The sequence below is a fragment of the Hemicordylus capensis genome, chromosome 1 (genome assembly GCF_027244095.1).
Source record: "Hemicordylus capensis ecotype Gifberg chromosome 1, rHemCap1.1.pri, whole genome shotgun sequence".
NCBI classification, from domain to species: domain Eukaryota; kingdom Metazoa; phylum Chordata; class Lepidosauria; order Squamata; family Cordylidae; genus Hemicordylus; species Hemicordylus capensis.
In genome coordinates, this window is record NC_069657.1 from 28,015,449 (window position 1) to 28,149,275 (window position 133,827).

The window sequence follows — 133,827 nt, forward strand, 5'->3', positions numbered from 1 at the left end:
CTGCTGCCTCTGGCCTCCTGGCTGGGCGGAGAGTGCCGCCCCCGCTGCCAAGAGTGCCGCCCGCCCCCACCGTCTTTCCCTTCCCTGTGGCTGGTCCGGACCCGTTGCCGCCGCCTCTGCTCTCCTTGCGGCCGGTCCGGACCTGCCGCTGCTGCCCCTATTCTTTTTGGTGGGCGGGCCAGACCTGGCACCGCCTCTCCGATCCCCGCGGCTGGGCTGGACCCGCCGCCTCTGCCTCTGCCTCTGCCTCCCTGTGGCCGCCGCCGCCTCTGCCCTCCCCATGGCCGCCTCTGGCCTTTCCGTGGCCAGGCGAACAACCGGCCAACATGGCCGCCTGGTGCCGGCGGTCGTGTCTCCCTCGGCTGTTCTGGGCATGCGCAGCGCGCATGCCCAGAACAGCTGAGGGAGAGACGGAAGCAGACACCAGCCTTGGCGACACGGACGGACACGCCAGGGACTTTATTATGTAGGATGACTGGCAGTGGTTCTCTAGAGATTTTCCAGTCCTACCTGGAGACTCCGGGGATTGAACCTCAGACCTTCAGCATCCAAAGCAGACACTTTCCCACTGAGCCAGGATCCTTCCCCCTAGATTGAGGGGTGGTGGTTGAAGGAGCACATATGCTTTCCTAGAAGTTCTGATGCTGAGACCATGATGACAGGAAGTGGGGTCTCCATGCATCACCATTCCTTTCCCCCCCAAAATCTACTTCTGTCTTCCGCTTTCTTCCTCCTCTCGTTGGGCAAGAAGTTTGATGAGTTCAATTGACACAGCCATGCAATTGCAATGTTTTATTCCAACTGGACCCCTGGGGACATAGGAAGCTGCCATATACTGAGTCAGACCATTGGTCCATCTAGCTCAGTATTGTCTTCACAGACTGGCAGTGGCTTCTCCAAGGTTGCAGGCAGGATTCTCTCTCAGCCCTATCTTGGAGATACTGCCAGGGAAGGAACTTGGAACCTTCTGCTCTTCGCAGAGCGGCTTCATCCCCTGAGGGGAAGTTCTTACAGTGCTTACACTTCTAGTCTCTCTTTCATACGCAACCAGGGCAGAACCTGCTTAGCTAAGAGGACAAGTCATGCTTGCTACCACCAAACCAGATCTCCTTTCCTATGCTACATTATATCTATGCTACATTATATCTCCTGTGCTACATTATAAAAACACCAATTGAATGGTCCAAAACTACTTGGGCATGAAAGAAACTTTGGATCACTTGAAGTAGCATGTCAGTGAGTCTGGGCAGCTGTCAGCCCTTAGAACACAAGAAATAAGCGCTCCAGTGCAAGTCACAACAGAAGCTAAAATGAAGTCCTTTCCTTTCTTCCTTTTCCCCTCTCGCTTTCTCCTCACTCCCCACTTTTAACTTTTTTTTGTTTTTTGAATCACAAATGCATTCACTTGAACTTCTGAGATCTTTTTGGCTGAAAATAGGAACAGGGAAAGGGAAACTCACATCTTTAATTGCTAGTCTATTGTTGGTAGAATTTATAAATTATGATATTGTTACCTGAGGGCTTGCTGACAGACTGCATCGGTACTCTTCAGTCTGGCTCTAATCCCAGCCTCCACTTTTTCCCCCCCTTTTGAATTCTGGAATGCAGACAAGGGGGGAGAAATGGGTTTTCATTCAATAAGCTAACTTGTCAGAACCCAGATTACTGTTATGTATATAACTTTTTTTTTTTAAGTAAAAGGACCCAACATCAATCTCCATCAGCTTTCTAGAAACATTATAAAATATCCATAATAAGAGTTTCTTTTCAAGGGCTAGCCCATGCATTCATTTCTACACAAATTAGATGGAGCTGAAATTAGGATAGAAATTGTTGATGCTGGGATGCTGCTTCCATTTTAAGTGTGGGGGCGGGGGGACCTCATAGAGAGCATTACACTTTGATCAATAAATCTTTGCAGACTGTCAGGAAATGTATCAGTAAAATTATGGGATGAGTACACTCTGTTACACTATCACACACACACACACATCCACCCCAGAATTGGGTCATAATTGTGAATGACTGGATTTGCACTCCTAAAATATGTTCAGGGACTGAGAGATCTGTCCCCTCAAAAGTATGACTTCCAATACTGTGAGGACTCAGTATTGTGGGGGAATGGGGCCATAGCTCAGTGACAGAGAGTTCCGAGGTTCCATCCTCAGCAACTCCAGCTAGGGATCAGAAAAAATTCCTGCCTGACGGTCTAGAGAGCTGCAGCCAGTACATAATACTGAGCTAGATGGGCCAATGGTCTGACTCAACAGGCAGAAGCTTCCTATGTTCCTATTACTCCAGTTCAATTTAGGCATTATGCAATAAGAACTTTCAGGTACAGTCAGCCGCAGAGTGAGGCTGGTGGTGGCCCATGTTTGGCCACCGCTGCAGCCCCTGGCCCCGCCCCCAGATCAGACATCAGACACAGGGGCCTGGCTAGCCACGCCCCCGCATCTGATGTCAGGCACGGTGGAGTGGTCTCCCTACCAAGACCACGGATTGGCCTGTGCTGCATTGGGCAGCGTGGGCTAGAGCGACTCTTCCTGCCTTGAAAGGCAGGGGGGCCATTCCGGCTGATCTCCCTCCCAAACGGGGCCGCACGCCTCCGTTTGGGAGGGAGGGCAGCACCACTGCATTTTTTGAGCCAAACCAGGCCTGGGTCGGATGTACACAAAACCGGCTTGGACCCAGACTGATTGAGTCCAATTTGAACCAAACTGGAACCAAACTGGGTTTTCCAGTTTTGTGCAAATCCCTAGATCTCCCCTTCCCTCTGAAGCCCACTGTACATGCTGAAAACATATCCCTGAATACTTTACATTGTTACCTCCTATCTTTCATGGAGTCACTTCTGCAGTGTCTTGCTCATTAACTAAGGCCATTGGATTTTTGTTTTACAATACAAAATCAGTCACTTAGGTAGTTCTCATTCCCTTTATATGCCTTAAAGCACAGAATCATTTTTTTTTAAAAAAAAATTCAGCACAGGTTAAAGTTAACCATTTCCCCTTCCCACAGTTATCCACAATTTTTGGGATATCAGTCAAATTTTAAGTGTAGACAGGTTTCAGGTTTGTTAGAAATAGCACTGAATGCCAGCATTCAAACCTGGCTCTTATAATGATAAGAGAGCTTCGGGGCATGCACAGACTACATTTTCTCATCACTATGTAAACAGAGGCGAACTCTACACTATAATCAGGAGCATTTCCAAGTCAAAGGATATGGTTTCCCGATAGGATCAACCCCCAGCACATTCCTCTGTTTAAAAATTAATTGGGATCAGGCACTCCAATTCTGGCCTAAAGTACAGGGGGGAATTTATAGATAGCTTAATGTTTCTTTTTTTAAAACAACAACAACAACCCAGACTAAAACGAATGATTACAGCAACATTTAAAGTCAGTAGAAAACACTCGCAGAATAATACAGAGTAAATTAACTCTGTGATGTAAATGAATGCACTCATTTAAACTGAGCAGATCTTGATCAAATAAAACAGATTTGCACAAGTCAGTCCCCAAGAGAAAAAGAGTCCCTAGCTATGTAACAAATAGGGATTTCAGAAGCTTTTTGTACCTAGTGTGAGGTTTCTTTCTTTTCCCTTTCCTTTCCTAATAGTTCATAGTCTGAACTGCTGCTCACACAAACTTGGGTGAATTGAAATTCCCTAGGCTGTCATAGAACTGAAAAGTACCCATATCCCTATAATGCAGTTACTTGGTATAAATGTACCAACCTCCCACTAAGAAAATTAGCTCTTTAATCATTTGAATCCAAATAAAGCACTGATATATCCTAAAGGCACTAAAGTTCTGCACTTTGGAAAGTGCAGAACATTTTCACAAACACAGTTAGAGGCATGGGACTGTCAGGGAAATCTCTTCTATTTAATTTTCTGTAATTAAAGAACAATCCAGGTAGAAGCCTAAACTGTATTTGGAAAGAGATGCTCACTAGAAATCAAAGGAATGTGGTTTCCACTCCTTTCATTGTACGGCATAAAACTACGAGTTCAAAGAGGGAGGGAGGAGGGAGAGGGAGGGAGGGGGAGGGGGGAGAGAGAGTAATGACTTACATACCACAGAGAGAGCTTGAGGGGAGATTTCTTTATCTACCCCAGTTTCAGCGGAAGTGCATAGAAAAAGAGAACACTGCTAATTAATATTGTCTGGAGACAAGGAGTTAAAGTTCTAAATAATCTAGTTTATTTAGGAAATCCATCCGGGAGATAGATAAGGCCTACATGCCTTATTGCTAGCTACATACAGGAAGAGGGGAGAGAGAAGAAGGGAGACTCTCTCTTCGGTATGGGAATGAAATCTGAGACTATCAATCTAACAAAGGGGAAGTAGAGCAGAGAAAGCATGATCAGAGGGGGAATGCCCCTACTGGCTGTCTCTACCCCAATGCCCCTAGTGGTCAATAGGGCATTGCCATTGCTATCAAAGACAGGGAGCTTCCATGGCTCCTAAGGATTGTGTCTATGCTGTAGGATGCTATACACATCATTCCCAAGGGGAGAAGTGCCCAACAGATGCAATTCTTAGGTGCCATGGAGGCTTTTTGCAATAGTCGGAGCTTTGCACACCAGCAGAACCAGTGTGTGTGCATCCTGCTCTTCCAACAGTGAGGTGGGGAGAAGGAGAAGGAGAAGGAGAAGGAGAAGAATTTACATAGCAGATTACAAGTTTTTCAGGCATTGTAAATATTCTAGATTGTGGCTAGCACACGATCAGTTCCCCCTCCTCTACACCATTTTTTGCTTACACATGAGCAGTTCTTGGGAGCATGCAAAGGTCTTAGAGAATGGTTGTCAGTCGTGAGAGCCATCCCAGTGGCCTAACACACCCTAAAGCTATTCGTACGACCGTGTGGAACCAAGCTAAGGGAGGCCAGCCTGGTTCCGCGTGATCGTGTACTGCAACGGGAGCCGTGCAGCTCCCCGCAGCAAACCTTCTAAAATAGCCCTTCCCTTAAATGAGGTCAGCAGAGTGAGCACTCCGCTAACCCCGTTCTTCTGATCGTGAGATTCTGCACCACGGTGACTCACAAGGAGGTCCCCAACCAGGAAGCAGCCTCCCGGCCTCGCACTTGCATGGGGCATCCTGGGATTTCCTGGGGCTGGGTGGCCCCCAATCCCAGCCGCCCCTACCGGCTCCGAGACAGAGCCAGTAATCATGTGGGTGGCCAATCCAGCCACCCAAGGACATCTCCCTGCCCGTCTGTGGGGAGAGCAGCATTAAGCCCGCACTCTCCCCAGAGCCTGGTTATTTTAATTAATTAATTAATTAATTAATTAATTAATTTTAACATTTTTAATATACCGGTCTTCCTCCAAGGAGCCCAGAGCGGTGTACTACATACTTAAGTTTCTCCTCACAATAACCCTGTGAAGTAGGTTAGCCTGGGAGAGAAGTGACTGGCCTAGAGTCACCCAGCAAATCTCATGGCTGAATAGGGATTTGAACTCGGGTCTCCCCAGACCCAGTCCAGCACTCTAACCACTACACCACGCTGGCTCTCCATGCAGCTCGTGTGGAGACCCTCCCTATGTTGTATTCAGGCACAGTGTATTAGGTATACACTGTCTCTTTAGGATCAGCTCAGCTTCCAGACTTCCCACTCCCTCTCTTCCTTTGGCCTAGGGCAGGACTGCACACCTTCAGCCCTCCAGTTATTAGACTTCAGCTCCCATCAACCCCAGCCATAGTAGCCAGTAGTCAAGAATGATGGGAGTTTTAGTACAACAACAACAACAACAAGGAAGCCAAAGTTGTGCATACCAGCCTAGACCATACCAGCCTTGTGCATACCTTAATGCAAGCCTATGGCTAGAGGCATGCCAAGGAGTTGTATATTACTCTCTTATATTACCAACACCTGTGTGGAACTGAATGAATTTTAACTGAATACAAACCACCAAAGAAGGATTTGAACTGAGGACATAGTTTCAAGCTTATGCTCCTGGCTACTATTTTAAACACTAGGAACCAGAGAAGACCCAATCTTCCCAGTGCTGAGCTGATAAAGGAAACAGTCTTAACTTCAGGCAACTAAAGGTATATCAAGTTCTCCCTCTGCAATGATTTATGGGGCACCAGAGTATGAGCGTCAACTTCGCAGACTTGCAGTGTATGCTTGGATTTCCCTCCAATAACCTGAGTCAAATGTCTCCCTCATTCCTAGTTAGAATGTGCTGACCGAGGACATAAATTAGACATGCTAAAGTGAGCTGTAAAAGGGAATCAGTTTGCAAGTCCTTAAGGGACCCCCCAAACACCCCAAAACTCCCCCGGAGACCCCACAATCTAATCATCTCCACATCATGCCTCTCACAATAGCACCCCATTTGCAAGTACCATTCCAAAGGGAGTCTTCATTGTCCTGATATATTGATATGAAACCCATAAAACAGCAATCATCTTCTTTTGATGGGTCCCTCACAAGTTGGCCTGGTGATGGATGTCATCATAGGCTACTACTTTAGCAATTTTCTCTCGAACTTAGATTGGACTTGCCTGGAGTCATGCTCAAGGACTTAAACTTTATGCCTGCATTGCATTTGCAATCTCAACAAATATCTCCTTAATTTGCTGTTGTCTTGTCTTTTCTTTTTTTGGCATTGGCATGAAAGCAAAGAGCCATTCATTTCATATGCTCCAGCCCCTATTTTCTAGTACCTGCCCCTGGTAACTCATCCCCACTGTTTTGCCTTTTGCAAAGTTTTTGAAGACACCCTTTTGCTGTATTCTATCTAGCAGTCTTTTACGTTGTGCTATTGAGAAGTTTGTCCCAGTGGGGATCCTGTAGAGCAGGGATCCTCTACGTTGGGCCCCCAGATGTTCTTGGACTTCAACTCCCATAATCCCCAGCCAAAGGCCACTGGGCCTGGGGATTATGGGAGTTGAAGTCCAAGAACATCTGGGGGCCTAACTTTGAGGATCCCTGCCAGTGTAGAGAGTGTGGGGGGGTGGAGTCAGAAAGGGAAAGTGGGAGAAAGGAGGAGGGGAGAAAATGGAGTTGTTGCTGAATAAACTTTTAGTTAATCTACATAAGATGTCCTTGTGTGTGTAGAATCCAAGGGAAAGCGTTGTGGTGTGCAAGGACAAGGCAGTGGAATCAGGAACATTAATAGTAGAATGAAATAAATATTGAGGCTATTCTCACGATGGGGGAAACTGGGCCAAGGGAGGCCAGCCCAGTTTTCTCCCATTGTGAGAACCACCGGGCTTACAAGAGAGCCCAGTGATTCAATGGTGGCTAGTCTGCCTAAGAACCCCTCCCCTAAAATGAGGTTAGTGGAGTGAGTGCTCCGCTAACCCCCTTTTACTGATTGTGTGCCACCACGGCATGGCTCTGCACCGCAGCGACACATGAGTAGACCCCTGAGGGGGAGGCTACAACAAGCCTCCCGGCCTCGGGGATCTCTCCAGAATGCCCCGTGCACTTCCGCGGGGCATCCTGGGACTTCCATGGGCCAGGTGGCCCCCAGGCTCCACCACCCCTACTGGCTCTGTGACGGAGCCAGTAGTTGTGTGGGTGGCCGATCCAGCTGCCCAGGGATGGCTCTCTGCTTGTGTGCAGGGAGAGCGGGCTAAGCCTGCTCTCCCTCCTCAGCTCCACATGTTGATCGTGTGTCGAGCCTCATAAGAGAGGCAAGTGCTGGCTGCTTTTCAGTGCTCTTGCTGCTGGCTGCTTGTTAGCCTCGCCTCTACTCCAGGACTGGAATACAAGTAACTAAAGCCCCATTCAAAAGCTGGCCTGGATCAAGGAGTAGATTAACCAAGAATGCCACAGTGTGTATGAAGGAAGCAGCTATGAAACCTTGGTAGAGAAAGCAAGTGTACGATAGAGAGGTGCTCATTAGTGGGAAAGCTATTAGGGCAGCTCACATTATCGACATCAGGGTAGGATTAAAAAAAAGGTTGGATCATGAGCTGAGTCTCAGTTGGGTTGGAGAAGTGCACCCTGCCCAGATTCCACCCTCAGCTACAGAACAAGGTAGGAAATGAAATCACCCTGCCATACGGGGGCTGAGCTCATGATCAAGTTCCCAGCCTCTGACCTTGTTTTTCTCTAACACAATCTTAATATGGGAGCGTGCACAGTGCCCAAATTAGGGTAGGAGGCATCTCCGACCATAATGCCAAACATGTGAACTGCCCTACTGTGTGAGATCTCTTTTGAACCAACCTAAGACTAATTAAGAGGATCCTGGACCTGTGTGTGTGTGTATGCTGGAGAACTGGGGTCACCAGAGAGAAGACTCACCACATGCCCCCACCAGTGTTCTCTCTAACTACAACTCCCAGAATCCACAGCCGCAATGGCTTTTGCTTGGGGATTATGGGAGTTGTAGTCAAAAACATCTGAGGATCCCTGTTAGAGGGAACACCGGTCACCACTAACCATGCCTCAGAAGGCAGTGTGGTATGTAGGAAAGCTTCCCTACATAATATTATGTGGTAATTGGTGGTCCTTCAGGGATCCTGGCCTTAAGACATTTTATCTAGATTTATCTTTATCTCTATTGTGCATTATTTGAGAGCCAGTCTAATGTAGTAAATACAGAGGTGGATTTGGACTGGAAAGACCTTCATTCCAATTTCTGTTCAGCGTTGCTCCCCAATTTGTGTACCAATTGTGCATTTGCCAGCAACTGCTACACTGGCACTTGCTCCAATAAAGATAGAGAGATGTGATAAGACCATAATTGACTTCCTAAATTATGTATCCCTGAGTGTTTCGAGATATGGATTTGCATCTCTGAGAATGCCAGAGATCAGAGTTCTTGCCTAGGACTCCCTCCGACATCTAGTTTTATGTGTGCAAGTCTCTTTTATAAACATCCTGTCATGTAAGGCCCTGCTCACCAAAGTGGTACAACCCAGACACAGGTTTACTTCCTAAATGAGAACTAGACTTGTCTCAGACTAACCTACCATGTAGGACTGGATATAAAGGTCAACAAAGTATGCTTTTCAGTGAATGTCCATGCCTTTCTACATTTACAGGAACTGTATATTTTGCTTTTGCCTTTAATTTATTCATGCAATTCACTGTCCTCTTCCTACGATTTTTGTTCCCAGCCTGCTGAAATTGTGGCGTAATTGTTTTTTATTTCCCCACCCCACATAACTTCAAAATCAGAGCCCTTAAAAAAAAAAAGAATAAAATAATAAAATCAAATCTGGGTTTAGTTAAACTTCCTCTGCTGCTTCTGGCACTTGTCGTCAAAAAATAAAAGAACTGAATAGAGGGGTGGAAATGCTAATTAGCCCCTGTCACAATTCCTGCTGCTGATGAAAGAATTCGCAGTATGCAAATCAGGCGAAAGCTACCCTGAGAGTGTCAGGCCTTGCTTCCGCTGATAGAAATTGACAATCCCCGGGTTAAAAGGTAAAAGATGATCTCTCGCCTTTCTTTTCCACAGTGCTGTTGTCTTTTCACTCGGACCAGCCTAAGGTGTACGTGTTAATAAAAGAAATTAGAAAGGCAAGCAGATTCTTCTTTATTAATAACACACACTTTGCTCCTCAGCCTTGTTTCTATATTCGAGCCTGAAATAGGGATTAGTGGCTTTAAAGCATACATGCATCTTGTAGAGGGTGAATGTCATTTACAAATGCATTTTAAAAGAAGAAAGAGGAAGGGTTGTTTACTCAAAATAATCTCAAAGGCTAATGTAAATTTTAATACCAGGAATGGAAAACTAATGGTTCAGATATTGCTTTGAGGCCTACATTGAGCATATGAACATATGTATTTAGCATTTATATAGAGCTCTAAAATAAAATAAAGAAAGAAATAATAATAATAATATAATTTCTTGTTTATGCAGCCAGACAGGTGTTATTGACTGGTTTGTTTTATCCAGACATTGAGACCTTCCCAAGGACCTGGGATGGCTGGATTTTATTATCAGTGTTGTTGTTATAATAGATATTGTCGCAAAATATAGGCTGTTCCCAGTAAAGCTTTTTGTAGTTGACTGATGGTGATTTCTGTGGCCCCTATGGTGTTGAGGTGCTCTTTGAGTTGTTTTGGAATTGCACAAATGGCGCCAATTGCTACTGGGATTATTTTGGTCTTCTTCTGCCACAGCCTTTCAATTTCAATGCGTAGATCTTTGTATTTTGTTATTTTTCTATTTCTTTTTCTTCTATTCTGCTATCACCTGGTATTGCTATGTCGATTATTTTGACTTGTTTTTCTTTCTTCTCGAGTACAGTTATTTCTGGTGTATTGTGTGGCAGATGTTTGTCTCTCTGTAGTCAGAAGTCCCATAATATTTTTGCATCTTCATTTTCTACAACGTTTTCAATTTTATGGTTATTATTCAGCATCATCAATGTCCATAGTGCTTTATAAGGTGTTATAAACAACATAAGAACATAAGAACAGCCCTGCTGGATCAGGCCCAAGGCCCATCTAGTTCAGCATCCTGTTTCACACAGTGGCCCACCAGATGCCACTGGAAGCCACAGGCAGGTGTTGAGGGCATGCCCTCTCTCCTGCTGTTACTCCCCTGCAACTGGTACTCAGAGGCATCCTGCCTTTGAGGCAGGAGGTGGCCCACAGCCCTCCGACTAGTAGCCATTGATAGACCTCTCCTCCATGAAGTTATCCAAACCCCTCTTCAAGCCATTCAGGTTGTTGGCTGTCACCACACCTTGTGGCAGAGAATTCCACAAGTTGATTAAGCATTGTGTGAAAAAGTACTTCCGTTTGTTGGCCCTTGATTTCCTGGCAATCAATTTCATGGGATGACCCCTGTTTCTAGTGTTATGGGAGAGGGAGAAGAATTTCTCTCTATCCACTTTCTCCACACCATGCATGATTTTATAGACGTCTATCATGTCTCCCTGCAGTCGTCTTTTTTCTAAACTAAAAAGCCCCAGGTGTTGTAGCCTAACCTCATAAGAAAGGTGCTCTAGGCCCCGATCATCTCGGTTGCCCTCTTTTGCACCTTTTCCAGTTCTACAATGTCCTTTTTTAGATGTGGTGACCAGAATTGTATGCAGTACTCCAAGTGTGGTTGCACCATAGTTTTGTATAAGGGCATTATAATATTAGCCATTTTATTTTCAATCTCCTTCCTAATGATCCCTAGCATGGAATCGGCCTTTTTCATAACTGCTGCACATTGAGACAACACTTTCAATGAGCTGTCCACCACGACGCCAAGATCCCTCTCCTGGTCCATCACCAACAGCTCAGATCCCATCAACGTATACTTGAATGTCGGGGTTTTTGTCCCAATTTGCATGACTTTACACTTGCCTGCACTGAACTGCATTTTCCATTTTGTCACCCACTTCCCCAGTTTGGAGAGATCCTTTTGGATTTCCTCACAATCTGTTTTAGATTTCACTACCCAAAAGAGTTTGGTATCATCTGCAAATCTGGCAACCTCGCTGCTTACCCCTACTTCTAGAGCATTTATGAATCAATTAAAAAGCACAGGTCCCAGTAAAGATCCCTGGGGAACCCCACTTCTGCCTTCCTTCCATTGTGAAAACTCTCCATTTATCCCTACCTTCGGTTTCCTGTCTTTCAACAACAGAAATAGGTCACTGTCCCCAAGGAGCTTAGAATCTAAATTTTGATAGTGGGGAAGACAACAGAAGAAAAAGGAAAAGTTAAAAGTATTCAGAGAGTTTCATGCAGTATTTCAGTGATCTTTACAGCAACCTTCAAGACACACCTGGGGGAAGAGGTTGAGGCTAATAGCACATTTTCTATAGACATCTAGAAGCTATTCACATGCACAGGCAAAACAGGGCTAAGGAAGCCCAGCCCAGTTTTCCCTGTGTGTGTGTACCACTGGAATCATGCCCAATCCCAGTGATGCCGTGGTGGGAAACCCGCCTCCAGGGCCACCCTCTTAAATGGGGTTAGGAGAGCGAGCTAATGATAATCTGTCATCCGACTGGGGCTGGCAGACTGTGGGGCTCCCAGCTGGCTTCAGGGAGAGGCAATCCCCATAATGCACCACACAGTGCATTATGGGAGTTCTGGGGGCAGGGCAACACAGGCCAACGTGTCCCGGCACCCCAGCCCTTGGAGGTACTGGCAGAAACTGGCAAATCGTCTGGGTGTCCGATCCAGCCAACCAGCAACAAGAACAGGATCGTCTGCACGGGAGGTAAGCTTTTCGAGGCTTCCGCCCCTTGCCCCTTTGTGTCCTTCACATGGATTGTGAGGAAGGGCTCCTAGAGTGCTAAAGGCTAGAGCAAGTTTTGAACTGGGGGCTTCTTAGTGCGCACTCTTAAGCACAGTGTCTGAACACACTGCGCAATGGCACAATGGCCTAGCAAAATGGCGTGCATGCGAGTTGCACAAATAAAAAGAAATGGTACCAATGGCAAGACATAGAGTGAGCCCACTGGAAATAATGAGCATGTTTAATGTCATTTGCACAACTTTTGCATTGGCGTAACATGCGTGCATGCAGCACTACCAAGCTGACCTACCGTTGTGCAGTCTGTAGTCAGCAGCTCGCAAGTACAGCCTCTGTGAATAATGGGAGGAGAGCTGGTCTTGTGGTAGCAAGCATGAAATGTCCCCTTTGCTAAGCAGGGTCTGCCCAGGTTTACATTTGAATGGGAGACTACATGTGTGAGCACTGTGAGATAGTCCCCTTAGGGGATGAGGGTGCTCTGGGAAGAGCATTATTATTATCATTATTATTATTTCGATTTTTATACCGCCCTTCCAAAAATGGCTCAGGGCGGTTTACACAGAGAAATAATAAATAAATAAGATGGCTCCCTGTCCCCAAAGAGCTCACATTCTAAAAACACACACACACACAAGATAGATACCAGCAACAGTCACTGGAGGTCCTGTGCTGGGGGTGGACAGGGCCAGATACTCCCCCCCCCCGCTAAATAAAGAGAATCACCACGTTATAAGGTGCCTCTTTGCCCAGTTAGCAGGGGATTTGAGGTTCCAAGTTCCCTCCCTGGCATCTCCAGATAGTGCTGAGAGAGACTCTTGCCTGCAACCTTGGAGAAGCCACTGCCAGTCGATGTAGACAATACTGAGCTACAGGGGCGTGAGGAAAACGGAGCAGGGGATGTCAAGTGTCCCTTGACCACCAGGGTCTGGGGGAGCCGACAAGGCACCCCCTCGCCCAGGGCACCCCACTGCTGCCGACCCTCCTGCACCCAGCCGGGGAGTTTGCTGGCTGGGAGTGTGAGGTGTGCTGTTCTCCTTCCCAACCAGTGTTTCATTGAAATGCTGGTTGGCCTACGGTCCCGTCCCCCCCGCCTTGCTCTTAGTGAGGCGGGGGGAGGGGATGAGCCTCACACCTCACAATCCCAGCTGGCAAACACCCCATTGGATGCAGTGGGTGTGGTCAGTGCCCGGACGGAGCCATTAAGCCCCATAGCCGAGTTTTCCCACCTCAGTCAGAGGTTTGTTGAATCACTGACTGGGATCACTGAACCTGCTGACTGAGGAGAGGAAAAAACTTTGCAACAGGGCTGAATAGCCTGAAACTTTGAAGCAGGGCACATAAGAACAACCCGGCTGGATCAGGCCCAAGGCCCATCTAGTCCAGCATCCTGTTTCATACAGTGGCGCAGCTGATGTCGCCGGAAGCCTACAGGCAGGAGTTGAGGGTATGCCCTCTCTCCTGCTGTCACTCCCCTGCAACTGGTACTCAGAGGCATCCTGCCTAGCATTTTTCAGACCATCCTCCTGCAGCTGATGTGATGCAGGAGGCATGGCTTGGGCACATGTCCGATAACGCACACTTGCTAACTTGTCCCACTGCCGCCAGTAAGCTCTCTATGCATCTGCTGAATAGACCAATGGTCTGACTCAATTTAAGGCAGCTTCCTGTGTTCCTATGTAATAGTGTCTGAATAGGGCTGGATTGTACATGCATTGAGCATAACATGTGAATAGGGCTACAGAAGCACCTACATGTATACAGACAGCTGTACACACAATGTAATGTCTGAATAGGGATCTATTAGCATGCATAGCGAGGCCAAATCAGGGAGAACTAATCGGTTAACTGGGGATAGAGTCAGGTAAAGGCTGCAGTATTGACTCTCTTGCCTTCCACACTGAAATTCTGAGTCACTAGGCTGACTTGGACATCCTCAGTACAGTTTCCAGCTGTTCCTGACACAACACTTCCGACCTCAGTGGTCAAAGCCATCTGGAAGAGCCCATTTTTGTTGCTGATGCCTTTTGTGGCCTTTCTGTACCCCATTTCTTGTTGCCAACCGCTTGCGTTCTTGCTCCCCCTACTGGAATGTCGTACTTTTAGGTTGTACTAATCTGACGAGTCAGAGATGTGTATGTAAAATATGTTATAATAATTATGGCACACAAGCTATAAAAGGCACAAAGTGTTCATAAAAGATCAAGATAGATGAATTTTCTTAATAAGTGGCTAAAACATCCTCGGAATTTCCGGAGCTATTTTGCTGCTCAAGGGTTTTCAATGCAATGCTCTGATGATAGAAGAACCACTTCTATCAAATATTAAGCTACTGTAAATTTACTATAATTGAATAATTTGCCTCTTAGCTTTGGTTCACTAAAACTGTAGCAAGGTTCTCATCACTAAGTGATCGTTCTGCAGTCTGTTTCAATATATGTCATGTCAGACAAGGCTCATATATAGCACCATTTAAGATTTAGTAATTCCAAAGCCAAGGGACCTTGTAAAAGATCTGGATGATTGACCATAAAGTATGCACGTATTTAGTCATATTAAATTACGATTAGAGCTCTGAGCTTCAGATTTAAATACAAAATTGATAAATCTTTTCTACTTTAGAAAAGTACAATCTTGTGCAACTCAGATTGGAAATGAGAAGTAATTCAAAGCAAAGAGTGGAGGGACGCCATATTATTGATGTAGATTTAATAAATATATTTGGCTCAATTTGCTCTTGCTCTGGGAAGGATCTGAGGCAGGGCTGGAGAATGGGGCATTTTATTTCAGGGACTGATCAGGGCAGACCGTATATAGACGTAACCAACTGGTTATATAGACGTAACCAACTGGTTAATTCAGTATGGGGCTATGCAGCCTTGTCCCAGGGCAGTTATTTGAGGGAAATGGGTGCTATCAGGAGGAACTTATATAATGGAGCTCCTGCCACAACTAATACAGGTAGTGAAACCTGTGCTGTAAACAGACATAATTGGTGGTTGTTTTTTTAAAGAATGAAAACAAATGGACAATGAATAATATGGGTTGCTCACTGAACAAAGAGGCATCTTTTAAAGTTGTGATTCTCTTATATTTAGCAGAGGGAGAGCAAGTATCTCTATCCATCCTCAGCACAGCACCCCTCCAGTGGTTGAAACCGGTGTCTATCTTATGTCTCTTTTTAGGTTGTGAGCCCCTTGGGGACAGGGCATAGGAACATAGGTCATATGTCATATGAGCCATATACTGAGTCAGACCATAGGTCTATCTAGCTCAGTATTGTCTTCACAGACTGGCAGTGGCTTCTCCAAGGTTGAAGGCAGGAATCTCTCTCAGCCCTATCTTGAAGATACTGCCAGGGAGGGAACTTGGAGCCTAGATGCTCTTCCCAGAGTGGCTCCATCCCCTGAGGGGAAAATCTTACAGTGCTCACACTTCTAGTCTCCCATTCATAGGCAATCAGGGAGGACCCTGCTTAGCTAAAGGGACAAGTCATGCTTGCTACCACAAGACCAGCTCTCCTCTCTCTAATAATGAATCTTATTCATTATTGCTGTTGTTGATGATGTTGTTGCTTATGCAAATCGCTTTGGGAACCTTTGTTGAAATGCAGGATATGAATGTTCATAGCAGCGGTAGAGTGTTCCGAAGATGTATCACCATTCGTGCTCATTCCAAATGGAGCCTAAACCAAAGGGCCCCCACTTAGCTTGGGTTCAATTAATTCAAAAATGAATGCACATCCCTAATGCTCACACATTTCAACCACCTTCCGAACGTAATATGTAATGCAGCCATAGATGTGGACAATCCATATAACCATGCCTCCCATTTTTGCGGGAAGGACTCTGCAAATACTCTGTACCTATGGCTACATCACCCATTGCATTGAACATAGTGTGGAAGCACACCAACATTTGTCCTTCCAAAATACTCCTGTGGCAGGGCTCCCATAGGTCAGTGCTTATAGGGGAGCATTTGAATCAACCCCTTATTTTAGCAGAGAAATACAGATGAGAAGAGCGCTCACAGAGGAGATCTGGAGACAATAGCTTAAGGTCTAAAACAAGTAAAGGGTTATCTTAAGAAGTAACAAGATTAGATAGAAAAGCCTGCACCCTTTACTAACTACTAGGAGTGTGCACAAAATAGGGTAGCCCCGTTCAGTTCGAATCTTCCCCAGACTTGAACCTGACCAGGGATGTTTGGTTTTGTCACCCCCACGAAACATGCCCCCACCCCGGTTCTGTTTGGTCCAGGGGGTGGGGTTTGGTGAGTTTTTTTTAAAAAAAGTTTTAGTTTTAAAAAATAAATTTCACTCCGGCTTAGATTTGGCTGTGGGGAGGGGGGGTGTCTCCAGAAATTCCCCTCCCCCACCAGCCTCTATTATTTATTTATTTATTTAGCAAGTTAGTTAGTTATCTATCATATTTTTATACCGCCTGATATGCCTATCTCTAAGCAGTGTACAGAATTTAAAATATTTAGAAGTCACAAATTAAAATGCATGACAGTAAAATAAATATAATATAATAAAATTATTAAAACAAGTTTTTAAAATTATTAAAATAAATTCTAATTAAAAGCCTGAGAGAACAGGAGGGTCTTGAGGTTCTTCCTGAAAACAAACAGAGAAGGAGATGCTCTTATTTCAGCAGGAAGCTTATTCCAAAGCCCTGGGGCAGCCACAGAGAAAGCCCGGTCCTGGGTTGCCACCAAACGAGCCAGTGGCAACCGTAACTGGATCTCTCCAGAAGTTCATAACAGGCAGCAGGGGTTATGACAAAGGAGGCACTCTTTCAAATAGCCTGGAACCAAGCCATTAGAACCGGTGTAATGTGGTCCCTTCGTTTTGTCCCAGAGACCAATCTTTCTGCTGCCTTCTGTGTGCCAAATAGCCTAGGTTGTGTGGTCTTCAGCCCATTCTGGGCCTCACCCCCATGACAGCGGCCATATTGAGAGTCTTGAGAGTCAATGAGGCTATTCTCACAACCTCCTAAAAGCGGGCTAAGGGAGCTCCAGCCCACTTTTTGGAGGTTGTGTGCTGCAATGGGAGCAAGCACACCGCTGACCTCGTTCTTCTGATTGTGAGTTGCCATATTGCGCCTCCATGCCACGGTGACTCACAAAGAGACCCCTGGCCTCGGGGGTCTCCCCAGAATGCCCGGTGCACTTGTGCAGGGCATCCTGGGACTTCCGGGGGCCAGGAGGCCCCCAATCCCCGCCACCCCTACCAGCTCCATGACAGAGCCAGTAATTGTGTGAGCGGCCAAATGGCCCGATAGCAGCATAGTATGTTTTGCTGTCGGAGGTTTCTTTGGCCTCTCCCTCCGCCATTCACTCAATCCGCAGCTGTTTCTCGGATGCTCTGTGTGGAGCCTCTTGCAACAAGCTGAGAATAAAGCCTGTGGATCAGTTAAGATGCAACGTGATGGCAAATTCAGCCACGCATAAAACAAACAAGCCATCTACACACCTTGGTTTCAAAGCTTGGTTTGTTTGGCCTAATGGAACGTCAAGTGAATCTGAGAGGCACCTTTGGGTGGAAAAGCATAGCTCAGATTCAACCAAGGATGGATGTTGTGTCTGAAACAGCCCCATTGTGCAGAAAATTTGTGCCCAACAGTGGATTACAGTCTAAATTATTACTACAGATGGGCAAACTCCACCCCTTCCATACTTAGAAAAATAAGGGCTTCCTTAAAAAAAATCAGAAGTTTAGTTTAATTTATTTATTTTTACATTTCTATTCTGCTCTTCCTCCATAGAGCCCAGAGCAAGGTACATGGTTATGTTTATCCTCACAACAACCTTGTGAGGTAGGTTATGCTGGGAGAGAAGTTATTGGCCAAGAGTAAGCCAGTGAGTTGTATGGCTGAAGGGGAATTTTAACTCAGGGTTCCCCAGCCCTAGTCCAATAATACCTATAATAAGCCACTGCACCACACTGGCTTATTTCACTATAGCTTATTTTCCAAGCCAATCCTATGACCAGAAGTTGCCCAGCTCCTGCCCTGTGGCAAGCCACTCCAAACCCCTCTAGCCCACTCACCCATCTATCTCATTCATTTCCAATCATGCATTTCCTAGGAGACACCAGGGCTTTCCCCCTCCAGTTTTCATAATGAGCACACCAGAGATGGCAGGGGATAAGCTCTGAGTTCTCACTGCTCTCTTTCTTCGGCCAGATCACTGTCACTGCTGCTGCTCCGGACATGTGAGTTTTGTTCAAAGGAACAGGGGATTGTGGAGTAGCTCTGGAGAACTTTGAAAGCTGGACATTCTTTTCCAGCTAAAACTTCAGTCCAAGTGGAGGAAGATTCAGTTATTCACAATAACCCTCACGTCTTCTGTGAGACAAGTGTTATGGATGCCTGAAGCTTATTTCTAGGCCTCAGCACGGTGAATTTCACTAGCATCTGCTGTTCCCTGTAACAGGGATTCCCCATTGTTGTTGACTATAGCTCCCATAATCCTCAACTGCAATGGCCAGGCCAGGATTATGGGAGCTGTAGTCAAGAACATCTGGGAATTCTTGTTACAGGGAACACTGCTAGCATCCTTAGTTAACTACAGAGCTATTTCTACCACTCTACAGTGAGTGATAGAAGCCGCTCTGTAGTTACCAAGGTATGCTGCTGAAATTTGTCAAAGTAAAAAAGGAAGACTAATGTCACAGAACAATCATTTCCTCAAACCTTAAAGACATTAAACAGTTAATGCATAAATGAGTACTAGTAATGCCAGCTTTTATTAAAAAATAATGGAAACACCATCCCATCCCATCTGCCTCTTAAAAGTCTGCATAATACCTACTGATGTGTTTCGCCTTTAATTCAGCAAAACCAAATTGCACATTATATTTTAATGTTGCTTGTAAACCATCTTGAGCACCTTCTTTGGGTTAGAAAGGTAGACTGGAACTGCTGAAAATAAGCAAATCAAATAAAACTGTGATCAGCCTAAAAGAGCATAGTTGATGTGGGCAGTAAATAGGTGTGTCCTAGATTACTTTGTTGTTCTTCTGATGGGCACTTGGTGCTAAGGCATCACTAATGTGTCATTAGTATAATTTGGACTCCCCAAGGTATAGGCCAATCACTTATAAGGGTTAGGGTCATGTCTAGATGGTACAGAACACCAGCAAAACTCACCCATATGGTTCCTGAATATTCAAATAATTCTTGGAGACTTTGACCCCGTTCAGACATAATGTGGAACCGCAGGTCCAATGCATGCATGCACACACACACACACACACACACTCTCCTGTCCACATTTGGTCAGAAGAGCTGCCTCTCTGCAGTCAGCAAGACTGTAGAGAAGCAGGGAGAGCTGGCTGTGTGGGTTTCCTTCCTGAAAGAAAGACAGCTCACACAGCCAATTGAGTCAGAGTGAGGGAGAAACTCCCTCCCTCAACTCCAGTTCCATGGGGCCAAAAATGCACAGCCAGTGTTCAGATGTAACAGTGGTGCCACAGAAATGGAGTTTGCGGCGCCCAAACTCCATGCTGAACTGAAGGTTCAGCTTGGTGTTTGGGGAGGGAAACCCTGGGTTCCTTTTCCCCACAAACTCAATTTCTCCAAATTTGCTGTGTGGTGAGAGAACCCGGGATAAAAGGACCTCTGGTTTCCTGTTACATCTGAATTTGGCCTTCATGGTCAAGAGGGATACCAGTTGCAAGGAACCAACAGCAGGAGAGAGGGCATACCCTCACCTATTGCTTGTGGACTTCGCAGAGGCATCTGGTGGGCCACTGTGTGAGGCAGGATGCTGGACTAAATAGGCCTTGGGCCTGATCCAGCAGGGCTGTTCTTATGTTCTTAGGGATCATATCTTCATATGTGGTGGTCTTGCCCACGACTTAAATTGTTTTGGCATAGAGTAATTCAGTATGTTAAGGAAATGACACATGTGGTTTTGCTGTGGAAACCAGAAATATTTTTTTAATGCCTTTGAGGAACCTCCATTGATCATTTATGTAGGGAACTTATAATGCTTTTATTATTGGCAGCAAAACTATTTATTGCTAAGGAATGGAAAAAGAAGAACCTTCCAAAATTTAAATTAAATAGTGAGGTCATTCACACAAAGGTGAACAGAAAGGTGTATTCTACCCAGGTTTGGGAGTTGTGTGTGTTTCCAATTTTGAGTGGTGTGGGAGCAATGTTAGAGGAAAACCTGGGTAGAAGTGATTGTGTAGCCACCCAAGTTTTCCTCCTACTTTGTTTTTACACAATCACTTCTATTCAGGTTTTCCTCTAAACTTCCTAAACTTTCCTCTAAACTTCCAAAATTTGAAAGTTACTAGTGCAAGATAAGCTCTCTTCCCAGCTCAAAGCCTCTGCTTATCCAAACTATAGGCATTTCTTTTTAGAATGCTGGTTACCCTTTTTTAATTGTATTGATATCAAAAATCAATATATAAGAGATGAAAGGGTAAAAATGATTGTTTTATACTTTTATTTACAGATATTCTAAATGTATTCAGTGAAGTAATGATCCTGAGGTGTTATATTTATTTGTTCCTGAGCTGAGTTTTATCTGTTGTATTTTGTAATTTGTTTTCTTTTGTACATTTCCTCAAAGAAAGTAGGCTAAAAATAAAAAGTTTATAGAAACAGAGTGAATGGTTAGTGCAAGTAAGAGTCTACTGCATCAGTGAGGCCAGAGGCCAGAAAGTCCCCAGTGTGGATCCACCACGGATGGGCTTGGAATTTGGCAGCATTTCTACACTTCATACAAGCCAGACATTTTATATTGACTGTTCCAAATGTTCTCTGGTTATAGGAGAGTATAGAAAACCAACCCTGTCTGCATATTTCTTTGAATATTTCTATCACAGCTGTAGGAAAAGGGTTTTTAAACTCTAGTCCAGGAAACCCTAGAACTCCTCAAAAGTTATCAATTCTTCAATAGAAAGGCTAGTGTCAGCATTCTCCATCTCCAGATCTTCTCCCGTTTGCCCTGATCTTCTCCTGGTGAGTTCGGCCTTGGAACTTTCATAGGGCACCACCTCTACAGAAGCTCTGTTCAAGCACAGAGTCTTCCCAGTCTGCTCCTACACCAACTCACAGGGCACTGCCAGCATGAGCCCTTGTCGGTATCTGGTCGCTAATCATTGGCCAGTCTATATTTATATAATATTTGACAGTCTAGGCAAATCCCGTGAGATCTCGGGCCTTAACGAGATCTTGTCCCGAGATCTCTCAAGAGTCCCCGCAGATCTCCTGAAGACTCCACACCAGCCCCACGCATGGCTGTTTCTCTCTGTTCGGGCCACTTTGGTCCCGACCTGCTCCTGATCAGAATGCCATCCCCTGCAAATCGGGAAGGAGACTGGAGCGCATGGCACAATGAGTGGGCTCTCCCTGCCAATGGTGTAAGTCCCCTTGTCTCCTTTGACCACACACCCGTCATCTCCTGACAGCTAGTAATAGCAGACATGCTTTGTTGAAAGCAGGGCTGAGCTCAAGGTTCTCACGAAATCTCTTTCAGATTGAAATATGGAGGGAGAGAAGCAAAATATCCTCTGAGATCTCCCATCCACAACATTTCAGGGCTGCCACTAGTTTCACAACACCACTTATCCCAGTGGCACACTGGTGGGCAGGTGCTGGCAGTGCCATTTTTAGCCTGCTTCCCTTAAAAAAAAGTGAGGCCACCTTCAGATATTTGCTTCCATTCCCCCCATGCACTCCCAAACGATCCTGATCTGCAGTATAGGAGACTGCAAAGGGGGAGGCCCTGGCTGCATGGGATAAAATGCATGGAGGAAAGCCATGGCAGCCAATCGAATAGGAGGGATGGAGGACCTTCCTACCCTCAAGTCTGATTTGTGCAGCTTGTACAAACCCGAGGACACAGTGGCAGAATTCAGATGACCTGATGTCGCTTTTGGACCTGAGGTTTTGGTGTAGAAACAGAATGTTAACTGAAGGCTCAAATTCAAGTTGGGGACTACCACCAAACCGTGGTCCGATGATGAAACTACAAATCCAACCAAAATATAGAACTTCTGGCATGTTTTTCTCTTGTTTTGCATTATGTCCAAAGGCAGCCTATGCTTATGAGATCACCTGAGTGTGTGTGTGTGTGTGTGTGTGTGTGTGTGTGTGTGTGTGTCCGTGTGTGTGTCCCCCTATCAACTTTGCAATGCCTGGACCAATATGCAACAAATTGGGTACAGTTGTAGGGACACATAGGGACATCTCAACAGTGTGATGATGTCATCTACCCCAGTTCAAGATGATGGACATGTAAACATTTGAGGCACAAGTGGGCTAACTTGTGAACTGCCTAACCAATTTAAACTAAATTTGCTACAGCTGTAGGAACATATAGGGACAGCCCAATGGAATAGTTTGTGATGATGTCAACCAACCTATTCAAGAAAGCAGATTCATGGAGCTGTGAGCATTTGAAGTGCAAGTGGGCTAATTTGTGGGCCACCTAACTGATATGGATCAAATTTAGTGCATTTGTAGTGAGTGACAAAATGGGGCACTTCAGCACCATAGTTTGTGATGATGTCATGCACCCCAATTAAAGATGGTGGACACATGAACGATTGAGGCAAAAGAGGGCTAAACCACCTAACCAATTTGAACCAAATTTGCCACAGTTGTAAGGACACATTGGCACACCACAACACTATAGTTTGTGATGATGTCATCCACCCCAGTTCAAGATGGCAGATGTGTGAACATTTAAGGCTAAAGTGGGCTAATTTGAGAAGATATTAATTATCAATTAAGATTATAGTGAGAGGAAAGTAGGCAGATTAGTTCTTACCAGAACAACTTGGTTTTTTTTTTAACTCAGTAGTCAACATGATGCTACAGTAAATATTTGCCATAGTTGTAATTATACAACCAGTCATGGATTATGGCTTGCAGGACTGAAACTGTTTCCAGGAAAATGTTACATAACAGTCCTGTTCAGGTGTTCTACAGAATGCCACTGAACATGCTTACAGGGCTACAAGTATGTCTAATGTCCCGCTCCCAGCTCCTTTATATACTTGGTGCTCTATGGCATTACAGTAGCCAAATAGGGAATTCAGTAGAACACTGCTGAACACACTTTCAGGACGACAAGCAGGTCAGAAATCTTGCCTCCTACGGCCCATCTCTCACCCTCTCAGGCCCACTCTTCATGCTTAGTGCCACATTCATCTGAAGACAAGTGCTGTAAGCATGTTTGTGCTTATTTGGGGGATCAAGAGACTGGTTATATTATTATATTATATGTGTATTATTATGTATGCCTTAAATTTTGGTCTATGACCGCAAATAAACATGATTGATTGATTGAAGAGACTGGGATTAGGGATGTGCATAACACCAGTTTGCCTGGTTTGGTTCGAATTCAAACTGGGTTCGAACCAGCAAGGGGTGGTTCGGTTTTGGTTTTGTTCGAACCACCTTCTGGTTCAGTATGAATTCGAACCAGTTTCTAACTGGTTTTGAACTGGTTCAAACTGGTTTTAACCTAAAAAAGTGGGTGGGGTGGTAGCTGGCACCCATGGGTACCTGCCACCCAAACCCCAAAGCAATCGGACACTCGTATGGTTTTTAATGAATTTTTGAAATTTATTTATATTTTTATCATAGGGTATAATGGGACTAGAACCAGCCCATTATTCTCTATTGTGGAGCACCCATGGGTGCTAACAACCACCCAAACCCCAAAGCAATTGGACACGTATACAATTTTTAATGAATATTTGAAATCTTTTTAATTATTTTCTCATAGGGTACAATGGGATCTGAACCAGCCCATATCCCCTATTGTGGAGTACTTAGGGGCACAAAAGTGGGGTGGTTGGTAGGCACCCTGAGGTGACTACCACCCACAAAATCTCAAGGCAATTGGACACTCCTCCAATTATTGGTGAATTTTTAAAGTATTTTTGAATTCCTCATAGGGAATAATGAGGATTGCAGCAAATGTATAGGTTCACGTTGGGGGGAAAGGAGTGTCCTAGAGCAGAGTGTGGTGGGTGGTAGTTCCCAAGGTGGGCAAGGAAGTGATCAGAATTATTTGAAAGGATTTGGGTTAGCACCCTTGCTTTGGGCCACCCCAGCACACCCCCCCCCAAGTGCAATTATGGGGCTGCTGAAACCTCCATTCTTCCCTATGGAGAAAAACCTTAAAGCCTCTTGTGGGGTGCTGGGGTGGCCCAGAGTGAGTGGTGGTCTAGTGCAGGGATTCTCAACGTTGGGTCCCCAGATGTTATTGGACTTCAATTCCCATAATCCCCAGCCCCACTGGCCTTCAGTTGGGGATTATGGGAGTTGAAGTACAGTATCATCTGAGGATCCAACATTGAGAATCCCTGGTCTAGTGCACAGAAGCCAACCACCCCCATGGGTTAGCAACCCATGGGGTACTGGGTTTTGTTGTTTCTGAGGTGTTCTGAGTGTAGATTCTTTGGTAGCATATTAGATTTTCAATGACAAACCATGAATCCACTCTCATCTGCTAACCTTAAAGACACTTAAGTGATTTAAGTGTCTTTAAGGTTAGCCAAACCAGCCCTTTGCCCAATTCCTTTCAAATAATTCTGATAGCTTCCTTGCCCCCCTTGGGCACTACCACCAACCACACTCTGCTCTAGGCCACCCCTTTGCCCCCGACATGAAGTTATACATTTGCTGACACCTCCATGTTTCTTTATGGAGAAAAACCTTAAAGACACGTAAACTTCAAAAATCACTTTAAAACCAGCGTTTTGCCCAATTCCTTTCAAATAATTCTGATAGCTTCCTTGCCCACCTTGGGAACTACCACCCACCACACTCTGCTCTAGGACACCCCTTTCCCCCCAACGTGAAGCTATACATTTGCTGCAATCCTCATTATTCCCTATGAGGAATTCAAAAATATTTAAAAATTCACCAATAATTGGAGGAGTGTCTGATTGCCTTGGGTTTTTTTGCCACTAAGGGTAGGCACCCCTGGGTGCCTACCACCCACCCCATGTTTGTGCCCCTAGGTGCTCCAAAATAGGGTTAATGGGCTGGTTTGGGTCCCATTATACCCTATGAGAAAAATAATTAAAATATTTCAAATATTCATAAAAAATTGTTTAAGTGTCCAATTGCTTTGGGGTTTGGGTGGTTATTGGCAACCATGGGTGCTCCACAATAGGGAATAATGGGCTGGTTCTATTTCCATTATACCATATGAGAAAAAATATAAACAAATTTCAAAAACTCATAAAAATCATACGAGTGTCCGATTGCTTTGGGGTTTGGGTGATAGGTACCCATGGGTGCCAGCTACCACCCCACCCATATTTGGAGGTTCTAACCAGTTCAAATCCAACCACCCCCTGTTTGGTTCAAATTCGAACCTGCAGCTCAAACCTGATGGCTGGTTTGGTTCGAATTCGAACCTTCAAACCACCCCGGTTTGAATTCAAACCGTTTGAATTTGAACCGGTTTGCACATCCCTAACTGGGATGTCCCAGCCTCCTGATCACAGAAATGGAAACAATCATGCTGCAGACAAACACTGTAGTAAATGTGAAGAGCGAGACCAGGAGGGTGAGTGACGATCCAGAGGTGTAACTTCTGAACTGCCAGTAGTCCTGTAAGCATGTTCAGCAGCGTTCTACTGAATGCCCAAACAGGGCTACTGCCATATAGCATAGTGCATGGAACCCCAAAGAAGGTTCCCACCAGCCTTCTTATGAAGTGACATTAGAAGCAAAACTTGGTTGGTCTTGTTCAAGCAAAACCTTGGCAGGAGTTCTGAATCAGAACATCAATAGGGTTAGCAAAACGTCTCATCTGAAGGGGCCATCTTTTGCTCTCACTGGCATTAACTCCTCTCTTTTCCAAGACTTCTTCTTTTCTTTTTTCTTTTTTGCTGCTCCATAGCATAAACAGTGTTTTCCAAGAAAATAAAATCATAATGCTACTCTCTTAGAAGCGTGAGTGCAGCCAAGGCTGTTAGAGTACTTTTTGATTACATCAAAATTGCCTAAGACAAGACTGACTGCTTCATTGAGTTAATGCAGCTATGGGATCTGAAAGACACTGATGGAAATAACGTTGGTGCTTTCAGAAATGTTCTTTAAGACTAAAGTAATGCCAACCTTGGCTGTGTTTAAAGATGAAAAATAGGCCCATGAAGGGTGAGAAATGGCAGTAAACGGCAAACATGATTTTAATGGAGAAGCATCAAAAGAGTTTATTTTCCAGAGCAAAGGAAAACTCAATAACCATTTAGCCCTACCAAACTCAACTCAGAAAAGGCTTATAACCACCTAATGAAAAGGCAGCCGGTATCTGAGATTTCAACAGAAACATTAGAATGAGCTGTCCAACGTACACATGTCCAGCACAGCCTCTTATTCTTACTGAAGGCAAGGTCTGATCTAAGTTTCTTGAGACATTCAAGCACTCATAATTGTAGCTGCCAAAATGGTAGTTAGAGATTCTGAGGTGAGACTGTGAGGGAAAAGGAGGAGATCTTGAGAGAAGAAATGAGAGTTTGAAGAAGAGTCTGGGACAAGAACACAGAGTGCAAAACCAGAACTATTGAAAAGGAGAACAGCAGCTTCCTGTTCTCAAGCATCCTTCATTCAGCTACAGAGTGAGCACCAGGAGCATTCCCAGATGGGGCTTTTAGCTCACTCCTCCACTGGAATGGAGGTTGTCCATTCGGACACTGGCTGGATTTGCAGTGAAGTCCATGGGATATATTGGGGAGCGCTTCACACACGATTCGGGTTTTTCACTGCGCGTTAGTGCCTACCCCAATTTATGTCTGGGGTTTAAAAAAAATCCACTTTTTGTGACAGTTTTGGAGAAACTTGCAATAAATCCATGGTAAAGTCTACTGTCTGGGAAAGCTTCAGGAGCCAGGAAAATTGGGGACTAAAGACTTCAAAGAAACTGGAGGATCTACTGCTCCACCCACTTTGTAGACTACAACATTTGTGAGACTCCTGTGTGTTTTGCTTACCTTTACTCTTGCAAATAGCCACTTTTTGCAGGCACTGGGGCTTTTCCTTTGATTACATATATATGTATTATATGTGTATTTTTGTTTAAGCTGATTAATTTATACCTTTTGAATAATTAAATTTGCCTCTAAATTGATTTCACCATTAGTTGCTATTGTGCATACTCTGGAAGGAATAGGAGAATGTTATAGGAGAAGGTGGTAGATTCCACTGGGAGTAGACAGATATTCATGACAGTAGATTATCTCCATGAATGTGTGTCAGGTGACTCTAACTGTGGCCATACACTGAATCTCCAATCATCCTTTCTCTAAGCATGAAAATAATACCTCCACCATATAGACACTTCACTCTTATTCAGGGGTGCACAACTTTGGCCGTCTCACCGTTGGACTACAACTCTCATCATCCCTGATTATTGGCCAGTATGGCTGGGGATGATGGGAGTTGTAGTTCAACAACTGAAGGGCCAAAGTTGTGCATCTATGCCTTTATTGTCTCTTCCTTATAATAGTAATCATAATCCATAAACCTGGCTGCACCAGGTCTCACAGTGCAAGAAATGGTTGCTATACGACACAACCATTCAGATTTGGTTACATGATGATGTCACAAAGGAAAAATAGAACTGGAAGATGAAGAGAGGACCATGCAAATGAGCAGGCAAAGGTTGTGCAAGCATTGATGAAAACATGTTAAAACATGAAGACATTATGAAACTCCTTAAAAATATATATTTTATATAGCGAGAAGTTGTCACTTTGCTCTAGTTCTACGAATGCTTGCAGGAGACACATGGAGAAGGGTAATCAATTTGGAGAAATCTGTTCCGTATGCAGAAATCTCTCTTGCTAGTTTGGGGTGACTAAAAATCCACAGTGAACTGAAGGATAATACTACTGAAATGCTAAAAATAATACTCTGTACTTTCTGTCTTGCAGAATATTTCTATTTACCAGCTTGGAGACTAAAAGACCTTTCCACTCATCTATTTATATATTGATCATAATAATAACTGCAATCAACAATTAGAGCTGGTGTGAAATGTCACTGACATTACACCATTGAAAAGAAATCACAATCATGGAAGTGTTATGCTTGCTACACTCAGCTGTGACATTTAAATATTTTGCTTTGACATCCAGTAACAGTTTTGGCCAACAATGTCAAATAAAAAGATGGGAGTTCCTTTAAATGTATTTGCAAAACTATCAATCTGGAGATACATGCTTTGGATCCTCAAAGGAACAGCTCATAAACTGTTATCTTAAGTACATGAAAATCATAAAAGAGTAAAAGCAATTAAAGTTCACTTTTTATGATGATAGGTTTTGTGTTATCTATGGGCATGGACTGCCCATAGATAATCAGAGACAGAATTATGGTGTGATACTAACCCTATTCCATGAAACTCGCTGCCCCAGGTGAATAGGATTCAAAATGTATTCTCTCTCTCTATATATATATATTTCTCTAAGGCGTACCCATCGCTAATCCCATGTGTGCCAGCTCTTGTGAGATTTCATGAGCAAGGGGAGGGGGAGAGGAAGGCCAGCAAGAGGAAGCAGCGGCCAGGCCAGTCGGTCGCCGGGTGAATGAACTGGGGTGAAGGGAGTGGAAGAGAACAGCTGAAGGGATGGTGGGGGGAGAGAGGGAGAACTAGGGGCACATAAGCTCTGCGCCAGGTCAGCTAGTTATTTATTATTTAAAATATTTATACCCTGCCCCTGGAATACCACTACTGCTTGGGGTGGTTCACAAAACCAAGAAAACAGATACAATGTAAAATAAAACATTTAATAAAGTTAAGCAAGTTAAAAGAATGGGGTACTTATTGTGCGGGGTAGGAACTCAGGAGACACTTCTGATCTGCCGGTTCTGGATAGAATCACAATTCCCCTGAAGGAAGAGGTACACAGTCTGGGAGTGCTTCGGGATCCAAACCTCTCCCTGGTGTCTCAGGTTGAGGCAGTGCCCAGAAGTGCTTTCCATCAGCATCAGCTGATACACCAAATGCATCCGTTTCTTGAGATGAATGACCTCAGTACAGTGGTAAATCTGCTGGTAACCTCCAGACTTGACTACTGCAAAGCATTTTATGTAGTGCTGCCTTTGTATGTAGTCTGGAAACTGCAGTTAGTACAGAATGCAGCAGCCAAACTTCTGGGTCATCTCGAAGAGAGCATATTGCTCCCTATTTTAAAAGAACTACACTGGCTACAAATAAATTTCTGGGCAAAATACAAGGTGCGGGTTATAGCCTATAAAGTCCTAAACAGCTTAGGCCCTGGGTATTTAAGAGAACGTCTTCTTCACTATGAGCCCCATTGAGATCATCTGGAGAGGTTCATCTGCATTTGCCACCAGCTCATTGACAGGCCTTCTCTGTTGCTGCCCTGAGACTCTGGAATGCTCTCCCTGCAGAAATAAGAGCCTCCCCATCTCTGACAACTTTTAAAAAGTCTTTAAAGACACATTTATTCACCCAAGCCTTTTAAAACTATACTTGTGGTTTTAAATTACGTCAATGTTTTGTGTTTCAATTTGTTTATGTTGCTGTAAACCACCCACAGACTGAAGTTTGGGGCAGTGTACAAATAATAAACAAACAAACAAATATAGAAAATCTGCATGCAGTTTTTACATTGCCAGTGGTGGTCCGGAGCTGAATTATAAATGTTTCAATGTACTACTATTACTATATGATGCAATGAAGGTGTTTTTTTGGGAGGGAGGTATATAAATCGAATAAATAAATAATAAATAATAATAAATAAATATTACTACTATTATTACTACAATAAATATGTATATACCACTTTTCAACAAGTTCTCAATGTGGTTGGTTTAGAAAGAAAGAAAGAAAGAAAGAAAGAAAGAAAGAAAGAAAGAAAGAAAGAAAGAAAGAAAGAAAGAAGGAAGGAAGGAAAGAAAGAAAGAAAGAAAGAAAGGTTCTCTGTATTAAAAAGTTTCACAATCTAAAAAGAACCATAAAGTAGACACCAGTAAACAACCACTGGAAGGATGCTTTGTGGGATAGGGCTAGTTGTTTTCTCCCTGCTAAATATAAGAGAATCACCACTTTAAAAAGTGTGTCTTTGCTCAGTTAGCAGGAGTGTAATGTACCACTGATGGCAGACTAAGTTGATTTTTCTTCAGATTCACAAGTTTCTTGGCACATTCAGGACCTTCTGTCAATAACCCTTTTCATTCATTATGAATCCACATAAACTGAATATGTGTGGCTGAACTGAACCACACCCTTTTCATGTGAATGTCTGCAGAGCAGGCTTGTTCAAAGGCAGGGTTCCTGATTATGCGGACAGACCCTCAGTGCATACATCTGTGGGTTAGGTCCTACCTCTCCTACATGCATCCATCCACAGCCACTGAGCTACTGAAAAGGGCTTAAGCCCTGTACACATGTTGAGGTGCAGATTTTGATCTAGCCCATTATCTCTGCTCCTGCCCTCCACACCTGCAGCTGAAGATCTGAACAAATATCATAGGCAGACATATAGGCTCTTCTGTTTGGACCTTCAGCTGAAAAGCATGGAGGTTGGCAGCAGAACAGTGGGCATGATCCTGTTTGCACATCATTTATATGGGTTCCATGATGTACCGTGTGAGCATGCAGTGCATTCTGGGTATGCCCCCAGCGACGGGTCTCCCAGCCACATTGCATTCTGGGTATCCTCCCAGCTCCACAGTCCCCAGCCCTGGCTGCAAGAAGGACTAAAGATGCGCCTACTCCCTTAACCCCATTTAAGAGGCTGTCCACTTTGCCAGGTTTGCAGCTGAAACGCTATTGGGATCAGGTGTGATCCTGTTAGTTCTTACGATCAGCCAAGACCAGGCTGAACATCCTTAGCACAGTTTTGGCTAATCATAAGAACAGACTCTTTGTTGGAGAAAAGTCATTTCCACAACTCAGCAGTAAGCCAATTGAACCTGCTACCTTTACAGGCGATATTATGACTTCTAAAGCATTTTTAAAAGGCAAAACTCCAAACTTCAAGAAAATAGGTTCTTTTAGCCTGCAACTCCTTAGAAGATACCAACACCAATTTCTGAAGTCCCGTTAAAAAGGAAAAAGATGTGGACATTGACAGAGGAAGAATTTTCATCTCTCATTAGCCTACACATTTTCCTACTAAAAAGGGTTAATTGGTTATTAAATAAAGCCTTGTGAGGACGCCATTCTTCTGTGTCAAATACTATTTTCATCCTGCTCAGGCTCATTATAATGACACACAACTGGACAAATGGGGAAAAACACCCATGGCACAATTTCTGCCAATGAATATTTCAGTAGGTGCCTCTTGGCTAAAAGTCTAGATAAAAGCCTTGCTCCAGGCAAATTAAGAATGGGAGAAAATACTTCTATGTGCCGAACGCTTATGAGAAAAGAACTGGCATAGACCCCTCAACATGATCTCTTCAACTGAAAAACCGAGAGATCACAGCAAAAGGCAATTACATTGGCTCATCCCTTGTGTTTCTAGCCTATATTTTGCTGACATATACATCTGAGCTTTCCAGCTAGGAACTGTGCTCAGATGCATAGCTAAATTTGAGTTGCTTGTTATTTGTGGCAAACATCATCATTACTCCCCACCCCTCCTTTATGCCTCTGCCACTTTTTCAGAGTACAGGTTGGAGGCGTTGCAGATTGTATAGAACTAAAAGCAAAATGATGGGTGCTTGGAAAAGTACATTGATTTTCACACGATTGGACTTTCTTTTCATTTCTTCTGCCTGTGGCTTGAATGGAATAAATACATTAGGTAGAATCTATTAGGTATGACTCAAATAGGGATGTGCTCCTAATTCGCATGAATCAATTCAAATTCGAATTGAATTCAAATTGAATTAGAAACCACTGAATAGAGCAGAGATTCATTCAAATCAATTTGACTTTGCCCAAAGCCAAAATGAATTCTGGAGAATTCAACCAAATTTGAGTTGACTTTGGGCGAATTTGAATCAATCCAAACAAATCTCTACTCTATTCAGTGGAATCAATTCATGAAAATTCCGTGCACAACCCTAGACTCAAATGGAAGACCTACATGATTAAGTAGAAGATGACTTTCAAACAACACACTTCCAGTACAAGGGTCCCCAGATGTAGTTTGATCGCAACCACCTTCACCCCTCACCCAAAATGGCTGAAATATGTGTCTGGGGATGATAGGAGTTGCTCAACATCTAGGTACCTAAGTTTGCCTTTATATAAATCTACGGTGTGGAAACATTTGGAATAGTGTGTATAGTTCTGGTCACCATATTTCAAAGAGGATATTTTAGAATTGGAAAAGGTGCAGAAGAGAGCAACCAAGATGATCAGGGGACTAGAGCACCTTCCTTGTGAGATAAGGCTAAAACACTTGGTGGGGGGGTTGTTTAGGAAAAAAGCAACCAAGGGGAGACAGGATAGAGGTTTATAAACTTATTCATGGTGTGGAGAGAGTGGAGAGAGAAGATCTTCTCCTTCTCTCACAACACTAGAACCAGGAGTCATCCCATGAAACTGATTGCTAGGAAATTTAGGACTGACAAACGGAAGTACTTTTAAAAGAATATAATTAATCTATGGAATTCCCTGCCACGAGATGTAGTGATGACCACCACCTTGGATAGCTTAAAGCAGAGCTTAAACATATTCATGGGAAATAAGTCTATCAATGTCTTGGTGGCTTCTAGTCTTGGTGGTTATGGGCTACTCCATGTTCAGAGGTAGGATGCCTCCAAATACCTGTTGCAGGGAAGCAATGGCAAGAAAGGGGGCATATGTTGCTTCCCAAAGCATCTAGTGGGCCACTGTGGGAAACAAGGTGCTAGACTAAATAGGCCTTGGGGGGCTGGTCCAACTATGCTGGATCTTATGTTCTTATGTTCTTCTTAATCCTTGCACTAGTAGAACTGTGGTTCTTGTGGAGTAGTAGTAGTAGTAGTAGTAGTAGTAGTGGTAGTAGTAATAATAATAATAATAATTATTATTATTATTCAATTTCTATACCGCCCTTCCAAAAATGGCTCAGGGCGGTTTACAAAGAGAAATAACAAATAAGATGGCTCCCTGTCCCCAAAGGGCTCACATTCTAAAAAGAAACATAAGACACACACCAGCAACAGTCACTGGAAGTACTGTGCTGGGGGTGGATAGGGCCAGTTACTCTCCCCCTGCTAAATAAAGAGAATCACCACGGTAAAAGGTGCCTCTTTGCCCAGTTAGCAGGGCTGTAGTGTGGTGTAGTATTACAAGTGGTGTAGTATTACAAGTCTAGTGTTGTGTAGTATTACAAGTTAGAATATTGTACTCAAACTTGGGAGATCCAGGTTCAACTATCCACTCAGATAGGAGGCATACTGGATGGCTTGGCTAGTTGTGTTCTCTCTGCCTGATCTACCTCACAGGATTGTTGTAAGGATAAAATGGAACAGAGAGAACTATGTATGCGCTCCTTGTATGTGTATGCGCTCCTCACCCCACTGAGCCCCTGGTGGCGCAGTGGTAAAAACTGTCGCCCTGTAACCAGAAGGTTACAAGTTCGATCCTGACCAGGGGTTCAAGGTTGACTCAGCCTTCCATCCTTCCGAGGTCGGTAAAATGAGTACCCAGAATTTTGGGGGCAATATGCTAAATCATTGTAAACCGCTTAGAGAGCTCCGGCTATAGAGCGGTATATAAATGTAAGTGCTATTGCTATTGCTAAGTGCTATTGCTATTGAAGTAAGGATAGGACTAAAGATGAAAGCAACCACCCAGAGACAAAAGTAACCGCCCAGAGATGAAAATTTGGGGCAGTATACAAATCTATAAATAAATAAAAATTTAGAAAATGTAGAAAATATTTCATGTGACCACTGATCACTCAAGCATCGAGACACAAACTGAAAGGCATTAATAAGGTTATGTGTGGAAATGCCACAAAACTGGGAAGTCCAAGCCTAACCACTGTCTGTTAACTCTCCTGAGGAATGGAGGGGGAAGTTGTATACTGAATCTGTTAATGTGCTGATCACGGTATAAAACTCTATTGTGTCTCCCCTTAGTTGCTTTTTTTCTAAATTAAAAAACCCGAAGTGTTTTATCCTTACCTCATTAGGTAGATGCTGTAGCCACCTAATCACTATGTGTGCGTACACACACACACACACACACACACACACAGAGTCACACAATAAACCAACAAGTTTTCTATCAGAGATAAACTATTTCAGGGTTCTTCAAATGCGGCCCTCCAGCTGTTGACTACAGCTCCCAGCATCACCAGCCACAGTGGCCAATAGTCAGGGATGATGGGAGCTGTAGGCCAACAATTATAGGAGGGCTGAAGCTGAGTAGCCCTGACCGATTCTATTGTCCCTCTTGCTCCCAACAACCTCAGCAAATATTGATGAAAACATTAAACTGACACCCACCCACCAGCCATGAACTCTTGAAATTTTAGGGCAGGATCAAAAGGAGCTGGGACCCAGTGTGCCTCTCAAAAAGCCCCCAGAAAACAGAAAATTAAGTTTCCATATGAAGTAAGGCCCATGTCAAAGCAGCAACTCCTGTCTTTGCTAATAAATTTGGTTTACCGCCCATGCTCTGCCACAATCTCAAGTAACACATGCACACTAGGGATATATTGCAACATTTCACAGCGGGTCCATTCTTGTTAATGAAAATTCCCACATTCCTTCAGAGAAAGCTATGGCAGTCATATTGGTATAAAAAAGCAGCACCCTGTAGTACACCTTTCACTTGCTTACCTTTTGGGTTCAAACCTCCTCCCCCAGACTTCATGCCCCTCTCTCTCTCCCCATCTTAATATGGCTTTGAAATGGACTTAGGGGAAGGAAGAAAATAAAGACTATTCCTTATTCCCACTTGTCTTTTAAATCTCTGTTTCTATTACACACATACAGCCAGAGCTAAAAGCTTTAAATAAACAACGCTTCCTGAAACCTGCAGAGTTTTAGTTTCTAAAGATGAGGCTCAATTAGTCACTTGTGCTTTGATAGCTAAGTTCACCTATGGAGGAAATTTAATTTTTATGAGCGCTAATAAAAGTGATTACAGTCAGATGGACTTTTAATGTAAGATGGCTTTAAGAGCCAAAATGGTTTTAAGTATTTAATTTTTGACAGAAGCCACAATTATTACAGAACCGCTCTTTTAAATATATATATATATATATATATATATACACACACACAAATATACAAGAAAGTATAGAAATAAGAAGCAGAAGACTGCATCACAAGGAGTACAAAATAGAAAAGTATAACAGAAATTGAGTATATTAGATTAAAATATTCACTAGTACAATTCATAATTATGAATTGGCCACCGCCAGCCTGAATGCCAGTTGTAGGGGAACAACAGCAGGAGAGAGGGCATGCACATACCTCTTGCCTGTGGGCTCCTCAGAGGCATCTGGTGGGCCACTGTGTGAAGCAGGATGCTGGACTAGATGGGCCTTGGGCCTGATCCGGCAGGGCTGTTCTTATGTCACCAGAGGTTTTCAATATATAATTTATCGCTGATCTCCAAACCTCTTCCCCCCTCTTTTTGAAATCAGTGGCCTGCAGGCATTGTGGGCACCAGGAGAATTGCAGCATGCCCATAACACAATGCCCATGCAGTTGTGCAAGTGTGCTCTTGTAAAAATGCTGGAAGTTGTGTAAATGCAGCTGCACAATAGATGGCCATTGGAAATAATGGCTGTCCATCACCCAGCTGCATTCATGCAGCATGGATTTTATGTTACTATGGTGACCAGGCAGGAGGGGAAGGGTAAAGCACTCTCCTTTCTGCACTGATACCCCTGCTAACTTGGCAAAGAGACACCTTTTATCGTGGCGATCCTCTTTATTTAGCAGGGGGACAGTAAGTGGCCCTAACCACCCCCAGCACAGTACCTCCAGTGACTGTTGCTGGTGTCTATCTTATGTTTCTTTTTAGATTGTGAGCCCTTTGGGGACAGGGAGCCATCTTAATTATTTATTATTTCCCTGTGTAAACCGCCCTGAGCCCTTTTTTGGAAGGGCAGTATAGAAGTTGAATTAATAATATTAATATTAATATTAATATTAATCCAATTGAGAAGGTCACAGAAAATGAAGAGGCAAAAATCCTTTGGGATTATAGAATACAAACTGATAGGCATTTGGTGCACAATACGCCAGATCTGACAGTCATCGAGAAGAATCGGATACTGATAATTGATATTGCAATCCCAGAGGATAGACAAGTTGGCGAAAAACAACTGGAAAAAATAACTAAATACAAGGACCTTCAAACTGAAATTGAGCAGCTAGAAAATTCTGGAAAAAGAAAACAATAGCGGAGCCAATAGTTGTTGGTGCCCTTGGTGCAGTACCAAAAGAACTTGAACACCATCTTGACACCTTGGGCATCGATAAAATACAACACATCAGCGACAGAAGGCCACACTACTCGGGACAGCACGAATACTAAGACGCTATCTTTAATTTTTCTTTAGTTATCCTAGACCCTTGGAAATGTCCGATAATTAAAGTACCAAATCCAGTCAATAACATCTGGTAGACTGTGTGTAAATAGCACCACCATCATCAGATAAACTAGAGTGGGTTCAGAGGAGGGCAAGCAAGATGGTAATGGGTCTGGAAATCAAGTCCCATGGAGTCATGGGTATGTTTAGCCTGGAGAAGGAGAGATACTCTAGCAGCTTCACATATCTGAAGGGCTGTCACTTTCAAGAAGGTGGACTTGTTCTCTGCTGTTCCTGAGGCAGGTCTAGAACCAGTGAGTTCAGATTGCAAGGAAGCAGATTAAGGCTGGACATTCAGAAGAATTTCTAATTCCCCTGTTTGGCAGTGGAACACTCTGCCTCATGAAATGATAGACTCTCCATGGCTGGAGGTTTTAAAGAAGAGGCTTGGACAGCCACCTGCACTGAAGAGGGGGTTGAGCTTTGCTCAGTCCAGGAAACTCCAAGGCCCCTTTCATCTCTAACATGCTGTGGTTCTATGCTGCCTGCCCGGAACTACAAAAACTGTGGGTCCATGTGGGGTGGCAGGGGGCATTATCAAGCATCTGTCAGGTCACAATATATGACTGGAGAGCTGTGCTCAGCTTGGAGGATCGCAAATAATGCCTGTCTGGCCTAAGTCTTATGGAGTCTTATCTATCTATCTATCTATCTATCTATCTATCTATCTATCTATCTATCTATCAAATTTGTATACTGCCCCAAACTTTCATCTCTGGGTGGTTTACAATAAAATTCACTATAATTACAATACTACAGTACAATAATACAATACAATACAATACAATACAATACAATACAATAATTACAATTACTACAGTAATTTCACATTCACTTAAAGCCTGATGAAAAACAAAGTACTCATTTCTGAACCCAGAAGATACACATGTGCACACATACAAACACCCAGAGGAACACACACACACACACACACACACACACACACACACCCTGTATCTGTCATCCGGAACAATATAAACTTTTGAAGTTCGCCCCCTAATTATCCGATTGTATTTCATGCACTGCTGTGAACATCTAATCTCTTAACGATTAAATGAAGCTTCCCTTACAAGTGCAACAGCTACATTTATTCTTGAGACATTATTGCTGTTGTGTTTACCCTTTGCCAGGATCCCTGGTACAATTAAGTTGCTAGAGATATTGCCTGTCATTTACTGCACAGCACATTAGTTGCCAATGGCTTTCACAACCATGCTAAATGCTGCTAATAACACACTTGACTTTGCTTGCTGTTCTCCCAGATATCCTGGGATCCCCTTACAAACTGGACTGCGTGCTTTTATTGCCCACTTTGATGAGTTCCTTGACAGGCAGCCCATTGTAGGTCTGGCAGTTAAGCGGTTAAAATTGATTCCGGCAATGTACCATTTGTGGGGATGCCTCGGAAGACTCCTTGGATCATTTCACAGGTCCAAAAATAGATAGAATATTAACTGGAAGTAGCTGCACAGAGAATATGTTGGCCATGTAAAAATAGATTAAACAGATGAAAACATCTGCACTGGCTTTCAATGTGTAAACTTCACAGGAACCTTTTTCACACAGGGTTTGCATCTCCTCCAGAATGGAGGGTGTTCCTTTACATATCGGCCAGATTTACCCAAAGTCCCTGTGAGCTATCGGGGAGCATTTCACACATGATTCGGGTTTTTCATTGTGCATTAGATTGTCACCTGATTTATAATTGGGGTTAAAAAAAAACCCACCACTTTTTGTGTCGGTTTCTTTGAGGCAACTTTGAACTCGCAGTAAAGCCTCACAGTAAACTCACAGTAAAGCCTGCTGTCTGAAAATGGTGCAATTCAAAGGGGATGGAGCTGTAGCTCAGATGTAGAGCATCTGCCTTGCACGCAGAAGGTTCCAGGTTCAGTCCCTGGCATCTCCAGGTAGGGTTAGGAAGACTACTAACTGAAACTCAGGAGGGCCACTGCCACACTGAGCTAGATGGACCAATGGTCTGACTCAGTATAAAGCAGCTTCCTATGTTCTTAAAGCTGAAACGGTCCCTGGAGGTCCTCCTGCAGGTGTTCTTTCCTGTGGCACTTAGGTAGGTGGCAACCAGGGAGAGGGCCTTTTCTGTGGTAGCACCCTGACTGTGAACCTCCCTCCAAAAAGGAGACCCATCTGGTGCTAGTGTCGTTGTTATCATTTTGATGCCAGATGAAGTCTGTTTTGGATGAGTATAATGATCTGCCGGCCTGATGCCATTGCTTGCTGTTATGCTGGTATAATGGCATGCTTTCTGGTTGTATCTGCTGCTTTACGTTTTTATTATACTGGTGTTTTTATCAGATTATATTAAGCCATAGAAATCTGAATTAGGGGTGTGCACAAAACCAGTTTGCCCGGTTCGGTTTGAGTCTGGACCGGACTCGAACTGGACTCGAACCGAATCATGCATGATTGGTTTTGTGCCCCCCGCCGTCTTTGAGCCGGTTTGTGAGTTCTAGGTTTTTTCCTTTAAAAATGTATTATTATCTTTTAAATAAGATTCTCTGCTAGGTCCGGGGTGGCGTATGGGGCCATTCCAGCCCTTTTTAGAGCATGAAAAGGCTGGCGGGAGAGGGGGAGATGGCAGAGACACCCCCCTCCCACGGCCACCAACAGTGATGACCCAGACCTGGTGATGAGTCTGTTTTTAAAATTATTGTTTAAACTTAGAGCCCCCAAAGTGGCACCAAGCCATCTTGGGAGGTTGGGCTTGAGGTCAAACCAAACTGGGCCTGGTCTGACGCAAGGGTGAGCCCTCGAGGCAGCCTGGTTTGATGGCGAACTGACTCAACCTCTTTGCACATTCCTAATCTTAATGTTGACAGTACAGAGATATAGATAGATAGATACAGTACATAGATAGAAATGTCAGATTCACAAAAATCTGAAGATAAATACCCTAAGTGGGCAAAAAAAAAATCCCAAAATTGTCCCAATGTAACTCAGTGGAGTGGAATGTTTGTAGACTCAGAGGGCACTTAACAAACAACCAGGTGGGCAGGGCTAATGGAACTCAGTGGTGAGGAGAGCAGAAGGAAGTCTCGAACAAAAAAAGCAGGACATTTCTCAGCTTGAAGAATACTTCCTCAAGCAGGGGTGTAGCTATAATTGAGTGAATGGGTTCAAAGAACTCTGGTCCCCCAGCTCCTGAGGGCTCCCCCAGCTCCACCCTTCCTTATTTTCTTCATTATATCCCTCACTCCAAGGGGCTGCCAGAGAGAGAGGTGAACATGGGTCCCCTCTCCCCTAGCTACACCCCTGTCCTTAAGACAATCGCAAACCCTTCTGTTTCTGACGGGCACAAAGTGCCTAAAATTTTCACCATGTGTAGACACAGGCTTACATAACACATGCACACCAAGGATATCCTATGCTGCAACATTTCCTTGTGATCTATACTTGTATATAAATTAGTAACTAAAATCCCAGCACTATAGCAAGAGAATCATCCCCTATTGAAATGGTCATTTCCTGGCAGCTTTTAAAGGCACAGGCTGTTAGTTTCAGGGTGGTCTCCAAAAACCCCAAATGACTAACAAACACCTACCACACTGGCAACTTTTTTGAGTCAACACCTTTCAAGATGAGGCGATATTAGCAAAATCATGGCACAACATTAGTTATGTTACAGCTGGTCAAATTTACTTTATGAGATAATTTAATTATTCCCCAAACATTATTTAATTATCAGGTATACGGATAAGTTGACAATTTTTATGCCTTCTTTAAATATTGAAAATTAATTGGGAAAAAAAGCTTTTAAGGAAAGATAATTAAACAAATATGCTATGAAACAAGGCCATGTGCAGCTTCATTTTATGTGTAAATTATATGTGGGCCCAAAGGGGATGCAGTCTTATTATACAGTTTACTCCCCCATTAGCATTTCAATGGAAAAAGATTTCCTCCTGGTTCGGTGGCTAGAGAGCCATATAGAAAAATGGAGAAAGATAGGGGTAATGTATTTCTCTGTTCTTTTTGTGGTCTACAAGAAAATCTCATCTGGAAATTGGAATTCGAATTGTGAATATGTGGCAGGATTCACCCCTGTGGTACGAGTTGTTATAGCAAATAATTCCACCTCCCAGCCTCCCTAATGGAGACTCTTCTCAGAGTGGCTCATTTTTAAGTGGTGGCTGTCCCATATTTAGCAGGGAGTGAGCAACTGTCCCTCTCCTGCCCCAGCACAGCATCCCTCCAGTGCCTATAAACTTTTCATTCATTCAAAATTTATTGTATACTGCCTCCTCCAAAGACTCTAGGCGGTGAACGACAGCAATACCAATAACTAGCCGACCCCACACAGAGCATCTGTGTGCTCTTTGGGGCCAGTGGTTACCTCTCCCCACCATATAGCAATAGCAATAGCACTTACATTTATATACCGCTCTATAGCTGGAAGCTCTCTAAGCGGTTTACAATGATTTAGCATATTGCCCCCCAACATTCTGGGTACTACTTATGCCCCAGTCTCTGCTTCCAGGCCCAGGCACCTCTCCTCCCCACTGCCACTTCCTCCCTCCCCACTTTCTTTCCTCCCTCCTGGGCCTTGCCTCCGCGGCCGGTCTGGTCCCACCACCTCTGGCCTCCATGGCCAGGCCGCCACCACGGCAGCCAATCCTCCTGGGTACACCTCAGCCAATCAGGCGCGTCCGCTGCCCAGCCAATCAGCTGGGTTCTGGGACACACATTCCAAGGCACACCCAGGAGAATTAACATAATAGACAATTTAAAAAATAAATAAATAAGGGGCATACGCCTGGCGAAACAGGTATGTCTTAAGAAGGACCTTAAAAGCAACTAAGGAGGGGGCTGAATGAATTGGTGGGTGGTGGGGGGAGAGTGTTCCTAAGAAACTGGTGTTTCTTTTGAGATTATGAGCTCCTTTGGAAAAGAGAACCATCTTCTCATTCCATTTTCTGTGTAAACCACTTGGAGAGGTTTTTTTTGTTGAAAAGTGGTAAACATTTTGAACAAATCATCATCATCATAACAGTTGGCAGGGAAGGAGAAGGCCAAGAATCAGAATGTCCACATTGCAACCCAGAAATTCACTTCATGCCTTCCAAATCTTTGAGGCCGTTCATACAACTGTTAATTGGGGAGCTGTGGATGCCTTGGATTTCCAATCATGTGCTAACAAAAAAACTAGGTAGGAGGAGGGGAAAGTGATGGTCTGTGAGGCAGAAGTTGGGTATCATGGAGCCATCCTATCCAGCACTTGTACCATAATTCCCAACCAAACGCCGCTGGGGATTATGGGAGTTGAAGTCCAATGACATCTGGGGACCCAACGTTGAGAATCTCTAGTCTACACAGACCGGCAGCGGCTTCACCAAGGTTGCAGGCTGGAGTCTCTCTCAGCCCTATCTTGGAGATGCCAGAGAGGGAACTTGGAACCTTCTGCTTGCCAGCAGGCAGATACTCTTCCTAGAGTGGCCCCCATCTTCTAAGGGCAGTATCTTAGGAGACAGGGTCTAAGTGAGCCCATTCTCACTTACTCTCCCATTCAAATGCAAACCAGGGCAGACCCTGCTTAGCAAAGGGGGAAATTCATGCAAGCTACCACAAGACCAGAAAGTCAGTGTAGTCCATTTTTATCCAGAATGGGCAGTGTAGTCCATTACTACTTCCCTTCCTTATATTTAGGATTTTGTTAGCACATGATCAAAAATCAGGAGCGCGCACACAGCACGCGAAACTGGGTAGGATGCTTGTCCAACCCAATTAACAATTATGTTAACTGCTTCAGAGATTAGGGGATGAGGCCATAGCTCAGTGACAGAGCATGGGGACATGCAGACGGTCCCAGGTTCAATGCCTGGCATTTCTAGATAGGGCTGGGAAAGACTCCTGCCTACAGTCTTGGAGAAGCCGCTGCCAGCCAGTGTAGATACAACTAAACTAGAAGGATCAAAGGTCTGGCATGAAACACTGGAAGTTGCAAATATTGTTGGGATTGGTATCCAGGAGGTAATAGGAACATAGGAACATTCCTATGATCTGATGAATTACCTCCTGGATATCAATCCCGACAATATCTGCAACTCCCAGGGTCTCATGCTGCTGTACTAAACTGGATGCATGTAAATATTCCAAGAAGAACATTATATTTTTGAGCCACTCGAAACCTCCAAATCTTTTCAAGGCTCCAAATTATCCTAATATGATATATGGTTTACATGGCGCTTTATGGGGATACCTCAGTGTGCCTAAGTTTGTCATTTGGAGTACTTATGTAATAACATAAACTGCAATAAAATGGGGTAATACATCATAATGTTCTGCAGCAAGCAGAAAGGTGGCAATAACAATGTGGAGGATGATAATAATAATAATGATGTCGAAAGTCTCCCCTGTGCTTATTACAGAGAGTGGCATAGGCAAGCAGATCCAATGTGAGAGGCTCTGGCTTCACAGGCCTACTGCAAACTTGCAAAATCTGTTTCTCTATTGAAAAGAAAGACCACTTATTTTCCCAGCAAGTGTGTGAGAAGTCTTGTTTTACACTGTTGCCTAGATTCATGGAAACTCCATTGGAAAGATACCTGGGTTAACCTTCAATACTCTAAGGCATGGGCTCTCAGATTTGGGTCCCCAGATGATGTTGGACTACAACTCCCATCATCCCTGGCCACAATATCTTTGGCCATTGTGGCTAGGGTTTATGGGTGATGTAGTCCAACAACACCCAAGGTATAAGTTTGCAAATCCCTGCCCTAGGGCTTTTCAGCTGCAGGAGGAACATATAGACCAGGAGTTGGCTAGTGTTTTGAACCGGCATGGGCGTCCTGCGCCTTGTCTTCTTGACCAGTGTTCTCACATCTCCTTAACTCTTCACTCTCACTTCCACATCCTCAGCAACAAATTGTTATATTTATTTATTTGCTACGCCCGAAGTGGTTGTTTTCCCCAATGTACTTTCTTCAGCTTTCTAGGCTTGCTGTCTTGCAGAAAACAAGGCAAGAATGGCTCAGTTAGAGGTCAGTGTAGCTCTTCCTTCATAATGACATGATAGTACCTGGTTCCTTAGTAAGGTTGAGCTTGAAGTTTTCAGCTGAGAATTTTCAGTTTCAGTTTTGGAGGGCTTAGGGGCAAAAGAGGGGATAAACCACACTACACCTTTCCTTTCCTTTCCTTTCCGCCACCACTTCCAGTATCACATTGATGGCACTCATCTGGGTGCTGCTGGCCACCCTTTGTAATTCTCATAAGTCCCCTGGAAACGTGACTAAGTGATCACTGAAGCATCATTCCCAGGGGACTGATGGGAATAAAGTTGATGGCTGCCAATTGGCAGCTGCCCTGAGCACTGTCACTATCCCGCCCACCCATTTCCACTTCCTGCAAATGGAATGGGGAAATTGGAGGAGAGGCATTTCAGCTCAGTCTTAGGTGGCATTACATCATGGCACATTCATTTCAAGGCAAGTTCCTCTCATGCCTCCCCTGGAACAGACCCCAGGCATCCACACTCCAGCGCTACTCTTGTTTCTGCCAAGCCTGACAGGTGCTAGCAGCCTGGAGAGAAGATGTTAGGAGCACAGGAAGCGGCCTTATACGGAGTCAGACCATTGGTCCATCTAGTTCAGTATTGTCTACACTGACTGGCAACAGCTCTCCAAGGTTTCAGGCAGGAGTCTCTCCCAGCTCTACCTGGAGATGCCAGGGAGCACACCTGGGACCTTCTGCATGCCAGCATGCAGATGCTCATCCACTGAGCTATGGCCCATTCCTCAAAGAGAATATCTTACAGCACTCACACATAGTTCTCCATTCACATGCAAACCTGGGTGGCCCCTGCTTAAGGGGACAATTCACACCGCCACAAGACCAGCTCTGCTCTCCACCTAACAAGCATTGCATGGTGTCCAAAATCTACAGATACCAAACAGCATTCCTCTTGCACACAAGAGCTGTCACTTTTTCTGCAGTGTCTAAAAATGTTGTTAACCACTCCAAAAGCACATCAGCTGTCTTCCAGTGCCTGGCTAATATGATCTTTGCAGCTGTTAATTAGTTCTAGGACTCACAGGAAGATGCTCATCAAATTAGTTTAATAGAACTGGGTAACAGGTCCGAGGGCTAATCTATAACCTGCTATTCTATAGATAACTTCCAAGATTGGAATACTTCCACTACCTCACAGTTAGCATTGGTAAAAACATGTCCATGTTTTCAAGCTGATACTAAATCCATCTCCAAGATGTTATTCAGTTTAGCAGGACTGGGTGGGGGGGGGGGTAACTTCCTTCCCACTCAGCTGCCCCAACCCCTTGCCTTTCCCCTTTCTGCTAGCATCATACAAGATCCATGCAGTCATTCTAAGCAGGAGGATTCTGCTTGCACGGAGTCTCCCCCAGCCTTCCCACACTGATCCTCTTTTGTGCACAGAGCTTCTGCACGTCCCACCTGCATGGATCTAGACTCTCTCTCAAGCCCTATTCAGAAAAATCTCCTCTCTCCCATACAGCAAATGCATGAGGGGGAAATGGGAGCACATTGGCTAATAGGGATGTGCCCGAACCACAGTTCAAAGCCCTTTTTCGGAAAGGGTCCCAGGAACTTTACGAAAAAAAGAGAACAGGTTCTTACCTGCTCTCTGCCGCCCCATTCAGTTTCCTGCTGGGGTGGTGCACATCCCAATAACCCCCCACGTGACACCAGCAGACACATGGCATGGGGGTTATTGGGACATGCACCACCCCAGCAGGAAGCTGAATAGGGCAACGGAGACCGTTTCTCCTTTTTCTTAAAGTTCCCAGGGCCTTTCCAAAAAAGGAAACTGTGCTTTGAACCCTGCTTTGGGCACATCCTTATTGTCTAGCCATGGCCCTGCTGCTGATATGCCCCATGGTCATGTCCCTGGGGAGTCACTGAGGCTATTCCCATGATCAGGTGAAATCAGGCTAGGGGAGCCTAGCCCGATTTCACCTGACTGTGAGAACCATGGGGCTCACAGGTGAGCCCGGTAGCCTCCAAGTGGTTAACCCGCTTAAGTAACCCTCCCCTAAGCCCAGGTTAGCAGAGCGAGCTCTCCACTAACCCGGGCTCTATGATTGTGAGTTGCCACAGTGCGGCTCCGTGCTGTGGCAAATCACGAGTAGACCCCCGACTGGGAGGCTGAAAAGCAGCCCCCCAGCTCGGGGGTCTCTCCAGCATGCCCTACACGCTTGTGCAGGGCATGCTGGAGTTTCCGGGGGCTGCGCAGCCCGGGATCCCCCCAACTCCCGCTGGCTCCGTAACAGAGCCAGCAGTCGTGTGGGCAGCTGGTTCAGCCGCCCGGAGCAGACTGACTGCTCATCTGCGGGGAGAGCAGCCTTAGCCCACTCTCCCCATCCAGGCTCTTCTCACTAATCGTGAGAAGATCCTCACTGGGGGGGGGGAGTATTTTCTTCACACAGCGAATCATCTGTGGAGGTCTCTGCCACAGGATGTGCTAATGGTCACCTTCTTAGATGACCTGAAAAGTGGATGAGACAAGTTCATGGAGGACAGGTTTACCGGTGTCTACTTGTCTTGATGGCTATTGGTTGCCTCCAAGATGGTTCTCTGAAGACCAGTAGCAGGAAAGCAACAGCAGGATTGCTTCCTCATCTCCTGTGTGTGGGCTTTCCAGAGGCATCTTATGGGCACTAGGGGAAACAGGATGCTGGACTAGCTTGGCCTTGGACCTGGCCCACCAAAGCAATTCTTGTGTTCTTATATCTTCAAAGGTTCCTTCTTGAAGCTGGGCACCCTAGAGGGTTCCAAATCTCATGAATGAATCTCTGAGGCTCTGATCCGTGTGTAGAGCCTGGGAGGGTTCTGCGGGGAGAGTGGTCTTAGCCGGATCAGCTGCCCACACAACTACTGGCTCTGTCACGGAGCTGGAAGGGGCTGCAGGGATTGGCCCCCAGAAGTCCCAGGATGTCCCACAGGGCATCCTGGAGAGACCCCCCAACACCAGGAGGCTCATTTTAGCCTCCTGGCAGGGATCTCCTGACAAGTCACTGTGGTGCGGAACTGCACCATGGTGACTCATGATCGGGAAAATGGGGTTAATGGTCCACTAACTCTGTTTAAGGGGAGGGCTTCTTTGGTGGGCTAGCCACCAGAGAACCACCGGGCTCACCCGCGAGCCCGGTGGTTCTCACGATGGGAGAAAACTGGGCTGCGCTCCTTTAGCCCCATTTTCTCCCATTGTGAGAATAGCCTTTCTGTGTCAGTGCTGCCTTTTTCAGATATCAAACATGTGGTTGCCTTTGGATGTGGCCAGTGCCTATGTTGGTAGGAGCCATGGCTAGCACATGTGCTTTTCTTTAATTCTGTGAAATATTTGCTTATGCCTGTAGTGGGGAGAACTTTTGAACAGTGTTTCAGTGTGACTAATTTTATTCATATTATATTGTTTTATTATGTTGATTGTTTTACAGTTGATTGTGAGCTGTGAGCAGTATTGCAGTGGAGGGGTGGGATATAAATATTTTAAATCAATAAAATAATACATTTGCATCCTACGTCTTTCAGAATGCAGATCTACAGACAGCATCTGCATGTGTACAACATAGACTATGTACACTCTGTGCTTAAGGAAAGGATATGGGACTGTAGCTCATCTGCTTTGTTTGCAGAAAGTCCCAGCTTCAATCCTGGCATCCCCAGTTAGGGCTTGAAAAGACCCCCTTCTGCAACCCTGGAGAACATAAGAAGAGCTTTGCTGGATCAGGCCCAAGATCTATAGGGCCTGACCCAGCATCCTGTTTCCTACAGTGGCCCATCAGATGCCTCTGGGAAGCCCGCAAGCAGGAAATGAAGGCATGCCCCTTCTCCTGCTGTTGCTCCCCTGCAACTGGTATTCAGAGGTAACCTGCCTCTAAGCCTGGAGGTTCAGACAGCCTATAACCATCAAGACTAGTAGTCATTGGGGCTATTCTCATGATCAGCAAAAATCAGGCTAGCCTCTGCTAGCCTGATTTTTGCTGATCGTGAGAACCACCGGGCTCGGCTGCGAGCCCGGTGGTTCTAGAGTGGGTAATACGCTCAATTCCCACCCCCCAGCCCGGGTTTGTGGAGCGAGCACTCCACAAACCTGGGCTATCTGATCGTGAGTAGCTGCTCTGGGGGTCTCCCCAGTATGCCCTGCATGCTCGTGCAGGGCATACTTGGGCTTCCAGGGGCCATGCAACCCCTGAGCTCCCCAGCCCCCACCAGCTCCATCACAGAGTGGGCAGCCGATCCGGCCACCCAGGGCTCTCCCCATGCACCCTCCTGAACTGGGTCTCGCTGATTGTGAAACCTGGTCCATTGATAGACCTGTCCTCCATGAATTTATCTAAGCCCCTTTTACAGCCATCCCAGCTGGTGGACACCACCATATCCAGTGTTCCATAGATTATGTTCTTCCTTTTGTCAGTCCTAAATTTCCTGCCAAGCAGTTTCATGGGATGACGCCCGGCTTTAATGTTGTGAGAGAAGGATAAAAAATTTTCTCTCTCCACACTATGCATTATTTTATTAAACTTCATTTAGTCACCTTTTTCCTAAACTAAAATGCCCCAAATGTAGCCTGATCACATAAGGAAAATGCTCTAGACTTCTGATCAGTTTGACTGCCCTCTTCTCTACCTTTTTCAGTTCTATAACTACCCAGAGTGCTGCAGACGATCAGGGTAGACAATACTAAACTAGATGGACCAATGATCTGACTCGGGATTATTATTATTATTATTATTATTATTATTATTATTATTATTATTATTTACGTGTACATCCTGCTCTAACTCCAAGAAGCCCGACAACAACTCTTTGTGGTAGGTTTAGTTAGGCCAAGGGGGAAGTAACTGACTCAGAGTCATGCAATGGGTTTCATGGCTGAACAGGGATTTGAATGTGGGTCTGTCCACTCCTAGCCCAACACTCCAACCAATACACCACTCTGAGGCTGTTCTAATGTGCGGGCAAAACTGAGCTAAGGAAGCCCAGCCCAGTTTCGTCCTCACATGAAGAATGGCTCCCGGCGACGGCACAGCAACACACCCACCTCTGGAGCCCTCCTACATAATGAGGTTAAGGGAACAAGCAGTCCTGTAACTTCATTTTGGTGTTCGTCTGCCAGTTCCAGCTGCTTGCAGCTAGGCTGGGGGTCTGAGGGGCTCCTGACTAGCATTGGAGGGATCCCCATAATGACCCATGCACGAGGTATTCCGGGAGTTTCAGGGGGTGGGAAGATGCTCCCAGCCCCCTGACCCTCCACGCTGCTTGAGGAGCAGCTGCATGTCTGGGCGCGTGATCGCCACCAAGTCTCTTCAAGAGGATCATCCGCAGAGGAGGTAAGCTTTTGAAGGCTTCCTCCCTTCGCCCACATTGAGCCCTTTCAGCCCTTTCTTGGATTGAGAGAAAGGGCTCACTGGCCACTGGTATAAATCAGCTTCTTATGTAATGATCAGTTTGCAGAAGCTGGGAGCCATGCCCTTTTCCTCCCTGCACATGTTGACTGTATCCAGGATTAAAATGCCTGCACTTGGCCACTCTTATCCCTTGTAAGGATTAGATCTTCTCTGAATGATTGGTTCAATTCCTTGGAACCCACAACTATATGTAAACATTTTTTATGATCCACCCCTTTAATTAAAGTTATGAGGGATGTTTTCCCCTTTCAGATACCTTGAATTCCACTGGTAAATTCAAAAACAGTATGCAAAACCAAATTACATTAGCAAACGACCAAAATTCCAGAAAGACCTAATTCTCAGACATTTCAGAAATAGTTCAGGATGAAGAGAAGGTACCCTGATTCTCAGCCTGACCTACCAAATGTGAATTTGATCCCTCGGTCCAACTTAATTGGATTTCATTCTCTGTGTAGTTCTTTAATGGAATACATTTTGGTTTCTCCTTAAAGATTTTTCTTTTTGTCAGGAAGCAAAGTTTTGTATTTGATGCCCTTTGAAAGGAGCATTAATTGTGGCAGGTTAGCCATTTGAGCAGTGGGAAAGGCTAAGGGTTGAATTAAGGAAATATAATTAGAGAACCTTTTTGAAAGGAAGCTGGAAATGGCCAGCAGGTGGAAAGCATTATCTGAATATTAGGTACGCTACCAAAAGCCTGAGATCAGGGTAGGCAAGTTCTGAGCAGGATTTCTTGAAAGTGGAATCATCTAATTTTACAATTAAACTTAACAGAGCTGATGCCAGGGAACCTAGGAAATATAGTTCTCTAGGGCACTTGATGTTCATTCTAAGGACAAGAGTGCAATGAGATCAAAATTTTAAAACAGCGCTTTTAAAAAGCTGTTTTCCGATTTTTAGGGGAAAATAGCTGGGTTTGCTACTCAAATTCCCACTGAATCACATCAAGAGGAATTTGTCCGTCATGACCTAAAGTTCATTGCTTAACAGTGTACATTTTAAAAGATTGTTCGTTGCAGGATCCTAGATGTAAATCAGACAATGGGGGTGGAAATGTAGCACAGTGGTAGAGCTTGTGCTTAGCATACAGAAGATCCTTTTTAAAATCCCTGACATCTCTGGACAGGTTTGAGAACAATTCCTGCCTGAAACCCTGGAAAGCCACTGATAGTCAGAGCAGACCTAGGGGTCTTTCTCACTATCAGCTCTACCTGGGTGAGCTCCTCCACTGGGTAGCCCGGGTTTTCTACCTGGTCAACAGGTGAGGGAGAAGGACATGCACATGCACTGCCCTCCCTCACTGCCTGGTTGTGCGGAAGTTCAGGCTGCCAGCAGCCCGAGCTTCCATAGAGCTGGGCAGAAAGAGTGGCCGACATTGAGGAAATCCCCCTATGCACAGCTCTCCGCACACGGTGCATTGTGGGATGCAGAAGGAACCTGTCTGCTTTCCCCTCTCACCCTCACTGCTCCCAGAATACTCACGTACTAGTCATGTGGGCATTCGGCACTGTGGAGGAAGTCAGGCAGGATCCCGTCTTCCTGCCTTCCAGGCTTCAGTCCTCCCTACTGCCCGTGATTTTGGTTGTGTGACTGACCTTACAGTAAGCTTGGTGATCCAATGGTCTGTTACTACGACTACTACGAATATTTATATACCACTTTTCAACAAAAATTTCCCAAAGCAGTTTATATAGATATAAGCAAACAAACCAACAAAATAAGCAAATAAATAAATAAATAAATAAAATGGCTCCCTGTCGCCAAAGGGCTCACAGGTAAAAAAGAAACATAAGAAGGACACCAGCCACTGGAGGGATGCTGTGCTGGGGTCGGATATGGCCAGTTGCTCTCCTCCTGCTCAGTAAAGAGAACCACCACTTTAAAAAGGTGTCTCTTTGCTCAGTCAGTAGGGTCTGATTCAGTAGAAGACAGCTTCCCGTATAATTAGATCACCTTGCGGAAGGCTTATTTTCTAGGATTGTATTGAAAGTCCTGTAATTAAGGTGTGTGTTTTTAAATCCAGCCTCTTTCTAGAACCACACTGAAGCCTACACATTGAGGCTATTCCCACAATCTCTGGAAAGTGGGCTAAGGGAGCTTAGCCCACTTTCCAGTGTTCGTGGGAACCACTGGGCCCGCAGGCGAGCCTGGTGCTCCCAAGGCGACTAGCCCACCTAAATCCCCTTCCCCTTAAAAGAGGTTAATGGATCGAGTGCTCCGTTAACCTCATTGTTTTGCTCTTGTGTCTCTGCGGTGCACGGCAACACACGAGTAAGCCCCCAACCGGGAGGCTGCAGCCAGCCTCCTGGGCTCAGAGGTCTCTCCAGGATGCCCCGCGTGCTTGCGTGGGGCATCCTAGAACTTCCGAGGGCTACGCAGCCCCTGATCTCCACAGCCCCCACCGGCTCCGTGACAGAGCCAGCAGCCGTGTGGGTGGCCGATCCAGGCACCCAGGGCTGCACTTTGATCATCTGCACTTTGATCATCTCACAGATCGTGAGAATAGCTTCAATATATTTCAGGTTTTTTGTTTGCTATTTTCACTCAGGGCCTCAAACCTTGATGCATAACCAATATTTGAAGTTGACTTGCCAAACCAAGTGCTGCTCCCATTGAGGTACATGTTACATCTAAACCCACTCTCTTCACAAACCTCTGGTTCACTCCATGCGAGCCCTTTTGCCATGGGGACCAGTTGCTGTGAATTGTTGCAACTTGCAAGACTGGCCAAGTTAGCATCCAGGGCCTCCCTAGAGGTCGCAGCCAGAGGGCATACCTTTACATAAGCACATATGAACATAGGAAAAGCTCTGCTGGATCAAGCCCAAGGCCCATCCAGTCCAGCATCCTCTTTCCCACAGTGGCCCACCAGATGCCTCTGGGAAGTCCACAGGCAAGAGGTAAGGGCTTGCCCTCTCTCCTACTGCTACTCCCCTGCAGCTGGTATTGAGAGGCATCTTGCCTCTGGGGCTGAAGGTGGCCTTTAGGTATCAGACTAGTAGCCACTGATGACCCATCCAAGCCCCTTTTAAAGCCATCCAACCAGTGGCCATCACCATATCCCATGGCAGAGAATTCCATAGATTAATGATGTGCTGTGTGGAAAAGTATCTCCTTTTGTTGGTCCTAACTCTCCCAGTCTTCAGTTTCATGGGATGACCCTTGGTCCTAGTGTTGGGCTGACAAAAGGAAGTACTTTTTCACACAGTACATCATTAATCAATGGAATTCGCTGCCATGGGATGTGGTGATGGCCACTAGTTTGGATGGCTTTAAAAGGGGCTTGGTCTTTGACTCAAATCAGCTACTTCGACAAACAGATATGTGATCATCTGCAAAGCCTGCTTCAAGTTCCCTCCATATCTTGGGCTGGGGGAACCTCAAGTTCTCTGTTAAGTGTGAACCTGGCCATAGGGGTCCCATGTGGTCTCCTACCCAGGCACTGACCAGATCCAGACATGCCAATAACTTCATTCCATGTTCTAGCTAACCCTTCATGTTCATATCCAGCCAGAGGAACCAGCATGGGTGGATCATAGGACCTACATGGCAAGAAAGAATATCTTCTGTTTCAATTTAGTAACACCTGAAGTGTGAAGGGGAAAAAATGTAATGCATGTTCTGTTTTGCAAGAAAGAGCCTCTCTCTTCTAGCAAATTCTGTCCTTCCCTCCCCCCCACCCTCATTGCTTTTCCACTCCCTCTCGCTTTTTCCAGGCAGGGATGAAAAGCACAACTTTGTACCTCTGCGATTATTAGCAACACAGAGTTCATACTTATTAGTCCTAGAGGCAAAGGGTTAATGAGTTAAGTGCGCCAATTCAATTAAGCCACCTCTTTCCTTTAGTGAACATAAATTTTAACCTGATCACTTCAACATCTCTTTTAAATACATTACCTTTGGCACTATTTAGTAATAGAATAAATTGGATGTGGAGGAGGGGGGAAAGAATGCCTTCTCACGGTTTAAGCACTTGTGTACTTCATTTGCCCCCCAGTAAAATAAACAATGGAAGAGCTGAGGAGAAGAAATATAATTGTGGAGTCACTTGGCCATAGATCACATTACTCTTTGCGACTGGCTACTTGAAATCCTTTCAGCCCCAGTGAACTTGATGTCTCTCACTCAGGGACATGTTAAGGGCCCATTTTGATTGTTATTTAGGAATGTGTAAATGCCTCCCCCTTAAAACATCTCTGTTTTGTTCAAGTACAGTGACAGCACAAGAAAATATACTTCTGGGGTAGGGAAAAGGAATGGCTAACTAGATTTTGAGGGACAATCTCACATTAAACATTCCCAAATGGAAACAAATCTATCTTTATTTATTATTTATTGAATTGATATACCACTCTTCCTAAAGTGGCTCAGGGTGGTTTATATTAAAATCAAACACAAGTAATAAAACAATTAAAATAAAATAAAAATATTTAAACCAGATTAAAATTAAAATTAAAATGAGATATCATTATAATCTCATTTATTTATTATTTCTCTGTGTAAACTGCCCTGAGCCATTTTTGGAAGGGTGGTATAGAAATTGAATAAACAAACAAACAAACAAAAGCCAGGCTAAAAAGATGGGTCTTTAAGGCTCTCCTGAAGACCTCCAAGGAAGATAATAGCATGTTTCACAACCCGGGGGCAGAAGGCCTGATCCCAGGCCCCCACCAGATGAACTGGTGGCACCTGAAGACGGACCTTTCCTGATGATCTTAATGAGTGGTGGGGATCTTGTAGAGAATGGCACTCTCTCAGGTAACCTGGACCTAAGCCATTCAAGGCTTTAAAGATAATAACCAGCACTTTGTACTTTGCCCAGAAACATATCAGCAGCCAGTGCAACTGTTTAAGAACAAGCATAATGTGGTCTCCCCAGGGTACCCCAGAGACCAATCTGGCTGCTGCATCTTGAACAAACTGAAGTTTTCATACTACGTACATAGGCAGCCCTACTTAGAGCAGCCCTACATAGAGCGTATTGCAGTAGTCCAACCTGGAGGTTACCAGCTGGTGTACCAGTAAGCCATTATTTGACATTAATGGCCTGATCCTAAACACATTTCTTTATTTAGATATAAGAAACAGTTATTTCAATAGATTTAGATTCACATATATATGTTTAGACTAGTGGCCTTATTTAAATTCTAATTCAATTTTCTGTTGTTTTTTTTAAAATTAAGTTGTCCCTCAATGGAGTAACCTCACTCAGCTGTCAGCATTAGTATGAAAACCCTAACTTCCTCATAAAATGTGGGAACGCAACTCCCCCATGCAAAAACAGTGTCAATCAAAAAGCAGTCCCCATGTGCGTTAATAACTTTAAAATCCTTCCAAAGAAAGGCAGTTCATTGGCTGAGCTGCTGTGATGTCACAGAACGTTCACAAATATCCTAGCTGCTGATCAGGAAGGCTTAGCCATAAAATATCTAAGACCAGTGCTGCTAGAAAAGTGAATATCCATTTGGCAATGCAAAAAACGTTCACACAGGCATTTTGAAAACTTATCATGCATGGAGCAGTTCATACTATGTGGTATAAATACCTATTACATGTTCACAACTAGATGTACCAATCAGATTTCTAAGCATTTCTAAGTCCTTTGGCTAAATGAATGAATGCACATTCTGCATGCCGAGACCAGATCGATGTAGTTACATTTTAATATTTTAAAGTAAAATGTGGCATTATTTATTTAGTGCTTTAATATTCAAGTGTGCTGAGTAAATCCTCCAACAAAACTATTTATACTTTGAGTCTGGCATGTTAGAAAGACAGTCATCTGTGGCCAGTGTCAGTAAGTGTGTTAATAGGGTGTTTGACAGCTCCTCTGGAAGATTTTCAGGACAGCTGCATGATTGGTTCATGAAGCATTTCATCGGATATTATGAGTGACAAGGAACCTGGAAGTGGTGCAAGAAAGTACTCCAATCTATGAAGACAGCTCACGTTTCTCTTCTCCAGCACAAGACCCCTTTGCAGTCAAGCAGTGCTGCATACACAGGCTTAGTTGTGTGTCACATTTGTTACCCTGTATTGCAGGCTAATTTCAGATGCCACTGTTGTGTTCTGTCTAGCAGTCCTTGATGATTAGAAGTTTGTCCCAGTGGGGATCCTGTAGAGAGTGTGCAGGGAGGAGTCAGAAAGAAAAGGGAGGGAGGAAAGGAGAAGGAGAAGGAGAAAACAGAGTTGTTTCTTGAATAAAGTCTTAGTTAAATGTAAGATTGCTTTGTAATTATGAGGGAAGCAGCTATAAAACACACTTTTGGACTGTACCACTGCAGACTCCAAGTGGAGGTTGCATTGACTGAATGCTTCCCCATTTTTATAAGGAAAAAACAGGGATCTAGAAAACAAAGAGGTCATTCACACAGTCAAAAATGGTGTTCTACCCGGGTTTGAGAGTCGTATATGCTCCCAATTTTTGGTTGTGTGGAAGCAAGATAAGAGAAAAAGCTATCCAGGTTTTCCCCCTAAGTTAACTTGCTTCCACACAACTGAAACTTAGGAGCACTCACAGCTCCCAAACCCAGGTAAAACAGAGTTTTTGATTGTGTGAATGACCTCTAATGGTCAAATAAAGAGAAAGCCTAGCTTTCTCCCTGTCGTCTAGATTTCCACATGAAAAAAAATGACTTTATACAAGCGTCAGAATTTAAAATTCTGGAAATCTCACTTTTCCTAAAAACAAACAAACACCACCCCCAAAAAGAGTCTAGTAACTGAGGAAACAAAGATGGGGTACCACCCAAGGCCAGTGGGGGTGGGGGCAGGAGAACTATTTGGCTTGGGCCTCAAGCTCAAAGGAGGTCTCAAACTTAGACATGTTAATTGTTACGCTTTTGAAAAGTGTTGCAGCTTATTTTTATGTGTTTGTTTGTTTTTGTATGGCTAGGGACCTCAAAAGATGGAACTGGCCTGGGCCTCTCTGGACCTTTGGGTGGGTCTGGTGCCACCACTGAAAAGTCTTTCTCCTTGAGAGGAGAGCTGGTCTTGTGGTAGCAAGCATGACGTGTCACTTTAGTTAAGCAGGGTCTGCCCTGGTTGCCTATGAATGGGAGACTTGATGTGTGAGCATTGGAAGATATTCCCTTCAGGGGATGGAGCCGCTCTGGGAAGAGCAGAAGGTTTGTTTATTTATTAGAAACATTTGATATACCGCCCAATCCGAAGACACTGGGCGGTGTACAAAAACATGCAAAACAAGACAGCTTTAAAATTACATTCTAAATAAAACTAAAGTAACTGAGAAGGTTCTCAGTCCCCTCCCTGGCAGCATCTCCAAGATAGGACTGAGAGATTCCTGCCTGCATCCTTGGAGAAACCGCTGCCAGTCTGTGTAGACAATACTGAGCTAGATGGACCTGTGGTCTGACTCAGTATACAGTGTATGGCAGCTTCCTATGTTTCTATGACTTTATTGATATACAATTTATCTATATATATGATTCAGCAAAGTGTAGCAAAAACCTAACAAATGGATCTGCTAATTATGGCTCAAAGATAGTTCAGCGTGACCTTTTTAAAAAGATCCTTTTATCTTTATTTGTCCACCCCTCCCCCCAAATGTACTTTCTGTACAGAGAGAAAAGAGAAGACAAATATCAACAGACAAATCCAGCCCTGGGGTTCATTATGTCTTTGTCCTCACAAAAGAAATTATCGAGGACACATAATACATGATAAAGAAACACAAAGAGCTCAGCCGGGCCTCTCACTGCCCCCTGAGGGTCAGTAATAGCTTCAAAGGACATTTGAGTTGCTCTTTATGTGGGAAAGGGGTATGTCTACCTGGACCAAAATGGATTGCTGTGGGATTAGCTTACCCTCAAATAAGATGCGGTTCTGAAACCACCAGAGGAGACCTGGTAATATGTAAAGTCCAGAAGGCACTGCAGTGTAGAGCTTACTAAAAGAGCTGCTCTTTTCATGCTTTAGCCAGTTAATTAGCAGAAGAGAGACCCAGCCACTTAAGTGAGCAACTTGGATTTTATCTCCCTCGTGCCTTCCCAGTTCCTGGTTTGGAATGGCTTCTAGGAGTAATATGAAGATTCATCTCATTTGGATTGCAGCATAAAAATATGTGATTTTGGCCCTCCCAAAAATGAAATACTTTCAACAAAATGCTTAACCTCACTGTAGGTGCCTCGGGGCAGAGAAAACACTATGAAATACCATGTAAATGATTTTAAAAGAACAGCACTGACTGCCAATATGTTTCCGAAACAAAGTTCTGGTTTTAACCTATAAAGTCCTGAACAGCTTGGGTCCAGGGTACATAAGAGGGTGCCTGCTCTGTTATGAACCCTGTTGCCTCTTAAGATCATCTGGAGACAGGTCTGGTTATGGTTGCCAGCCACCAGCTCATTCAGTGGTGACCTGGGACTAGGCCTTCTCTGTGGCTGCCCCGAGGCTCTGGAATATGCTCCCTGTTGCAATAAGAGCATCTGCTTCTCTGTTTGCTTTTAGGAGGGCCCTGAAGATGTATCTGTTTTCCCAGTCTTTTAGCTGAAATTAATTTTAAACTGTTTAATTTGCTTTTACCTCACGAGATAGTTTATAACTTTATTCTGTGAAATTGTTGTTTTTATTCTGTTCTATATTTGTTGTGTTTTGAATTGTGTACACTGCCTAGAGATGCACATATCAGGAGGTATATAAATGAAATGAATGAATGAATGAATGAATGTTGATGGCACTATGTAGATAACACAAAACAAGAACAATTGAAAAAATCTCCCGAAATCCAAGTGTCTAAAAAATATTGCTCCTTCATAGGTAATTGTATTTTTATGGTATATCACACCCTGTCAGTCAGCTGTCTTATGATTCAAACAATTACATAATATGACCTTACCCTTTAAAAGCCACATGTGAAACAATCATATAATTGCTTGAAATGCTTTCTGTTTTTATATACAACTAAACTAATGGGCACTTCAACCCTAGATGAGCTGCAGCCAATGTACGGATGGATTTTTTTGAGAAATTTGGTAAGCCGCCCAGTAATCACCACTGTACCAGTTTCTTGATATCCGCCCCCTCCCCTCCATGCTTCTGAGGAATGCGTAAGGAACTACTGGCCGTGCCTCCCAACTGTTGAAAATGTGCTGGCCTATATCTGATGATGTCCATCCATAGCCCTAGGCACACATAATAGTTTGCTCATGTACAATCTGTGTACAGTTTATGCATGTACAGATCTGTATGCATGTACACATTCAGCTCAACACAGGTACAGTAGTATACATAAGAACATAAGAACAACCCTGCTGGATCAGACCCAAGGCCCATCTAGTCCAGCATCCTGTTTCACACAGTGGCCCACCAGATGCCACTGGAAGCCTACAGGCAATTGCTGAGGGCATGCCCTCTCTCCTGCTGTTACTCCCCTGCAACTGGTATTCAGAGGCATCCTGCCTCTGAGGCTGGAGGTGGCCTATAGCCCTCTTCTCCTTTTCTTTTTAAAGACTACTTTCTAATTCGAATCGGAGGTGATTCAGGGGGACAGCAGACACAAAACAAATCAGGGGTGATTCAATTCAGGCACAAATTGAATCAAAAAAATTGATTCACGCACATCCCTAAAAATAAGCTTATGAGATCACTGAGCTATGTGTGCGCATGTGTCCCACTATGAACGTCGCACTGGTACTGTTGTAGTACTATATTATACCATATAGAGAAAACTCAATGATGTGGTTTGTGATGATGTCACCCACCCCAATATTTTATTGATTGATTGATATCTTTATACCACCTGATATGTGCTTTTTGTACAAAATTTTAAACACAATGAGGATGTTCTCACACACAGCCAAGACCAGACTAGACCAGCCATGCCCGGGCTTGGCTGCATGTGAGAATCAATGGAACAATGCCCAATCCTGGTACTGCTTCTGCGGCAAACCTGCCTGTGTAGCAAGCCTTAAGGGAGCGAGCACTCCCTTAGCCCTGTTTTTTAAACCAGGTGCAGCACTGACTGCTTTTAGCTGAAGCTGCAGCAGTGACAGCAACTGCCCGTCACTACACGGATCTCCACAATGCACCGCACACTTGCACAATGCATTGTGGGATTTCCAAGGGTCAGGATTATGCACTGCCTGGGCCAGTGAAGGATCATCTGGGTGCATGGGCGGTGTGCCCAGCAATGGAGGAGTGGTCATCAGTAGGTTTAAGCAGCCTTACCCACCACCCGCCCTCAAGCCCTTCTCACTTATACCGAGTTAAAATTTCACAAAACAAAATCAAAACAATCTCATAAGATTTTTTAAAAACAGCTTAAAATTAATTGCTCTTGTGGTGTGTGGAACAGCACTATGCCATTTTCTCCTTCCACTCACAGTTGTGCATCCAAGTCAATGGGTTGCATCCCAAACCATGCTTACATGCTGCACAGTGTCCCATGAGCCGTGTGCTGTTGCTCAAGAGTGTTCTTGCAAATGCAAATTGTACAAATGCGGTTGCATGATGGACAGCCACAAAATGAAGGCCGCCCATCGTGTCCGTCAGGATTCAGTCCTGTAGAACTATCTTTGTTTAATGCTGGTTAACTCGAGAGGTAGGACCAGGATTGCCCTGGGTTCACACAATCAGCTTCAAAGGGCTCAATGTTAATCCTGATTAACATTTTTTACCAGGATCCTTGTGATTGTGTGTACCCAGCCAGAATCAAACAACTGTAATGCAGTGGCTAAGAGTATGGACATCAGCCAAAACAACAACAATTGGTCATACACAAGCCACAGTTGTTTAAGCCTCTGTCCCCCCTTGCCCATTTGTGATGCAGAAATAGTAATACTAGTTTATAGCCTACCTTCCATGATTGTTGTGATAAATACTGAGATAATATAAGTAAAGCACATTTAACATTCAGAATGGAGGTATAGCCCAGTAGTAGCACACATGCTATGTATACAGAAGGAGCTTTCAGGTTCAGTTCCTGAGATCCCTGATCTGAAAATCTGGAAAGGAAACCCCTTGCAGATCCAGACATACTGAGCTAAATAAGTCAATGGCCAGTCTCTCTACAAGGCAGCTTTATAGTCAGGTGAGTACTTTTTCACACAACACATAATTAATCTACGGACCTCTCTGCCACAAGATTTGGTGATAGTCAACAGCCTGGATGGCTTTAAGAGGGGTTTAGATAAATTCATGGAGGATGGGTCTATCAATGGCTTCTAGTCTGAGGGGTATAGGCCACCTCCAGCCTCAGAGGCAAGATGCCTCTAAATACCAGTTTCAGGGGAACAACAGTAGGAGAGAGGCCATGCCCTCACCTCTTGCCTGTGGGCTTCTAAGAGGTATCTGGTGGGCCACTGCGTGAAACAGGATACTGGACTAGATAGGCTTTGGGCCTGATCCAGCATGTTCTTATGTTCTAAAAGCAACACACACACACACACACACACTTGTCATAAATCTGCTCCAGGACAAAAGAAAGCAAAAATGGGTTACGCTTAGTTTTGTGGCCAACTTACACTACATATTTCAAGGTTGTGTTGAAATATTTTTGTGTGCTGAAAAAAAGCATAGCAATACAAAAATGCGAGGTGGTATGAAAAGCTGACAACTTTTCAGGGGAGAAAATGCATGTTTTAACCTGGCGCTCTCCCCCACTTTCCAAGGAAAACAGTCACCTTCGCCACCTTCGCTATCACTGTGGCATTTCAGACCATTTCCGAGAAGAGAAATGGAGTAAATACTGAAAGTACTCAAGGTTTTTTTCATTGCACATTAACTACATTACTTTCAATACAAATAAGCACAGCAAGGAAATAAGGTCTGAAATATAACCTTCCTTTGTATGGTAAAGGTCAGCTCTCAGGGCACACATTATCTATTTTATTTAAACGGATGTAATCTACAGCTTCTGATGGTATTTATTTGCCTTCTCCCTCTCTTTCTCTCTCTCTCTTTTTCTCCTTTTGTCACCTTTATTGTAGGTCTCGGGTAACCTTCTTTTCCTAACTCTCCCAACCCCAAAGAAAAATAGTGAACTGGAAAGCTGTAAATGTCTATTCAGGCATCTTGTGGCTCATAGAACCTTTCAGCACTTTACAGCTAGAATAAAAGTCCAGACAATCTTTAAGATCCTATAATGGCCCCCAAAATGCAATAGAAATCTCAAGAGAGAGAGCCAGCACCACCCCACCCCGCCAACTGTGTCCTCTCAGTTCTAAATCATGCTTTTGCACTATGGAAAGCACTTGGCTTCTCCCAGACCATATTTATTTATGCATTTACGGCATTTCTAATCTGCTTTTTCACAGCTCTACACATCTATATGTTACACGTGTGTATTTGCTTTGGGATGAATGGACAATTGAACTGCATCGGGGCTCAGTCAGTCTAGTTTTCATTTATACGCAAACATAAATGGAACCTAGAACTACAGAATGACTTGAGAGGGACATTGGAGGTCATACGAACAGCCCTGCTGGATCAAGCCCAAGCCCATCTTGTCCAACATCCTGTCTCCCACAGTGGCCCACCAGATGCCTCTGGGAAGCTCAAAGGCAAGAGATGTGCCTTCTCTCCCACTGTTGACCCCTGCCACCCGCAATGGTATTTAGAGGCATCTTTCCTCTGAGGCTGGAGGTGGCTTATAGCCCTCAGATTAGCCCTCAGATTTAATAGATGGATGAATTTGTCTAAGCCCCTCTTAAAGCTTTTTATTTCATGTTTTAATGTTGTGTTGTGTTGTGTTGTGTTGTGTTGTGTTGTGTTGTGTTGTGTTGTGTTGTAAGCCACACAGAGAACAATTTGTTATGGGGCAGCTAACAAAATTGCTACTGCAGCTGTTGGTGTTGGTGCTGGTGCTGGTGCTCCTCCTCCTCTTCTTCCTCCTCCTCCTCCTTCTCCTCCTCCCCCTCCTCATCTATATAAAGCACTAAGGCAATGCATGGTACATGCATTCGTGGCACTTTGGAGGTGCCTGGAGCGCAAAGTCATGCGGGTGTCGAGCCCAGTCAGAGATGGTGGTGGCAGCAGTGGTGGTGGTGGTGGTGGTGGTGCTGCTCCAGGTGGAGTCAGCACTGGAGCTCCAGTTGGGAGCCGCTCTGGACCTTCAAGGAGGAGGAGGGAGGAGGAGGAGCAGGAGCAGAGGAATCTGGGGCTCAGGTGAGGGGGGAGATCTCTGGGCTGAGGGGGCTGTGGCGGGGGCAAGGAGAGCAATACAGTACTAGTTTGCAGATGCTCTGCGCCGGTCAAGCTAGCTGTTGTTGGTAATAGTAGTAGTACTAGTAATAGTAGTAGTATTAAAGCCATCCAGGCTGGTGACCGTCAGGTCTCCCTGCTCACTGCAGGAAACTGCTGTAACATCCCTGACAGATGATTGTCCAGCCTCTGTTTTAAAACCTCATGGGAAGGAGAGCCTACCACTGCATGGGGCAGACTGTTCCACTGTTGAACAGCTCTTGGAAGAGCCCCGCAGCAGCATTGGTGGTTTTGCACTACCCACATTACACTGCAGGACATGTAGGCTGATAATATAAATCTTTACATTTAAAAACATAAAATAAAGAGCTGGGTGTCATTGGCTGCATGACCCTCAGGGACATATTTTCTGAGTCACTGCCATTTTTCGAGGGAATGGGAGATTGATGAAAAATCATCCCTCTCCTGAAGTGGACATGCAGTATTAACCTGATGTTGGCTACTTTTCTGAGCTGTGAAAAAATGTTGCTGATCTTTTTTTGAAGCTGCTCTGCGATGTTTAACCATTAGGCCTATGCACCACCATAAATATCGGATCAATTCCGGTCTGGTCCAATTTTTTAAAAAATGTTGGGTGGTTGAAATGGTTTCCCCAACATAATCAGAATCAGGTCAGAACTGACCTGATACTTTCCGATAGCCTTATTAGTCCTTGTATTGTTGTTAGCCTACTTTCCAGTAGGCTTATGAGATCACCCGGCATACTGTGTGTGTGTCCATGTGTCTGTCCGTGTGTCCCCCACTATCAACTTCGCAACTCCTGAACCAATATAAACCAAACTGGGTACAGTTGTAGGGACACATATGGACACCTCAACAGCATAGTTTGTGATGATGTCATCCACCCTAGTCCAAGATGGTAGATGTGTAAACTTTTGAGGTGCATGTGGGCTAACTTGTGAACTTCCTAACTGATTTGAACTAAATTTGCTACAGCTGTAGGGAAACATAAGGATGCAGAAATTGCATGGTGTGTGATGCTGCCATCCACTCAAATTCAAAATGGCGGCCGCATAAACATCTGAGCCACAAGAGGGCTAATTTGTGGACTGTCTAACCAATTTAAACCAAATTAGGTACAGTTGCAGTGAGTGACACACAGGAACACCTCAATGGTATAGGTTGTGATGATGTCATCCACACCAATTCAAGATGGATGTGTAAATTTTTGAGGCATAAGTGGGGTAACTTGTGAACCACTTAACTAAATTAAACCAAATTTGCTACAGCTATAGGGACACATAGGGATGCCCTAATGGTGTGGTGTGTGGTGATGATGTCATCCACACCAATTCAAAATGGTGACCGTGTGAACATCTGAGGTGCAAGCCAGCTAATTTGTGGACAGCCTAACCCATTTAAACCAAATTGTGTACAGTTGCAGTGAGTGACACACAAGGACACCTCAATGGCATAGTTTGACAATATGGAAGACGCACATTTGAGGTGCAAGAGTTCTAACTCATGGACTTTGATTTGAATCAAATTTAGTCCAGTTGTAGAGACAGTGAAACGAAAGTAGGCTGATTAGTTCTTGATAGAAGATCTTGTATTTTTATTGTTCTAATACCTGGCTGTAAGCGGCCTTATCAGCTTTATTACACTGAAGGGCGGCTTATTCAATAATTTACACAAACAGATAGATCAGTACTATGCTACAGGAGACAGGTCTGCTGCTAATATGTCTTTTGGAGGCCCTGCAAAGTTTAGGGCTACTCAGGTGGAGAGGTGTGGGAATCCAGCAACAGAATAAAATGCAGGTACCAGACAGAAAACCGGGGTGGCCAGAAATAAAGTGGAGAACCCAGATATTTCACTGAATGTGGCAGATGGAGGCATACTTTGCTGAAACTAGGAACCCTAGCCAAGGAGGTTAGGTAGGGAACTCAGGCAACAGAGAAGGGCCAAAGTTAAGAGAAATGATTATAAGAATTGGAGGCAGGGGGACTCACCCATAAATCCTCACAACAGCTCTGGCCAGCTGGTTCCCTTCCAAAACAAAGATGCCAAGAAAGAAGTAGTTGTTTCAGCCAGAAAATTTCTGCAGCGAAAATTGCACAGGTATTTCCTTAGCCATAAAATCTGCCTCTAATTAGGAGATGGCTGTTTCTCATTATTAACTATGCAGAAATAAGGGGCTAATTTCTTTGAGAGTAAAACAATGTATTAATGTGCTTAATCTCTTGCTTGAAGGAAACAGGCTCAGGTATAAATAAGCAAGTAACATTTCATGTCGTGACAATCATTTGACATACAGAAAAACGGTAAGCGTCTAATTAGTGCTATGAAAAAATTGTTCGCATATGTGTAAGCATTGCCCTGAAAGAGAACTGTACCATTTATGGGACTTTGGGAATAAAACATATGGGAATGAAAGAGATTCAGCTTATAAAATTGTTTATCTTCTTGGGGAAAATATATCCTTTTGCACTGCTACAAAATGCATTTTGCAGTTGTACCTTGGTGGTGGGGTCATGGCAACAGCAATGGAGGAACTCTTCTCAGTGGCTGCTTTGGAGGCCATCATCTAGGCAAACTGGGGTCTCTGCCAAATCAGGGATTTTGGAGGGACATAGATTTCAGCTTGCTCTGAAGTGAAAGGTGTCAGGACCTCCAAGCAGGAATCTACAAGAGCTGGATCTAACAACAGAAGAGAGATGTTGCTCCAGCAGCTGCTTAGAGCAGACTGCCTTTTTGTATGGCTGCTGGCTAGACATAATGAATTGGCCCTGCCCCTTCCCTGGGGAAAGCTCTGTTGTGGGGCTTTAACTGATTTTCTAAACACTGGATCTGGTAGTACTGGGCGACCTATACTAGGGCTGGCATGACCTTAGGAAACTCCTCCAAATCAGAGCATGAAGGCAGGACTGTGTCCTAAGGTTATGGTAAAAGTGTTAGCTTGGGTTCCTCTGGTTCTTCTGATGTGGGGGGCTGGCAGAATAGAGGTTGCCTGGTGTCTGGGTTGTTGGGCCCACACACACAGCAAGTGTGTCGGGGGGAAATGATGGTGACTGTCAATAAAAGCTCCATTGCCCTGTCCACCCCACCAAGTCAATCCCCCCTGAACTTTAGGGGGGGTCCACCTGTTTAGTGGGGGGTCCACTGCAAGGCACTTTGCTAAGGCTCCACCAGACCTGAAACTGGCCATAGATGTTTAAGAGATGGAAATCCCTCAGCCACCTGTTCAATGACGTGGTAGACCTTAGGATGGATGGATCGCTCAGTTCCATTTAATTTCCTTTCTGCTCCCTTCTGCTTAATTAGTCTGGATGTCAGCCAGGAAGATAGTGAATAGAATGTGCCAGTTCAGATGTCATGTGGAATTACAGTTAAATCTTGGTCCATACAATGTCCTCAAACCTTGGGAGCAGGAAATCAATCAACCATCTTTATTATGGTCCAAGACCAGCATAAGATAGAACAGTAGAGCATGATTCAAAATAATAAAAACAAATTATGGAACCATAAAACTATATTACTTTAAAGTTACTACTCTAGTAGTAACTCTACTATACTACTCTACTACTATAATATACTATACTACTCTAGTAGTATAAAGCTATATTATAATACTATAAAGCTGCTATACTTAGAAAAGAGGGTAGCTATGAGATTATTAAACAGCTGTATTAAAAATTATGAACATATAAAATGTGAAATATATAAAATGCAAAAAAGTGGTGGCTAAAACAGGGTATATAAAATAAGGCATCTAAATAGGAACACTAAAGACAATAGTCAGTGGTTTAAAACTATGCAGAGCTAATGCAAGGGAATGGCCTAGCGGTCACGACCCGACGGATCCTAGACATTGTCACAAAGAACTTGGCAGTGTTAAATGTGAAGACCAGGTCCTCATCCAAGAGCAGCAACTGGGTGTAGACATGGTTTGGGTGGCCAGGGTACTTGTGAAGTAGCGGAAATATAAGCTTGGTCTCTGTAAAAGGGGCAAAAGAGGAGTACATGTTCTGTGGTTTCTTTGTCCCATGTCACAGGGACAAAGTCTCTTTGCAATTGGGATCGTTCTGTATTTGCCTTCCAATACAGCAGAGGGAAGGGCATGAGAACAAGTGAGGGTAAAAGCCCTTCTGTGGCTTGGGACTTCTAGCTGTGACAGGTACATGGTAGCAGGAGGCAGAGTATCTGTGCCTTTCCAAGGACAGGAACGTTGGGACCCTCCCTATATCAGCCTGGTGCTCAATGTCCATTATCCTCTCTTTGATGACTGTTTTCACCTGGTCACAGTCCATAGCAAAGGGGGGGGGGAGCCCATGAGTGACAATTTACTCCACACTGCCCTTTCCCAGGAAGACTAAAAAATGCTCTGTAGGGGCAGAGGGGCCAGGCCTTGAAGGTTGAGGGATAATTTAAGCCAGAGGTTAAGCATGGACAACCACACTCTGGCCTCAAACTGTATCATGCCCATTTTCAAGCGTAGGGTGGCATTTGAGACATAGCAAGGCACTTGGAGGGTTGTTCTAAGAGCCCTTCTAACTCTAAGGTCATTCTAATTTGGACTGCACGCTCACCAAGGGGGCAAGCTTGGTGGGGGCTCCTGATTGGTTACCATAGAGGAGTTGCGCCAGCGTCTTGGCCTCAAATAATTTGAGCGCTGTGAACATATTGCCCTCCTCTAGACTATAGGAATTTCAGAATGGGGGTGGAGCTCCTCTGAGTGGTGAGGGTGACATGGTCACAGTGGGCCTTTCTTGAGCTAGAGGCATGTAGGACCACTCCCAGATATTTGAAACTAGCGAATATCCTTGTGGCCATTTATACTCCAGGGACAGATCTTGTGTCTTGTGGCAAAAGACATAACTTTAGGATTTTTTAATAGTTGATTACTAGTTGATCATTCTTGCAGTACTGGGCTAGAGCCCTCCATGCTTTTCTGAGACCTATAGGGGTCCTAGAGAAGATTGCAGCATTGCCAGCATAGACCAGGGAGAAAATGCTTCTTTCCACCAGCTTGGTAGGGTGAAAGTCTGGGCTATTATTATTATTATTATTATTATTATTATTATTATTATTATTAATTTGATTTATATATCGCCCTTCCAAAATGGCTGAGGGCTACTAAGGTGTCTCGCTATGTCTAACATAAAAGTTGTGGGGTCAGGATGCAACCTTGTTTGAGGGAGCAGGAAATGTTTCCTTCATTAACCACATAAGCCTGATAAGAATTGTTCTTCTCATTGTGATTAAAACAAACCAAGATCAGTCATGACAACCAAGCTAATCTATCTTGATTTATTCAACTTGCTTTAAATATAATGATATCTGAACCAAAGGTTTGAAGTAGCTTTTAGATCTTGGTTTATTTCAGGGAAATTGGTTAAAAGAAGCCAAGAGTGGTTGGCTAGGAGACATCACAACCAATTTTACTTTGTTTTTAACCATGACCAGAAGAATTATCCTGAGGCTTGTGCGGGCAGGAGAGGGGACACAGCATGACCCAAGCTCGAGGACATTAGCTGACATACTGCGCCAGTCTAGTATGTCAGTTTAGTAATTTCCAATGGGCTTACTCCCGAGTAACAAAATTTGTGCAAATTTTGCATTTGTGCATCTTGCACAACTTATGCAATTTACACAAACACAGCATTACTAGGCCAATGTGCTCTTGCATAGTATGTCAGTTGTCAACCACTGGGTGGAACCAAGATTTAACCATGGAGCCACATGATGTCTAAACCTAAATTGCTCCCAAGAAGCATTTTTGAGCATTTATAACAAAAAGGCCAAGTATATATATATATATATTTAAAAAAAATTAGTACAGAAGACCACCATTCCTGCCTACGAATGTGTTGTCATGTTGGCTCCAGAAAGCATGAGTTGAGAACCAAATGGTTAAGGAAATTCCTTTTATTGAACATATTTTTCTTGGTGAAAGGTTACGAGCTTTCAAGCTGCGCAGAGTTCTTCAGGAAGAACAATCCATGAAGTTCGAAGGCTAGTGCATCCGGAGGAAACCTGGAATTAGTTCAGTAAAAGGCTAAGCCGTTACCTTACGTTGTTTCATTAACGTTCAAAGTTTCTGTGCCTCCAGATGCATGTTTAGGATTATTTCATCCCCAGTTTCATTGGATTAGGTCATCTCATTATTTACATGTTTTCCGGATTATGTAAACAGGTGCTATAAAATGTGGCCATATTTAATTAATGCATGTGGGGGAGGGGATACATGTGGATTTTTAAAAAGTAATTGAATTCTCAAACAGAACCAAATGGGCAGTGTTTTACTTGCTCTTTCAGAGTTAACTGGCAGTATGTGGCTAACTCTGTTCAGAATAAATGGGCAATGTAAAATATACATGATCAGTTAGTTTCTCTCGGCAGCAATTTCTTTGATGTTTGCCAGAGTGTCTATTTATAAAATTTGTGCTCACAGGCGGGATTGCATGTGATCCTTTATTTTCCCCCAGCATTTCAAGTATTTCATTTCCTTGCTAAATTTTCTTTAAAATTAGGAGAAATACAAGAAGAAAAACTCAACCCCTTGGGGGCCCCAGTAACAAACATGCTTTGTGCTTGTCTCTTTTTGCTGCAGGTTGATGATACAGCTACAATTCCTGTTCGGAATAAAATGCTAAGACTTCATAAGAAGGGAGATGTGAGGTTACTCTGTATGTCAGTTTTCCAAGACAAAAACAACAGGAGTGAGGGAAAAGGCTTTTTGTAACCCTACATGTTGGGCTGTCCTGTAGTGCAGTATTGGTTGCTGATACAAGGAGGTCATTCACACAATCAAAAGCTGTGTTCTACCTAGGTTTGAGAGCTGTCTGTGCTCCCAATTTTCAGTTGTGTGGAAGTGAGGTAAGAGGAAAACCTGGGTAGAAGTGATTGTGTGGAAGCAAGGTAGGAGAAAAACCTGGGTAGCTTTTCCTCCTACTTTGCTTCCACACAACTGAAAATCGGGAGCACACACAGCTCCCAAACCCAGGTAGAACACAGTTTTTGATTGTGTGAATGATCTCAAGGTTCAAATGAGGAGACTCTCTCCCAGGATTTTCAGAGTTGGACAGGAAGAGCAACACACAAAGCAGAATGGTTACAATGAAAATATGTTGGCTTCTTTCACAATTCACTTAAAAAACTTGTGGCACCGCATGACCCGATCCCCCTGTTCTCTTTGTTGGCCTCACTGTTTCTTTGTGAGACTTCTTCTTTAGATAGCCTTTTAATCTTGTGGTAACATCCTGGCAATCTGTTTTCAAGAAACTTCCTGTGTATGGAACCCAGTACAGGAAGTGCTGCAAAACCAAATCTTTGCAGACACGCTTGGCATCCACAATAATCATATTTTATGAAGGCGAAATTATTTTAGATTTATAGTCACTATTATCACAGAAACATAGAGTTGGATGGTCCAACTTCCTGCTCAGTGCAGTAAATTCAGAGCTGCAGAAGCCTCAACAGATGGCTGTCCAGCCTTTGCCTGAAGACTTCCAACCAGAGAGAGCCCCCCCCCCCCAGAAAATTGGTTCCATTGTCAAACTGCTCTTATCATTAAGAGGTTTATCCTAACATCTGTCCCCACAGTCTTCTCTTTTCCAGGCTAAACATATCCAGTTCCTTCAATATTTCCTCAGAGGGCTTAAGTTCCAGGTCCATGACCATGTTCATGGTCCTTCTCTGCGCTCATTCCAGATTGTCTACATCCTTTTTAAAGTTCAGTATCCCAGAACTGGAAATATAGCTGTTGTAATAGTGTAATATTGTTGCTCACCCTCTACCTAATGACAATGACAACAAAGCGGGATGCACGCCTAATAGAAAATAGGATAGAAAAATACCGCGCAAAGGTAAATGCTAAGGGACCAAAAAATGCTATTGGTAGCGGAGGCACTGCAATAGCTGCAGAGAAGCCAAAAATCAAAGTGGAGGAAAGAAAGCACTACGCATAAGTCCATGAAACAAATTCTGGATGCTATATTGTGAATGTTAGTAATAAAGTCGTATCAATCATAAATCTAGAAAACTAGAACAATAAACAATGATCAAACAGATAATTCTACACATACATGTACCCAAACTTATTGACTCAAATAATGAGTGAATAATCATAACAAGGAATGGGTGTACATCTGAGCAAGCACATAAATATATCTCAATTGAATGGAAGAAGTTCTGACATATTTAATCCATTGCCTGAACTGAATTCTGGAAACAGCCAGCCCAGAATATAGATCTGGGATTGTTTTGCTTGGCCCCATTGTCATCTCCACGTGAAAGCAAAAAGCCTATTCCATAGAGCCCCAAATGGCTCTTGGCCTTGCTACCCTCCTGATTATGGGTCCAAGAGGCCTTGCTGATTGGGAATGCATCTGTTAGTAAAATATATTAGCTTTGGAAGCCTTGCAAACATCAGCTGCCTTTGAACATCAAGGGGAACCTGAGGCACACTCACCTCATGATATCTGAATGATTGGAACCGTGGTTCCTGGACCCAACCACGGTTCTGATTTTGCCCCCAAACCTCAGAATGAGCCCTCAGTTTGTAGTGAGTTACACTCAACCAACCGAGGGTCTGTTGCCTCTAGCATGTTGTCTGGTTTGTGGAGCTTGTACAAACTGGACTTAAGAGGAGTAAGCTCCTTCCCGTCTCAAATGCAAATGGCTGCTGCAGCTGTCCTTGTGTTGAAGGAAGCTCGAGCAGTCAGTTACTTGAGACTGCAGCGAGGAGGGAGAACTGGCTGACGGGGCTTCCTTCTTGACTGAAGGACAGTCCTGGCAGCCAATAGCAGCTGGAGCAAGGGAGGAGTTTCCTCCCTCAAACTCTGGTTGTAGAACAGGCAGAATGTGGTGCTGTGTTTGGATGTAATGCTGGCACTGCTAAACCAGAGGTCCAGGAGGTGAACTTCACTGCAAACCAAAGGTACAAATTGAAGTTTGGGGAGGGAAACCATGGGTCGATTTTTTTGTCTTAACTGCAGTTGCCCGCATTTGGACATACTCAACTAGACATACTCAACTAGAGACCCTTTACCTCTGATTTTGTGTTATATGCAAATTCAGACATAGGAACATAGGAAGCTGCCATATACTGAGTCAGACCTTAGGTCCATCTAGCTCAGTACTGTCTACCCAGACTGACAGCAGCTTCTCCAAGGTCTCCAATGTCTTTGGAACGTGGAGCCAGTCATAAAATAGCAGCTTATACAAAATTTTACATCAACAGAATAAGGAATTCAAACATCAGATCCCCCTGAATTCCAGGAGAACGTTGCTGCAGGACAAGAGAGGCTGTTTTGTAAAGGAAGAAACTGGAGAAAATGAATGGGAGAAAAAGTAAAAACAAAAAACAAAAAACCCTAAGCACATACCCACACCCCAAAATGAGAGATTAAAAATTGTATTGCCAGTGAATCAGATTTGCATGTTTGGTTGGAAGGGAAGTGGGGAACGCCTAAACACCTTTGAGAGCTACTTTGGATAAGTCAAGTAGCTATCTAATGCTCACCTGAGGTACAGAACAACAAAGGTCTACTACTACTACTACTACTACTACTACTATGTATATACTGCTTTTCAACAAAAGTTCTCAAAGAGAACAACAATAACAATAACTTAATAACAATAACTTATACAACATGATCGAAATTTAAACCACTCAGCAGAATGAAAGCACAGTACAATTGCACATGAACGATAACGACAACCACCACAATATCATAGCAACAAAAACTGGACACACTTTTTGTCTGGAAAGTAGGATAAAGATATCATATGTAATAAAACCAGCAGCTTTATTAGCTATTTCACTAGTTGGAAAAGTCACATGCTCACCTGTCATTGAAAAGCCAGCAGCAGTGAATGGCCCCAAATGAGTTGAAGCTCACTTCAACCAGGCGGGTACAGTCACGGAAAAGCACTCGATGCCTGTAGTAATAATCTGGTAATGCTTGTTCAGTAGTAAACTAGTACACAAGGGCATCAGATTTAGTCTTTATGGACCAATTGACTGAAAAAATGTACACATCTGACAGGGAATCAGCCTCATGTATTGATAGATGGTTAATGATTGTTTCTTATAATTTGTGTGCCAAATCAAAACATATCTTTTGGGAAAACTTATTTTCTACATGATGCTTTTAGAATGGTTAATTCTATAAAGATCTGCCTTAATTTATGACAATGTTCAGTTCTGACTTTGATATGTGCATTGTGTTTTCTGGTCTCCTTTGGATTTATGGGTTTAGTTCTTTATTTGAACACTTTACAACAGATTGTTTCGAAAAAGGATGGAACGCAGAGCAATGCCTCCCTGCTTATCTTGGAGTATTAGGGTGGCACAGAGAAAGAGGCATTCTCTAAGGCCATTGTGGCTGGGGATGATGGGAGATGTAGTCCTACACCTGGGGACCCAGGTTTGAGAACCCAACACACCAGCCTCAAATCATGTAGTTCTCATTACCAGAACTTTGGACTGGTTTGGGCAACAAAGCAGGGCTAGCCCTAGGGTTTCTGGCCCTACATGAAATTTGACTTTGGTACCCCACCACAGCCAAGAAGTGCAAGGAGGAAAGTGCAAAGCCCCGGCTTTAACTAGAACTGGGTCGGATGACCAGTCAGCACAGATGACTAGTGAGTGACTATCCCAGGCTGGTTTGGGGATACAGTTGGAGAAGGAAATGAGTTTAGGAGTTCACAGTCTGCTTGACACCTGCCCTTCCTCTCTTGCTGCTGCCTTCTTCCCCTCAGTGGTGCAGGCCCTACGATCCTCAGGGCCAACCAAACTCTATATCTCCACAAGAGGCAGCATTTAATGGTGGCATGAGGAGCTACCCTCCACAACCAGCCAGACCTGACTGTAGCCAAGCCAACGGTCATGTGCACCACTTGTTTCCTATCTGGGGTCCGGAGAAGCCAGATAACAGAGTGGAGTAAGGCAGGGAAAGGGTGGAGTCAGAGTGCACTGAGTGGGGAGGAGCAGGAAAGCAAGTCAGAGACCAGCTAAGAGACAGGACCATCCCACTTGACTTCCTCCAAGGAAGATGCAGTTCCCCCCCAAGAGCTAGTGCCCTAGGCGACTGCCTAGGTCTGCCTAGTGGATGGGCCAGCCCTGCAGCTAAGAAAGAGCCCGCGCAGCCAAGCCGATATACCTGTAACATGATACCTATGGGCTTTCCTTTTGTCCATACTCGCATCTAGAAAGGCAGCAGCCCAGTTAAGGAGCTATTCAGCCAGCAAATGGAGGGGTTATATGGTAACCAGGAGCTAGTTCCTGAATTTCAGGCTGTCCACAATACAAAGCAGGAACTGGAGCTAACATCCCCTTCTAAGTGAGCCCATTGGGAAGGAGGCCTTTAGCAGCCAGGTAAGCACTCCACCTCTGAAGCTGGAGCTTGACCCTGGCATGGTCTCACTTCTGCTCCTGGGGTCCCAGGGCAATAGATGCACTATCTTCTGGCACTGACCTATCAACTTCATCCCATCCATCATGGATAGTCCAGAAGGATTTGATGGCCAATAGTAATCAATGCTATTGAGAGGTCCAGAAGAATCAGCAATCATTTCCCCTGTACCCAAATTAACACAAACATTCATCTGTGCAACCATTTTTGTTGTAGTCTCAGATCCTTCCCTGAACCCTGATAGGCTGGACCCAGAAAAATCCATTTTTTCCAACAATTCCTGGAGTTGCTTCTCCACAAAATACTAGCTTACCTTGCCTATCCCTCATTCCAGATTTGATATGGAAGAAGCATCAACAGAGAACCAACAGCCATGAAACAGGAAGAAGTAACAAAAGTGCCAGCTGTGTAGATAACCATGAGCCAGGTCTCACAATCAGTGAGACCCGGTTTAGCAGGGTGAGCGGGGAGAGCGGGCTAAACCCACTCTCCCCACACACGAACAGGGAGGGAGCCCTGGGTGGCTGGATGGGCTGTCCACACAATTGCTGGCTCCATGACAGAGCCGGCGAGGGCTAGGGAGCTTGGGGGCCGCGTGGCCCCCAGAAGCTCCAGTATGCCCTGCGCAAGCATGCAGGGCATACTGAGGAGACCCCCGGAGCTGGGAGGTGGCTTTTTGCCTCCCTTCCGGGGGTCTCCTTGTGAGTACCCATGCCGCAGAGCTGCACCACAGTTACTCACGATCGGAAAGCCCAGGTTTGCGGAGCCCTCGCTCCGCAAACCCAGGCTAAGGGGAGGGCTAAAAAAGCGGGCTAGCCGCTTGTAAGCCACCGGGATCACCTGCAAGCCCAGTGGTTTACACGATCAGTCAAAATTGGGCTAGGCTCTCCTAGCCCTATTTTTGCTGATCGTGAGAATAGCCCCAATGCATCTCTAGTTCCCAGCTTGTTTCAAACACCTGTCTTTCTACAGGGGAAAATTGTTTCACAACTATGTAAGACAGTTGGAACTGCTCACCCATTCAGTAAAGTATAGTCTTGCATTATTTCTCAAACATTTATCAGGTCAAAGCAGTGAAAATGCTGAAAGAAATCAGAAAACTAGTCACTGTCTTATGGGGCCTGTGATCGTTCAAATCAGGTGGGTCTAAGGAAGTGGGTATGTGTGTGAGAGAGTGTAAAGGCTGGTCTAATTATAGTTTCCTTTAAATTATCAGAAAGCAACCCTTCTATCAAAGACATTGGATTCCAGAAACGACAATGGGCAAGGAATCCAGAGGCAAGAGTTGTGTTATGCAAGGACAAGATAGTGCAGTTGAATCAGGAATATCTCTCATTGAACCAGGAATATCTCTCATTAGAGATATATATTATTTCATAGAGGCAAGTAAAGTCTACTTTCAGTGCTCTTGCTGTTGGCTGTTTGTTAGCCCCGCCTCTACTCCAGGACTGTGTAGACAATACTGAGCTAGATAGACCAATGGTCTGATTCAGTATATGGCAGCTTCCTATGAGTGCAGATAGGAAGTGTACTATTATACATATGTTGAACCCAGGGCAGGTTCAGACAATACTTATCTGACCAGTCCAAGCATATGAGCAGATTATTATCCCTTTAACCATACATGGGAAATTTTGCTAATCCTGTTCAAACTCCTTTAGCATTCCTCATACTATTTAGTCTTTTGGCTAAGGAAGAACCCCATATTTACTTCAAATTTCTGTTTAGACCAAAACTGGTGACAGGCTAGAGTGACACTCCTGGAAGGCCACCAAACAGAAGTGCTTTTTGATCAGGTGTGCGAAAATCCTCCTGATGGAAAAAAATCATTTAGAAGTTTCCCTTTAAATCACCTTGAGTTTTACTTGAAAGGGAACCCCCAAATTTGCTTTCACTTTTACTTGAGGAGAAACTTCAATGGCAACGTGTGTGTGTGTAATGCACATGAATGAAAAACCAAGTAAACAACGAGAGAAATAAAGATATAGTTACAATTCCCAGGACGCTCACATTGGATCGTCTTGTACTGTCAGTTTAATGCAGGTTTATTGTTATGTGTTATGTTCTAAGAAGTTTGTTGCTCGTTTTAATGCTCAACTCTCACACAGGATACTAGCAAATCCTACTGATTTTAAACATTAACTTTTTAAAGTAGTCAAAAGCAGACAAACTCTGCAGAAAGGAGAAAGAGAGAGAGAGAGAGAGAGAGAGAGAGAGAGAGAATATTGTAAGGTGTGTGGGCGAGAGGATTCTAAATGAAAACAAAAATTATAATTCCTCAATTCCTTTCAATGCATCAGGGAAAGTTAGGGTAGCAGAAAAGGGAAAGGAAATAAGACGGATTAGCAGCAATATCACTGTAGCAAGGCACACACTTAAGAATACTTAAAGCTTGGATCTATCATTCTGCTGGGAAATTACATATTAGAGTTGATGCTGATAATGCCCTCTCCTGGCGATGCTCTTGCAACCAAGTCTCAGTTGTCAGTTTTTCCATAGACGACCTGCATATACAGCGTGCAGGAGAAATGTGCGGCAGTCGCAGAGACTGATCAGCGAGAAATGTCACATGGCCCCCACCTCGCTGTAGGTGAATTATTTTAATAAGGAAAGAGAGATCACGGTGCAGTTTTCAATGGTGAGTGTGTGTATGTATATGTGTGAGCGCGTGCTTTACCCCCTAAATAATACTTTCTGTGTCATCTGTATATTTATGATAGCTCAAAGACATGGGTGTGTGGATCTAATTAAAAATGTGAAAGGGTTTAGCAGCCTGCTGCTTCCCTGTGAGTCTCCTGTTGCCAACTCTTGGCAGCTCCGCTGTCAGTGAGCCAAATGTTTAGTCTTCAGCTGTACTACTGCCAGGTTGTTGCACTGCATTCTGGGACAGCAGAGCCTGGAGGTACTGTGTTAAAACTCTCTCACAGAAGGAAGATGCACAGCAAGCTGGACTTGGTATTCAATCACCCACGAGTACAGCAAAGAGAAAACCCCGTTTGGCTTTCCCAATGACAAAAGAACCCTGAACCTTCTCCCTTAGTGCCCATCATGGGGCGACGGACCTCCCCTTTCCCACATAAGAGGTGGAGTAGAGAGGCATTTCTACTATTGGGGAATTTATCGACTCCTGTTTATAAACCTGTTTGTGGACATTCCACTGTGGAGACAGGGAATATACCTCTCTCAATGAACTAAAATGAAAGGTCCAGAAAGTGGGTTTGTTTTTGCTTTCGTTTGCTTGAAATGTTTGTATCCCATCCCCCCAGCACACTGCTTCTTGGGGCAGCTTACCACGAGGAACAATAAAATACAATAAAAGCTATACATATAGTAGTTAAACAAAACAAATAATAGCAGACAGAGGAGATGAAGCAGCAGTCAGCATAGAACGCGAACAACAAGCCATTTTTTAAAAGCTTCTTTAAAAACGACGGGTTTCAGTATCAAAGAGGGAGGCCTCTGTGAAGAGGAAGCACATCTGTGAGGGTATTCTAAAGTCAGTGGGGTCACTACAGAGAAGACCCTGTCAATGGTATGACAAAGTATTCCTGCTTGGGACAGAGTGCAGCCCTGTTGGCATTGCCTAGTTGTTTGTTCGCTTGTTTTAAAGGGCTGTGTGAAAGATGCTATACTTGAGTGGTATATTATTATTGTTATTATTATTATTATTACATTTATATCCCACTCTTCCTCCAAGGACCCCAGAGCGGTGTACTACATACTTAAGTTTCTCTTTCACAACAACCCTGTGAAGTAGGTTAGGCTGAGAGAGAAGTGACTGGCCCAGAGTCACCCAGCAAGTATCATGGCTGAAAGGGGATTTGAACTCAGGTCTCCCCGGTCCTAGTCCAGCACACTAACCACTACACCACAGGGAGTGGTCAGCCTCAAAAGAAGTAATTATCAGCAGCATCTTGTTTTAAAAGGGTCACAAGGGGCATACAGGTGGGAGGGGTGGGAGATCATTAAAAATGCACAGTTCCCTTCCAATACAGGAATGTCTGAAAGTTTCCCTATTATTTCTGTGGCTATTTCCACACCATTGGAAACTGATATATATTCAAAACATCTATCTAAAAAAGCAGATAGGTGATTTTCTCAAGGTAAGATTTTCCATCCCATTAGTTTGCATTCCATTCCATTTGTCTGCATCCTAGGACAATCATGCACCATGCACCATTCAAAGTCCTGACTGGCTTACTATTGTATATGGCACAGAGCAGAGATGTTTCTCAGAAGACTGGATTGTTGTGCAACCTTCCCCATTCTGTGCAGTTGACTTCCTTTTCTCGCCACAGAGATGATTAGGGGCCTGGAGCACCTTCCTTTATGAGGCAAGGCTACAGCATCTGGGGCTCTTTAGTTTGGAAATGAGGCGACTATAGGGGGACATGATAGAAGTGCATGGAGTAGAAAGAGTGGACAGAGAGAAATTTTTAACCCTCTCTCACAACAACAGAACCAGGGGTCATCCCATGAAACTGAAGGTCGAGAAATTCAGGACCGGCAAAAGGAAGCACTTCTTCACACAGTGCATAATTAACCTATGGAATTCTCTGCCACAGGATGTGGTGATGGCCACCAGCTTGGACAGCTTTAAAAGGGGCTTAGACAAAGTCATGGAGGACAAGTCTATCAATGGCTACTAGTCCGGTGGCTATAGACCAGCTCCAGCTTCAGAGGCAAGATGCTGCTAAATACCAATTGCTGGAGAGCAAAAGCAGGAGATAGGCAAACCCTCACCCCCTGCCTGTGGGCTTCTTGGAAGCATTTGGTAGACCACTGTGTGAAACCAGCATAGCGTAATGGCTAGAGTGTTGGACTAGGACTGGGAAGGCCCGAGTTGTAATCCCCATTCAACCATGAAACTCACTGGGTGACTCTGGCCAGTCAAGTATTTCTCAGCCTAACCTACCTCACAGGGTTGTTGTGAGGATAAAAATAAGCATGTATACTGCTCTGAGCTCCTTGGAGGAATAAACAAACAAACTGGATGTTGGTCTAGATAGGCCTTGGGCCTGATCCAGCAGAGCTGCTCTTATGGTAATAATTTTTGGGAAACCTTTTCTTTTATTTGGGTAGACTTCGATCATACAATCATAGAATGTTAGAGTTGGAGGGTACCTTGGAGGTCTTATAGTCCAACCCTCTGCACAGTGCAGGGAACTGCTACAGCAGCTCTGGCAGATCACTATCCAGCCTCTGTTTGAAAAGCCCTAGTGAAAGGGAGCCCACGACTACACAAGGCAGACCATTCCACTCTCAAACAGCATCTACAGTTTGGAAATCCTTCCTGATATTTCTCATAAATTTGCTTCCTGATAATTTCAACCTCAGAACAACAAAGAACAAGGCTTCTCCTTCTTCTATGGGGCAGCATTTCAGATATCTGAAGATATATTGTCCCCTGTTAGTCTTCTTCTCTCCAGGCTAAACATACCAAACTCCTTAAACCATTTCTCATAGGGCTTGGTTTCCAGACCCCTCACCTGTAGTTCATCTGCAGTTGTGAATATTCAATTTTCACATAAGGACTCAGACACCATGGAAAGTTATTGCATTCCTAATCCAACAGGGGCCATAATATTCATACAACACTTTCCACAAAGCGTTTTGAGTGCTATGGAAGGTGTGCAATGTTTGCATTAACAAAACGATAAGAACAATATTGCTGTTTGAGCACTGAGAGAAAACAGAACATATCTAGAGCAGAAACACTTCCTTTGATCCCATGTAACAAATATGCATTTATAGAAATGAGGGGAACTCATGGTCCTTAACTGGAAAGACCAACGGACTAGCAAATACTGTATAGCAAATAGACAGAATTCCCAGCATTAGGAATATCACTAGTTTTCAGAGAGATGGATGACAAAGACCTCAGTGGGGGCATATTCTTCTGTGGAATGGTTCATGCACTGTCAGTGGCAGAGGAGAGGCTCTGCCCTCACCACAATCATGGACCCACAAATGCACTGGTTTTGAGGAGAAAACAAAGGGGTGCACCACTGAGGAGTGGGAACTACATCTTACATGCCCCTGGTGACACCATCCATTACGAATAAAGGGCTCTGTTTCTTGGCCATGCTTCAGGGGATGTGGAGAAACTGTTTGAGAAAAATCTCAAAATTTATTTTTGGGAGGAGTCTGAAATCCATAGGGAATTTTAATTTCTCCTTGGGGAACTTCAGAAAATCCTGGCTTTCTGAAAGAAGTTGCACTTTGGTGAATTCCCCCCACATTTTATTTTTTATTATTTATTTATTACTTACATTTATAAACAGTCCCATCCGAAGGCTCTGGGCAGTATACAACAATTTTTAAAAGACATAAAAATGCACACCAGTTAAGACACCATGCTCAAAGCCATATAAAAACAATTTTAAAACAATTCAAAACCATTTAAAACCAATTAAAATACTTTAAAAAACAATTAAAAACCCTTGGAAGGCCAGGCCAAATAAGTAAGTCTTTAGAGTTCTCTTAAAGGCTGACAGCGAGCCTAAACTGCGGATATCTGCCGGGAGTGCATTCCATAGGCCAGGAGTATGGGTGTGCATGGAACGAGCTGGCCCAGTTTGGTTCGAGTCCGAAATGGACTTGAACCTGACCAGCCCAGTTCGGGTTTGCACCCTCTAGAACCCATCTGGTTCGGTTCGGGGTGGGGGTTTCATGATTTTTAAAAATTATATATATATATATATATATATATATATATATATATATATATATACCTTTCTCACCTCTAGGGGAGTTCATTGGGGTGGCGGCAGGGGTCCACAGAGGCTCTCCCACCCCCTGCCAGCCTTCAAAATGCCTCCCTCTGGCCCATTCAGGCCGGTTTTTGGACCCGTTCAGGCCTCCATATATTTGTGCGGTGGCCATTTTGGAAGCCGCCGTGCATTTGCAAATGGCCTCTGTGAGGCCTGGCATGGGCCAGTGCCTCACAGAGGCCATTTGCGCATGTGCGGTGGCCATTTTTGTTTTTTGGTGTGTTTTTTTTTAATTAAAGGGCCGCCACGCATGCACAAATGGCCTCTGCGAGGCCCTGGCCCATGCCAGGCCTCACAGAGGCCATTTGCGCATGTGTGTCGGCTTCCAAAATGGCCACCGTGCAAATATATGGAGACCCGAACGAGCTGTAGGGAGGCATTTCGAAGGCCAGCGGGGGGAGGGGGAACCTACGCGGCACACACACACACCCGCCACCCCAATGCACCCCCCCCCGGAGGGGAGATAGGATAGTGGTAGATAGCTGGATACTGATCAATACAGGAGACCCTCATTATACATGGTTTTGCCGATTGTGGCTTCTTGTATTCACAAATGAGTTTTAGAGACCCAGTTTCTTTTCCACAGGAGGAAATATACAAATACAAATACAATGAATATTTATATACCATTTTTCAACAAAAGTTCCCAAAGTGGTTTACATAGATATAAATAAATAAATAAAATGGCTCCCTGTCCCCAAAGGGCTCACAATCTAAAAAAGAAACATAAGATAGAAACCAGCAACAGCCACTGGAGGGATGCTGTGCTGGGGACGGATAGGCCAGTTACTCTCCCCCTGCTAAATAAAGAGAATCACCACTTTAAAAAGGTGCCTCTTTGCTCAGGTAGCAGGGGAGCATATAGGTGGATTTCGCCTATCCGAGATTCTTGAGTGGCCAGAAATGATTTTGAGTGTCATTTTTGGCCACCATTTTAATGCACAGAGCCATTTTGTGGCTCTTAAAATTTGTTTTGGTCCATATGTGCCAAAAACCTGAAGGAATTCGGGAGTTTGGAGGGTCTTGTTGGAGACCTGGAGAACAAGATACTGTGCTTTATTTCTTTCATTTCTGCTCCCCTCCACATTTTTGGCCCTTAAAAAAAAACTTAAAGAACCTAACTCCTGGTTGCCATAGGACTGAATTTTCTTTATTCAGTTTCCATATTTGCTCTTATTGATGAGAACAGAACCCCCGCAAATAATGAGGGCCTCCTGTACTTAGCAAAGGTAATTTGAAATGAAAAAGCTTTTGAATGCTTGTGGGAAGATAACCAGGCAAAGGAGAACCACTCTACCATATGCTACCAAACAGGGGTGTAACTACTATTAGGCAAGGGGAGGTGGCTGCCTGGGGCCCCCCACGCCTCGAGGGGCCCCCCAGAGGCAAGTAACATGACTATATATTGTGAAGTGTGTTTGTGCATATCAGCAAGGGGCCCATTTTAAAATTTTGTCTCTGGGCCCACTCCAGCCTTGTTACGCCCCTGCTATCAAAGTGAGGCTGGCAAACCTACTTGGCGACTTAATTTAGGACTAGAAAGAGGTTAGGTGTCATGAGTCCATGATGGTTTTCCTATAGCCCATTGTTAGCATACATTTGCAAAACTGGCAGATCAATTAACAATGCAAGAGAGATTAAAACAATCTTTAAAATGATGCAAAAGAGAATTAGTATGCTAATTATTAAAGATATTTATATTCCTCTTTTCACCAAAAGAAAGTGCTCTAAGTATCTTGCTGTTGCTGTTGTGCCATCAAGTCGCTGTCAACTCCTGGCAACCACAGAGCCATTTGGTTTTCGTTGGTAGAATACAGGAGGGGGTTGACACTGCCATCTTCCACGCAGTATGAGATGATGCTTTTCAGCTCCTTCCCATATCGCTGCTGCCTGATATAGGAGTTTCCAATATTCTGGGAAACACACCAGGGGATTCGAACAAGCAACTTCTCACTCCCTTGGCAAGTTACTTTAATGCTGTGCCATATGGTGGCTTCTAAGTGGCTTACATGAAAAAAAAACTATGTTAAAAATGGTTCTCTGTCCCCAAAGGGTTCACAATCCACGCACACACCCCACCACCACCAGCTACTGGAGAGATGCTATACTGGGCTGAAAAGGGAAGTTGCTGTTCCGCTGCTAAATATAAAAGAGCCACCACTTGAAAATATTCCTCTTTACCTAGTTAGCAGGGGTATCCGTCACATCGGTACAATTACAGATTGAACATGCTCATCAACTGGACTTTGGCCAGTCTCATATTTCTGAAAATGGCAATGAAATGCAGCACATCAGAAGACACTGAGCCAGGTCTCAAGATCAGTGAGACCTGGTTTGGGGCGGTGAGTGGAGAGAGCGGGCTAAGCCCATTCTCCCCGCACACAAGCAGTTAGGAAGCTCTGGGCGGCTGGATCGGCCTCCCGCATGATTACCGGCTCTGTGACGGAGCCGGCGGGGGCTGGGGGGGTGAGTGCACAGGGCATGCTGGCAAGACCCCCGGAGCCAGGAGGTGGCTTTTCGCCTCCCCTCCGGGGGTCTCCTCATGAGTAAGCACGGCGTGAAGCCGCGCCGCAGCTACTCACGATCTTCAAAACCAGGTTTGCGGAGCCCTTGCTCCGCAAACCTGATTTTAGGGCAAGGGTTCTTGAGCGGGTTACCCACTCTAGAAGCACCAGGCTCGCAGCCGAGCCTGGTGGTTCTCACGATCGCAGAAAATTGGGCTAGTGGAGGCTAGCCCGATTGTCTGCGATTGTGAGAAAAAAGCCCCACTGTTGTATTCTATCCAGTAAGGCTGTTCTCATGCACAGCAAAACCAGGCTAAGGAAGCCAAGCCTGGTTTTGCCTGCAGGTGAGAACTGCCAGGAGCCGCACAATTCCTGCCGGCAGCGCAGCAGCAAACCTGCCAAAGAGCCCCACCTGTTAGCAAGCACGCCCTTAGCCCGAGTGAAATGATCATGTGTCAGTGCCGCGCCACTTTGTGTGGTGATGACACAGAAGCAGCTCCCAGTCAGTGCTGGGGAAATTCCCACAATGCACCACACACCTGTTCTGGATGCTGGGACAATGTGACCCTACCCCCGACCCTCCACGCTGCCAAGGACTGCTGGCGATCATCTGGGCTGGGCAGGAGAAAAGGGGATTGCTTGTGGGGAGGTAAAAGTGTTAGCAGCCTTCCTCCCCGCTCTCTCTTGAGCCCTTTCTAACTGACCGCGAGAAAGGGCTCTGTATCTTTTATGTTTGATTATTTAGAAGTTTGACCCAGCGGGAATCCAATAGAGAGTGTGGGGGTGGAGTCAGAAAGGAAAAGCAAGGGAAAGAAGGAGAAAATGGAATTGTTTCTGAATAGATTCTTAGTTAAATCTATTACTTTGTGTTTATGAGGGAAGACGCTATAAAACAGACATCTGAATTGTAGATGTGCAAAGCAGCTGCATATGTCCACTAAAAGATCTATTTCTGTTGGGAACCCCAGAGCTTAAAAGGAAGTGGGAGAAGAGAAGAGCTGGTCTTGTGGTAGCAAGCATGAATTGTCCCCTTTGCTAAGCAGGGTCTGCCCTGGTCTGCAATTGAATGGGAGACTACATTTGAACAGTGTAAGATATTCCCCTCAGGGGATGGGCCCACTCTGGGAAGAGCATCTGCATCCTTGCATGAAGAAAGTTCCAGGTTCCCTGGCATCTTCAGACAGGGCTGGGAGAGACTCCTGCCTGCAACCTTGGCGAAGCCGCTGCCAGTCTCTGTAGACAATACTGAGCAAGATGGACCAATTTCTCGGTATAAGGTAGCTTCCTCTGTTCTTAAGGAGCCCCATCCATTCCTGTGTTAAAGAAAGTGGAAGCAAGGGACGCTGGGAGAAAAAGAAGAATCAGTATTAAAAAGCAATGAGCACTTCTTGTTTCTAAAAGGATACTGAAAGGAAAAGAACTCTGGCACAAGTGTACAGCACACCTGAACTTTGCCTCTTTGATCTTTCCTCTGGGGTCCCTTTTGCTTCCCTCGGCCTGCTGTGGTGGAGAGGTAGGCCTCAGAAGCCTCCTGGCATCTAGCCCAGGCTTTGTGGGCCACTGGAGAGATGCATAGCTAGGTGCAGAAGTGCCCTGCGGCAGGTGTTAAAATGTTGTTCCCGGTTCCTTGGTGGTAATCATTGCAAAACAATCCTGTCTGCTCTCGTCGTATCAACAAGCAGCTTTTCCCCGGCTGGTTGCTAAGAGACGGGACTGTTGCTTACAAGTTGCTCGGTGCCTCTGACTTCCATAATTTATAATTTATTATCTCTGCATCAAAATTTGTGTTCCTTTTTTTTTTTTAATAAATAATTTTATTTTGCCACAGATCCAATAATTGTTAAAGGTCGTGCGCCTACCAGCCTTTTGGCTGCTCTTATAATACACTTTGCTTTTGTAAGGTTCAGAGAGTTGGGGAGGGAGGAGAGAAAAATGCTATTATAAACTGCAGATGAATATCATTTTTGCCCATTAACTTTTTGCATTATATGACTGGCTAGGTCAATGGATTCCCTCAAGATTTCTTCCCTATTGAAAAACATGCTTCTGTCCAACCAAGAAGGAAATGAATTGAAATGATTTCAATTTAAACAAGAAACAAGTCGTCTCTCACAGCTCTACACTTCAGCACCTAATGGCTGAACTCATCAATCCTACTTTTGCAAAGTTCAGCACTACAGGAATTTAACCAATGCCAGAAATTACCCATGTGCATTAATCTGGTTTTTGAGACTACACAAAGCTTACCTCAGTGAAGTGTTTTATACTTAACACTAGTTAAATCAGCCCTGTGAGGGGGTAACGTCAGAGTGGAAATGAGAATAATTTGCAGAGTTGTTAAGTTGCAAAATAATTCTGTCACAGTTCACTAGTTTACAGAGGCGGGAAGGGAAATGACGATCTTATTACTATAGTCCCTGGTGGAAATTAAGAATACCAACCTGGAGTTAGGATGTAGTTGGCTGCTTAACAGCATATTCATATATGAAAGTGACAAGGCTGTATTAACAAGCATTACATTCTCTATAGTATTGAGCTGTTGAATGCTAAAAGTATTCAAAAGAAACATTGGTTCTAGTTCTTTACCACTGAATCTGCACTGTGAGGTTTGCATTTGGGTTTTTGCCCCCTTTGCTAAGCAGGATCCACCCTGGTTTGCATTTGGATGGGTGACCACATGGGAGCACTGTCTACTGTAAGATATTCTCCTTAGGGGATGGGGCTGTAAGTTCAATGGTGGAGGATCTGCTTTCATGGCATCTCCAGGTAGAACTGGGAGAGACCAGTGAGAGGGGAAAGATCAATGTCTAGATTCACTCAAAAGCCATTATCCTGATTTCCTATGGAGATGGCTCTACTCATTAAATGCATTTAAATCGTATTCTCAGATACATATGCATAAAAATTTGTATTAGTAACAATAAAAGTGTATTAAAATTATCATAAAAGCAGTCACTAAATCATTCAAAAACAGTCATAACTACAAAGAGCTATGTTCACCAGAATAGAATAATATATCAAGAGTGTAATAATTCAAAAATCATAATATAAAACACAGAGAATGATATTCCCAAACAAAACCTGTTGACATCCAGGGAAACCTCGTTATTCGTGGACCCAACATCCATGGTTTCATGTATCCGCAGGTGTCTAATTGACACCCGTTTTCATTATCTGCAGATATGAGAGGGTTAAAACCCACATATCCATGATTCCTAGAGGGCCAGAAGTGGCCACGGAGGTCACTTCTGGCCATCATTTTGTCAGCAGGAGCCATTTTGTGGTTCATTTCTTTTTTAAAAAACCAATTTTTCTGCTATTTTATGTGGTTTGGGGGAGCATTTCTGAGTTTGGGGGACATTCCTTGGCACGTGCAAGGCATTCCTGGGCACATGCAGACCCAGTGGAGCATGGTACAATTTTAAAAAATGTGATTTTTCACTGGGTTTTTTGCTCCTTTAAAGCATTCCCCCCCCCATTCTGGAACTTAACCCCCCGTTTCCCATAGGAATAATTCCTTGTAACTCACACTTTAATTACTCGCTAATGTAGGTGAGGAATGGAACTCCTGCAAGTAATGAGGTTTGCCTGAATTATGCAGGGACTAACCAACATAAATAAGGATAGATAAAAAGTCCTTCTAATAAGTACTATATTCGCTTCCAAAGGCCTTGGCCATCACGGTACTAGAATATCAGCCGTGTGTGGTAGCCAAGGTGACTGTAAGTGTCCTTCAGGTAGATGTTGTATTCATTATCAAAAAGTTAAATCCTCATGGTACTATATTTTCTGCATCATCATGGAACTTAGTTGTCAACAATGTTTAATAGCCAAACACTGGCCTTCTCCAGTGGCTTCCGTGCATTTGTTTACAATATACACCTAAGTAAAGTGTCCAACAATAGTACTTCAGTCCCAGGAAGGGCTCTCAATTTTCTGAATTCTGAAGAGTAGGTCTCAACTTACTACAACTCCCCCGCCCCCCGCCCCCACGTAATTCATCTTAAAAACATGAATCTGGGTTCTTTTGGATTCTTTATAGAACTGGGAGAAAGTTCTGCCTGAAACATTGGAGAACTGCTGCCAGTCACTATATACAATATTGAGCTAGATAGACCAATGGACTAACTAGGGGCCAGTCCATATGTAGCCAAACTGGAGTTAAACGTGGCAGAGGTTGGAATTCCAGATTGTCCGAATGTGTGAAACCGTGATTTTGCCACAAAAGTGACCTCCGGTTTGTCTCAGCAAACTCCAATTTGAAACTCCGGTTTGCACAAAGGTTCGGTGCTGAGACCGGAGGTTAGGCCACTGAGGTGTTGCGTTCTACTCCAGACACGGCCATAACCACGGTTTTGTGCTGATTTCCAAACCGCAACCAGGGACTTGGCTGTAGGGATGTCTATGGAGCTAGCTGGCCCAGTTTGGTTTGAGTCCGGACCGGACTTGAACCTGACCAGACCAATTCGGTCTGGTACCCTTAGAACACCACCACCAGTTCGGTCCGGGGGGGGGGGTTCATGAAGTTTCTTTTTCTTTTAATTTTTTTAACCTTTTTCTTTTTGAAAAAGAAATGGCCTTGTTTATCACCGCCAGGGCCCATATAACCCTCTTTTTTGTCCCGTTTGAGCCTCTGTAAGTTGGTGCGGCAGCCATTTTCCCTGTCACCGTGCATGCGCAAATGGCCTGTGAGGCCTGGCATGGTCCAGGGCCTTGTAGAGGCCATTTGCGCATGTGCGGTGGCCATTTTGTTTACAAAAAATTAAAACAAATGGCTGCCGGGCATGTGCAAATGGCCTCTGTGAGGCCCTGGACCATGTCACACGCATGGCAATATGAGCAGAGCACCCCATCACAGTGCCGTGAGGGGCACAAATTGTTGCAGGGGGTATGCAGGGTCGGGTTTAAAAGGCAGATCCAAGCAGGGATCTGGAGCAGCCAAGTTCTCTCTCTCTTTTTTTTAATGGAAAGTTTGGAAATGGGGCCCCAGTCCCTTCCCCTTGGGTATCAGTCCCTATGCTTACGCATGAGAAGAACCATGACTAAGGAATAGGTGGGGGCACTCTGAAGTGTTCTTGTTGCAATCCGCAACACTGCTTGTATGTGAGCACTAATTTCAAATTTACTAGATGGTTCTTGAATGCTTGCTACCCATTACACCATGGACCGTTCCCTCACAAGAGTGCTATGCCAACAGGTTCTCGAGATCGAGTAAGGATGCTCCATGGAGGAAAGATGTGGGGACAGGTACCCTGAAGACTGCTTTCCTTGACTTGGCAACTGCCGCCAAGTAACTGTCTGAGCATGCCCCCTGCTAGACCTTCCACCCATGTGGATATGGGTGGACCTATGGCCTTTCACTCTCATTATTGAGCCGTGCGCCCCAGGTTGGGTGATTCTGTCTTCACAGCAGTAGTGCACTTCCCTGAGGCTGTAGCACTACCAACCCATGCTGCAAAGATAGAATCACCCAACCTGGGGCGCACTGCTCAGTAATGAGAGTGAAAGGCCAGGGGGGAGAGAATTGCTGAGCAAATTCAGTCATGATGCCTGAGGACAAAACATCCCCTTCTGCACTGATCACTCCCTCATGGGAGTGACTGACCAACCTATATCAAGCAAGATTGCTGTGTGGAGGAAAGCCATGGGGAAGGGTACCCTGGAGACTGCTTTCCTTGTCTTGGTGATTGCCACCAAGTAGCTGTCAGAGCACGCCCCAGCCAGCCTCACCACCCATGTGGATATGTGCACCCTTGCCAGCACCCCAAAATAGAGACCACTATGCCCTAGGGTTGCTTGGAAATGGGGCTCCCCTCTCTGGCGATTCCTCACATCAGTAGATCTGCATACGGCATGAAGCTGGACTGGGCCCTTGAGTACTGAGTGGGTTTAATGGTCTGTCCCTGTGTTTCCCCCAATCTGTGCATTTGGCCTGGCTATGGCACATGGAGCATCCAGATCTTCTTTGGGTGCTTGAAAGTCTTCACAGGGAATGAGGATGGTGAGGTTCCATTGGATCTGTTCTATCTTTAACCATGAAGAGTTGGAGACCAGACAAGCAGAACCCCCTTGAGTGCATGGGAGGGAGGGTGGTTGGGCCAGCTCAGCTCGTAAACTCACAGTCCATGGGTTGACCAGCGCCCCTATAGCTGCATAGCCTTCCCCTGCATGGACCTCTCATGAAAGGGTGAGCCTGCTCTGCAGCAATCTGCCAAACAGCGAGCTTTCAGTCGGGTCTACATCGACTGCTTTGCTGGGGTTATCCTTCACAACATCATCCCAGGTTATGTTGGGACAGACTCCCCAGCATCCTTTCCCCTCCCTCATCTACATTTCCCCTCCTAGGAAGTCTCAGTATTCCCCTCCTTTCCCAGAGTAACAGTGAAATATCCTTTCCCCACCCCCACCCAGGTTTCATGCTTGTGCAGGACTATTGGTGTACAGAGCTCAAGCAACAGGAAGGGGGACATTGTGCAGAAGGGCACTCTCTCAGGTATCCCAGACCTAAGCAATTCATGATGTTAAAGGTAATAACCAGCACTTTGTACTTTGTCCAGAAACATATTGGTAACCATTACAACTGTTTAATAGGCATTATGTGGTTTCTCCAGGATACCGCAGAGCCCAATCCGGCAGTCGCATTTTCGACTAACCAAAGTTTCTGAACAATGTACCAAGGCAGCCCTACATGGAGTGGATTGCAATAGTCCAACCTGGAGGTCAATCAATCACAGCTGGTAAAAAGAGCTCCTGACCACAGCCTCGGCCTGAGACACCAGGGTGAGACCTGGGTCCAAGAGCATTCCCAAGCTTTCTACGGGAGTGTAACCTCATCCAGAACAGGAAGTTCTATCCCGTCTTTCAGATTATGACTCTCAACAATCAGCTCCAGGTTATTATCTCTCATCCAGCCCATTACTGCCTGTAGGCAGGCATTTAAGGGGCTAATACCCCTTCTGGTCCTCCCAAAATCAAAGTTCTCTGGTGTTAAGATTGGTTTAAGAGAGCCTGCTCAGATCCCTACCCCCATCTGAAATGATGGGGAGTAAGCCTTTCCTTTAGTGGCTCCCTGTTTGTTAACTAAGGAGGCATGTTTTAAAGTGCTGATCTCTTACGTTTAGCAGAGGGAGAGAAATTGGCTGTATTTAACACCAGTGCAGCATCCAGTGGCTGTTGCTGGCATCCATCTTGCTCTTTATAAAATACTGTCCATTCTTTGGGGGTTTTATTAACCCTTTTATTATTTATTAAAATAATAAATAAACCTTATTTATTATTTATTTTTCTATGTAAGCCACTTTGAGAACTTTTTTTAAAAAAGCAGTGTATAGATATTCATAGTCGTGGCCCTAATCAGAATGCCCTCCTTTGAGAGATGCACCCGGCATTGATCCTGTATTTATCTCAGTGCCAAATCATATTTTCTCAAACTTCCTTAGTTATCTTTCATTGTACTAGCCGACATCCTAACTAATGCAGCATTGATATTCCAAGAGACGTGCTGGTGCTGCAGACAAGTTCCAAACTAACGCAGCACTGGCAATTTGAGTCATTGGCTCTCGGAGGGTGAGGAATTTTGATGAACTCTCCTTCCCCAGATGTCCTCTGTGTCGCCCCCAAAAATATGACCCTGAGGATTGCATGATTCTCATGGACATATCTCCCCTGGAAGAAAGGAAGATCATTGAAATTCACACACATCCCATGAGTGCCAGTTCTGGGTTAGTCAATTGCAGAGCACAAGCTTTTTGTTAGAATGTCAGTCACTAAGTTCATTCACATGACCAAAATCCCTGGTGGCTAGGGAGGGCTGTGGGGGAAGGCAGGAGTATTTCTACCTTCCACCACACGAGGGACTGCTTGTCCATGCTTTGCTGCACCATGCTCCCACACAATCAGTGAAGCAGCTCCCAGCTTCCTGGCCACTCTATAGGGGGCACCCCCCCCGAATTACCCCGATTCTATTTGTACCTGAATTTTCCAAATCCAAATCGATTTTCTTACACTCAAATCGATTTTGGGCAAAAGGGGGTCCCGGGGGCAAAAGGGTGGGGTGGGTGGTAGTGTCCAATGGGTGGCATCTACCACCCAAATTTCAAAGAAATTGAGCAAAGAGTAATTTTTAAACAGATGTTGATGTTGGTGTGTCTTTAAGCTTTCCCCCATAGGGAATAATGGGGATTTCACCAGCCTTAGTTATAACTCCCCAGGGGGTGGCACCAGGGTGGCCCAGAGTGGGTTGTGGTGGGTGGTAGTGCCAAATGAGTGTAAGAAAGCTACCACCCAGATTTCAAAGGAATTGGGCAAAGGGGTAATTTTTAAAGAATTTTTGAAGATGGCATGTCTTTGTGGCAGATTCGGGGCAGAAAAGGGGTTTTGGGGGCAGAAGAGTGGGTCAGGTGGTGGTGCCTGTTACCATCCAGATTTCAAAGAAATTGGTGAAAGGGGTGATTTTTAAAGAATTTTTGAAGATGGCATGTCTTTGTGGCAGATTCGGGGCAGAAAAGGGGTTTTGGGGGCAGAAGAGTGGGTCAGGTGGTGGTGCCTGTTACCATCCAGATTTCAAAGAAATTGGTGAAAGGGGTGATTTTTAAAGAATTGTCTATAAATCACCTGAATCGGCCAGATTTGGGTACAAACCATTTTGTACCCGAATCGTTTCACACATCCCTACCCCAACAGAAAATTGTAAACTGTTTAATGTGTTTTTATCTTCTGAGCTTGTTTTATTTATTTTGTGAATTTTAACTGTTTTTACAGGTATATTGTTTTACATTTGATTGGGGCTCTTGAGGTAAGATGGGGCTTTGCCCCTCTTACCTTAATTATAGGTTGGGTAGAGGAACAGGGCAGCCCTGCTCTGGAGCAGCAGGATAGGAGTGGGTCCTCTGGCTCCGGACAAGCCTCACAACCCGGTTTTTCTGATTCCTACCCTGTTACATAGGAACATAGGAAGCTGCCATGTTCTGAGTCAGACCATAGGTCCATCTTGCTCAGTATTGTCTACACTGACTGGAAGCTGCTTCTCCAAGGTTGCAGGCAGGAATCTCTCTCTGCCCTATCTTGGAGATGCCAGGGAGGGAATTTGGAACCTAGAAGCTTTTCCTAGATGCTCTTCCCTTCCATCCTAGATGCTAGGATGGAAGGCTTGGATGGATGCTAGGATGGAAGACCTAGATGCTCTTCCCTTCCATCCTCTAAGTGGAATATCTTACAGTGCTCACACATCTACTCTCCCATTCATTTGCAACCAGGGCAGACCCTGCTTAGCTAACAGGACAAGTCATGCTTGCTACTACAAGAGCAGCTCTCCTCCCTTTTCTCACAGCCCGTGACCTTTTCTCACGACTAGCAGCAACCTGTTGCTGCTAGTCGTGAGAATGACTTTACTGTGTTTTATTCATTCCTCTTTGATGCTGATTCTACTTTTTTCTTTTTCAAACACCTCTTTAATGCATAAATAAAACATAAAGACATAAAAATAGATGTTCAAAGATAGCAAAAGTTTCAATGTGAAATGTTTTTTAATTTTAATATGGTGCCTCTTACCTAGGGCCCTCTTCCATGTGCTGTTAATTTGGTTTGTATCCCACTATTAGCACATCAGTTACAATAAGGTGTAACTGTGAGAGACCAGTTCTGGTGCTCCCCTGCCGAGTAGCCCAGTTTCTCTACCCAGACAAAAAGTGAGGTAGGAGGGTGTGTGCATGCCCTCCTATCCCTCCACCCGGTCATGTGGCAGCATGGACTGCAGCCACCCCATTTGGGTGGCTGGCAGCTAGGGATGTGCATGGAACTGCAGCGGGGCAGTTAGAAGGCGGTGGGGGTGGTGCACTTACCCCTCCTGACACTTTCCCCTGCCGGCATCCTTTGTTTAGAAAGCTATTCAGAGTGGCAGTGTACCTCCCTGCTGCCCTGTTGCCCCCCGTTGGCCAGATATGTCCGGAAGTCCCCAACGTGCTGGCATGGCTAACGGGGCGACAATGAGGTATGCTGCCACCCCGATTCGCTTTCTAAACAAAGGACTCTTGTGGCAATTAAGATAAAATTAAATACTTAAGATAATAGGCCTCTAGAAAAATATTAAGGCTGGTCTCACATGCAGCCTAACCCAGGCTCGGGATGCCCAGCCTGGATGAGGCTGCACATGAGAACCGCCGGATCGGGCCTGATCCCAGTGGGGCAGGTGGGGGGGATCCTAGTGGGGCAAGCGGGGGGCAAGTGGTGGGAGGGGTAAGTGCACCCTCCCTCGCTCTTAAAGCAGCACCCCCGTCACCTTCGAACCGCCCCGCCACGGTTCCATGCACATCCCTACTGGTACCCCGTGCTACCATAGAGGCCAGGGAAAAGAGCACCCCAGCCTCTCAAATGGCAACCATGAACCACACAAGCAACACGGTTCATTGTAGGCTTCCTGGAGGTTGGGCATCCTTCCCTCAACCTCTCTCTTTTTGAGCCTCTCTCCACACCAATGCTTGTGTGGGAGTGTGATATGATGAGTGGCACAGTGAGCAGTGGTAGTCTGAGGAAAGGTAGGATCAATCCTGCCTTCCTCTTTCCCTCTCCAGACCAAGCCCTGTGGGTCATGTGAACGATCCTCTATGGACAGCTGTAGGCTTTGGCATAACTGCTTCTATTTCCCCCAAACACAAATATTTGTGTAGCACAACTAATCAAACACAGGGCCCTCCCAGCTGTCTTATTCAATGCTAGTAACTCAGGTTGGCCATTCCCAACATGAAGTGTGGGGAGGATGAAGTTGGATGAAACCAGATGCAAAGGGGAAGCAATTTCATCACTACATGGAAAAAAAGAAAAAGAAAAAAAGGGAAGCAATTGCCACAAGAATAGAACTGGACATATTTACTTTGGGATAAAGAGAAGCTAAATATACAATCAGGCATTTTCTCCCTGGCCTTTTGGTAGTGTAGACAGGAAAGCTGAATTTAAGAAAGGAGTAAACATAATGTACTAGGCCTCTGGTACATCAGTCTGAGGATGTTTATGGCAGGTCTGTTGAGTGGAATAATTTGCTAAGCAGTGGGAAAGCAAACATTTACGTCCGAGTTGAAATGCTCTCCCCATTTCATTGCTCCATGAATGGATGGAGAAATTGGGGAGGGGAATGTGTGCATTTTGGACATTTGGGGGTGGGAGTTGATTTTCACGGAGGACCAATTTACCACTACTAGAATGATGTTCGTTCCAGTGGTTAGCGGCTGGTGACAGCCATTTGTTCCCAGAATGCCCTCTGAGAGGAAAAATATGACAGCTTCCCGCTGGTGACTGAGGACCACCATTTTGTCACTCAGAATACCCTCAGAATGGCACTAAGCAATTATGTTTACTGACTTACGTCACTCAGAGGGGCACACAGAGGACAAATGGCAGCTGCCATGCTGACTTCACCGTGAAAGAGCTTATTTATTTATTTATTTAAAATATTTCTACTCCGCCCCTCCGGTACACTACTGCTCAGGGTGGCTCACAACAATAAAATAGATACAATGTGGGGGGGAAACTAATAAAATTAACCAAATTAAGTAAACATGTTAGAAGTCCAGGCTAAAACCACAATCAGAATTAAGTTTAAAATTAAAAGATATTTTAAAAGCTAAACATTGAGAATCATTAAAAACATGGACTAGGCTGAAGTTCTCCAAAAGGACCTTGTAGCCAAAATGTTTTGAGGGGACGCCTGGGGCCAAAAGGGCCAAGAAATCAACCTACTCTTTTTTCCTGCCTCATTGCCTTTCACAGCTCTTAAAAAAACAACTTAAAACATATCTTTTTAAAGAGGCTTTTTAATGCTCCATCTTTGGTTATAGCTGGTAGGTTTTTTAGTCTTTAGTTTTTAGGATTCTCAATTTTTAGTTCCTAAAATAACTTTTAATTTTAAACTTAATTCTGATTGTGGTAAGCTAGAGTATGCTGTTGACAGTTGGGGCTGTTTTAGTCCATGTCATCACAATGTTGTTTCTTATACTTTGTTGTGGCATGAGAAAAGCACGCCAGGCTCTTTGAAAGCAAGGCCTGATATTGTCCTCATATGCTGGAATAAGGCAATACTTTATTAAACAGCTTATCTGTAGCCTACATTCCAACAGTGTTCACCTTAAATCTCCCAATCTGAGTTAACTGATGCAAGCTGAGAGTCTGAAGCCAAAGGCCTACTGCTGTCTCTCTTATATGGGCAATCTCACCTTGGCTCCAAACCTCAGCATGGTACCTGTACTCTACTTCACCTTTAATTGCCTGCATGTCTTTCAATACAAAGATGAGAATCCTCAGATATTACCAGCCTTCCAGTCAGGAGCCTTGGGGTCAGTGAGGATTCTAGGCCTCAGAAGACTCTCACGCCACATCAAGACTGTTGGAAGCCCTGAAGGGATGTGGAGAAACCATCTGAAAAAATCCACCTTAAGTTTCTCTCCTGGAGAGGAATCATGATATGCCCTTTGAATTCCACTTTGGAGAAATTTCCGTTCCATTTCTATGCAGTCCAGTACCTCAAAGTACCCAGAAAGGACAACCCAAGACATTTTGCTGCCTGAGGCAAAGAATAGGATGCACCAGAATGCAGGACTGGGGAGGAGAGCTGTTCTTGTAATGAGCATGAATTGTCCCCTTTGCTAAGCAGGGTCTGCCTTGGCTTGCATTTGGATGGGTGACTGCATGCGAGCATGGTAAGGTATTCCCCTTAGGGGATGGAGCTATAGTTCAGTGGAAGAACATCTGCTTGCATGCAGAAGGTCTCAGGTTTACTTCCTGGCATCCTCAGGGCTGGGAAGAAAATCCTTCCTGAAACCTTGGAAAGCTGCTGCCAGATAGTGTGGACAATACTGAGCTAGATGGACCAATGGTCTGCCTCAGTATAAAGCAGCTTCCAATGATCCTATTTGCAGATGGGTATTCTGCATTCCCAGGCTACGCTTCCAAGGCAGCAACAGTGATGCACAGGCATTCTCAGACTATGTCACCAAACCAGACAGGGAAGACAGGGATGCTCCTACCTCAAATTGAAGGGGAAGAAGAAGTGCATGCCAGGGGGCAGGGAGGGGTTAGTGAATGGCAGGCCTCAGTGGGACAAGGAATGGTAATGGCGGTGGATGACAGGATGGCACCTGTGATGGGGGTGAGGCTGGCATTTGCCACCACTCCCTGAAACTATGCCTGAGGGAACTGCCTCTCCCAGCCTCATAAAGGGGGGGGGGGGGGGGCTGGCGCGCCCAGTATACCCATCAAACACAAACTGTGGCACCTAGTTATAATACCTAACCAGCCTAATTAAATGCCAATACACTCGCTCTCGCTCTCTCTCTCTACACACACACACACACACATCATTCATATATACAGTATATATAAACACTTAGGTGGTGTGTGGCAAGCTTCACCCCCGCCGCAACCGCAATCAATGAAAATGTGGGCCAGCAGCAGCTGGAGGTACCTGGAGAAGGCGGGGAAAGGAAGCCACCATGGTGGTGGCAGCAGCAAGTTAGGGGCCGGTCAACAGCTGTTGCTGCTGCTCCTGCAGAGAGGAGGAGGCAGGGCTGGAGTAAGCTTTTTGCCACACGTAGGCAAAAAAAATATGCCACCCGGCTTGAGGGCTTGGGGTGGGGGAAGTTAAATCTCATTTTTTTAACCATTAGAAACTGCTGCTGCATGGCGGGATGGTGGCGGTGGGGATTTGGACAGCAGGGCACAGTGCTCCAGCAATGCTGGTGGTGGAGAGGGGAGATTGAGGCGGGAATGGCAGAAGAGATGGCGGCTAAAGCTCCTTTCATGGGTCCGCCTGCCACTAAAGTTTCAAGTCAGGCCGCTTTGGGCCCATTTTGGGAGTTTCTGTGTGCGTGCCGAAATAAGCCAAAAACAGCCTCACCTGACATTTGGGCAACAGGCGGGCCCACAGGAGGAGCTTTCGCCTCATTCAACTCGGGCCTTTGTGAGGAGGAGGAGGAGACAAAAGGAGCAGGAGCGGGGCTCAGGTGAGGGTGGGGAGGTCTCTGTAGTGAGGGGGCAAGAAGAGCAATTTATTAGCAAATAGATGCTCTGCGTCAGTCAGGCTAGTAGTATATTATCTAGAGAAGGAGAACTGAAAAAGGACCAGCTTTCCAGATGCAACAAGTTTCTGCTCAGCTTTAAGAGTGACCAGCTAATCCTGCATTGCTATGGTGTTAAAAGAGGGTGAGGTGCAGCAGCTACCAGCAAATGTGCAAAAGGGAGACAGAGGAACCTTAAATGAGCATACGGATGGTTCCCTGCCATTGACTTCATTGCATTAAAAAAAAAGGCCCTGGCCCCAGTAGGATTGTGCTTTGTTTCTTTAATGCAGGTACAGGCAAATTGATCCCTACTCACAAGCTGCACACTGCCTTGTGAGAAAAATCTAAATTTGAAGTGTCCAATGGTTAATTTTTATTGTTTGTTTTTTAATTAAGAGATGGCTAAAATGTCTATTTTGACACACTCAGAATTGGGGAGCACCACAATATCTATAGGAGCGAAATTATTTCTAAAAATTGAACCAGAAATGATCTTCACAGGCTGCGGATTTGTACAGCATTTTATTTGGTGTTTTAAAAAATCTGTCAGTGCAAAGAACATTCTGTGCTTCCTAAAGGGACATGAATTGAGAAGTGTAGTGACAGAGAGTTGCAGTGTGAGGCCCTTAAAAACTATGTGAGTGAAAGAAAAACAAATATGAGAGTTTGAATTCATAGTTACATGTTTATGAGTACCGTTAGTTAAACAGTTGAAACTTCCAACATATGATTGAACACTATGACTACAAGTTTTATTTAAAGTCTTCTGATTGGCAACTAGATTTGTTGCATGGGGATAGAGATTTAATAAGGTGGGTAAATGAAAAAGACCTCAAACCAGGGGTTGACCTGAGTGGGCACTTGCCCAGGGGGCAAAGGAGGAGAACTGTTCTTGTGGAACAACAATGCCCTCGGGGAGTTTCCAGTGTCCAGAGCTGGTGACCCTGTCGAGGCCTTGGTTGATCTCTGGAATGGGGAGATGGTCCGGGCTGTTGACATGGTTGCTCCTAAACGCCCTCTCTGGCTTGGTGGAGCCCGTTCTGCTCCTTGGTTTTCCTCGGAGCTTAGGGCGATGAAGCAACTCGGGCGACAGCTGGAGCGACGCTGGAGGAAGAGTTGTCACGAATCCGACCGAACACGGGCTAGAGCCCATTTTAGGGACTATGCCGTGGCGGTGGGGGCAGCGAAGAAATGCTTTTTCTCCACCTCCATTGCGTCTGCTCAGTGCAGACAAACAGAGCTGTTTCGTGTGGTGAAAACATTGCTCCACACATCCCCCCAGACAATGGGGGAGGAGTCATCTACAGCTCTTTGTGATCAGTTTGCCTGTCACTTTGCAGATAAAGTCGCTCGCATCCGTGCTGACCTGGACTCCAGAGTTTTGGCAGTTCCGGCAGACATGCCTCTGGTACCATCTGGTCCCGTTGTGTTGGATTCTTTTCAGTTGGTGCGGCCTGAGGATGTAGACAAGATCCTGGGCAGTGTGCGGGCAACTTCGTGCGCTCTTGACCCTTGCCCTTCATGGCTAATAAAAGCTGCCAGGGAGGGGACAGGCAGATGGTTGGAGGTGATCGTTAATGCTTCATTAAGGGAGGGCAGGATGCCATCGTGCCTCAAAGAGGCGGTGGTAAGACCACTATTAAAGAAGCCCTCCCTTGATCCCTCCAACCTGGATAACTATAGACCTGTGTCTAACCTCCCCTTTTTGGGCAAGGTGATAGAGCGTGTGGTGGCGTCCCAGCTGCAGAGGGTCTTGGATTATATGGATTATCTGGACCCTTTTCAATCTGGCTTCTGCCCCGGGTATGGGACTGAGACTGCCTTGGTCGCTTTAGTGGATGACCTATGCCGGGAACTAGACAGTGGGAGTGTGTCCCTGTTGGTTCTGCTGGACCTCTCGGTGGCGTTCGATACCATCGACCATGGTATCCTCCTGGGCCGCCTCTCGAGTATGGGAATCGGAGGCACTGCGTTGCGGTGGTTCCGGTCCTTTCTTGGGGGGAGGGTCCAGAAGGTGGTGCTGGGGGACTACTGTTCGGCCCCGTGGCCGTTGGCCTGTGGGGTCCCGTAGGGATTGGTTTTGTCCCCCATGCTGTTTAACATCTACATGAAGCTGCTGGGAGAGGTCATCCAGGGACTTGGACTGAGTTGTCAGCAATATGCGGATGACACTCAGCTCTATCTCTCCTTGTCATCTGATCCTAGGGAGGCAGTGGATGTCCTGAATCGGGGGCTGGAGGCCGTGATGGGCTGGATGTGGGCTAATAAACTGAAATTGAATCCGGATAAGATGGAGGTACTGTTGGTCAGTAGGAGAGCCAATCGGGATGAGGAGATTTTACCAGTTCTGGATGGGGTTGCACTCCCCTTGAAGGAGCAAGTACGCAGCTTGGGGGTACTAATGGACCCGGCTCTGCTTTTGGAAGCTCAGGTAGAGGCGGTGGCCAGGGGTGCCTTTGCGCGGCTTCGGCTGGTGCGCCAGCTGCGTCCCTTTCTCGAGAAGGCAGATCTGGCCACGGTTACCCACGCCTTAGTCACGTCGCGGCTGGATTACTGTAACACGCTCTACGTGGGGCTGCCCTTGAAGAATATCCAGAAACTGCAGCTAGTGCAAAACACGGCAGCGAGGGTTTTATCCGGAGCTGCCCGTTGGGAACATATCACCCCCATTTTGAAAGAGCTGCACTGGCTGCCGGTTCATTTCCGGGTCCAATTCAAGGTGCTGGTTTTGACCTTTAAAGCCCTAAACGGTTTGGGCACGGGGTATTTGAGGGACTGCCTGCTCCCAAGGGTTGCTGCCCGCTTGACAAGGACATCTGAGGGGGCCCTGCTCCGGGTGCCAACAATGAGGGAGGCCCGGCTGTCGTGCACTCGGGACAGGGCCTTCTCTGTTGCTGCTCCTAGACTCTGGAATGCTCTCCCAGTGGCCATTCGTTCCTCAGACTCCATCACGGCTTTTAGAAAGCTTTTAAAGACTTGGCTTTTTACCCAGGCTTTTACATAATCGTTTTTACTGCTGCTTCTGTTTGTTTTTATCTGTTGTCTTGTTTTTTATGCTTGTTTGATATGTTTTTAGCTTGGTGTTTTTATTGCTTGGTGTTTTTATTGCTTTTATTGTATGTTTTAATTTTTGTAAACCGCCTTGGGGTTTTCTTTTAACGAAAGGCGGTATAGAAATGTAAAAATAAATAAATAAAACAAATAAACAACGATGAATATTTATACACTGCTTTTCAACAAAAGTTCCCAGAGCGGTTTACATAGATAGATAGATAGATAGATAGATAGACAGATAGGAATGAAATGGCTCCCTGTCCCCAAAGGGCACACAATCTAAAAAAGAAACACAAGAAATGCATCAGCAACAGCCTCTGGAGGGATGATGTGCTGGGGATGGATAGGGCCAGTTGCTCTCCCCCTGCTAAATAAAGAGAATCATCACTTTAAACAGGTGCCTCTTTGCTCAGTTAGCAGGGGATGTGGTAGCAAGCCTGAATTGTCCCATTTGTTAAGCAGGGTCTACCCTGGTTTGTGTTTGACTGGAAGACAACATGTGTGAGCACTGAAAGATATTCCCCTTAGGACAAACTGGGAGTCAGGATCCCTGAGAGGGTTCCAAACAACTTAAAAGGGGTCCCTAACAACTCAAGATAGAGCTTTCAGGAGGGTGGGGCCTTACCCGACATGTCCAAGGTGTCAAGATGGTCAGGGACAATGGGACACAGACAGAGACAGAAGCCAACAACTACTTGGCATGGAAAAGCAATCACAAGACTAGAGGTGCTGGGTTTGACTCTTAAAACCCCAAACAGTCGGGGACCTGGGTACTGCCTCCTCAAGTATTTCCTCACTCACAAACTTAAATTATATAAGGATGCTCTGTTCCATGTTCTTCCACTATCAGAGAACGAAAGTGTGGTGATATGAAGTTAGGCCTTTTTGAGGTGGCACCAAGGCTCTGAATACGAGAATTGCTCCCCAGAAGGCTCATCTTGCCCTTTATTTATTTATTTATTTATTTATTTATTTATTTATTTATTTAAGTAATATACCACCCAAACTTTCGTCTCTGGGCGGTTAGCAGTGACATAAAGAAACCTGAAACAAATACAAAAGGTTAAAACAGTTTAACAATTTAAAAACAGCATAAAATTAAAACCTACAAATTAAAAAAGCTGAAAAGGCTTGGATGAAGAGATGGCTCTTCAAATGTTTTTTACAAAATAGTTAGAGATGGGGAGGATCGTATCTCAGCAGGGAGCGCATTCCACAATCTCGGGACAGCAATCGAGAAGGCCCGTCTCCATGTAGCCACAAGACGAGCTGGCGGTAACTGGAGATGGTCCTGCTCAAGTGACTTCAGCGGGCGGTGGGGCCAGGGGTGTAACTATAATAAGGCAAGGGGAGTCAGTTGTCTGGGGGCCCCCTGCCTTGGGGGACCCCAGAGGCAAGTCACATGACTGACTCCTCCAGCCGTGCACCTGCCCGAGCTTCCTTCAGGTGTATTCATCCTCCGAAATTAATGTGCGTGTTAAGACCTGGAGCTACCAGAACAGCATGTCCTTCTCTAGTAGGGGGGATATATATATATATATGGTTTTTGTTACCACTGTTCAGCTTCATTTAAGATTTCTACTTCATGAGCTGAGCTTCAGTGAGGGGGGACCATTTTAAAATCTTGTCTCTGGGCCCACTCCAACCTTGCTATGCCCCTGGGTGGGGCACATAACGAAGAAGACGTTCTGTTAAATACCCAGGGCCTAAGCCGTTTAGGGCTTTATAACTAGGGCTTTATAACTAGCACTTTGTATTCTGCCCGGAAACCTATTGGCAGCCATTGTAGCAAGGGAATAATGTGGTCTCTCCGAGATAACCCAGAGACCAACCTGGCTGCCGCATTCTGAACCAACTGAAGTTTCTGGACTGCATACAAAGGCAGCCCCATGTAGAGTGCATTACAGAAGTCAAGTGTGGAGGTTACCAACAAATGTACCACTGTTTTGAAGTCACTGATCTCGAGAAACGGACGTGGCTGATGTATCAGCCGAAGCTGATAGAAAGCACCCCTGGCCACCGCCTCAACCTGAGAAACCAGGGAGAAGTGTGGATCCAGAAGTACTCCCAGACTGTGAACCTGTTCCTTTTTGGGAAGTGTGCCCCTGTCCTAAACCGGTAGCTCAAAATAGTCTCTGGAGTTCTGACCCCACACAATAAGTACCTCAGTCTTATCTGGATTCAGTTTCAGTTTATTCTCCCTCATCCAGCCCATTACTGCTTCCAGCCAGGCATTCAGGGAAGATATGCCATCTCCTGAAGAAGCTGACATGGAGAAATAGATCTGAGTGTCATCAGCGTACTGATAATATCCCGCTCCAAATCTCCTGACGATCTCTCCCAGTGGTTTCATGTAGATGTTGAAAAGCATTGGAGAGAGTATGGAGCCTTGAGGGACACCATACTTAAACTCAGATTTTGAAGAGCAACAGTCTCCAATCAACACCATCTGGAATCTGTCCGAGAGGTAGGAGCAGAACCACTGTAAAACAGTTCCTCCCACCCCCCAGCACTCTCAGACTTTCCAGAAGGATACTATGGTCGATAGTATCAAAAGCCGCCAAGAGGTCCAAAAGGACCAACAGATCACACTTCCTCTGTCAATTCCCAACTGGAGATCATCCATCAGGCCGACCAAGGTAGTCTCCACCCCATAGCCCTCCCGGAAGCCAGTTTGAAGTGGGTCTAGATAATCAGTTTTCCCCAAGACTCTATTTCTATTTCCTGCTTCTCTATTTTGTTTATAAACATCAGGTATAGAACATTTTGTTTCAAAGAGTGTGCTTGGGATCCACAAGTGATTCATTTGTGTACAATTGTGCATGCTGTATTTTTGTGTTTGTTTGTTTAGTATTCATGTGTATATATTTATTTAACATATTTCTATCCCACCTTTAAAAATAAAAATTACCCAAGGTGGCTCACAGTTCAAAATAACAAAAAGCATCATATTGTAGCAGCAATAATTAAAATCAACAAGGTAAACAAATAGACCATAACGGAAGAGAAAATCTATCAAGAAGTTAGGAATGTGTGAACCGGCTGTTTGGCCAGTTCCGTGCTAATCCAGATTGGATTTGTACCGAACCAGCCCAGTTTGGCTTCAGGCTTCAGCCGGCCCAGTTTGACTGGATTTGAACTGAACTGGCCCAGTTCGCAGGCCGGTTCAGAGATTGAGGATCCTTGAGGATTCCCCTTTACAAGTAAAGGGGATATCCTTAATCCCTATGCTAAAGCTGCTGGGGGGGGGGGAGGGTGGCAAGAGAAAGGGGCCTCCATACCTTTAGCAGAGGCAGCAGCAGAGACATCAGAGGAGCCCCCGCCAACCTCCTGAATGACAGCCCAGGCTGACTGCAGACCAGATGGGGCCTCTGTGCACATGTGGAGGCCATTTTTGTGACCTCCACACACACACAGAGGCCATTTGTGCTACCACGCAAATTGTGTAGTGATGCAAATGGTCTCCATGCATGCCTTGAGGTCACCATAATGGAGTGGAAGCCCAAACCAGGCCACAGCAGGCTCGGGCTGTCATCCAGGAGGCCAACAGGGGGCTTGGAGAAGCCCCTGCCACCTACCACCTTCGATGTCTCCACAGCTGCCTTGCTGCCAAAAGTTACGGAGGCCCTTTTCTCTCGCCAGTCCCCAGCACCTTTAGGATAGGAATTAAGGATGCCCCCTTTATTTCTAAAGGGGAATTCTCAAGGATTCCCTTTTACAGGTACCCTGGAACCAGCCCACAAACTGGTTCTTAGAAACAGGGCCGGGCCAGTTTGAACTTGGACTGGCTGAACCAGGCCAACTCAATTCGAACCATGGTTCAAATCAAGCCGGTTCACACAACTCTACAAGGAACCAGGACAGAAGGTAACATTAACCATGGAAATCGTTTATGTAATAAAACATCTTTCAAGTCTATTGCAAAAGTCAGAAAAAGATGTGACCTGGTGGATTTCTCAGAGAAAGAAAATTCCACTGGTGGTGCTACCACCAAAAGACCCTGTCCCTAGCACCTGCTAATCAAATCTGAGTTATTAGTGTGCCAAAGAATAGAGCCCATGACACCAATCTTAGGCCCTGGGCAGGCTCATATGGGCAAAGGTGGTCCTGAAGGAAAACTGTTCCATCATTATTTTTATAAGCTACTTTGTAGATTTCTGTGTATCAAAAAAACAAAATATAAATGTCTTAAATAAATGCCCAGACTTGGCCAGCAACCCACTGTTCATATTGACCTCCTCTGATCACAGAGAATGTTTTATTTTTTTAAAAAGGGAGATTCTATTTATCTCTCTTGCCTTTCTTCCATCATAAAATTCAAGGCACTGGCCAGATCAAGGCCTTCTTAGCTTTGGAAACAGGGCTATATCATGTGCTCACAGACCACAACCTACAATTGCTAATTGGTATAGTACCACCAATCCACATGGCAATTTAAAAAGCAAACACACACTCACTCGCACTCACTCACACACACTCCAGGTCCGTGCCCCAAGCAGTTAAATTCTACATTTCAACAGTGTGGAAAACTGCAGAGGGAAGGGGAGAAGGGGGGGATAACAGAAGGTGGGGAACATAAGAACAGCAACACTAAACATATAATGGGAATTGAGCAAGGACAACTGCATGAGATGAACATTTGTGTCTGGTTGGGAATGTGGACTAAGGGATTAACCCCAACGCTTCCTGAAACCAACTATATTGCCCTACAACCGGCCTGCACAACGTAAGACCCGGGGGCCCGATTTGGCCTGCAGGGACTATCCCCCCCCCCAATGTATCCTTCAGCAACACAGGAGCTGGAAACTGCCTTATAGCGCCATGCTGTGCATGATTTCTCAGAAATATGCTCCATGGTGCGCCCAGTGAGGCTTACTCCCATGTAAGCATGCCTAGCATTGCAGCCTGAAAGCAACAACAATTTAGGGAGAGGAGAGGACTTGGCATTTTTGGGGGGCTGGCAAGTACTCTAGGGGCCCCACTGATTGAGCAGGGTCAGGACCTATTCTCTGGCCACTATCCTTGGTTAAAACCATGAGTCCATTGGCAGGCTGAATAGAACCACAAGTAACTAATAATATTTAATTTTAATGTAACAATGTGCTAAATATTTGACCTCAGCCCCTGCACACTGCACACGATTTGACCTCGGCCCCTGTGGATGGTCCCAGCCCACTAGGGCATTTGAGTTGTGCAGCCCTGCCCTACAACAGCCTTTTCTTACATTCAAGCACTTCTGTTACCCGCTCTGCCTCCACTCACTAGCTCTATTTTCTCTAACTATCTGTGCCCTATTATTTCAGCCTCTCTTCATCAGCCTTCTAGAATTCCAAAATCCTTTGGAATATTGTGTCTGTGTGCGCGCGCACTCACACACTTTGGTTGAGCCAGAAGGGAGAAGGAATCAGAGGTGAGCTCCCATTACTAATTTAGCTGAAACACACCTGTGAAAACATGAGTAAGGTATCCAGGGGGCTGTCTTCGGTTGTGCACTCAGGTGCGTCCACAGTCTAATCAGCCACTTCGTCTCTGGGCCTCTGCCAAAAATCTGATGAGTTATTCTACCATGCAAAATCAATGTCTGCTCAGCAGGCCAAATCTTGAACTGCAAAAAGAAGAAGAAGAAGAAAGGAAGGAAGGAAGGAAAAAAGGGAACAAACACTATCTAAATAGTATATAGATAAATGGTTATCTATATACCATTCTTGAATGCGTGGGGGGGGAGGGGAATTTTATTAGTAAACCACGTTTTCTGAATCATATTACATATAACCAGAAGAAATGAACATCTGTAGCATTTCCAAGGGCCAGGCAGGATTTGACAATATTCCGGAGGATTCTTGTTGTGTTCTTTCTAGCAAACTTTTATGTTTTGTTAATTAGAAGTTTGTCCCAGTGAGGATCCCATAGAGAGCATGTGTGGGGGGGGGAGGGGTGTGGAATCAGAAAGAAAAGGGAGGGGGAGGGGAAGGAGAAAATGACAATGTTTTTTGAATAAACTCTTAGTTAAATCTACATAAGGTTGCTTTGTGTTTATGAGGAAAGCAGCTATAAAACAATTCTTTCTCCTGCCTGCTTTGAGAACCTCCACTCAAACAAGGGAGGGCAAGATCATTTCAAATGAAACCGACTGTGTCACAGAGAAAACCCTGCCCTCCAACTTGTAAATGTAGGACAAACAATTGTTCCATGGGCTCTAACATGCTCTCTTGCCTCAAACTGTAAACATTACTTGCTAGTCTATAATCACAATCAATCTTTCTCTTCTTTTTCTTTCTTTCTCCCCCCCCCCTCACCCACCCCGATATGCTGAGACTAAGTTCTTGGAACAGAATGCTGCAGACTAGCCCATCTCATTCTCACTCTAAAGCATCGATAGGAAAACTTGGCCCTCCAGCTGTTTTTGGACTACAACTCCCAGCATTCCCAGACACCATTTATTTAGTTGTGGGTGCTGGGAATTGTCATTCAAAAACAGCTGGAGGGCTATGTTTGCCCACCCCTGCTCTAAAGTAACGAATAATAATGCTGGGGATTATGATAAACCAGGTGGAGACACAACCCCTTCCCACATCTTCCTGGATTTACTGTCCACTTGCAGCAGCCCAGCAATACAGAGAGGCCCATTTCAGATGTAATGCGGAACCACGGGTCCAATGGACCCGTGGTTCCATGTCCCCACTCTTCCCGCTCTCTCGTCTGCATTTGGATGATGAGCAAAGCTGCTTCTCTGCAGACTGCAGAGAGGCAAGGGAGCTGACTGGAGTTAGGGAAGGGCTGGAGTTAGGGAAGGGCTTCACCCCACAGCTCCGGTTCCATGGAGCCCAAACTGTGGTGCCAGCATTCGGATGTAACGCTGGCACCACAAAACCAGAGTAAAGGACAGCAAAACTCCACTCAGACCGAAGGTTCAGAGAAGAGTTTGGCAAGGGAAACCTCAGGTCCCGTTTCACCCTTAACTCTTTAATTGGAACGTGCAGCTTCGGAAACCGGAGGCAAAGGGACCTCCAGTTTCCTATTTCATCTGAATTCATCCAAAGACTGCTGGCTAGACCAGGAGCACGATACGATTTCCATTAAGGAAACTCTGTGCATCCATGCAAAAGGTGCCAGAGGTCTCAAATCAGGGACCACTGAGTGGCTTACTCTTTGCACCACTGTAGCTTACCAGAAGAGATGTCGGAGGCCCTGCTCTCCACTGAGCAACAGCACCACCACTTCAGATGGCCAGAGGGTGGTATTGCAGTTATCATCTCAGCCGGGATCAAGGGACATAAAGAGCCAATAGGGGTCCCCATTGTCCTATGAAGCTGCTGACTCGATCTGGCTCTTCATCAGTTCATCAGTCAGGCACAGGGGTGCTGTAGGAGATTCCTGCACTGAGCAGGAAATTGGACTAGAAGACCTCTGAGGTCGCTTCCATCTCTCACATTCCGAATCCGGACCGAACCCCCCCCATTTTTGGGGGGGCGGTCACGAGCTTAGTTTTGTTTTTAAAAATTACATTTTTGTACCTTTTACTCCCCTCGGGGGAGTTTCTGGAGGCAATGGAGGTTCCCCTCCCCCCGCCAACCTTTGAAATCATCCCCTTGGCTGGTTCATCTGCTCTTCAGCCAGTTTTCACCCAGAGGCCTGGCAGCCAGTATGGAGGCCATGTGCACAGGTGCATGGCCTCTATAATGGCCACCAGGCCACCAGGTGAAGGCTGAAAACCAGCCGAAGAGTGGCTGAACTGGGCGAGGGGGTGATTTCAAAGGCCAGCGGGGGAGATGGAATCTCCGTGGACACCACCCCCCGCCACCGCCTCCAGGAACATCCCCTCCCCCGAGGGGAGTAAAAGGTACAAAAATATAAAAAACAAAAAGCAAAACTAAGCTCGCGAACCCCTCTGGACCGGATGAAACCGGGCGGGGGGCGGTTCGAGGAGGTGCCGGATCGAACCAGGCCAGCCGGTTCCATGCACATCCCTAGTTAACAATATAAGTTTGCACTGCAGCCTCCTCCACTCTTAGGAAGCCTTTTCATGCACCCAAAGGATCTTTTGACACTCCAGTGAGAGCTGCTGCCAGGGTACCTGTCCCCATGGCTTTGTTATATAGAGCCCTGCTGGGTGGCATCTGCCATCCAGCCCCCATGGTCTGGCACTCCCGTGATAGAGATGTCCATGAGAGAAGGGGTATTGCCATCAGACATGATTAGTGATTCTGTCTGACACCCCTGGTCCCACAGCTGATGCTTCTCATGAGTTGTGAAGGGGTATCCCCATGGCCTTACACTCTTATGAGTGAGTGGTCCACAACCATCCTCATCACATATGAGGAATCACTCTTTTCACAGGAGCAATGCTGATCCTGCTGCCCAGCCCTTCTCATGAGTTAGGGACCACCCAAAGGGGGACCAAGGCCTAAGGACCAAGCCTTCCCAAGGGGCAGGGTCTGGGCCCCCCTTCCCCAACATCATTGTAAAAAAAAAAAAAAAAGACTGTGGCCATTCAAGAATCCCTAGTTTGGGGCTGCCTTTTAAGCATGACCCTGGGTATCCCCAGCCTGCCATATGTTTCGGTCCTAGCACTCTAATGGGGTGCCCTGCCTGTGTTACCAGCTCAAAGGAGTGTGCTTGTGAAAATACATCATTGCCACTTCATTTTTTGGAAAGCAAATCACTTAGTGCCCATCTTGACACCCCCTCCTCTTTGTCTCTGCATTGCCAGAAGGGGGGGAAGTAAGGAACAGAGTTGGAAGAGGGCATGCCCTTCTTGCCATTTGACTGGCTTTGAAGCTTGGGATGGAACTTGGCAGCATCCCTGTTGCTGGGCACAACCGCTTTATTGGACTGGAGACAGGAGAAGCAGAGCTAGTGCTCGGAGAGGCGGCCAGCAAGAAGCACGGAAGACGTGAAGCGGGCACGATCTCAGGCAGGCCTGTGCTGCTGCTGTCTCTATGATCGAGGCTCTAGAAAGCAAATGAAACCATGGTTATTGATTCTTCCAAATTAGGATGTAATGCCACCACCACCACCACCAAACCTCAGATTGGGGTGGTGAAACTTCTACGAACCAAAGGTTCAAATTGGAGTTCGGAGAGGCAAACCACAGGTTGCTTTTGCCGCAAAGGCGCAATTGCGTGCATTCAGACATAACGGAGTTCCAACCCCATTTAGCTGTGGTTCCGCATTATGTGTGAATGTTGCCAATGCTTGTGTGGAGTAGGCAGAAGAGACGAAACTCTTTGTGGAGAGCTTCATGGGCTCCACAGTGTCCATTGCTGAAGGGGGGATTTTTGCCAGACTTACCCAAGAAATGCCCTGTGCCACCTGAAAATATGTCCCTGAGGGATGCACAACACTCAGGGGCATATTTTCATGTGCTTCAGGGCATCTTTGGAGGGAAGGAGAGATGGACGAAAATCACCCCCACACACCTTGTAGCCTGGCCATTGCAGAGCTCATAAAGCTCTCCACAGCGGGGTCACTTCTACCTATTTCACACATGCACAGTTAGTGTGACTGTCAGCCACTGTGTTGTGAATGGTGTATGTAAGTACTGCCAATGTATTTAAACCGTGGACTGCAGAACAAACTTAAAGAAGACTGGGCACAGAAAAAAAATGCATACATAGACACCAAAAAGCTGATTTCCACGAATCTGCACAGATTTCTACATGTCTAATATATTCCTCCGTTTGGCATTTGTTCCAAACCACATTCTATTTACACAGCGACAAAGAGAGACTGAGATGCAGTAAAGCATGATTGTGAATTTGGACTAATGGGTAGCCACAGATACTTCACTATTTCCCTAATAGTTTCTTAAACTCTTCTGCCACCGAGGCAGAGCATAATTGCTAATCCATATGCATAACTGCTGCGTTTATGTCTAAACAGAAGGCAAAATGCATCTACCTTCAATGGTGCTCCCTTTTGAATGTCTTCAGCCTGCAAGAAATGCACATGAATAGTAATGTCTCCCCTCAGGAAGGTTTTGAACTAGAGCTCTTGAGAGAAAACGTACAGCGGAGGAATCCTGAAGTGCAAGCCAGTCTCTTTTAATTAGTACACACAAGTCCATTCCCCCCACCCCCTCTCTCTCACACACAACATTCTCTGTCCCCCTTCGAAGAGATGCTTGAGAATTTCTGCCATTTCATTTTAATATCAGCCTGCTCGGTGCTGATGCTCATCAGGCTAAACGGGGGGAAAAGCCACTTCTTTTTCATGTTGTTCCCACATGCGGAGCAGTCCTCTTTGTTTGGCTGCTGAAGAACTAAGTGTTTTTTGGCAGTTGGAGCTTCTGGACAGAAGCCATGCGAGCAACCCTTCCAGAGTCGGTGGAAGGCCCCAAGGATTAGAGATCAATGGATTTAGTTATCTGGTGAAGTCTCCCTGCCTCTCTGGTGCCATTAATAGGCTTCTGCGATTGTCAAAGGCACCTGAACCTTTCCCCCACTCCCGCCTTGCCTTCAAAGATGAGCTAACTGGGAGTGAAAACTTAGGCTGTCTGTTGTCAGCAATTTTTGTTCTTTAGATTGCTGCATCTGTGAAAACTTTTTCCATGATTAAGGAACTGAAATGTCATCGTCAGGGGCACAGCAAGGCTGAAGTGGGCCCTGGAACAAGAAGTGAAGATGGCCCTTGGTTCTTGCTGCTTCCTTCTCTCCCTCCCACCCCACCACAACTTTGTTGCAAAATAATTGTATGGACATGGTGAAAAACATATCCTCCTCAACATGCCTTTTCTCTCAGTCCTATGCAAATAATATCACACACTCCCCATACCCTGATCAGGAGCCAGCACTTGCCAATCGGCCAGGTAGGCAGGAAGGGAGAGTGAAGAACAGGCTGTTTCCCAGTGAGTGCCCCCTCCCTCAGTGGACCATGGATATTTGCCCCCCCACCCTGCCCATGTTCAATCAATTAACCCCCGGTTATTGTCATAGGACTGGAAATCATTGCATTGGGAGAAACTGAGGATCATTTCTTCTGACCTGAGATACAATTTGCCTATGCCTGTGTTAAGGAGCAGAAGGGTAAACTCTTTCACCAATATGAAAAATTGTGGTGACGGCGGGGAGCGGGGGGGAGAATTGGCTTTGTATTTAATATGTGCATCTTCAAGCAGATCCTTGAAAAGTTGGAATGACATAGTTGAAGCCATTGGCACCATTTCCCTTAATCGCCTTTCTTTCTTTCTTTCTTTCTTTCTTTCTTTCTTTCTTTCTTTCTTTCTTTCTTTCTTTCTTTCTTTCTTTCTTTCTTTTTATCAATCATATTTTTATACCACCTGATATGTACATCTCTGGGAAGTGTACAAATTTATTTATTGCCAGAGTTTCACCAAGTGAAAGGCCCTTATCAACAAAGCTGATCAAACAACTTATCAAAATATCAAAACCCTAGAAACATAGGAGGCTGCCTTATACCAAGTCAGATCATGGGTCCAGCTAGTTCAGTACAGTTTACACTGACTGGCAGTGGCTATCCAAGGCTTCAGGCAGGAGTCTCTCATCTCAGCCCTATTTGGAGATGCTAAGGAGTGAACCTGAGACCTTTGGCATGCAGATGCTCTTCCACTGAGCTACGGCCCCATCCCCTGAGGAGAATATCATACAGAGCTCGCATGTAGTCACCCATACAAATGCAAAGAAGGCAAACCCTGCTTAGCAAAGGGGACAATTCACTCTCTCTACCACAAGAGCAGCTCTCCTCCCCTGAGCCTATGGCACAAGGGATTTTTAGGAACTTAGGAAGCTGCCATATACTCAGTCAGAACTTTGTTCCATCTAACTCGGTATCATCCGTATCAACGATTCTCAAATTTGGGTCCACAGATGTTATTGGACTTCAACTCCCATAATCCCCAACCAAAGGCCATGGGGGCTGGGGATTATAACATCTGGGGACCCAATGCTGAGGATCCCTGATCTATATGACTGGCAATGGTTTGCCCTGGATATAGTGATTCAAAGGTGGCATTTGTTGGTCACTTTAGCAAGATATCTACGAATCTCCAAGGCATAAACGAGATATTCAACAGTAGGTTAGAAGGAGGGAGAGGCCAAAGAGGTAGGCCGCATTCACACATAACATGAAACCAGAGGTGAAAGGGCCTCCAGTTTCAATTTTGGCACATCCAAATGGTCCAGATGTCCAGAAAAGGGCCTCTGAACCAGTTTGTGAACCAGTTTGTGCACATCCCTACTCTCCTCTTCCAGACACTTTCCCCCCAGTGATGACAAACACACTTCTGGGTGCTCCATCTGGGAAAAAACAGCTGGAGCAGGGGAGTGCAAGTGGAAAGTTAAGCACCCTTCTCCTGTATACCATCTCTCCCCTCCAGAACATGCCTTGTGGCTTTTCAGCAGTTTTGTTAGTTTGGCCCTAAGTTAAATCAGCACCCTCTTATATTCCTTTCAAGAAATCCCCTGCTGGTTAAGAAAAAAACTAAATGAGCTTACAGCTAACAAAATATGGGTTGTTATTCTGATTAACAGATTATTGAATAAAATCAGCTTCTGCAAAACTTGGAAGAAGAACATGGGGAATCCAGTCTTCCAAATCACTTTAAAAAAACTCAACAAGATGCCTCTGCCAACATGAAATATAACTTGAATTTTATTTTGCTGCTACTTAGACTATGTTGGTCAGATTTCCACCTCTCTTATTCCGAGAAAGAAAGAAAGAAAGAAAGAAAGAAAGAAAGAAAGAAAGAAAGAAAGAAAGACCCCCATGTACTTGTTCTTATCTATTATGTGCTAATTGAAAACATCTGCAGGTACTCTTTCTTTGTTTGTTTTATTCTCAACCTATGTAAGCATAAACCCTCTATTCCATATGGCAAGCATGATTAAATGGCTGGATTTCGCATTCACAAAAAAGGCACTTATTCTCCATATTTTCACTGCATATTTAATCCAGTTGCTGCTAAGCAAAACGGTTCTCTGGAACTAGATTGCATGGTGAACCACTATAGGGCTAAGCACAAGAATGAGGGGTCATGCTACTTCCCTCATAGGGACATAGGAAGCTGACTTATACCAAGTCAGAATTGGTCCATCTAGTTCAGTATTGTCTGCACAGATTGGCAGCAGCTTTTCCAAGGTTTCGTGCAGAAGTCTCTCTCAGCCTGATCTTGGCGATGCCAGGGAGGGAACTTGGAACCTTCTGCATGCAGGCATGCAGGTGCTCTTCCCAAAGCAGCACCATCCCCTAAGGCAGGCCTGCTCAACTTAGGCCCCCCAGCTGTTTTTGGACTGCAACTCCCATAATCCCCAGTCAAAGTGGACAATAGCCAGGAATTATGGGAGTTGTAGGCCAACATCTGCAGGAAGGCTGAAGCTGAGCAGCCCTGCCCTAAGGGGAATATCCCACAGTGCTCATATGTAGTCTCCCATTGAAATGTAAACCAGGGCAGACCCTGCTTAGCAAAGGGGACAATGCATGCTTGCTACCACAAGGGAGACTCTAATAAATATGTGGCTGGCGCAACCTCTGCGTTTTTGTTTTTATTTTTTTCCAGTTCTGCGGCCACTTCCTCCTCCTCCTTCTCCTCCTCTTCCTCCTCATGTCAGCTCTGAATAGGTCAGCTGACACTAAAAAGTGTCTGCTTGCCAACAGAAGGACAAAGGTGAATGGTGGGACCACCAGCAATCATCATTGTGTCAGATTTGGCCCAGGAGCTGCCAGTTGCCAGTCCCTGAAGTAAAGAGATCTTCACATGGGTGTGAATTCCACATGGCATGGCTAAGATGACATGACCCGGCTAGGAGAGGAGAGCTGGTCTTGTGGTAGCAAGCATGACTTGTCCCTTTAGCTAAGCAGGGTCCATCCTGATTGCATATGAGTGGGAGACTAGAAATGTGAGCACTAAGATATTCCCCTCAGGCAGGCGCAGGCCGTGAACACGCTTCTGGGGGCGGCTTCTTTAAGTGTAAACGGAGCCGGTGCTCCGTGCCGCCCAGCAGCCCCGGCGGCGGGGAATCGCCTCCGCCACTCACCTGGCTCCCATGGAGGCGAGCCCCCGCCAGTGGCCAGGTGAGTGGCGGAGGCAATTCCTCGCCCCAGGGGCTGCTGGGCAGCACGGAGCACCGGCTCCGTTTACACTTAAAGAAGCTGCCCGCCTCCCCCCAGAGGTGCGTTCAAGGCCCGCACCTGCCCTCAGGGGATGGGGCCGCTCTGGGAAGAGCAGAAGTTTTCAAGTTCCCTCCCTGGCTTCTCCAAGATGGGGCTGAGAGAGATTCCTGCCTGCAACCTTGGAGAAGCCGCTGCCAGTCTGTGAAGACAATACTGAGCTAGGTAGACCAATGGTCTGAATCAGTATATGGCAGTTTCCTATGTTCCTAAGCTATGGCCCCACCCCCAGATTTGGTCATCTGGGTTTACAATTTAATTTGTTGCAAATGTCACAGGTTAGTGGTATCCCTTCTGATTGAGAAAACTCTCCCAGTGGCTAGAGTTGGGGGCTCAGCACAGCAAGAGGAGAGCTGGTCTTGTGGTAGCAAGCATGACTTGTTCCCTTAGCTAAGCAGGGTCGGCCCTGGTTGCATCTGAATGGGAGACTTGGTGTGTGAGCACTGTAAGATATTCCCCTCAGGGGATGAAGCTGCTCTGGGAAGAGCAGAAGGTTCCAAGTTCCCTCCCTGGCTTCTCCAAGATAGGGCTGAGAGAGATTCCTGCCTGTACCCTTGGAGAAGCCGCTGTCAGTCTGTGAAGACACTACTGAACTTGATAGACCAATGGTCTGATTCAGTATATGGCAGCTTCCTATGTTCCTAAGATTGTGTGTCATACTGTGCCCCAGATCACACAATCATTTGAATCTGGGTTTAATGTGGGTTACTGACATTAGCATGATTGTGTGAACCCATGCCAAAGTGGTTTATAGTTCAAGATGAATCTGAGATTCCTGCTTTGGTGTGGGTTTACACAATCATGCAAATGTCAGTAACCCACATTAAATGTGGGTTACTGATTCAAATCACTGCATGGACCAGGCCTGTATATATTTTAGAGTTTGGATGCACTTTTGAGACCTATCTAATTCCCTCCATCTACAGGTGAAACTCGGAAAATTAGAATATCGTGCAAAAGTCCATTAATTTCAGTAATGCAAATTAAAAGGTGAAACTGATATATGAGACAGATGCATTACATGCAAAACGAGATAAGTCAAGCCTTAATTTGTTATAATTGTGATGATCATGGTGTACAGCTCATGAAAACCCCAAATCCACAATCTCAGAAAATTAGAATATTGCATGGAACCAAGAAGACAAGGATTGAAGAATAGAACAATATCGGACCTCTGAAAAGTATACAGTGTACTGTGCTTGATTGGCCAGCAAACTCACCTGACCTGACCCCATAGAGAATCTATGGGGCAGTGCCAAGAGAAGGATGAGAGACATGAGACCAAACAATGCAGAATTGCTGAAGGCCGCTAATGAAGCATCCTGGTCTTCCATAATACCTCATCAGTGCCACAGGCTGATAGCATCCATGCCATGCTGCATTGAGGCAGTAATTGCTGCAAAAGGGGCCCAAACCAAGTACTGAATACATATGCATGCTTATACTTTTCAGAGGTCCGATATTGTTCTATTCTACAATCCTTGTCTTCTTGGTTCCATGTAATATTCTAATTTTCTGAGATTGTGGATTTGGGGTTTTCATGAGCTGTACGCCATGATCATCACAATTATAACAAATTAAAGCTTGACTTATCTCGCTTTGCATGTAATGCATCTGTCTCATATATCAGTTTCACCTTTTAATTTGCATTACTGAAATTAATGGACTTTTGCACGATATTCTAATTTTCCGAGTTTCACCTGTATACTGTTTAGTCCATATAGAGCAGACTATGTTGCTCCATGCACATAGCTGATGGAGAGGAATCATCTGTGCAGTCTGCATGGTAGACTACATTTGCCATCATGCATAGCTGCACTAGACTTGCAGAATTATTCAGGGCCCAAGACTCTGTGGGACTCTTCAGGTGGTGGAGCCCCTTTCACTGTACCACTGCTTCTGATCATGTACCCCTGTTTACCTGAATACAAGATTAGTCTGAATTTAAGATGAGCCACTTAAAAATTTGAAGTTAAATATGGGTTATACCTATATTTACCCCAAAGGGAAAGAATTCTGAATTTAAGATGACCCCCTGAGTTCTAACATCAAAGAACTTGGAAAAAAATCTAGTCTTGTTTTCAGTTAAATACAGTATGACAGGGGTTTCCAACCCTTTTAAATAAATGTACCTCTTTTGCCACAAACCTGCAGCTCAGGTACCCCATAGAGACTTTTAGTGTGTTTGTTGGGGTGATGAATGCGTAAGCACATGCAAATTTACGTGTTACAGTTAGGGAGACAGGATACTATACTCACCGGCTCACATCCATACTAAGGTACTCATAAGCGGTCTGACTGAAATTAATGGTCATATTCATTTCAATGGAGTAGAGGTAAAGTGTGCTGTTGAGTCGGTGTTGACTCCTGGCGACCACAGAGACCTATGGTTGCCTTTGGTAGAATACAGGAGGGGTTTACCATTGCCTACTCCCGCGCAGTATGAGATGATGCCTTTCAGCATCTTCCTATATCGCTGCTGCCCAATATTTTCCATAGTCTGGGAAACATACCAGCGGAGATTCATAAGAACAGCCCTGCTGCATCAGATCCATGGCCCATCTAGTCCAGCGTTCTGTTTCACACAGTGGCCCACCAGATGCCACTGGGAGCTTACAGGCAGGAGTAGAAGGCATGCCCTCTCTCCTGCTGTTACTCCCCTACAACTGGTATTCAGAGGCATCCTGCCTCTGAGGCTGGAGGTGGCCTATAGCGTTCCGACTAGTAGGGCTAGACCTCTCCTCCAAGAAGTTATTCGAACCAGCAACCTCGGGCTTGCTAGTCAAGTCATTTCCCCACTGCACAGTGCTAATTTTCTGAAGTCTGTCAGGCTGAGGGGAAGACTACACTGAGCTTCAGCATGTAGCCAGCCAAGCAGAAAAGAAGGGTCTTTATTCTCCTCCCTCCCCTTCTGCAGCGGACATATCGCTGGTGATTCACGGACTTCAAGCCAGCAATTCTCAGATGGGAAATAAATATTGCGGCTGCAGTGTAGAGAGACAAGACAGCTCTGAGTACTCCTGTGATGAAATGGGGGTGGGTGTTACTCTAGGCTTTCCTGATCTACCCTCAGTAGAGAGTTTGCTCTGATCCCAAAGTAGGAGCATGCTGTTCCTTCGAGGTAGGCGGCCACCAGTTGAAGACTGATCTAAAACCACTGACCAGGCTTAGACATGGCTTCAACAACCTAGAACTGTCTGGTTTGGGACTTACAGGCACTGTACAGCCAGAGTACCCACAACCCAGTTCTAGACAACAGTATATTACAACAGTATATTACCCCTGCTGACTTGGCAAAGAGCGTGGTGATTCTCGTTATTTAGCAGGGGGAGAGTAACTGGCCCTATCCCTCCCCAGCGCAGGACCTCCAGTGACTGTTGCTGGTGTCTATCTTATGTTTCTTTTTAGATTGTGAGCCCTTTGGGGTTTAAGCTTTACCTTAGACTAGCAGTAGACCAATCCTTGGCTAAGGGAGCATTAATCCCTACAGCTTCTCCCCTTCTGGACACAAGTAGCAGCTGGTGACAAGGTGCCTAGTTGCTGGCAACACAAGACTGTACTGATGATAAAACGGAGGGGTTCTCGTCCCCTATTTTATAGTGATACGAAAAGAGGGAAGGCTTTCCCACTCCTACAGAGATTGACAGCTCTGGGATCCAAAGGAAAGAGTCAGTGTATCCCTGATGTAACACTGGCCAATCCAGGATAGAAGTTTCCCTTCTAAACTGGAGCTCCCTCCTCCTTAATTGGGCTGAACTAGCATGTCTAAGCTGAATCCAGTTTGAACTGGTTATCTACTGGCCAATCCAGGAGAGCTGGTCTTGTGGTAGCAAGCATGACTTGTCCCCTTAGCTAAGCAGGGTCCACCTTGGTTGCATTTGAATGGGAGACCACATGTGAGCACTGTAAGATCTTCCCCTCAGGGGATGGAGCCGCTCTGGGAAGAGCAGAAGGTTCCAAGATCCCTCCCCCTGGCTTCTCCAAGATAGGGCTGAGATTCCTGCCTGCAACCTTGGAGAAGCCACTGCCAGTCTATGTAGACAATACTGAGCTAGATGACCAATGGTCTGACTCAGTATATGGCAGTTTCCTATGTTCCTTTGTACTGTGAAAAAGGCTTAGGCCTGTAGCTTGATGGCCCTGTCCCCAAGAAACAGTTGGACTAAGATGGGGATCTGCTTTTCGTCACAACCCCCCAGGAGCCCTTCAAATACCCCTACAGGTTCTAATACCCCCTGCTGGGAACCCCTGAGGTATATGCTGGTGGCATGCTTTGTGGGGAACCATTTGCAACTCTGAGATCTAGGTCCATTTCAGAGCAGTCCCCAGATGATATGGGGTACTATCATCTGAAAAGGAACTGTGTGTGGGGTCCAAAAATCCTGTATACTCTCCCTCATGGCTTAGACCTATGGGGGGGGTAACGTAATCCCTAATGAGATCCATTTCTAAGAATAGATCAAATGTGACACAGCTGCAACTGATTAAATGTGAAGGGCTTCTTCAGTGCGCTAATAAATTACAGCAACTTTCTCGGCATGTTTTTCTTTCTCTTCTCTCTCTTATATTCACAGCGTTTAATTCAGAAGATCTGTCAACAGCTCCCACAAACAACAAATATGGACACTTTCCACCAGTACCTGTTTCCAGCCTGTGCATGCCTCATTGCGTGCATTATTTCCAGGCCCCTGTTTGCACGTTAATGTAGTCATACCTGGGTCCTTCCCCTCATTTCAAAGCATGTCTTCCTTCACTATTCCTTCTTGTAGCACTCCCCAAAGGACTGCCCGTATCAGTCCACAGTGACTGATTTACACACTATATAGACTCGGAAAGCATAAAGATGCATCATGCATAGCACTGCCTTGGCACAGAACAGGGGCATGCACAAATTAATTCCCATGATATTTATGAGGGACTTACATATGGAGGGACTGAGAAATGATGATGATAATAATAATAAAAAGGATGTTCCCTTAGCAGACTCACTCGATTGGCACAACAGCCGGCTCAGATGCAAAATCCACTCCAAAAAGTGCGTGAGGAGTTTAAAACTTGGGCTGCCATGCCTGCGCCAAGGCCTCGAACTGATCCCCGGCTCTGAAGGTGCCAGCCTGATCTGTGGCCATCCGTGACTCAGCCGGACCTCACACAGCTGAGCTGTCCTGGCAGGTTCTGCCTATGGATTCTTGGTTTAGTCTTCGCTTTCTCTGCCTGGTTCCTATTAACTCTGTGGCTTTCCAGGCTTTCAAGGCAATCCTCTGACTGAAAATTACTGCTGTCCAAGACGGCCTGACTGCCAGTGGTGTTCATTGGAAACATAAAAAGATCCTTTTCCAGGGTGGGGGCATGAAAGATGGCTTGGCTTCGCTCTTCATGAAATGTGCATTTGCGGAGCTGAAACTAGATATATACACTGAGACTGTTCAGACACGCAGCCTAGCCTAGGGTAGTCCGATCCTAGCGCTGCCCCCGTGCCTAGCCCCACTTTTTGACCCAGTGTTTCGCTTAACCTCAGCAGGGCCTTCCCCAGAGAACAGGCTTCACCGCAGGATTAAGAGGCGTGAGATATTGTGCGTTACGAGGCATATCGGATATTTTGAATTTGCCCTCAAACCCAACACAAAAAGTGGATTTTTTTTACTCTGGGCATCAATTGAGCTAAGCTCCAATGTGCAACGAAAAACCCGAATCGTGTATGGAGTGCTCCCTCATAGCTTGCAGGGAATTTGATATAAATCTAGACAATATGTGAATGCACACCTGCCCTTCCAAAGTAAAACCACCATCTGAGAGAGAGAGGAGGAGGAGAGGAGAGCTGGTCTTGTAGTACCAAGCATGACTTGTCCCCTTAGCTAAGCAGGGTCTGCCCTGGTTGCAGATGAATGGGAGACTTGATGTTTAAGCACTGTAAAATATTCCCCTTAAGGGATGGAGCCACTCTGGGAAGAGCAGAAGGTTCCACGTTCCCTCTGGTAGCATCTCCAAGATGGGACAAGATCTTTAAGAGAGCCAGTGTGCTGTAGTGGTTAGAGTGCTGGACTAGGACCGGGGAGACCCAAGTTCAAATCCCCATTCAGCCATGAAACTAGCTGGGTGAATCTGGGCCAGTCACTTCTCTCTCAGCCTAACCTACTTCACAGGGTTGTTGTGAAAGAGAAACTCAAGTATGTGGTACACCGCTCTGGGCTCCTTGGAGGAAGAGCGGGATATAAATGTAAAAAAATAAATAAATCTGGCAGGGCTCCAGGCGATTGCCTGGGCAATCACCGCTAGGTTAAGAGGCTCCCCTCGGGCCCACTGGTATTTCCGGCAGTGAACCGGGGGTGGGGGGTGGGGAGGAATGGCTGTGGGACACCCTGGGATGTGGGAGGAGGGAAGTCCTCCCGCTCTCAGCTCCTGCCATCACTGCACTGCCGCTCGTGTTGGCACATGGCATGGCAGTGTGGAGGGTGGCCGCTGCTTGTCTGCTGGGGAAGGCAGGCAAGGTCCTGCCTTCTCCACAGCTTGGAGAGACAAAAAAGAGGGGGTAGGGAAATGCTTGACTAACAAGCAGAAGGTTGCCGGTTCGAATCCCCGCTGGTACTATATCGGGCAGCAGTGATATAGGAAGGTGCTGAAGGGCATCGTCTCATACTGGAGGAGGCAATGGGAAAGCCCTCCTGTATTCTACCAAAGAAAACCACAGGGTTCTGTGGGCGCCAGGAGTCAACACCGACTTGACGACACACTTTACTTTTATTCTCAATGAATAAAAGAAGGAAGTTCTTCCTTTCCAGAGAAGAAAGAAGGAAACAGGCTACTAATGTATGAAGAAAATCAAAAATATATCCATAACAATGTCAGAATCTATAACCACATACTGAATAATACAATATTAAATGGAGACCAAAACAAAGACCATATTGTGGATAGTCATACAATGAGTGATAAAATGTTAAGTGGAGGCAATACTATAAGAGCACAGATTAAAAAAAAAATCATAATACAATGTTAAATGAACACCAAAATAAGGACCATATTTGGATAGTCATGCAATATGTTACAGAGATAAGTTACAGAGCCAGCATGGTGTAGTGGTTAGAGTACTGGACTAGGACCAGGGAGACCCGAGTTAAAATCCCCATTCAGCCATGATACTTGCTGGGTGACTCTGGGCCAGTCACTTCTCTCTCAGCCTAATCTACTTCACAAGGTTATTTGTGAGGAGAAACTTAAGTATGTAGTACACCGCTCTGGGCTCCTTGGAGAAAGAGTGGGATATAAATGTAATAAATAAATAAATAAAATAAGTTATACAATGTGGAATAGGGACCATAAACACATAGCACTAAGCATCGTTGGTGAATTCTTCATCAGAGAAAGTGGCAATATACATCAAGTGGAAAAATTCAGAGCAAACAAATCTCAAGGTAAAGCTTAAGAAAAACAGTCACCTTCATCCACAACTATAGATAATTCATGGAGAGCGGAACAGGTCTTATGGAAGAATAGCTCTAGCAATTTCTGCCAAATTTTGAATGGATGAAGCACATCTCTCAAACTTCAGTGTTGCAAACTTGCTCATGGCCATGAGGTTGTGCGAAAGACCTTGTTTTGTTCTCCCATTCTCTCTCTCTCTTTCTCTGTCAGTGTAAGAGGAAAGGTTCAGTGGAGAGTGTCAAGCACCCATTTCCTACACCAGGGCTTCTCAACACCCATGACTCCCTGCCACAATAGTCCAAGACAATTCCAGTAGGGGATGATGGGTATTGTTGCCTAACAACGTCTGGGGACCCACATTTGAGAACCACTGCCCAATGCACCAGCATTGCAATCCAGAGAGTTTCTCCAAAGAAAATTAGAGGCCACTTTGCTTGTTTTGCCATTCCATTTTCTCAGCTTTGTGGATTTTTAATAATAATATGTAATACTAACTATTCCTAGTGTGTTTGTGTCCCTCCATCCCCTGCATCTCCAACTTTATTTCTCTTCCATCTTGTCATAATGCTCCGGAGAGACAAAGGAAGAGTTGGGGTAGGGACAGGACCAGAGGCCAGAAGTCCTGAAGATGTTACTGAACTACAGCTCCCATCATCACCAGCCACAATGGCCAAAGGGATTATGGGGATTGTAGTTCAGCAACATCTGGGGACCCAGGTTTCAGGGGACCCTAAGCTATGCCAAACTTAAAAGGCCCTATAGCGTTACAGAAAAATGTTATTATTCTGACAAAAAGGACAGTGGAATTAGAAATAACAGGTCTTTATTTTTACATATATAATTGACACAGATCAAACAAGATCTCGGGATCACAGAATCAAACTAATTCTGGATCAAATTTCTAACCCAGGATCCAAATTTAGAAAAAACTGGGCTTTGGTCTAATGAAATTCTGGTTTTATTTATTTATTTATTTATTTATTTATTTATTACATTTATATCCCGCTCTTCCTCCAAGGAGCCCAGAGTGGTGTACTACATACTTGAGTTTCTCTTTCACAACAACCCTGTGAAGTAGGTTAGGCTGAGAGAGAAGTGACTGGCCCAGAGTCACCCAACAAGTATCAAGGCTGAATGGGGATCTGAACTCAGGTCTCCCCAGGTCTCCCCAGTCCTAGTCCAGCACTCTAACCACTATACCACGCTGGCTTATAACTAAATAACGTACAGTTATTTCAGCACAGGTTTATAAACTTAATATGATAAATAACTGTGTAGCCATATAAGTATATTTTGGTCTAATCAGAACAATAATATCTGTTTTACAGTCATCCCTCCCCTCCCCCTTCCCCCTTTATTTTTCAGCGAATTTTTTTTTTTATTCAGCGGCCCCTCATAATCTGAGGCCCTAAACTGTACCTTACTTAGCTTATGCCTAAATCTGGCACTGGGCGAGCAGAAGACAGAAAAGTGTCTTCCTAATCAGATTGTGGGGGAAATTGGATGGCTCATCATTTGTGTCCACTGCCAGTTTCCCGTGTGTGGGCGGCACATTTTAGTACCCACTGATCATCATCACCAACTTCAATCAGGTTGATTCAGCAAATTAACCCTGAGGAAGTTTACCTTGGTATTAAGATGTCCTATTCTGCCTCCAAAAACCACACCCGTTGTTTGCTCCCTGACTGATTTCACAACATTTTGGGCAGCTACTTCAATAAAAGGAAAATGTATTTATTTCTCTAGGACAAAGCCACAACTTGCCAAATGCCAATGTACATGGGAGTCAGCTTCGGGAAGGGCTTCCCCTTTAGGACATGCAAAGGCTGCTGTTTTCCTGCCAACAAGAAGAGATGTCAGTTCCCTGGCCTGTGTACTCGCTGTGTCAGTTCCCTGTGTATCATGTGCTCGCTTTGTAAGGGCACAAGTCTGTTGTCCATGGACTCAATCTCATGGCACGCACCCCAGAGCGCAACATGCCAGCCTCTTTCAGTGTGAAGTTGCTGTGCTTGCCTGGGATGGAGAACTGGTCTTGCGGTAGCGAGCATGAATTGTCCCCTTTGCTAAGCAGGTTCTGCCTTGGTTTGCATTAGGATGGGTGACTACCTGTAAGCGCTATAAGATCTTCCCTGTAGGGGGATGGGGCCATAGGTCAGTGGCAGAGCATCTGGATCTCCAGGTCGGGCTGGGAGAGCCACTGCCAGTCAGTGTAGACAATATTGAGCTAGATGGACCAATGGTCTGACTCGGTATAAGGCAGCTTCCTGTGTTCCTATATGTAACTCTTGGGAAGGAGAGCGGCTCTTGTGGTAGCAAGCATGGATTTCCTCTTTTGCTGAGCAGGATATGCCATTGTTTTCATTTGGATGGGTGAATACATGTGAGCACTGTAAGATATTCCCCTTAGGGGATGGGGCCATAGCTCAGTGGTAGAGCATCTGCTTGCACGCAGAAGATCACAGGTTTAATCCCTGGAGTCTTCAAGAGACTCCTATCTGGAACCTTGGAGTGCCACTATTGGTCTGTAGACAATGCTGAGCTAGTTGGATCAATGGTCTTACTTGGTATAAGGCAGCTTCCTATGTGCCTATGCTTGCCAGCCAACCCTTCCACCCATCAGGTCATTGTAAAGTGTTGTTTACTTAGGATGGGTTCACATGTACAGCTGAGCCCCTGAGGGTCACAGAGCACCCACAGCCCAGAAAGCACACACTTTCCCCCATCCCCGTGCAAGCCTCTACTTCATTTTCCGATAAACCAAGATTGGCTGTATCATCCAATCCTACCATATCCTGCCCTACCTCTGTCAGGGAACCCCACATCTGTAACGGAGATTTGAAGTAAATTACAGAGGTTGGATTCCCTGATGAAAGTAGGGCATGATATGCCAAGATCTGTAGATTCAGACACCGTGACCAATCTCAGCATATCACAGGAAAATAAGAAGCTGCCATATACCGAGTCAGACAGCTCAGTCTTGTCTACACAGACTGGCAGCGGCTTCTCCAAGCTTGCAGGCAGGAATCTCTCTCAGCCCTATCTTGGAGATGCCAGGGAGGGAACTTGGAACCTAGATGACCTTCCCAGGGGAATATCTTCTAGTGCTCACACATCAAGTCTCCCATTCATATGCAACCAGGGCAGATCCTGCTTAACTAAGGGGACAAGTCATGCTTGCTACCACAAGACCAGCTCTCCTCATAACCTGGACAAGAAGTAGAAATGCCACCAAAGGTATAAGCACCTTTGATCAGGAGATTGATCTGCCTGCCAAGACCATATACTTTATCTCAACTTTTCCTCTTCATACAAAATGAATGCCTGTGGTATTAAGCTAGGTTAATCTAAGGATCGTTTGGACTAGTAAAAAAGGATGGGATTTGTTCTTTTTATTGTCAAATGACATAAAAGAAACTAAACATGGGTTCACATGGGTATGGGGCTGGGGAGTGCGTTCCCGGAGCTGCTGCTGTTCACGTGGTCCTATAGCTGAAAAACACACCAGAATTCTGAACAACATGGTTGAAGTCTTCACTTCACAAATAATTTGTCCTTGTCTCCTTCCACCTTTTAAAAGGTAGAAAGGAGGCACGCTTCTTGAAAAACCTTTTAAAAGTGGTGATTCTATTCTCTTCATTTAGCAGGGGGAGAGGAACTGGCCCTATCCATCCCCAGCACAGCATCCCTCCAGTGGCTGTTATGGGTGTCTATCTTATGTTTCTTTTTTAGATTCTGAGCCCTTTGGGGAGAAGGAAGCCATGTTATTTATTTAATTGTATTTATCTAAGTAAACAGCTTTGGGAACTTTTGTTGAAAACTGGTATATGAATACTTGCAGCAGCAGCAGTATTAGTAGTAGTTCCAGAGGGTGGTCTGACCTTGTCCTTGTCCTTCATCTTTCTTCTTGTTCTCCAGGTCTCTGTCCAGTAAGCTTGATTCCCCATCTAACTTCATTGCTTATTCTTCCTCTGCATGCCTGGTTTTGTTGTGCATTGAATTGATGGCTAATCATGTACCTTTCCTGTCAAGTGCCCTAATTCAGATCAGACTCTGACAACTGGACTAGTATATTCTAAATGTTAAAACACTGAACATTTTAATACTTTGGAATATAAGAGCCTATTGATTCTGAAGCTAGTATTTGTAAAATAATGTGACTCAACCTGCTATTAGAGTCTATGTGGGCTTGACTGACATGATTGATTTGATTTATGGCCTTAGAGATTGGATTGGGAGTCCGTAACCCTCTAGCTATCAATGTCCATTAAGGAAATACCTTTAGTTATAATGGTCCCCAGCTCGGTGGTAGAGTCTCTATTTGCATGCAGAAGGTCCCAGGTTCAATCGCTGGCATTTCCAGGTAAGGCTGGTAGAGACTCCAGCCTGAAACCTTGGAGAGCTGCTGCCAGTCAGTGTAGACAAGACTGAGCTAGATGGACCAATGGGCTGACTTGGTATAGGGCAGTTTCCTATGTTCCTTTCTGTGGCTATGACCCCGGGGGGCAGGTAAAGAGGAAGGAAGCAAAGAAGAGGAAAGAGCTGGAGGAAAGGGCCTGCAGCAGGTAGGCAGGGTACGTGTGTGTACACTTAGGACTCACCACCACAGTCTGTTGCCTCAGTTGACCTCAAGACAGAGGCACCTCTGTGTGAGCAATTCTAAACGTTAGTACTACCAAAAAATGATGGCAACACTCTGACAGTGCTATTTGGTTAGCATTACTGAGTAAAACAAAATGAAGTCAACCTGGTGACGTGTTTAACCTCAAAGCCATGTCCAAAGGTCAAATGAGTGCCTTCCATTCGCACATGTCATGGTGGGAAATAATAAAAGTCACATGGCAGAAGACGTGGCAAGAAAAAGCTTGTGTGTGTGCTAAACACCTCCAGGGTGAAGCCAAATAATTAGGACATGGTGCCGTAGAGACTGGTCTCAGTAAGGGAGATGAAGATATCCAAATGAAAAGTCTGCGATGACTAATTGTGCAGTATCAAACACACTTGTGGAAACTTTGTCCTGCTTGCCAACATTTCGCAACCTGAAAAAGTACATGGATGAGTGGAATAAATAGATAATTTGTGTATCCTTTTTACAAACAAATAAATCTTTTCTTTTCTTTTCCCCCCTTTTCTTTTCCTGTATAAAATAAACTCCAGAATACTGAACTAATAACAGCAATAATAGCAACAAATAGCAATAATTTTCAAGGGCTGGATACTAGTTGTTGAATGGGAAAGCCCCTGGTTTGAATTTTATCTCTCCCAGGAACTCATTGTTTTTCCTTGGGCAATTCGCTCTTTCAGTCTTTCTCTCTGCAATAGGAGGATGATAATATGATTCTTAACCATAATAGGACAAGGCTATTGTTGAAAGAAATGCAACAAATTAATGGGCTGCTTTGGACAATCCACCTACCAGTCCTCGCAGTCCTGGGTGGGAAGGGGTGTAGGTGTACTTGTCTCCCTGTGACCTGATGTTCTGTCCCCTCATGTGATTGGGCAGCATTGGGAGCAGGGTGACATGTATGCCCATTCGTTCCCCCCACGTGATGAGGATGGGCTGGCAGACCTGTCTTCTGAACTGGACCAAAATGTGTGAACATTCTAAAGTGCTAAGGAAAATAAAAGGGGGTGGGGGGAAGGCTAGGTATTATTATAAGCCAATTCTCTACATGAGATGTCACAATTCAGTGTGATCCAGACATGGAACTCTGGGTAGAGCTTTGCAAAGAGAGGTTGGCTTTGTTCTCAGTGGCTCCCTTTGGGCTATATGGGGAAAATTAAAAAAGAACTAAGGGATGAGACTGAGTTGGAAGAATAGGCCTTGCCCTGCCCATTTTCTCTGCCAAACACAATGACATTAATTATGAATATAGGCATGGAATGGGAAGCCGCCATATACTGAGTCAGACCATTGTTCCTTCTACAGGGTCGGCCCATCAAATAGGCAGACAGAGGCAGTCGCTTAGGGCACTCATTCTTGGGGAGCACTACATGCCTCCCTTTCCCTCTCCAAGCAACCACTGACATGTCTGACTTGCTAGGAGTTTCCGTTCACTCTCTTCCCTGATGGGGAGGGGGGGGTTGCGGGGGGGGGGGAGAAAGAAGTTGTGAGCAAAACCCAACTTGCATTACTTTACTTTGCTCTCTCTCTCTCATCCCGGCAAATAAGCAGCTTGTGTGGTCCAAGTTAAAGCTGGGGCTCCACACTTCTCACCTTGGGGTGGAGTGCGAAAGTCAGCTTCTCCTGGAGTGCCAAAACCCTTAGGGCCAGCCCTGTCCAGCTAGCTGAGTATTTCTACTGCTGGCAGCAGCTCTCCAAAAATTCAGGCAGGAGTCTTTCCTTGCCCTGCCTGGAGATGCTAAGGACTGAACTTGGGACCTTAGAAGGACATTAACTGCCCAGCTGCATCATGCCCAAGGCCCATCTAGTCCAGCAGCCTGTTTTACACAGTGACCTACCAGATGCCCCTGAGAAGCCCATTCCTTCTCTGCTGCTGTTGCTCCCCTGCAACTGCTATTCAGAGGCAACGTGCCTCTGAGGCTGGAGGTGGCCCATAGACTAGTAGCCATTGATAGACCTGTCCTCCATGAATTGCCTAAGCCCCTTTTAAAGCCATCCAGGCTGGTGGCTGTCACCACATCTGGTGGCAGAGAATTCTATGGATTAACTATGCACTCTGTGAAAAAGCACTTCCTTTTGTCAGTCCTAAATTTCCCAATCTTCAGTTTCATGGGACGACCTTCTGCATACAAAGCACGTGCTACAGTGTTTCCCCGTGGGCTATGGGGTGCAGTCTATTGGAGCTAGTGGAAGAACTGGAACTTTCTGTCTTTCTGTGAAACTTGGTGTGTTTTTAGAATATCATCATCATCATCATCATCATCATCATCATCATCCTGAAAATGCTGTTGGTAGGAGTACAAAGATTTTGGACAGTGCGGTGAACTCATATGAATGTGAGATGAGTAGGCAACTGCTTAACTTGCTTCTTTATTAACTTCTACAAATTATATTATGAAATCAGACAGCTGTGGCTTCTTAAGAACATCAAATCAATGCATTGCTTCAAAACAGATAATTGCAGGGAACCGCTCAGTTTCTCGGCTTCTATCGTTTTGATTGTTCCATTTTCAGACTGAAAATGATCAGACGCTTCAGTTGTTTTAGCAGGTCATTTACATAATACAGGTAGTTTGGGAAACATCACCTGCAACCCCAAATGAAGTGTTAAGATGCCTGCACTCTATGAAAAGGGGGAGGGGGGGAAACAGCAAGTGTTTTGAATCTATGCAAGCAGAGGACACAGACAAGTGTATTGCTTTCATTCCTTGCCCTTTGATCACAAGGACCTACATTTTAATCCATCCCAGACAGAATCGTGGAAAATGTATTTGATCTGATAGCTGTATCAGTGCTGCTTTAATACGTTTCTTGCTGAGAACCAGGATTGAAGCATCTAGATTTAAAATGTCCTTCTTGTGCCAAGAGAGATTGAATTTGCCAGATTAGGATTTATGAGTACTGGTAACATGTAGAAGGGGTCATCTGATATGGTCACTCCTATATTGTTCCTATGAGAGAGCATCGTAGTGGCTTAGAATCAGGGAGATGGTAGATAGAGCGGATGCCTCCGTATCACTCACACAATTAGGGTTTTATTATGAGATGCTTCTATTAGCATTGCGTTAGGGCCAATGTCCTCATCCAAAGTCAGCCAGTCTATTACGAGCTCTTCCATCATGCAGGAGCGAGCACGCACACCCGCTTATGAACTCCATATAACAATGTATGGCCAGCTACATTTTACCTTGAGAGTCTGTCCTCTCGTTAATAGTCACGCATGCTGTATTTTTCATTGATATTGGCAGCAGTGACATGCAAACAAAGTGATAACGGGCTGCATGTTAAGCATTGGAATGAGTAACCAGAGGAAACCAATCCATAACACCTCTATGGGCAGATCTATGCATGTTTGGTTTTCTCTTTAGCATAAAACAGGGGTTCTCAACCTTAGCTCCCCAAATGCTGTTGGACTACAACTCCCAAGCATCCCCATGCCCTCACCTCTTGTCTGTGGGCTTCTCATAGGCATCTGGTGGGCCATGTGGGAACAGGATGCTTGTAGTCCAACAGCATCTGGGTACCAAAAGTTGGGAACCCCTGCATAAAATTTGTCTGGACCTTTCAATACATGGTGTTATACACAATGAAATCAGACTAAATTAGACCATCTTCAGGAAAGTCATTTCAGATCTTGTCATCCCCCCCCCTCAAAAGTATGTATGTATGTATGTATGTATGTATGTATGTGTGTGATACCTTTCTATACCATCCATTACAAAATTCTCAAGATGGTTAATAGTACCTATATCTCTCATTCTGAGGTACAGAAAGTAACCGCCATAACAAATGATCTTAGAATGCTCATCTCTTTTACAATTTAAGCTTCATTAAGAGTAGGCCTTTTAATCTTGCCTGAAATCTTCTCCCACACACACACACACACTCATACCCAAGCCTGAAATGGTGCCCCCTACATCTATGTGTGTGTGGGAACATAGTGTGTGGGAACATCTTTGTGGGAGATCACATACTTTGCATGTCTGAGGTCCAGGGACCAATCCCCAGCATCTGCATTTGAGGAGGAGAGACTGCAGCTCAGTGGCTGAGTAAGAACTTGCTTTTCATGCAGTAGGTCCCAGGTTCAACCCCCATGTGCTATTTCTCGGTAGGGAAGAGAATGGCCGTATTCACACATTACACAGCTCCAAAGGACCTGTGGCTCCAATGGACCTTTGATTCCACTCCCCACTCCATCCCGCTCTCCTGTCCGCATTCAGACAAAATGGACAGGAAGCTCTCTGCAGTCAGGGAGACTGCAGAGGAGAGGGAACTGTCTGTATGAGCTTCCTTCTTGCAGGAGGGACAGCCCGGAAAGCCAATCACAGCCAAAGACAGGGAGGAGCTTCCTCCCTCAACTCCCGTTTCAGCCAGCCCAGCATGTAGTTCTGCATTCAGACATATTACATGTGGCTGGAAACCTCGGGTGTGAGCGGGAGAACTCACTACAACTCAAGTTTTCAAATTGGAGTTTGGCAAGCAAAACATCGGTCGCTTTCCTTACAGACACAGACACATAAATGTCTGAGCCATTTATTTGCTTGTTATTTCTCTTTGTAAACTGCCCTGAGCCATTTTTGGAAGGGCGGTATAGAAATTGAATTATTATTATTATTATTATTATTATTATTATTATTATTATTATTATTACAGGACCAGAGTTGCACGCGTTCAGACATTCGGGTTTGGCAACCTCTGGCCCCTACAACTCTGGTTTCCCATTACATGCAAATGGGAACAATGCCTCCTGTCTGAGACCTTGGAAAGTTGTTGCCAGTCAAAATTGACAATGCTGAGCTAGATGGGCCAATGGTCTGATTCAGTATGTGGCAGCTTCCTCTGTTTGTAGATAACTCAATATATAGCAGTCACTATTGATAGGTTAAATGAACCTTTGTAGGAAGTGTGTGTAAGAAAGGCAAACAACCTTTTGCTTTAAAGAGGGGGACCTGTGTGAATTATATTGAGATGTTAAAAAGCAACCAGGACAGATGCTCTTAAAATACACTATGTTCCATTGCAATTTACAGTATTTTTTTTTTTGTCTCAACATATTGTTTATGATGGGCCTTTAAACCCACTTGAGAGTCTTTCATGGAAACAGAAACACAGAAACACAGGAAACTGCCTTATCCCGAATCCATAGGTCCATCTAGCTCAGTATTGTCTACACCTGGTGTTCCCAACCTATGGTACTCCTGATGTTGCTGAACTACAACTCCCATAATCCCTAGCTATAATTTATTATGGATGAGGTTGATAGGAATTGTAGTTCAGCACCATCTGGAGTACCACAAGTTGGGAAACATCTGGAGTACCACAGTTTTGGAAGCTGGCAGTGAGCTGCACTGCTTGTCATAGGACCATGGGAACATAGGACACTGCCATGTACTGAGTCAGACCATTGGTCCATCTAGCTCAGTATTGTCTACACAGACTGGCAGTGGCTTCTGAAAACAATGGCATATCCTGCTCTACCTCTGTCAGAGAACCCATCATCTGTAACTGAGATTTGAAGTAAGTTACAGAGTTTGGATTCCCTGATGGAAGTAGAGCAGGATATGCCAAGATCTGTGGATTCAGACACCATGACCAATCTCAGCATATCATAGGGAGATAGGAAGCTGCCATATACCGAGTCAGACCATTGGTCCATATAGCTCAGTATTGTCTACACATACTGGCAGTGGTTTCTCCAAGGTTGCAGGTAGGAATCTCTCTCAGCCCTATCTTGGAGATGCTAGGGAGGGAACTTGGAACCTTCTTCTCTTCCCAGAGTGGCTCCACCCCTGAGGGGAATATTTTACAGTGCTGCTCACACATCAAGTCTCCCATTCATAAGCAACCAGAGCAGACCCTGCTTAGCTAAGGGGATATGTCATGCATAGCTGGGGAAGACCTTCTCCAAGGCTACAGTCTTTCTCAATTCTACTTGGAGATGCTAGGGATTGGGCCTACTGTATGCAAAGCAAATGCTCTACCACTGAACTATGGCCCCATCCCCAAAGATGGAGTACATGGGGCTCCTATTTAGGCACTGACCACACCAACCCACCCCCCACAAGATCTGAAATGATCACTCTGCCTATCTTGCTCTTTCACAAATATGCATGGATCCGCTGTTTGTTATGATTTCACACTTTTCTGCAGTTTTTCTTTCAAAAATGTGTTAGTGGAGGACTGATGAACCTGATTAAGGGGGCTTTAAGCTAAATTCTATGGAGGTCAGAAACAAAAACCTGAAAGTAAGTACAGATCTAAGTAATAAAGATAGTAGCTTGGGTTCTACAGGTGAAATTGGGGGAGTTGTGTGGTTATCTGGAAAATCTCATAATAAAATAGGAGAAGAGACACTGGAGCATAATACCAGTGATTTGCTTTTGATGCCCATACACTAATGCACAGAGTCTGAGATATAAGCAAGATGAGCTTGAACTTCTAGTATAGGAAGGTAACTATGATTTGATGGGTGTAACAGAGACTTGGTAGGATGATTCTCAGGATTAGAATGTACCTGCTGAAGGGTATAACTTGTTCAGAAAGAACAGATGCGATGGAAAAGAAGAGGGGTCCAGCAAGACACCTGCAAAGAAATCCAACAGAGTGAACAGGGTAATCAAGTGAAGCAGATCTAAGTTAGGGGGGTACAGAATAGGTTTTGATTTGAACCTGCCTGGTTCAACTGGTTCGAGCTCAAACCTGACCGGAAACCCGCCCGCCCCCAAAAGGGGGCTGGTCCAAGTTCGAACCAGGCCCAGTTTGGATCGAACCAATTCGGCCTGGTTATACCAGTTCAGGTGGCTAGTATGCTCATAAAGGGGAATCCTTACTGGGTTCTCCTTTACAAGCAAAAGGGATCCTAATTCTAAAGGGGTTTGAGGAGTGGCCAAGGGTCAGGCGAGAGGGCACCTTACCATTGGCATGGTGGCAGTACCTCAGCAGTGGCTGTCCACCGGTCAGGTGCCCTCTTACTCACTCATCCACCCACCCACCCCCACCCACCCCTCAAACCTCTTTATAGTTAGGGTCCCCTTTTGCTTGTAAAGTGGAATCGTCACAGTATAAGACTGATAACATCATTCGGGGAAACACTATCTACGTTAAATGAGTTTGTATCTTCAGGACTGGAAGAATTGCATCCTAGGGTACTGAAATAACTTCCTGATATACTCTCAGGAACTCTAGGCTCCTTCACATGACCTAAAACAGGATTGGACCAGCCAGGGCAGCAGAGCGGTGTGCACTCCCCATTTGCGGTCACATGTGGTTGGTCGCCATCCCAACACTCTAATGGGGCTGCCCTGCTTTTGTTGCCACCTCGAGTGCATGTGCTTGTGAACATACATCTTTCTCGCTTCATTTTCGGAGGGCAAAGCACATAGTGCCCAGCTTGCCAACCCATCCCCTTTCGCTCTTGATTGCCAGGAGTGGGGAGCAACAGACTGAGTGGGAAGAGGGCATGCCCCTGTGCCATTTGACAGACTCTGAAGTTTTGAATGGGACGTGGCAGCATCCCTGTTACTGGGCAACTGGCTCGTTGGATTGGAGACAGGGAGTGGGACAAGTGCTCTGAGAGGTGGCCAGCAAGAAGTGACACAGGCATGCAG

The 133,827-nt window shown here is 45.1% G+C and overlaps 2 long non-coding RNA genes across 2 annotated transcripts; one reads left to right on the top strand and one right to left on the bottom strand.

Moving 5' to 3' along the window:
• The first annotated feature begins 27,822 nt into the window (after positions 1 to 27,822).
• Positions 27,823 to 28,360, top strand: LOC128342534 (uncharacterized). Its single transcript, XR_008315051.1, has 2 exons — positions 27,823 to 27,970; positions 28,107 to 28,360. It is a non-coding gene; the product is annotated as an uncharacterized LOC128342534 (long non-coding RNA).
• Positions 28,361 to 54,741: 26,381 nt separating this feature from the next.
• LOC128340567 (uncharacterized) lies at positions 54,742 to 117,907 on the bottom strand. Its single transcript, XR_008313803.1, has 3 exons — positions 117,616 to 117,907; positions 105,498 to 105,658; positions 54,742 to 55,211 (listed from the first exon to the last, which is right to left on the bottom strand). It is a non-coding gene; the product is annotated as an uncharacterized LOC128340567 (long non-coding RNA).
• Between the last annotated feature and the right edge of the window lie 15,920 nt (positions 117,908 to 133,827).